The following is a 139141-nucleotide window of genomic DNA, read 5'->3' on the forward strand; positions in this document are numbered from 1 at the left end:
TTAAAGACAAGACATGTTTAATGACGTCCTGTGCACGTCATGTGCGTGCACATCCGTTCATGTGTATGCTAGTGCTCCTGATCAAAAAGACTTGGGACGGCGTGGCGGGTCAATAATTGATAGTTAATTTTTGGGGGTGAAATACTCCTTTCAATGTATCATCGTACCCGGAAGTTGTGTTTTTGGTAAAAAGCGGAGTCAGTAAGAGTCCAACACGTTCTCACCCTTACTGTGTGTCAACCATGACGCAGTAGGTCATGACCCCAACGGCGTCTTAGCAAGACGCTGAAAGAATCTCAGCGCCGCCGCGCACCACCGAGCGAGCGGTAGCTGAGTCTGCTCATCCGCCGTTCGCACCGTTCCGGAACGGTGCGAACGGCGGATGAGCCGACTCAGCAGTGTTACCGAGTTATGTGCCGTTATGGACAGAATAGTAAATATTCAGTCCCCCAGTATCCACGTTCTCAAAGAGAAAGGCCCAAAAAACACTCTCTGCGTGTCTCAGCTAGACGCTGAAAGCATCCCAGCGCGTTTGGAGACACCGTTGGGGACATGACCCGGCGTCAAGGGTGAGACGCAGTAGGGGTGAGAACGGGTTGAGGAGTCATGAGGAGTCGAGGAGTTTCCCAGCGAGCGCTTGAGTGGCATATGAAGTATGAAGCATACTCTCTATTATCATCATCACCACCATCATCATCATCAGTCACCAGAACCAAGGACGGTATTAGCAGTGGTGGCTGAGTGGTTAGTGTCCTCACCTAGGACTCCGGAGGCCCCAGAGGTCGCAGGTACAATTCCCCACTCCAGCTACCACTGCTCCCCTTCCCCCTTGCGCTCCTTGTGGGCATCACTGGGTTGAGTTCAGCTGGGTTAAAGCTGATAAATAAAGCAGCTGGGTTGGGCCGTGATATCTGAATTTCCCCCGCGGGAGGAGTAGGTATTCATTATTATTATTATCATTATTTAATAATTAATTAATTCAGTACCTTCTGACAGGGGTTTTCATTGTTTTTACCTTATTTTTCAGGCTCCTTGAACGCACCACCGGTCCAAATGTAATCCGATTACGACGATAGTATTTTATTTCACCCAGAAGATAAAAGTTACAACCGCGGCCATCCATGCTTTTGTCATGGTCGGTAGAAAAAGTTGCTTATTTTGATCAAGAACGTGATCTGGAGTTAGATTACAAGCTAAATGCATGTTTGTGAATTTCATACTGTAATTAGCTGTCGTGCCTCCCTCCCTCCCCCCTTCATCCTCACTTCATCCCCACCCTCCAACCCTTCCCTCATCCCTCTGCCATCCATCCATGCATAACCAATAACCAATTCCTTATCCTATCACGTTCATCTCCTTTTTTTCTAAATATTTTAAATGATCTTTGGTTTGAACGCGTGGTCTGTACTACTACTGAATGTAGTAGACTCACCTTCTATCATTTCCATCCATCTCTGTGGAGACTGTCCCAGGCCAGAGATGGAACACTTGTAGAATCCTTCATCAGACTTGTTGACATGGAGGATGGTCATCTGTCCTGTAGACTCTGTGCTGAGGGGAGAGCCGTTTCTGTAGAAGACAGCTGGACGGTCAGTGGTCTGGTCTTTGGACAGGCAGTGCAGGGTGACATCACTCCCCTCTGGTACAGGAAGTACAGGACTCTCTAGGATCACATCTCCATCTGGAAGCAACAACAGTGACTTATGATCATCTATAGAACCAACATAGCACTAGTAAGACGCCTTAGGGCAACATGCGACCTAGGTCGCACCAATTCTTGGCCATCTGGCCTGTGACGTACATAGGATCCGTTACCCATATATTATGGAGACCCCTGCATGATAGTCAACAATGTTATCTCAGAAAGTGTCTTGAAAAGACAGAAAAGTAGACGCACACACTGTAGCCAAAGTGCCAAAGTGTTATTGTTGGACACAGAGATTAATTACCTTACAGATAATTAATCTCTGTGTCCAACAATAAAACTTTGGCACTTTGGCTAACCCTTGAACTCAAGTCTCCATGGTGCGACTAATCAATCAATAGAAAAAAGTCATTTTGGAGGTAAACTATTCCTTTAACATCCCTTCAGCCTGATAACTCCCCTCGGCTACGCCTTGGGGAGTTATCAGGCTGTCGGTCTGTTATGTATCGACAAACACCGCAGAGCCATTCATTATCCCTTAAGTACTGTACTGTAAACATATTGATTGTACCAGAGATGGTGATGTTGATGGATGGGCTGACATCTCCTGATCCAGACTGACACCAGTAAACTCCTCCATCCAGACGATACGGGGTTAATTTACAGGATGCTCCCCCTCCTACACACAATGACAATGAAAACAAATGAAAAATTATACATTACATTCACCCATTCACACACAATGTGGCACCAACCTGCTCATCAGGAGCAGTTAGGGGTTCAGAGTCTTGCTCAAGAACTCTGAACGCTCTACCCCTGAGCCACTATCCCACTGTAGTTCTCTCTCTCTCTCTCTCTCTCTCTCTCTCTCTCTCTCTCTCTCCCCCCTCACCTTTGGGTCCAAAGTCAGTGCCACAGGTTCCAGTCTCTCCATCACTGCTCTGTCTTCTCACAGACCATCCTTCTGCAGATTGTCCTTCTTCCTCACAGGTCAGTGAGACGGACTCCTCTTCAAAGAACTGGACTCTCTCAGGAGAGACTCTGATAGACACTGAAGTAGAGAGGGGGAAGACAGGGAGAAATAACACAGAACACATGGATGAGAGGGAGAAATACAAGCAGACATGATGTGTTGTGATCATATGAGCTGCTATTGTATGTGTCAATGTAAATACCATTATATATATAATGAAAGAACAACTGCAATACATCTGACTGAATGTAACAGCCTTGTCTGTGGAGGTCTGTTGAGGATGTATGACGCAATGCACTCCATGTCTCACACTACACTACCCATAATGCAATGCACTGAAGTTGTCTCACCTTCTGGTTGAACTGGTCCACAACAGAGGACGAGAGACACCACTGTAGAGAGAGAGAGAGAGAGAGAGAGAGAGAGAGAGAGAGAGAGAGAGAGAGAGAGAGAGAGAGAATTTGTTGAATTCCTAATACAAAGATGTTATTATAGTAAATGTACCCCCAATGATTCTGGATGGAGACCCAAATGCATCTGGTGGAGTGGAGTGCCACTCAAGGCAGGACCACCAGGGGAGTGTGTGGCACACAGTTCAAGACGGCCCATATAAACAATCTGGAACCTTCAGCACATCATGTCCTCTGTGGGGACTCTGGTCCCCACATGCATGAGCTGGCACAGAGGCTGACACTATGGTGTCATGACCGCCTGGCCTCCATCAGAGCTGCCCATGTTCTATGAATCCTGAACAGGGGAGCAGACCTGCTCTCTACGTGGACTGGGCCCTACATCCTACGGTGACCTACAACTGTGGGACAAAACTATGTTGCATGTTTCATGTTTTGGAAAATGTTCTGATTGTTAACAACATCAATAGCTCAATGTATATTTTTCCAGAATACATAATAGATTCCAAACCTGTGTGCTTTCCTAATTTCAAAATATGTCCATTTATAACTTCCAAACAATACAGTCTCAATGAAAAAGTAAGAAAAAAGAAAAAGTGTATGTATATATATAATATATATATATATATATATATATATATATATATATATATATATATATATATATATATATATAGGGCTGGGATGTGATTAAAAAAATCTAATTAATTACAGGCTTTGTAATTAATTAATCGCAATTAATCGCATTTTAATCGCATATTAATATTTGACCCGAGAAATATTTTCTTTTTCAAGTAAAACACATTTTGTTGTACGAGTGAATCAACGAGTGAGTTTTTTAAGTCTAAATTTCGCATCCACTGGGCCAAGCAAAGTGCTCTGATCGGCTACTTCTCCCTTTGCGTTTGTTGTCTCTTCTTGGTTTGTGCATCGCTATGATCGGTATGCCTGAAACTGAAGGTTCTGTGGTGCAAAAACTAAGTGTGATTAAAATGCGTAATTTTTTTAAATTAATCAGTTAAAGTCCCAGCCCTAATATATATATATATATATATATATATTCCACAAAGAACAAATTATTGTACAAATAATAATTTCCTTGTTTGATCTCTGTTTTATTTAATGAACTGATAGTCAAATCAAATAAAGTAAGATTGAATTTATATACTCACACGATACTAGGTAGGTTGGTGCAGATGTCATCTTGAAGAACTGCATGAAACTGACTGTAGAGTGAAGACCCCTCTGCTCTTTGTGGCTAAAACACCCATTTCCTGCTTTCCGCCGCGCGCGCACACACGCGCGCCCCGCATGCGCACGCGCACAAGCACGCGCACAAGCACGCACACACACACACACACACACACACACACACACACACACACAGACAGACAGACAGACAGACAGACAGACAGACAGACAGACAGACAGACAGACAGACACGCACGCACGCACGCACGCACGCACGCACACACACACACACACACACACACACACAGACGCACGCACGCACGCACGCACGCACACAGACAGACAGACAGACAGACAGACAGACAGACAGACAGACAGACAGACAGACAGACAGACAGACACACACACACACACACACACACACACACACACACACACACACACACACACACACAGAGACAGACAGACAGACAGACAGACACACACACACACACAGACGCACGCACGCACGCACGCACACAGACAGACAGACAGACAGACAGACAGACAGACAGACAGACAGACAGACAGACAGACAGACAGACAGACGCACGCACGCACGCACGCACACAGACAGACAGACAGACAGACAGACAGACAGACAGACAGACAGACAGACACACACACACACACACACACACACACACACACACACACACACACACACACAGACAGCCTCCCTGCTATACAGCAGTATGTGGTTACTGTATCATGGCTATGTATAATATTTACAATTAAATTATATTATCACATTTTCACAACTCTTGAAAAAGCTCACCAAAATGGTGGGCGAGAGCATTATGGGAGCAGAGCCTGCCTAGGGAGCCAGAACCCTGGTTGCCGTGTGTGTGTGTGTGTGTGTGTGTGTGTGTGTGTGTGTGTGTTGTTTAGTTTACATTAAAGGAGTAGTTCACCCCCAAAATGCCTTTTTTCCTATTGATTACTCACACCATGGAGACTTGATATTTTTTTGAATTTGTCGCATTCCTAACTAAGACAAATATTTGATTATAGTAAATTTACCTCCATTGATTCCAGATGGGGACCCGAATGCATTTGGGTCCCCATCTGGAATCAGGGTTAAATTTCTTGTAGCCTAATCATTTTTTTTGTCTTAGGAATGCCACAAATACAAAAAAATATTATTGAACTCAAGTCTCCATGGCATGAGTAATCAATAGCAAAAAAGGCATTTGGGGGGTGAACTACTCCTTTAATGTGTTTCATCCATGCATCTTTACATTCACCCAGTAACCTATTACATTGTTGTGCCAGTAGATGTCACTGTAAACCCACAAACCATGCATTCCAACACATAAATTCAATTCAATTCAAGGAGCTGTATTGGCATGACAACAAACGTTTACATTACAAAGCAAGTGTCAAATAAAAACGATTGATATATAATATACAGTACTTGGAGGGGTAGGCCTACAGCATTGTGTAAATGCTACCGGTATGTCACATTTTGTAGTTATGTATAGCCTATACAGGGTATGAAGCTTTTTGGAAATTATAATACATTTTCTCAATATAGCATTCGGAAATTGATTATAGGCGAGTTTATTTTCTCTAGGGTGAAAAGGGGAAACCACGTCCCGTACGCGAGTTTAGAAACTCTAAGGGAAAACCGCGCCCCGCACTCATTTGATTGGTCCCTGCCAGCTCTCTTCTTCGCCTTTTGATTGATTGGTTGATTGATTGAAGACTTTATTAGAAGTTTGCATAGGAAAAGGTACAGTTTCATGACGGTACAGTTCACTGGTACAAGGTCTACTAAAAGGAGATCCATGAAAAGACTAAGCTTGTTATTTCCACAGGAAACCAAGTATCTCATATAACATTGAATGACAGACGAATAGAACACAGTAGGCATACTATGCAGTAGATATGTAAATACCGGTAAAATAAAATGAGAGAACATAAGAAAAAGAAAACAGTAGGCTAAGTCTAAATAAACAGAAAGTATATACAAAGAAGGGCAGGGGAGGGGAGGGTTGGCGCTAGGTTAGTTTTTTTTACCAGTTGCGAACGGCTGCTGCCTGTATCCATGCCTGGCGCCACTTTGCTAATTTCCCATGCAGTGCGCCTCAGTGACCATCGGTCTCAGTGACCATCGGTCACTGAGGGGAAATAGCCAATCTACAAGCTCACAATGCATTGCACATGATGTGAGCTTGAAGATCTATTTTCAAACATTCTGTACTTTTACTTTTGGTGCTTAAGTACAATTTGGTACCATACTTTTACTCAAGTAGGCTACTTTTGAATTCTGGAATTCTGCTTGTAACAGAATATTGCAGTATTGATAGCCTTTCGCTTAAAGGGATATTCCACTTTCAAAAAACTTTTTGTCATTGTATGGTCTAATCAGGCTTGTATGAACACCCTGAACAGTTTTTAATTTTCTTCATTCAGTTTTTTAGATATTTGATGTAAATGTTACCAGGCCCAGGGCCTCTCCACATACACACCCATTGTAACTTCAAACTCCATTTTAACCATGATAGATTCATTAAAAACACCCATTATTATTTTTTCTAGTGACTCATACTACCCTCCTAATACGTGAGCAGGCCATGTTTTTCGATAATGATTTTCATTTATTTTTTATATATTTTCATTGTATTACATTTTTTCCATTTTCCCAAAGAATTATTAAAAAAATGAAAGAAGTTATCGAAAAAACTCACGTATTAGGAGGGTAGTATGAGTCATCAGAAAAAATAATGGGTGTTTTTGATGAATCTATCATGGTTGAAATGGAGTTTGAAGTTACAATGGGTGTGTGTGGGGAGAGGCCCTGGGCCTGGAGGGCCTGATAACATTTACATCATATCTAAATACTGAATGAAGAAAATTAAAACTGTTCAGAGTGTTCATAGTTCATACAAGCCTGATCAGACCATACAATGACAAAACGTTTTTTTGAAAGTGGAATATCCCTTTAAGTAATTGTGAGTACTTTTCCACATGGTCAAGGCTTATGTTTGTTACCTACTCATGTAATGATGGCGGTGGTGATGATGGCGATGATGCAGTGTAGGTTACATGAACTCAAAGCCGATATGTATAGCCTATGAAATCTAGGGAGATATCTATTTGTAAAGAAACTCAAAGTGCTTAAAGGAGTAGTTCACCCCCAAAATGACTTTTTTTCTATTGATTACTCAGGCCATGGAGAGTATAGTTCAATAATATTTTTTGTTTTTTGTCACATTCCTAAGACAAAAATGTGATAAATAAATGTACCCCCATTGATTCCGGATGGTGACCCGTTTCGAAACGGCTCACCATCCGGAATCAATGGGGGTAAATTTACTCGAATCAAAATGTTGTCTTAGGAATGTGACAAAAACCAAAAAATATTATTGAACTCTACTCTCCATGGCCTGAGTAATCAATAGAAAAAAGTCATTTTGGGGGTGAACTACTCCTTTAACAGAGCGTAACAGAAAAGGTACAAATAAAGCAGAAAAGTACAAAAACAAAGGAGAAATGCGTCTTGGGTTAACAAACTAATTAGGGTCCTGCTTAACCTCTCCTATCAGACTCACCAGTTAAGAGTGGGGAGGCTCAGAGTAGATGACAGAGTACAGCAACTTGCAATGGGCCTGGTGTACAAGATACACTACACCACTATGATACCCATGTACCTGACTAAATACTGGTGTACAAGATACACTACACCACTAAGATACCCATGTACCTGACTAAATACTGGTGTACAAGATACACTACACCACTAAGATACCCATGTACCTGACTAAATACTGGTGTACAAGATACACTACACCACTATGATACCCATGTACCTGACTAAATACTGGTGTACAAGATACACTACACCACTAAGATACCCATGTACCTGACTAAATGGTGTACAAGATACACTACACCACTATGATACCCATGTACCTGACTAAATACTGGTGTACAAGATACACTACACCACTAAGATACCCATGTACCTGACTAAATACTGGTGTACAAGATACACTACACCACTAAGATACCCATGTACCTGACTAAATACTGGTGTACAAGATACACTACACCACTAAGATACCCATGTACCTGACTAAATACTGGTGTACAAGATACACTACACCACTAAGATACCCATGTACCTGACTAAATACTGGTGTACAAGATACACTACACCACTAAGATACCCATGTACCTGACTAAATACTGGTGTACAAGATACACTACACCACTAAGATACCCATGTACCTGACTAAATACTGGTGTACAAGATACACTACACCACTAAGATACCCAAGTACCTGACTAAATACTGGTGTACAAGATACACTACACCACTAAGATACCCATGTACCTGACTAAATACTGGTCTACAAGTTACACTACACCACTATGATACCCATGTACCTGACTAAATACTGGTCTACAAGATACACTACACCACTAAGATACCCATGTACCTGACTAAATACTTTATAAACGTTAAGGATGTTCACAACTACAACACCAGAGGCAGCGCCACAGATCACGTTCAACCCAGAGTCAAATCCAACAAGGGTCAAACTCGTTCTTCTGCTATAACCACCAAAATGTGGAACACCTTACCGAAGGCCATAAAGGAGTGTGGAGCTAGCATCCTTGAAAATCGCCCTGAAAAAACACTTACAGACGGCAGCCGTTCGCAACTGGTAAAAAAAAAACCTAGCCCAACCTACTCCCTGACCGACCCTTCATAGGGGTCTGGGGATCATAGCTGTTTTTGAGCGGTGGTCACAACGCTCCTATACGTGGCCGTGTTGTGGGTCTGTCTGTCTGTCTGTCTGTCTGTCTGTCTGTCTGCGTGTCTGTATGTAGCCTACAGTACCTTTTGTGACCACACATGTTAAGGGAGGGGCGCTGTTGTTCAGGCCAGGCCAGACACCCACACACACACACACACACACACACACACACACACACACACACACACACAATATATATATATATATATTTGTTTTGCTGTTGCGCAGCCTCCACGACCACCGCTCAGTTCACACGGGTGTGATTTTTTTGTTTATTCTTTCTTTTAATTTTTTTCCTGACTATTGAGATACTTAAATGGTTTCCTGTGGAAATAAGCTCAGTCTTTTCTAGGATCTCCGTTTAGTAGACCTTGTACCAGCAGGGGTGAGATGCCGTGGGCTCGGTTCGGTTGGGCTCGGCGAGCCCACACTTCTTTTTTTCAAGCTGCACGTACGCACGCCCCACATGCACGCACACACGACCCGCGCATGCACGCACGTTGTTAAGTTGTGTGAAGCCGCGGTCAGCACGAACACTTCAGTCCCCCTACCTGGCTAGCTGCTTGGCCTTTGCATAACAATAGTCGGGTAGGCAGTTCTCACCTACGTCCTCATTTACACTTGTACACGGCCAGCAGCACGTTCGCCTTGCATTCGTTGCAGACAAAACGTCTCCTTTTGTGAACATCTCATCTGTTTACTTCACAAGATAAGAGTGGAAGAAAAACGAAGCAGTGTGTTGTTTTGTCAGAGCTGCATGCATGGCTTTCCAGTGCAGCCACCTGCTCAAAAAGTGACATTTTCTGACATTTCCAGACTCTAGTTGGCGCTGGACGGCTCTTTGCGTCGGCACTTTGAACACACACACACACGTTCGGGGAGACTTCCTCTGTCATGAAAGCCTGGTAGGCGAGGTTACGGCAACCTCTGTCACACCGCACTCTCCGCTAAGCAGGAGATGTGTAAAATCAATTTCCACTCGCTCAAAAAGTGACATTTTCAGACATTTTCAGACATTTTCAGAAATTAAAACAACTTGCAAAAAATGTTTCACGTGTTTGTCCTATCTTGGAATACTCCTCTGGAGTTTGGGATTCAGGTAACTTAACAAAGGTGTAAGTTTGCATGAGAGTGATATTAGATATTATCTATTATTTGCTCCTATCTGCTTTAATGGTTACATTGGATGGATACCGTGTGAAGTTAGGTGGAAGATTAATATGATGAACCTGTGGAATAGAATGCTTGACCTGCCAGATGACAGAATGGCAAGTAGGATTTTCAGGTGGGATATTTTCATAGGAGGGTCACTCCTATTAAAATGTGTGAATGTGAAAAATGTGTTGTGTGTGATCTATCTATGAGCCAGCGATCTCTGTGTGCACTGTTTTGCTTGGGAATATTGCCACTTTGTATTGAATCAGGACGGTACACTGGAACAGAATTCAATCAAAGACTCTGTGGCTAGTGGAGACCCACTTTCTATTGTATCATGATTTAAGAAAACACTTGACATTTTCTGACATCTGGCTGCATTGGACGGCCCGCCACACTTTTTTATACACTTCTCCGGCTTAGCAGAGAATAAAAGAATACAGACAAGGTCCAAACTCCTGAGGAGTAATCCAAGATAGGACAAACACATGAAATAGGTTAAGATTTAATTCGCTCAAAAAGTTAAATTTCCTGACATCAATAAATACTCATTTTCTCATTCGCACATGTTAACCCTACTCCCAGCTGTTTGCCTTTGCCTTTGCCAAGTAAAAATGTCACTATTTGTGCATCTGGCTGCACTGGAAAGCCAACAGCACTTTATTTTACACCTCTCCCGCTTAGCAGAGACGGAGAGTGCGGTGTGGCAGAGGAGGTCTCCCCGCACGCGTGCATATGTCCAAATGGCGACACAAAGAGCTGTCTGCTCTCCAGCGCCAGCTAGAGTCTGAAAATGTCACCTTTTTAGTGAATGGCTGCACTGGAAAGCCAACAGAAATTGATTTTACACATCTCCTGCTTAGCGAAGAGTGTGGTGTGATAGAGGAGGTCTCCCCGAACGCGTGCGTGTGTTCAAAGTGCCGACGCAGCGAGCTGTCTGCTCTCCAGTGCCAACTAAAGAGTCTGGAAATGTCTGAAAATTTCACTTTTGGAACGGGTGGCTGCACTGGAAAGCCAACAGAAATTGATCGGACGCCTCCCCTGCTTAGCGGAGAGGGTGGTGTGATAGAGGAGGTTTCCCTGCATGCGTGCATCTCTCCAAAGTGGCGACACAAAGAACCGTCTGCTGTCCAGTAGTCTGGGATCACTTCACTTTACGGGGTTTGATCCGGTCGGGAGCGGAAACCACTTTACGTCATGTTGTAGTCCTAGACGGACTACACTTTGGCCGGAACTATCAACCGGATTCAGTTTTAACCCAAAATATTCCCCTGCACCCAAGGACATACTTTTAGGGCCGACCTAATAAACACCTTGATGAGGCGTAGTTTTGCTTTCGAAAAATTTGTTTGGTATGTGCATCTTTTAATCCAACTCGTAGCGACTGGCAAGACTACGTAGGCTACTCCAGCATTTTAAAAGGGATTGGGGAAACAAACGGTGGGAACTAAATCAAAGCGACGCCGCTTCTTCTAGTGGTTTTCGCGCTTTAGGCGGAAACCAAACGGTCTGTTGTGAACGAACACCAGGCTCTCTCCCGGGAGAAAGCCTGGTAGGCGAGGTTAGCTGTCCAGAGTCAAATTTGTAAAGGCTATGCACTCCAGTGAACAGCATTTATCCATATGTTATTAAAACCTTTCTTTTTTACACAGAACCCTAATTTGCATTTTGTATGTTCGTTTAGATACTTAATCTATATTTTTAACGTCCATATTATGGCAAAATTATCAGTTTTTCAACGTTTTTCAATACACCAACACGGAGCTTTGTCATCAGCGCGTCATAGCTGGGGGCGGAGTCAAGCGTGGGGGAAATATTTAACAACCCCCATTAGTAGAATGGGGTTTTCCGTGTTTTCAAATCCGATTTTTTAATAGTATAGCGATGTTTTAATTAATTGCAATGTCTTACATTGATTCCTTGGTTGCCAATGGACAAAAAATGATGCATTTAAAATTAAACAGCTTTGGGATTAAATATTGTCTGATATTATTAAGGACAGGTCGCATCATCAAAGACCATGGGTTATCTAGACTATCCGTCTGGTATTAGACACTGTTACATTTTTTTTTGATAAATTAAACTTATCGTATCAAAAAACGAAAAGCATTAATTAATCAATGATGGTTATAGAGCACATTAAATGAATTCCAGTTGTCTACAGCCATTAACAGCTTGTTATCATGCAAGGATTACACACTGACACAACGCAACACAACACAATCCTATCCTAAATAGTTTAAAACCTGCAGAAAATACTTTTAAACTGGCGTCGATCCTGCCATATATTCAAAGATCAGGTCTCTATCCTACTTGAACTCACTAGGCCTACGATGTGTTCTATAAACAACATTGACGACTTAACGACTGTTGTTTTTTGATATTAGAGTAAGTTTAATTGATCATATATATATCTACCAGGTGATTAAAGACATAATGTAAACAGGTTTTGTAGCATAGAGGGAAGAGGGGGACCACGGTTGCTTATATTGTGCAACTCTGACACATGCACGGGGGATAATCTGAGTCTGATTATAAACCACTTAATTACATTGATTCCTTACTGCAAATGCCTGGACAAAAAAACTATCTGCAATAGCATCGGGATTAATTGTTGTCTTTATAGGACTGGTCGGATCAATGCCATGGTTATCTGACTGATTTAATCACCTGGTAAGAGACACACTTTCACATTTTCATGAACATGATCAATTACACTAATCACAATATCAAAAAACAAAGGCCATTAATTCAGCTATGATGTTCATGGAACACGTACGGGAAGGACACAGGAGGAGGATGCCATTGTAAGTGTATTAGGCAATGGGAATGGATTTAGACCATATTCACGTTTCAAATCTATTGACGACTAATGGGCCTGGCTGTTGGATTTATATTGTGGCACGTTTAATTGATCATATCTCATATTAATATTAGTGTCTCTAGGATTGAAATGAACACTGCATACGTGCAAACATGTTTTTGCCAGACCCAGGGGGTCGGCCTACATAAGGCTTTGTCGGTCGGTCTGTCGGTCTGTCGGTCCCTCTTTTCCTCAGTTTGCCTGTCCTCTTTTCCTCTGATTGCCTTGAGTGCCGTCACCTGTACAGGACCAGCTGAGTTGAGTTGGCTGACGAGCTGCTGACACTATAAATTCCTCAGCCCAGCTCACAAACATTTCCAGCTGCTCAGCCTATACAATCCTGTGTGTTCATGTGTTAGTTCAGTGCCATACTAGTGAAAACAGCCGATCTACAAGCTCACTACGCTTTGTTGCTGAGACTATAAAATCCTGTGTGTTCATGTGTTAGTTCAGTGCCATACTAGTTTTCATTGCGGGTCTGGCACGTCCAGGTGACCTGGTCTAGTTTTTGTAACACAGGGAGTAGAGTAGATGGAGAGAAAAACAGATCTCCGATCTCATCTCATGGTTGTGTAACTTGGATAGCCTACAGAAACGACAGATCTCCATCTCAGTCAGTGCTTGTGTAATTTGCGGGGAATATATTAATCTGACTCTGATTACAAACCACTTGAACTCCGACTTCTATATGCAAGGGAGAAGATAACCGGGGTCCAACGAACCTATGTGCGAGCTTGTTGATTTTTGGCACGGCATAGATTGGCAAAAATAGATTTGGTGTAGTAGACTGAATATGTGGTCAACGTATAAAGAGTAAAATTGGGTCCCGTTTTATTCCAGAGGTTTTGATGAGGCAGGAGTAGTAGTTTAGACGAGGTGGCGAGGTACAGTAGCTCCGTGCTGCACAGCGGTGCGTTCAATCAATCAATCAGTCATCCATAATAGGCTTGTTATCTTAATAATAAGTGAACTTTACGACGGCGAGTGAACGATTGCGTTCCAGAAGTCCTTCTGATGGATTTTTCTTGGCTGTCGAGTGTTTTATCGTCCAAAAAATCGCTCTGAACGTGATTAAAACGATAGTGTACTGTTTACGCTGTATTAACTCAATGGGGAAAGGCGGTTTGTTTTCCCCCCACGCTCAAAGCGGATGTGACGTTTATGGGCGTTCCTTTCTAGCTCCGTGTTGGTGTATGGCTTTAGGGGTACTCTTATTCTGAAGAGATCGGCGCCGGAAGCCTAACCTGCTAACGCTATTCCTGCTCACTTCACATAGGCGGCGGGACCAATCAAATGAGTGCGGGGCGTGATGCACAAAATCGAAAGTAATATCAGTATAATTTCCAGTAAAACAAAGTTTAATCGTTACTCTATACTCTTCACGGAGCAGCAGGAAGAGAGAAGATGGCGGCTCGCTCTGTCTCTCATTGTTTCTTCCAAGTCACTCTGTGGACTCTGAAGTCATGGATGGTGATTTATCTCTACATGGCATGGACTGACTGTTACACTGCTTCTGTTACAGGTTGGTAAAGTTTAGCTCCTTTCAGAACCTCTCACTCTACGCAACTCCGAGATGAGGTTCCTTGATCCCCGTCGTATCCCAGAATCTCCCTGCTGGGTGGACGATCCGCCGTTAGCGATCACTTCTTACCTTTGGTGAACATTCTATCCAAAAGTTTAACTTTCAACATTGTTGTTATTACAGTGTTGCCGTAGTCTTGGGTCGTGCGCTCCCGACGACCCATATCTTTTCTGATAACAGAGACACCAGATTATCTCGAGACAGTGTCAGTCGTCGTCGTCGTCCTGTACGCTAAGGAGGTGCCACACCTCAAAAATATACAGTATAGGGGGAGAGGGGTGTAACCAGGGGGAGAACGGGCTAAGAACTGGGTAAGATGAACCACCCCCTTTATCTCTATAACTATACACATGAGTTGTCATTTGACCTTAAAATAAGAACGCAAACATCATTTCCACCAGGCTGTGGAGTTTACAGACACATGGACAAAGTGGAAAGCATATTTTTACCCCAAAGTGTTTTTTGCTGGTCGAAGTACATTTTTTACTTTTATGGTATAATGATTTTTATGTTAAAGCAAATGTACCCATGCAGGTCTAAGCTTATATATCATGCATGTTGGTGATATCCCAATGTATAAAACTATGTGAATCATTTAGCTAAAGATGAGCCTTAAGCATTAAGCTAGCCAGGTTTTGTCAAAATGGTGGCCATGGGGCAAGATGAACCAAATGCCTTGGGGTAACGAATCACCATTCATATTTTGTATTAGGTCTGTCTGTCTGTCTGTCTGTCTGTCTGTCTGTCTGTCTGTCTGTCTGTCTGTCTGTCTGTCTGTCTGTCTGTCTGTCTGGCAGTCTAGGTCCACTTGAAGAATTATAATCCAGCATTTTGAGGTGGACATTAAGAATGCACAGGCTTAATCATAAATGTGCTTAGAGTGAGAACCATAAGTTATGGTTTAATGTAATTTGGAGAGCAGAGCTGTCAGTTTAGTAGAATAACTAGCAAGTCCAGAGTCAGACCAAACTGTGCCTGTGGCTGTTGCACTTGAACTTGCGCTAATGTTCGTCCTACAGTCAGTGGCGTTTTGCAAACTCTTGGGGCCCCCCTGCGAGGAGGGGGGTGGGGGCCCTTTCACCAATTGTAGCCCACATCATCACGTTAATATGAGTCCTTGCTTCAATAAGAATGTGTACACACGAAATTGGATACAATGAAATATATTTAATGGTCCAAAATACAAATTTGCTGACTACATGCAGCCAATAAAGGACCAATCTGAACAACACTGCAGCAGCAGCCAATATAACACAATGCTGTCATTCAATGTTATATGAGATACATGAAGGTTTCCTGTGTAAATAGAGCTACTAGGATCTCCTTTTAGTTGACTTTGAAACAGTGAACTGTACCGTCATGAAACTGTACCTTTCCTAAGCAAACTACTGATAAAGTATTCAATCAATCAAATGTCCGACACACCGACACAAGTCCAGGACGTTGAAATATTATTTGCAGCCATTTAACACAAATGTCCCATGAAACTTCTACCGTGCCAGATCTCTTCACAAATCAGCACCATGGACAGCCAAAGGAAGTTCTGAGGTGAGAGAGAGAGAGGTAGAGAGAGAGAGAGAGAGAGAGAGAGAGGGGAGAGAGAGAGAGAGGGGAGAGAGACAGAGAGAGAGAGAGAGAGAGAGAGAGAGAGAGGAAAGAAAAGCTGTGAATTAGTAGTGCCGGGGCAACCAAAATAGCGCATCAAATAATTGTGTGTGTGTGTGTGTGTGTGTGTGTGTGTGTGTGTGTGTGTGTGTGTGTGCGTGTGTGTGTGTGTGTGTGTGCGCGCGTGTGTGTGTCCTACACAGCCATAAACAAGCACAGCAAACTATAAATAGGCCCGCCTACACTAGGCCTTTATTTGGCCTAATATTCCTAATATAGCAAAAATATATTCTTACCTTTAAAAAGGTCCAAAGTGTCCTTCCCTCCTTGCATTCTTCTTAGCGAAATCCTTTACGTCTCCTAAATCCAACTGGCGAGCGCGCTGGTTTTCAATGCTAAGATCTGCCAATCCTGACAGTCTGTCCTAGGACATGGTGCTTCTCAGATGTGTCTTTATGATTTTCAATTTAGAAAATGATCTCTCCGCACTTGCCACGGTGCTGGGTTCTGCTGGGCATAAGCAACGGATCCTTTGAATCTATGTTTTAACTGGGAAACGATTATATCAATAGAACCATAAAAGACAGCAACTTTGAAATGTTTCTCTGGACACGTGAGGCGCTGGTCTTCGCAGAGCTCGTCAAAGTGTTGCTTAGTGCGTCGTCCGCGTTTCTGAGTGAAATTACAGCTAGAGCCCCATGAAGCTGCAAGATCCTCTGCTGTGTTTGTCCCAGCAGCAGAAGGGCCAAGAGTGGGACTGGGAGAGCTGACAGCCCCGGGTGTGTTGTTATCTTCATACCCCGGCCTCGGCCCCAATCTCCCCGGCGTCGGTGTCAATGTTAACCGCCGCATCTCGCGGGGGCGCCGCGCCAGCACTTGCAGTTGTAGGTTTAAATATTGCAGAAATCTTTGGGAGTTTGGCTATATTTTGTTGTTGTTCTTGGCGCTTTTGAGAACCACTGCTGTACTTCCTCTACTCATTTGAAATGATGCGCTGTAGTCTGCTGCTGCCATGTATGGCACGTGAGTGGCTACGAGGTAGTCAGGTGACAGCCTGGTGTTTGTTATAGAATGGAAGATTCGTGATTCTTGCCTATCATCTTTTACATTCAGTTTTTAAACACATTTCAAGGTTTATATTGTCTTTATTTAAAAATATATTATTTATTAAAAAAAAAAGAAAAAAAAAGGTTTTGAGCGAGTACGGCCGGTCCGGGGCGGCAGGGCCCCCGCTGCTCGGGTGCCCCCACGCATCGCGTGGCTTGCGGGGGTCTCCCCTCTGCTACTGCCTACAGTTACAGTTTAGGCATTTAGCAGACGCTTTTAATCCAAAGCGACTTACAATAAGCAGATAAAACATCACAATAATAAACAAGATAATGTCAGTACATCAGCAACAATATATAAGGAGTCTGAAAAAGTGAGTCTTCAGTCCACGCCGAGAGCTAGCGAGTGAGTCCGTTGTTCTAAGTGCGTTTATTCCACAGCTATTTAAGTGTGTGTGTGTGTGTGCGTGTGCGTGCGTGCGTGCGTGCGTGCGTGTGTGTGTGTGTGTGTGTGTGTGTGTGTGTGTCCGCTCTCACGTTGAACAACAGCGGCATGTTATAGTGTTGTTGTCATTATGGTTGGTTTTAAATACCTAACCACAATCATTTTGGATCTATTTGATTAATTTAAGAAGAGTACAGTAAGGTAAGTAAGGTAATTAAAGGTATATAGAGTAGGCCTATATGTATATTTTTATACAGGACATATTTGCAACACATTCTGCTATCTGATGCAGGACAATAATTATTTTAATAACAATAAGGGAATATCAGTGAATAATAATACTTTAAAATTCATATTTTTACAATTCCTTTTTAACACTTTGTAAGCCACGGGGAGTCCCTTAATGTTAAAACCGTAGTATATCGCACATCCCAGCAAGGAGTCTCAGCCACGCCGTACTTTCCCGGACTTTGTCATTAAAACCGGAATAAATGATTTTGATCCGAAAATCGGCGATCGTCTAACCTTCCCTAGTCACCGCTCGTCCATCGATGGCTCGTGGCTGCTCTGACATGAAACAGAAGTGACTCTCATGGCCTCTCCTTCTTCAGCCTTCCTTCCTCCCACCCACTTGTTGTTTGGACGTTAGCACTAGCAGAGCTGGAGTGCTAGGTGCTAGGCTATCCAAAGTGGACACATCGACTGTTCAGTCACTTCTGGACTATATGCATGGATCGTTATGCGCGCGGATCGCGCACGCGAAACGCACGGGGAGATCGATGCTCGGCCAAAACCACCACTTTATCCCAACGGAGATCGAGAAAATCACGGTGAGCTAATGACCTGGGGGAAAAAAGAAAAAAAAACAACGGCGCTGTCCAAGAAGGAGGGGCGGCGGGCTCATGTTTATAAACATAATATTATGTCTCAGATCACAATACAATAATAGAAATTTCACGGCTAATCTACCAACCACCATTTCGGAGGGTTAATTATTATTTTTCAAAGTTTTGATAAAATCATTTATTTTCTTAACATCATTAATTTTAAAGCCCAATATGTGTAATCTTTGAGTACAGTTTGGATATTGCACGTATGTACAGGAAATTCATAGAGAGACAAGAGAGAGAGCTGATCACTTAACATTCCAATCAATCAACTCAATTGTCGCCAGCTGGTCTCTGTGTGAAATCTATTGACTCCAGTGTGCAGTTGGTCAATTCTTTAAAAATCACACCTTGTTGTGAACTGAGTGGTGGTCAAATAAAAATAGTCAAATAAAAAGAGTCAAATACATGGATTGCAAGGTTGCTCATGCTCAACAGTGGCGGGAGACAGACGGACGGACGGACGGACGGACGGACGGACGGACGGACGCATTGTGATCTTAAATCCAACTATTTCCAACTATTATTTGTTTATTATTATTTTGACCTGCTTTAAGAAACTCAGCTAATGATGGACGGGTGGACGCATTGTGAGCTTGTAGATTATAGCTGGGATCGGGCCCATTTTTTCTGTCCGTTCCGAACCCGTGTGGGCCGTGTCCGACAGTTTTTTGTCCGACCCGAATCGACGTCCGAGCATTAATCATTAAAATGCATCCGACCCGCGCCGAGGCCCGAACCTTATGTTTCCAACGCTTTTTCCCCTCCTTTCTTTTTCTTTGAGGAAGCCACTGATTTACACTCACAAGCAAACTTGTTCTAATGTGCAGTGCATTCAGCGTGCCTGCTTGTAATGTTACCCTTAATGTGAATATTAAGCCACACTGTGGTTTGTGAAAGTGTTTAAATAGTAGTCCTAGGCTATGTTAGATTATTAAATCATACAAAGAATAACGTGCGCTGCGCTGCAAGTTTCTGCGCCTGGAAAATAGCAGATATACAAGCTCACAATGCGTAGTGGATGCGAGGCGTTGTGAGCTTGTAGATCAGACACATTTTGTCACGGAACACGCCGTGATGAATAAGTATAAGCCAGGATTTACTTGGGTGATGTCGAGCGGACGGACGGACGGACGGACAGACGAGGCTGCAGTGCAGAATGCACACAACAGCGCCGAAAAATAAAGATCCAATGGAAGGTAAAGTGGGAACACAAGCAAGCTGGGAGCTCCCAGCTCCATTCAGCGGCACGCCACTTCCAATGAAACGACAACATCGCGTATACCTCAGCGTTGGACTGTGTGTGTGTGTGACGTGTGCGTGTGTGTGTGTGTGTGTGTGTGTGTGTGTGTGTGTGTGTGTGTGCACGCGCGCGCGTGCCCTCCTTGGTACGTGTGTGTGTGTGTGTGTGTGTGAGAGAGAGAGAGTGTCGAGTCTGCCTGCTCAATAGCGCCCCTCCTTTAACGTGTGTGTGTGTTTGTGTTCTGTGTGTGTGGTCAAGAGAGGTATGACAGGCGACAGACATACATACACAGACGTACGGTCGGCCAGTAACATCGTGAAAGCCAATTACAGGAGTGGCGGTGAGACCACCACTCAAAAATCATAACTTTTGACAGGAATGTGCTAATAATGAGCCCAGCAGGGGGCCCCCTCTGCCTAGGGGCTCTCCGCAGTTGCGTAGTCTGTGTAGAGCAAATGCCCGCCCCTGATGGTCAGAAATCTAAGCGGACGGTCGGGAGTGGAATACTAGAATTTAACCTGCTACTGTAAGGGCTCTACCACAATGTTTGCCTGTATTTGAGGCGGATGCATTCACACCAACAGTGAAACGTATGCTGTAGTAAATCGAAACCACAGTTTTTGGGGGATTTGCATTTGTTTCTTTGATTTGCAAAAGAATACAGATACATCTTCACACAATCCCAAACGATGCACATCTGACAATACGCTACAGGATTTGTTTTAATCACAATAAAACATGCCTGTGTGAATGTCACTTCAATCACGGACCAGAGGTGCAGTCTGCTGTGCTCCTCAGCCTGCACACTGACACTACACAGTACACAGCAGAGCCCAGCACAGCCGCCCACTCGTGTTGGAGTTAAATGGATTGGAAGTTTGTGGGTAAAGATGAAGGTTTAAAGCTATTTTGATATCAACGTTAAAGCCCAGTGCATGCAGGACACTCTCCTGAGGGAGAGTGTCAGGACATGTGTGATGATGGTTCCAGCTGTTGCTGTGATGACGTTGGCTTTTCGGTCTGCACCTTGACCAGGCGCTGGACATTTCAGGCCGGGCAGGTCGCCTGGCCTGAAATGCTCTGCCGGAAACCCTGCGATACATACCTACCTACCTTCCTACCCACCCACCCACCCACCATACCCAGCCGATTACATCCCACTCAGCTTGCGCAAGTAATTACCGTTGTTTCCTGTTGAGATTGTCACATTCCCTGAGGCAAGCTGCCCAGATCACACATGTTACACGTGTCTTCTTATTTTTTCAATCTCAAAAAGTGCCTGCAATGTAGTGCATTTGAAATTATCACTGCTTGCCTCCTGTGAATTGTTTTATTTTTATTTTTGTTTATGGGTGTAATCTGCCAATCTCAACAGGAAACATCGGTATACTGATAGTTATGGGGCTTTTAAGCCGTGACATCATTTTGTAGTCAGACCTCCAAGCAGATTTATTATCAATATCTGTCCCTCGCTATTTCAACAGATCCGAGACAAAAATAACAACTAAAGTATAATTCTACCACTTTCCTTTCAACAACAAAGAGAAGAAAAATTAGTAAATAGTAAAAATTGTAAAAAGATTCACAGGTTTTGGGGGCAGTTGGCCCCAAAAATTCTCCTCTGCCTACAAAATGATGTCAGACTTAACAGCCCCATATAGACAAGGCAGAATTTCTGAAAATGTGCTTGTATAAAGTCCCGAAGGCATTTTGCGAATATTTATTATATACAACTGTTCTAGGGGTATTAAGGGATGCTGAATCCAAATTTGCTGTATATAATGCTCAAAAATGTTCCTAAAAGGCTCAAAATTGAGAAATCCAACATGGCCGCCACTGCAAGGCTGAAATCTATTTAAGTGCAAATCTTTTTGACTAAACAAGGTAGAAACTTGAACTAAATGGTTTTTTCTAGGTTAGCCTACATGGGGAATTTGAAAATCTATCCTGATTTTAGATCAGACATGAATAAATGGCTTGAAACTCATACATGTATAGCAGAAAAGGTTCGTTATTGATGCATAATTCATCAAACAGAAACAAAAGCAGGATGAACCATGGTTTTATTCATCAAAACTCTTTTGATTTAGATTTTGCTATCATCCATCCATCCATCCATCTTCAACCGCTTATCCGGAATCGGGTCGCAGGGGTAACAGTTCCAACTGAGACTTCCAGATTTCCTTATCCTGAGCTACTTCCTCCACTCCCTCTGGGAGTATACCAAGGCGTTCCCAGGCCAGTTTGGACATATAATCCTTCCATCTGGGCGCATCTATCAACAATGCAAATTATAGTCATCAATATTTTGAGCAGATGTCATAGGTATCTTGCAGCTGCATGCATCCAATTGCACTTTTCCTGAGTAGAATGGATTATAATATAATATAATAGTATTTTACCATATCAATAAAAGTAAATGTACATGAGAATACTTCTTACTGTAATCCTTACTGTGGCAGCTTATTCACAGTCTTCCTCAGTGTTCCGGCAAGTGTTTTTTTTGCAGTTGCATGCTTCCATGCATGCCATATGACTCTTTCTGGATAGAAGAGAAGGGGATACAACGTTTATAGCCCGCACAAGTACATCAGGGTAGGGTTCATCAATCTGTCAACATCTAAGAGTCTAGAGTATGCAGCCTAGTACGCTGATATTCTTTAAAATTACCAAATCCCATTAGTACAATCTATTATACATACATACCTGCAGCTGCAGTGTTGGCTGAGGCACTCCTTTGTACACCCACATGAAGTGAACTCCCTGCAGGCTTTGAGCATAGGTGGCAGAGAGAGTAGCTGTGGCACTATCTGGCCTTCCTTGATCATCCATCCCATTTCCTCCACTGGAGGAAGATTGGGGTGTGGCAGGTGAGCTTTCTATTCTATATAGTTACTTGATAGTGTGCACGCATGATATGGAACCTCACAGCATCTGTGGTTGGTGGCAGAGTCTCTTGGGGACGACCTTTGCAGAATAACTTCACTCGTGCTTTGTTGCATGAATCAACATCAGGCACACCATAGATCTTACAAATGAATCTTTCTGATGATGTCACGATATCTTCTGTGAAAGGGCCCTTCCCAAGGCCAGCAAGATCAGTGGGATGTTGTTCAATCACCTGCCAGGCTGTCTTCTTTCCGTGGCCGCTGAACTGAGACACACTGTCACATCCAGTAAGGGCATGGAAGGCAAGGAGTGTGTCCAGTTGATCCTCAGACAGTATCCTGTGAATTTCATGCACTGGGAAACACTTTGGGTCCTTTGATGTCCCAGCTTTCATGTAGACATAGGTACATCTGATTTTGTCAAAGTGAGCAAGCAGTAGTAGAAGCACGTCTGTGTCACGTGCTGACACGACTACTGTTTCCATCGGTGCATGGATACAGTGAAGGATCAGTCGTGTATCAGCTTGTATCGTGTATCAGTCGTGTATCAGTCGTGCATCAGCTTCCTTGTGGTCAGCACTCAGGGAGGAGACTTCAAGATCAGATCAGATGTACTTATGTCTACATGAAAGCTGGGACATCAAAGGACCCAAAGTTTTTCCCAGTGCATGAAATTCACAGGATACTGTCTGAGGATCAACTGGACACACACCTTGCCTTCCATGCCCTTACTGGATGTGACAATGTGTCTCAGTTCAGCGGCCACGGAAAGAAGACAGCCTGGCAGGTGTTCGAACAACATCACACTGATCTTGCTGGCCTTGGGAAGGGCACTTTCACAGAAGATATCGTGACATCACCAGAAACATTCATTTGTAAGATCTATGGTGTGCCTGATGTTGATTCATTCAACAAAGCACAAGTAAAGTTATTCTGCAAAGGTCGTCCCCAAGAGACTCTGCCACCAACCACAGATGCTGTGAGGTTCCATATCATGCGTGCACACTATCAAGTAACTATATAGAATCAAGCTCACCTGCCACACCCCAATCTTCCTCCAGTGGAGGAAATGGGATGGATGATCAAGGAAGTTAGTGCCACGGCTACTCTCTCTGCCACCTATGCCCAAAGCATGCAGGGAGTTCACTTACTGTGGGTGTACAAAGGAGTGCCTCAGCCAACACTGTAGCTGCAGGTATGTATGTATAATAGATTGTACTAATGGGATTTGGTAATTTTAGAGAATACTAGCCTACTAGACTGAATACTCTAGACTCTTAGATGTTGACAGATTGATGAACCCTACCCTGATGTACTTGTGCGGGCTATAAACGTTGTATCCCCTTCTCTTCTATCCAGAAAGAGTCATATGGCATGTATGGAAGCATGCAACTGTAAAAAACTCAACACTTGCCTGAACACTGAGGAAGACTGAATAAGCTGCCACAGTAAGGATTACAGTAAGAAGTATTCCCATGTACATTTACTTTTATTGATATGGTAAAATACTATTATATTATATTATAATCCATTCTATTTTATTCAGGAAAAGTGGAATTGGATGCATGCAGCTGCAAGATACCTATGACATCTGCTCGAAATATTGATGACTGCAAATAGGCTAAATTAAAGAAGCCTACCTTCATATTAAGGACTATACGTATATAATTTGCATATATGACTTGTTGATAGAAAAATCTAAATCAAAAGAGTTTTGATGAATAAAACCATGGTTCATCCAGCTTTTGTTTCTGTTTGACGAATTATGCATTAATAACGAACCTTTTCTGCTATACATGTATGAGTTTCAAGCCAATTATTCATATCTGAGCTAAAATCAGGATAGAATTTCAAATTCCCCATGTAGGCTAACCTAAAAAAACACATTTAGTTCAAGTTTCTACCTTGTTTAGTCAAAAAGATTTGTACTTAAATAGATTTCAGCCTTGCAGTGGCGGCCATGTTGGATTTCTCAATTTTGAGCCTTTTAGGAACATTTTTGAGCATTATATACGGCAAATTTGGATTCAGCATCCCTTAATACCCCTAGAACAGTTGTATATAATAAATATTCGCACAATGCCTTCGGGGTTCTGTTTTACTGAAAATTGATCCTGTCTAATATGAATAGTAACTTCAGTCACCAACGCCTAGCGAAGGTGTCTAATCACCCTGAAGGGATTTATTTCTTATAAATTATCCTGTTTATTAAACAGCTACTTAATGAATTCATAAACTGACCCCTTCCTTCCTTCCTTCCTTCCTTACGGTATTGAAAGTATTCCATAAGTGTGGATATCACTACACTAAAGTCATTCTGTTTTGTTTTCAGGACAACCTCAGGTGATCGGGTCTTCTCAAGCCATGCTGGCCAAAGTGGGAGAGGATGTCATCCTTCCATGTCACATTGATCCACCTTTCGACATGGAGGAGAAGACGGTGAAGTGGACCAGACCTGACCTGAAGCCAGAATTTGTGCACCTTTTCCAAGATGGACGTGACGTGCCCCGCTATACCAACCCGTTGTACAAACAGAGGACATTCCTGTTTCATGAAGAGTTGTCTCGTGGTAACATCTCACTGAAGCTGATCAGGGTGGGGCTCTCAGACGAGGGGACCTACAAGTGTTCTGCAATAACCAAGGACGTTCCACTCCTGCCCAGCAGCAGTTTGATCCATCTCCATGTTGGTAAGATTTAGTGTTAAAACATGGATGGGGAACCAGAAAGCTGTCATTTACCCTTCATCCCCCATCCCATATGGAGCTATTTAACACTGTTACTGAACACATAAATACATAATTGCGACCGTAGGTCGCATTTACTACCAAAACCTCCACCGGCTGTCCGTCCGTCCGTCCGTCAGTGAGTGAGTGAGCCAGTCACACGTCACACTTTTGCCCTGCTCATATCTCCACAACCGTTGCCCCCATCCATGCCAAATTTTGCACACACACTCCTTACCTGCCAAACTACAACCTCCAAGGACCCCTGGAGCTCCAGGGACCCCCAGGTCCCTGGGGGACCCCCAGGTGTAAAAAAATGTCCCTCCGTGAGTCACACGTCACACTTTTGCCCTGCTCATATCTCCACAACCGTTGCCCCCATCCATGCCACATTTTGCACACACACTCCTTACCTGGCAAACTACAACCTCCAAGGACCCCCGGAGCTCCAGGGACCCCCAAGTCCCTGGGGGACCCCCAGGTGTAAAAAATGACCAAATGTGCAAAAATGACCAAATGACCACCCCAACGGGGCTGCTCACGGGGAATTCCTGTGGTGGCGCCCCCAGTGGAGGACCCCCTGGCCTCCACTGCAGCTCACATAAAATGCCGTAACTCTGGCTAGGAGCGTCCGGGAGAGCCGGGGCCGGTACCTATTCGTCCGCCAAGGCAACGCGGAGACCCCACCCCTCATTTCTCACATGGCCCTCTTCTAGCGCCACCTTCAGGCCGATTTTTAAAACACATTTTTGGACACTGCTCCTGCAGTTTTTGCCCTACAATCACGCAAATCGCTACACAGTATGTCTACACTCATCCCATCAACATGAATCTGTCCCATATAGCGCCACCTTCAGGCCGATTTTTAAAAACACATTTTTGGACACTGCTCCTCCAGATTTTGCCCTAAAATCACGAAAATCACTACACAGCATGTCTACACTCATGTCATCAACATGGATCAGGAAGATTCTGGAAAAACACATTTTTGCCCTATTTGTGGAGATAAGCGACCTATGGTCGCTTATCTCCCGATTAGGGAGTCTTACTGGTATAGAGCTATTTAAAGCAGTGGTTTTCAACCAGTGGTCTGGGGACCACCAGTGGTCCTTGAGGGGGTTCCAGGTGGTCCCCAGCTAAATGATGGAGAGTTGGTAACCAAATGGACCCTTATAGACCTTTAAACCACCACTGACATTTAAAAAAAGGGGAAATAACAGTCTCTTTAATTCACTAATATTTTGAATGCACTAGGGCTTTAATCTGACCCTGTTTTAACGATTCGAACTTCAGGGCGTTTTTTTGAACGGACCATTGAACAATCGGATTTTTAATGAATTTAATAAAAATCTAACAATCGGACCATCGGACGTACTGTACCTTTGACCAGCTACATCAGTTTAGGAAATGTGTTCAAAATGCGTTATTTTTGCCATTAAAAATGCGTTGATGCGTTAAGTTGTGTTTAAGCTCAATTCGACGGGTGATGTGATCTGTTTTGGAAAATCCATTCAGAGAAAACTTCGCGCTGTTTGTTTCCTGACGAACCGGCTCATGTCTGTCAATGTATGGTGGAGTTGAATAGATGATTGATTGAAGAGTTTATTAGAAGTTTGCAATAGAAAAAAGTCTATTTACAAGTCACAGGTAGCAGCCGCCTGAAGGTGACTTTTCATACCGATTTTGAAGGAGGCTAGGGATTTTCAATCCTTTAAAGGACAACTTTGTTTTTTTACAACAAGGGTTCATATTTTAGATTGTAATTGGAGAAAAGAAAAAGTGAGTGTTAAAATGTTTTTATTTGCTTCGTTATATTGTTTTATCGCGTTTACCGTGCTAAAATGTGGGGCATGCGTACGCATGGGGGCATGCGTACAAGTGGCTAAATATGTCTTTTTAGACACAATAAGCCAGCAGTTTCTTTATTGCTATTTACAGTAACACTTCTAGCCCCCATAAGTCACATCCAACCATGAATGGTTGCGTTGTATCTTGGGAATGGGCTTATTCTGTGTAAAATGACTTATTTAGCCACTTGTACGCATGCCCCCAACCACTCAAATAAGAATCTCTAAAACAATAGAAAGAAGTAAATTAAATCATTTTAACACTTATCTTTTATATTCTTTAATTAAAATCTAAAATATGAACCCTTGTTGTAAAAAACTGTGAACTGAGCGGTGGTTTACCCACCAACCCTGTACTGTACTGTACATATTCTGTGTTCTATATCTATGTGTTCTAGATCTATGAATTCTGTCTCCCCCCCTCTCCCCTTACCCCCTTGTGTGTGTGTGTGTGTGTGTGTGTGTGTGTGTGTGTGTGTGTGTGTGTGTGTGTGTGCGTGCGTGCGTGCGTGCGTGCGTGCGTGCGTGCGTGCGTGCGTGCGTGCGTGCGTGCGTGTGTGTGTGCCTGGCCTGGCCTGAAAACAGCGCCCCTCCCTTAACATGTGTGGTCATAAAAGGTACTGTAGGCTACATACAGACAGACAGACAGACAGACAGACAGACAGACAGACAGACAGACACGGACGGAGACAGACATACCCACACACACGGCCACATATAGGAGCGTTGTGACCACCGCTCAAAAACTAAAGTTGTCCTTTAAGGCTTGTGGAAGGGTGTTCCACATGTTGATGGTGTAGCAGGAGAACGAGTTTAGGGCCATTTATAGTTACATATGGTTGATTTTGTGTACTTTTGGGGGTGAGAGAGAACGTACGGTAATTGCGTCGACATGCATAGTTCCTCTCTCCGTTATTTACGTGCCGACCCGCTCTCCGCTCCAATTCTGCTCCCGTTGGGGCCGCGCGCCACATGGAGGTGTTTTTTTTGCCAAAATATGTAGAACCACAGAATTTCTTGACCCGCCGACCGACGTGATGTTTGGGTCGCCAACGTTATCGCGGTAAATGCAACTCCGCGAGGGACCGAGGTACAGATTAACCACCCGGACTGAGTAATTATAACAAAACACAGAGCACTGCACCCGTCTCTCTGTTTAGTTGGAGGACAGGCGGTGTGAGTTTGTGCGCGCGCACGTTTGTGTGTATGTTTTCTCATGCCAATAAATCCGTTTGAGACTGTGAGGAGTCCAGACGTCCTCTTCAGTGATTGCAATGATGTTCCTTTTTTCACGTTTCTTGCTAAATTATATTTCTTGTTGGGACACATAGTTTCAGAACCGCTGTCATAAGTAATTTTCCTCACTACTGCCATGGTTGACAAAAGTTCGCCACGGGTAGTTCAAGCGTACGTACGTCTTTATCGGTTTTAATCCGTCAGGTTGAGTGCTGTCCATAAGGTTACGGACAGAGTCAATTATGTATGGAGCTACGGAGCAACCGGATTAAATGACTCTCCCCCTCCGTTTCTTGTGTATTCCTGCGGTCCTTATGTACTACTATACATGGTACTTTAGAGCCTTGTTTAGTGTTAAATCTTCGTTGATTAGTGAACATGATTAGTGGAGCTGCCTCTGGTGTTGTGATCGTGAACATCCTTGACCTTTAACACACTGAGTGCCCGGATGTATGACGTGTGTGTGTTGCTGGTGCCCATGGCAACGCGTCATTTACGTACCTTCCGTCGTGGGAAAAGTATCCATAATACGTTGAGTAAATGTAATCCAAGTATGTACAGTTTATTTTCACGATGATCTTTTCTTTCAGTCAGGACAGCTTTTTACCAATCTTGGGCCACAGCGTGTGTATCACGGGCGGTAGAAAGGGTCGCGTTTTGAACATGGTGACTGAAAAAGCTAGACCAGGAGAGGAATCCGCCATGTTACGTTACCTCCGGTCCTCCGCAGCGTCACTGGGAAAATAGTATCCATGATACGAGTAAATGTAATCCACGGATATCCTGTTTATTTTTACGATAAAGTTTTCTTTCAGTCAGGACATCTTTTTATCAAACCTGGGCCACAGCGTTTGTGTCACGGTAGGTAGAAAGGACCGCGCATTGAACATGGTGATTGAAAAAGCTAGACTGGAGAAGAATCTGTCATGTTACGTGTATCTCCGCCGAGACTCCGTTACTGGGTAAAAGTATCCATGATACATACGGGTCGTGCGAGCCTGCGAGGGGACGGTAGAGTGCAGTGCAGTATAGGAACAGAACAGAAGCTTGTGCTTGGCTGCAGGGAGACCGCACGTCCTGGTCACATGTACCGCGCTGCATTTTGGGAAATGTAGTGTTTTTCCCATATTGTTGGCGTTTGATCACCGTGGTAGAGCCTTCATTGCGGTAGGCGATATGTACAGTAACTACAGTATTGTAAAACGCGTCAAACACGTCGTGGGCACTGGGGCAGGGCATCCAGAGACATCAAAGAGATTTGCGTGTAGACACCTCGTGGGCACCCGATGTGTTAAGAAGTAGTTTGCCAGGTACATGGGAATCTTGGAGGTGTAGTGAATCTTGTACACCAGGCCCATTGCAAGATGCTGTACTCTGTCAGCTACTTTAAGCCACACCACGCTTTCGTGGTGATGATCGGTAAGGTGGGTCTGAGGTGGAAGACCAAGCACAACCCTAATTAGTTTGTTCTGGGCTGTTTGGAGCTTTAACTTTAAGGCAGCTGAGGCGTCGCGATACCAGACAAGGACTCCGTAATCAATGAGGGGCCCAATAAGAGCACCTCATATGGCAGGGGTCGGCAATTAGATTTGGCCTTGGGCCAATTTTTTTCTAAGGGATTATATGGCGGGCCAGGACATAATGGAAGCCCAATTTAAGAAATTCATAGTTAAACATTGTTACTGGAACTCCAAACTGACTGCCTTCAATACATAGGCATCTGTGATAAAAATAGAAATAGAAAAGAATACAAACGCATGCATGGGATTCAGTCCGAGTGTATCAAAGGGTGCGTTCGTAAATGCGCCCCGTTTGTGGTTAGGGTTAGAGGTTATGGTTAGGTTTAGGCATAGTTTTACTGAGGTTAGGGTTAGGCATAGTTTTACTGAGGTTAGGGTTATGATTAGGGTTGGGTTTAGGCACTCAATACACTGAGCACACACCCGGTGCGCATTTCCGAACGCACCCTTTGATACACTCGGACTGAAACACCAGAGGAAAACACCATCCCGCGCATGCATACTGTAATATTAACAGGCTTAGATAACACAACGTCTTGTCGATGTGTTGAAGCATTGGATTTAAAACCAAAATATCGCCAAACATTCGCATTTGTCCAGAGTTTTTCCTCCATTGGTTGTGCGTTGTCATCTTGTCATCTGTGACAACCTATGCTGCGTTTTCTTTATGGCTGCGCTGAGCCATAAAGCCACACTGGAACGTGCAGTGTGCTGGGTTGATGGGCTGTGCCTCCACCTGGGGATGATCCGTTGATTCTGAATGTGTTCACTCACTACCCTGTGTCCTGCGACTAAGAACCGGATCCCATCGTTCATTTAAAAGAGCCGTTCAAAAGAGCCGATCCGTTCGCGAACGTCCCATCTCTGCACTGCCTGCCTCTGCTCCCGAATCCTGTTGAACACAAGTGTTTAGAACAAAACGCCTGTTTGCTACTTTGCGATAAAAACAAAAAAACAAAAAAACGTAATTCTCAAAATAATCAGGGGGGCCAGAAATTATTTCGGGAGGGGGGGGGGGGGGGGGGGGGGGGTCTTTTCGAGATTTAATATTGATCAGCGGGGCAACCCTTTGCAAGAAACAAATTCGTTGGTTGACTTTATTGATTACCTTGGTAGTAATTTTTTCACTAGATTAATTAGGTTAATTGTGAAGTTCTCAACTAGGCTAAGTTTCTGACTAGATCCAAAGAGGATACATTCAGTTTTACCTAGGTGAATTGAGAGTCTGTTCATGTTTAGTTCACAGTTAACAGCCTTTTCAACCTTCAATATTTCTCTGCCTGAGACTAGGAGAGCCGAGTCATCCGCGATCAGAAACAGATTGCAGTCACAAGCAGATGACATGTCGTTTATGTATATTAACTCATGGGATGCCCACGAGGTGCCCACTCGTCAAACTCTTTGATGTCACTGGAGGCCCACAACGTTTTGACGTGTTTACTGTATTTACAGTATTAACTTTAAATCTCATCGTTAGGTCGGGGCTACGCATGGATGTAGCCCATTAGCCGCTAGTCCAGGGCTCCAGGGTGCGAGCTATTAGGTCGCATATGCGAGTTAATTTCATAAAGAGCGAGTTAAAATTCAACCAGGTCGCACGAGCGCGACTTGAAGGAGGATGAAAAAAATCCCTGAACGAGGATCTCTTCTCTCTCTCTCGCTCCCTAGCTCTCTCTCCCTGCTCCAGTCCTTGCCCCTCCCCTCCCTTCTCTCTCCGTCTCTCACTCACACACACACACACACACACACACACACACACACACACACACACAGACAGGGTGAGGAGAGATGGGAGAGATGCACACACGGACACACTCAAGCTAGCGTCGCATGGGCTCCTCACTTCTCACGTGGAGTCACACAGACAGACTCTCTTGCTCACTATGGATAATCTCAGTCATTCTCACATACCTTTCTTTGTATAACCCTGCTTTTTCTGTTGACATCTCGAACTGGATAATTTATATGGGGCTGTCACGACCGTTGGCCGTGATGGTTATTATGATGTATATATTGTTAGGTGTTCTCACCCGGTCTTTTCCTTGCATTGATGTAGTGGCTGGTGAACTGCAGTAAACCTGCCCACTGCTGATGGTTGTGAATGACGTGGGTGCTGTCAGAGTGACGTGGGGGGAAACAGCTGACTGAGGAGTCGAAAGCTGACAGGCTGCAGTCTTGATGAGTGATTGCTGACAGCGGTGCAGGGCCCGCCCCGTTGCCTATAAAGTCTTGGCTCAGACTATTACACCTTGAACTCTTGCGCCTGTCGCTGTGTGCGTTTTCCCCACTGACCCGACTCTTTTTCTTTGTTGTTTAGATTGTGTTCTTGACCTTAGGAAAGTCAACGTTTTCTTTAGTTCAGACCCTGTTTCGTTTCCCCTGTATTTTGCTTTGGTTGCTTTTTTTGCTTGTAAGTAGTTTTGTTTTGTTGTTATTGTGAATTGTTTGGGCTACCAGCCAACGCCCAGGGAACGGCTCCGCCGTCTCCCTTGTCTCTAGACATTAGGCTATAATATATATATATATTAATATTCACCTTTAACTGATGAACTAGTAGCGGTAATATATTCTAGATATCTATTCTTGCTACGAGTCTTGATCATTGTTAAGAAAAGAATATTTTTGTATTTGAACCTGTACTCACTCCTATGCTATCTTTGTAATAAATTCAATCTATATTTTGCAAACTGGTATCTGAGTGCGTATGTTCGGCCCTCATGAGCCATGGGCCGTAACAGGGGCTGTGGGTTTTTTGCTATTAGATTAGCTTGCTTTGATTAGCAATCGCTCGTGATTGTTTTAAACCGTAGGTTACATTAAACCTACTGTTACTGTGCGCATTGGGGTTGAAAACAGCTGTGGCTCATTAAATTCCTCAGTGCCCAAAATGCGCATTTTCACTTCAAAGACAATTAGCTGAAATTAACGGCACCTGTAAACTTCTGTCGTGTGTGTGTGTGTGTGTGTGTGTGTGTGTGTGTGTGTGTGTGTGTGTGTGTGTGTGTGTGTGTGTGTGTGTGTGTGTGTGTGTGTGTGTGTGTGTGTGTGTGTGTGTGTGTGTGTGTGTGTGTGTGTGTGTGTGTGTGTGTGTGTGTGTGTGTGTGTGTGTGTGTGTGTGTGTGTGTGTGTGTGTGTGTGTGTGTGTGTGTGTGCCCAAGTGAACGTTTTCTGTTGATACTGTATCAAGATAGCTACTTCCCAGTATCTCCTCTTGAAACTGACTTCTACTTCACTCCAAAACCATAAGGACATTTTTATTTTTCTATCCTGAATGGCAGCAGGCCTATTATGGCATATACTGTAGTCTAAGTAGTGCAATCATGCAGCTGAAAGTCAAAGTTCTAGGTATTATATTGCCTTTGTTAGCCTAGATAATTGTTTTTTTTTTTTACTTATGAGCATCATCAACATTATATTGAATATCGAAGGCTTTCCTAATATCACAGCCTTAATGCTGACCTATTTTGTCAGCTACTGCTGCTCATGCAGAGAAACCTGAAGTTCAGATTAAATTAACACAACTATCATCAGCATGATAAGGCTTTTGATTGATTGATTGATTGATTATTTTATAAGACAAATATGGAGAACAGTACAAGTATAGCCAATAGGCTACAATAGAAATGTAGTACAGTGCAAGTACTGTTAAACACCCTGCCTAAAAGGAACAACCCAAATAAGTCCTTTTACTGTCTTTTTTACGTTGGAAGGTATTAAAGCTATATATTAATACCACGCTATAAAAAGAAAAAGGTGGTGCTACCTAATTTCAGGTGGTGCTACCTAATGAAAAGGTAGGTGGCACCAGTGCTACCTGTGAAAAAGTTAGTCTGGAGCCCTGCGCTAGTCGCTTCAAGTCGACGCTGAGAGCATCGTGCGGCCGTTTTTCTCCATATACTCCAAAGCATTTCCCCATCTTTAACGCCCTTTATCTCTGATGTTTGTTTTATGGCTAAAACTGTGGCGGGGTGCGGCAAATTTTGATCGGCAATGAAAACCCGACTACTCAGCTGCAGACCAAGAGTGTGACCCCGGACCAGGCCTCCATGAAGCACACCTGTGGACCTGCCTGGATCTCTCTGTGTCTATCTCTTGTTCTCTCTTTGTTCCTTACTGTCCCCCCGACTCGGTCGAGGCAGCACGGCTGTTCACCCCAGAGTCAGGATCTGCCTGACGTTTCCTCCTCCTTAAGAGGGGGTTTTTCGTTACCATTGTAGCAAATTGCTTGCTCAGGGTGGGGGCCCCGGGCCTGTGAGGTATCCACTCGAGTTCTCTCGGGGGGGTACCTCACAGGTACAGGTTCTGCTCGGGTTCTCTCTCTCCTCCCCCCACCCCCCCTACCCTTACCTCCCCCTCCCCTCCCCTTCCCCTCCCCCTACACACGCGTGCGCATGCAGCGCCTGTGTGTGTGTGTGCGTTCGTTCGTTCGTTCTTGTACATACGCATGCGGGACCTGTGTATGTGTGTGCGTGTGCCCCTTGTTGTCTTTCCCTTGTCTCTCCCTTGTTTCTCCCTCTCTCCTCTCTCTCTCTCATGGCTCTTTAGCCTTTGTAAAGTGTCTTGAGATAACTTGTTATGATTTGACACTTTAATAAAATTGAATTGAATTGAATTGAATTGAACAGCTATGATCAACACTGGTTCATACAGAAAGTTACACAACAACATCCTGTCTGCGGTCATGTGACCAAGTGACGTCATGACGCATGCATTGACGCAGCAGGGCCGGATTCAATAGAATGGTGGTGGGCCTGGGCAGCGAGAGGGGATAAATGGGGCTCAATCCAGGGGCACCCGATGTGTTAAGAACAACAGTGGACCTTGCCATCGTGAATTGCACGTTTGATGTAATCATTCAAATAGATGAGGCATGTATCTGTGGAATGGAACTCTCTGAAGCCAGATTGGGACTCGTAGATAATTTTTTTCTCTTCAAGATATCTAGCCTCCTATTCGTAGACAATTTTTCCATTACCTTAGAGATGGAACTAAGGATTGAAATTGGGCGGTAGTTGCCGGGGTCAAGGTGGCAGTTATGGACCTTGAACATTCTAGGCAGGATGAGAAAAGTGAGTGGGCCTTGGCGTTCAACCAGCAGAGTTAATGAAAACTCTCGGTGGACAGATGGAGGTCATGTTAAACAATGTGTATTGTTTATGGTGTTCATGTGTATTCACAGGCTCTGTGTCTCAGCCAGAGATCTCTTCAAATGGACCAACAGACGGTGGCGTATCGTTGAGATGTGGTTCTGGCTGCTGGTATCCTGAACCTGAGATGTCTTGGCTGGACGCTGATGGAAACAACATCCCTGCTGACCCCTCGGTGACCTCCAGACCTTCTCAACGCTGTTATGAAGTCCAGAACAACCTGACAGTGAGGACAGCAGGTCATGTGACCTGTAGAGTTCACCTGCCACGCTTCAACCACACTGCTGAGACACAACGTTACATCAAAGGTAATGAATGTTTACATCACTCTATAATAACTGAGCTTTTAACACTGTTATTGAACAAATATTCTACAGCAGTGGTTCCCAAACTTGGGGTCGGGACCCCAAGTGGGGTCCCCACATTATTTTGTGGGGTCCCCAGATGATTAGCCGAATGATTTTTCTCACCCAACAGTAAATAATCCAACATACAGTATAAGTGTGTACAGGGTTAGGGTTAGGGTTAGGTAGAACAAATATTTGGGAGAGTTTTAAATTTACAAAATCATAATATACTCCTGGGAACACGTCCCAAAAGCCTGCAGAGCAGAGATCTATATCTCTTTTGGATTATGAGAATTACAGCACTCAAACAAATACCAAGGGGCTGGAAAAGTTTGGAACCTCCCAGGGTGGATAAATGGGTTGAAAAACTGGAGGACATGTACTCTATGGAGAAGGTGACATATACAATTAATGGTAAGGAAAATGTACTTGAAAAAAGGTGGGCCTCTTATCTTTTAAATAAGGATAACATGCCCACATAACCCTCCCTTTTTGTTTCTGTCCATTTTGTCTTTTTTTTGTTCAAACCAAAGGTATTTCAGTCACAAACATAAAAAAAAGACTCTTTAATTTAATTTATTTTATTTTATGTAATTTTTATGTATTTGGTCTTTGTGTAGTGTTTTGTCTTGTTGTTGTGTGGGTGATGGGGTTTGGTACACGTGTTAAAAAAGAGAAAAGGAAAAAGAAAAATGGTCAAGGTGTCTACAAAGGACATGACATGACATGACATGTAAAAAAAAAGCATTATATATATATATATATATATATATATATATACAGGTATCTATGAAACATGTTGTTTGACCAAATAAAGTATTTAAAAAAAAAAGTGTGTACAGGGTATCTGCACATTTTTTAAGGACTTTCAAGAACCTCACCCGAGTGTCCAGAGTTTTGGTCAGTTTTTGCAAAAAAAATAATAATAAAAAAATAACTTCCTTCTATCTACTTGGCATGATCGTGATCGCGAAATTGCATGTTTGACCCCCATACCAAGTCAGCCAAATGGACACCCTGGGGTCTGGCCAGTAGCCAAATGGACACAGCCAGTATCAGACCAATATCAAAAGCAGCTTCCACCCAGCTACCATCACACTTCAACAAGACATGACCACCTCCTGTCTAAAGCTCATCTACAAGACATGACCACCTCCTGTCTAAAGCTCATCTACAAGACATGACCACCTCCTGTCTAAAGCTCATGTTCATGTCTTTCCTTTCAGAGAGTGACATTCCTACAGATGGAGGATCAGCAGGAGGCAGAGGAAGGCATGTGATTGTTATTCCAGTGATCATCAGCATCTTGGTGGCAGCAGTACTGCTGGGTTTACACTGGAACCACAAGATAACTAGTAAGTCTAGAGCAGGGGTTTTCAAAGTGGGTGACGGGGCACCCTGGGGTGCCGTGACGGCAGTCCAGGGGTGCCGCGAGATCATTTGATAATATTTGGAATTTATTTGAACACTTGAAAAAATATTTAGTATCATTTTAAACTTGAAGTTCCAAGTTATTTTCAGTCAGTTCTAACCAAAATGGCTATTATCTCAACGTTTTCCTCACAACATAACCACTAAAATATCGTCACTGTCGGGCAGAAACCTCGTATCTCCAAATGTGTCAAATGTGTACGTCTTTTGGTAAAGCAAAGCCCTGCTTCATCATACAAGACTGTTGCACAAAACTAGTGAAAACAGCCGATCTACAAGCACACAACGCCTCGCGATGAGAGGCGTTGTGTGCTTGTAGATCTGCTGTTTTCACTAGTTTAGTACATTTTATAGATGTAAATACAACACGAACGGTTTTGGACATACAAGGTTTCCACCTGACAACGACGATATGCTATAAATATAAGGTGCTGGGAGTGAAAATTATAATGTAGGGGTGCTTCGGATTAAAACAATATTTATGGGGTGACCTGAGACTAAAAGGTTTGGGAACCCCTGGTCTAGGGTTTGGTCTGGGGACCACCAGAGGTCCTTGAGGGAGTTCCAGGGGGTCCACAGCAAAACATAGAACAGTCTAACCACTTCAACCCTATTTTATACTTTGTTTGGAATAGCTGATCTACAAGATCACAACACATAAAATTACTGCCCGTTATGAGCTTGTAGATCGTCTATTTTCGAAACATTTTGGAAAATCTTGAAACATTTTAAAAATGCACGAAACCTCCCTTATGTTATAAAATAAGATGAATGAGGCCCAATGCCTCCATGTGTAGAAGGTATGCCTTTAGCTGTGTTTTTGAGCCACGCACGGAGGCGGACCCAATGTGAACATGTGACTCCACTCTGACCAATCACTGTCTCCCATCTCAGCTCTGTCAGGAGAAGCCGAGGCAAGACGAGACAAAGCCAACAAACTGAGAGGTAAGGTGTGTGTGTGTGTGTGTGTGTGTGTGTGTGTGTGTGTGTGTGTGTGTGTGTGTGACTGTGTGTGCACCAGATGTTGTTGTTGTCAATGAAGGAGACAACTCATTTTTGAAGTGACCTGTAGTGACCTGTAGTGACCTGTAGCTTTGATTGTATCTTAGAAGAAGCCTTTATGACCAGTCATTAAACAGCTCTTCTCTGCTATTATAGGTAGCCGACACATAATGGACATTTGTCCAGGATTTGCTGACTTTATCTCTTATGTGGTCATAAATAAATGATTAAATGTGTGTGTGTTTGTGTGTGTGCGTGTGCGTGTGCGTGTGTTTGTGTGTGTGTGTGTGCGTGCGTGCGTGCATGCGTGCGTGAAAATAACAGGTGTTATTAATGTAGACCATTATTTGTCTTGTTCTAAAGTCAACACAGAAACATTGCACAGTTAAGCTCGTTGCACACTGCTGCTGAAATCTTCTCTGTTAAAAGCAGGTCAATAAACAATAAGTAATAGCCTAATATAATGTAAATCGCTCCCCTCCAGCTCATATGTAAACACTACAGCACTCTACCCCCCAATACAAATTTGAGGTATTTTTACTTTACTTGAGTATTTCCGATTTACGATACTTTTACTTCTACTCAACAAAAACATCTAATTTTTACTTAACTTTATAAAAAAGCAATGTAATTTCTCAATAATTGTGTCAATTGAATCACCAATCGCAGAATCGCATGAATCATGATGTAAATCGAATCATCACCCTAGGTATCCAAATCGAATCGGGAGGTAAGTGAATCGTCCTAGTACATACTGTAGGTAAAAGTAATCGTGAGTATGTGAGTGCGTGCGTGCGAGGGTACACTCTCTGGCTGTTAAACATGGAACTGCTTTGTTCACTACAGCTCTGTTGGAGAGAACACCAGGGTATCGTCATATTACTGACTATGAAGACCAGCTTCAACACAACATGAAGGATACATATCTGACTGTAAAGCTGGGCACACATCCTGAAGTCATGTTTAAAGACATCTACACCCTGCTCTACAATGTAGACATCAATGTCACAGACATCCACAGGCATCATGAGGTCAGACAGATGGAGATGAAGCCAGGAGAGGAAAAAGAAATCCAACTCAGTGAAATCTTCAAAGATCCTTCTGGAAGAAACAAAAGAACAGTGCTGACCGTTGGCTGTGCAGGAATTGGCAAAACATTCCTCGTTCACAAATTTATCTCTGACTGGGCCAAGAAACTTTTCCCCCAAGATCCACACCTCGTGTTCCCGCTCAAGTTCCGCCAGTTAAATCTGCTCAAAGGAGAAAGCTTTACTTTGGCACAGCTGATTCACCTTTGCATCAAGGAAACCACATTTATTGAGGAAGACGTTCTTAATCACATCTTCAATGAATTGCAGAAGTCAGGAAACTACAACGACAGCCCCTTCAAAGTCATGTTTGTTCTGGATGGATATGATGAAAAAAAGGATCTGCTCAATTTTGAAAAAGATTTTGGCCCCATGAATGTGACCGATTCTTACCCAGTGGAAATACTTCTAGCAAACCTCATCAAGGGACAGCTGCTCCCCTCTGCTAACATCTGGATGACCTCACGACCTGCAGCAGCCAATCAGATCCCTGAGCATTTTGTTAACAAGATGACAGAAGTACGAGGATTCATCAGAGATGAACAGAAGAAGGAGTTCTTCATGAAGAACATCAGTGATGAGAGCCAGGCCAGCTCAATCTACACCCAAATCAGGGAGTCAAAGATCATCCATTCCATGTGTGAAATTCCAGTTTTCTGTTGGATCCTTGCTACCGTTGTGAAGAACTTGGGGACGATAGTCAAGCTGCCCAAAACCCTGGTTGAGCTGTACTGCCACTTCCTGATGGGTGAGATGCTGCGGGAGAAGAGGAAGAACCCTGCGCTAAAGAAGGCAGACAAAGAGAAGCTCATAAAGGATGCAGGAGAAATTCTTCTGAAGCTGGGCAGGCTGGCGTTTGAACAACTGGACAAAGGCAACATCATTTTCTATGAGAAAGACCTGAAGGCGTGTGGTCTTGATGTGAACAACGTCTCACAGTTCTCAAGCTTTTGCACAACGTTCTTCAAAGAAGACGATGTGTTCTTCCGCCAAACGGTCTACTGCTTTGTTCATCTGAGCTTCCAGGAGTTTCTGGCTGCAGTCTACCTGTTCCACTGTTTCACCCAGAGGAACATGGAGGTCCTGAAGACATTCCTGAGAGGCACCAGTTACAACAGCAACAGTTCCCTGTCTGACTTCCTGAAGGCTGTTATGACAAAAAACGTGCAGAGTCAGAGTGGTCACCTGGACCTGTTTGTCCGCTTCCTTCATGGTCTCTCACTGCAGTCCAACCAGAGTCTGTTAGGTGGCCTATTGGATCAGACAGACAGTCCAGAGGAGATCCAGAAAGCCATCGACAACATCAAGAAGATGAATGATCGTCATGCCTCTCCTGACAGATGTATCAACATCTTCCACTGTCTGACGGAGATGCAGGACCCCTCAGTAAGTCAGGGGATCCAACAGTACCTGGAGTCAGAGAGCAGATCAGGGAAGACACTCTCTGAGCCTCAGTGTTCAGCTCTGGCCTCCATGCTGCAGGTGTTAGACGTTCTGGAGGAGTTGGACCTGGACAAATACAACACAGACCTGTACGGGCGACTGAGACTGATCCCAGCTGTGAGGAACTGCACAACAGCCAGGTTAGTAGTCATGTGAATGTCAACATGTTATAGCTCCATTCACTCATATACTGTAACTGTACTACATTCATTCATTTAAAAAAAAAACACACACACACACACACACACACACACACACACACACTCACTCACTCACTCACTCACGCACGCACGCACGCACGCACGCCAAGCACACACAGAAAAGAGAGAGGTGAAATCATCACATTATAAAAGACATTGATTGACACTGTGTGCCCTCACAAGATTTATGTTGTAATTTATTTTGTGAAAATGGTCAAGGACGTGTAGATCTGCTATTTTCTAATAGTTGATTTATATAGGATTAAATACATGGCCGCCGACTAGGGATGGAGCTCGTAAATCTTTGGTAAAGATGTGAGACGACAAATTCTGAACAGAACTTCTATCTTTTTTTATTTCTATGAAGAAGATAATTGACAAAAGTAAAAAATATCATTAAATATTATTGAAACAATCATTCATTAATCATTAGTGTGCAATAAGTGTTAAATGGCTTTATATTATGAATAGTACTGTAATAATGTCTTGATAGTTTAAACATGACATCACGGGCCGCTATGCTGGATAACAAGCTTGATAAGCTCAAAGCTTATTGATACCTGGTAATCAATACATCTGTTATCGAGTTTGTAGCGGACCCTTGTTTCCAGCTCCATCCCTACCATTGACCCCCCCCCCATCTCAAAATATTTAGTTCCAGGGACCCCCAGGACCAGAAGCATAGATTTGAGTTAAAAATAGAATATACATATATTTTATTTTCAAAGATTTGCACAAATTGTCACGATTTTTCAAAAATAGCAGATCTGCAAGCTAGCAGCGTAGCACAAAGTGACGTGCTATGAGCTTGTACCGTATATCTGCTATTTTCCAATAGCCAACGTATAAAATAATGCTTTTTAAGTCGATCTAAAATGACACAGAGGCTTTCTCGGTTTTAATGGGTTAAACTGATTTGGATGCTATATTATACAAACACATTGTAACTTCAACTTTTAACCATGTTAGATTAATCTAAAACACTTTCCTTGATCTGGTTACTCATACTGCCCTCCTAATACTAGCCTAGTAAACGACCAACTTCCGTTCTCCAGGAAATGAAATGGTTTCTGGAAGAGGGGCGGGTACGAGGCTATCCTAATACATGAGGAGTTTTTTCATTTATTTTATTTTATGTTTTTATTGTATTCTATTCTTCTTTTTTATGAGAAATAACATGTAAAAAAGTAATTGAAAAACCACGGCCCATATTACCGTATTACACTGTATTAGGAGGACAGTGTGGCCCCTTTCGCCTGGGATTGATTCGGTTCAGTTCTTTTTTTCCCTCCTAATATCGAATCAGTTCAGAGGGGTTCCATAATTAATTGAGGGTCCCCAGATGATTAACTTAATGTACCGCATTACACCCTCTCCACATACACACGTTAAATAGCCGATCTACAAGCTCAGAACGCCTCATACTGCGAGGCATTAGAGCTTGTAGATCAGCTATTTTCACAATATTTATCTGTGTAACAGAGTCAAACTAAATGTAATGCCTCAACAATTCCAAGTGATTGTCTGGGTGAGGGGTCCCCAGTTCAAATATGATTATTCTGGGGGGTCCCCAGTTCAAATATGATTATTCTGGGGGGTCCCCAGTTCAAATATGAATGTGAAGTGTGAGTGTTTGGACCCAGGAAGAGTAGTGTTCATTGTGATGAAGACTAATGAGGATCCATAATAAACAATAAACAGAGAACTGTTTGATCATCTCTGATTTTACATTTAATCTGTCATTACAGAATTGTTGGCTTTGGTCGTTTCCTCAAGAAGGAACACATGGAAGATGTGTCTTCAGCTCTCAGTTCTAATCCATCCCATCTGAGACACCTGGACTTAAGTTACAACCACCTGGACCTGGATCTACTGGATCTACTCTGTGCTGCACTGAAAAGTCCTCATTGTCGACTCGAGACTCTACGGTCAGACTATTAATTATTTTCATCATTTATTTATTATGCAATTATAGTATTAATATTGTGGCAATGCTTTGTTTTAAGAGTGTGAATAAGGTTGATATCATAGTAACACACTTTGACTAGAATAATGATAAGGTACAGTGAATGTTTCTTTCTTTTCTTTTCTTTTTTTCTTTTTTGGCCATTTTTCCTTTATTGATAGAGTAAATGGAAACAGGGATAGAAACGGGGAGTGACATACAGCAAAAAGTTCATTCATGTTTCATAATCTTTTGGGGAAAATGGAAAAGATTTAATAAAATAAAAGAGAATTAAAAATAAATGAAACTGTTATCGAAAAAAAAAACATGACCTGCTGCTCACATATTAGGAGGACAGTACAAGTCACCACAAAAAAGTGTTTTTAATGAATCTATCATGATTAAAATGGAGTGAAGTTACAATGAGTTTGTATTGGAAGGGGCCCTGGATGAGGAGTGTCTGATAACATGGATATCAAATATCTAAATATTGAATCATCAAATTTAAATCTGTATTCACAAAAGACTGAGTAGACGATAAAATGACTGAAGGTTTTTTTGAAAGTGGAATATCCCTTCAAAGTTAATTTAGTTTGTTACTCCTGTCTGTTCTTTCCAGCTCTTTCCAGACCAGGTCCTTTATAGGTGGCTGTAAGCACCTTATTATTCTCTATCCAGGAATAATGTATTTTATTGTATCAAACATTGTGTGTTTTATTTCTCATTTAGACTGATGAACTGCTGGTTGTCAGAGAGAAGCTGTGAACTTCTGGCCTCAGCTCTCAGATCTAATCCTTCTCATTTGAGAGAATTAGACTTGAACTTCAACATCCTGCCTGTGTCTGCACTGAAGACCTTCTCTGGACTGGAGTCTCTGCAGTGAGTAGACTAGGACTGTGTGTGTGTGTGTGTGTGTGTGTGTGTGTGTGTGTGTGTGTGTGTGTGTGTGTGTGTGTGTGTGTGTGTGTGTGTGTGTGTGTGTGTGTGTGTGTGTGTGTGTGTGTGTGTGTGTGTGTGTGTGTGTGTGTGTGTGTGTGTGTGTGTGTGTGTGACTCATCAGCGCCGCTTGGTCACCCAGCGGTATTGCAGTTCCCATAGTTACATACAGATAAAGTCACGCATAGGGGACACTGTGACCACCGCTCAAAAATAAGAAATGTTTCTAACTCTCCTCCAAGCCAGGCAGCAGTGAGTTTGTCCAGTTGGGCTGCCTGGTGAAGATAATGCTAGCAGAAACACTGTAGTGTCAGGTAGTGGAGATGTTGTGATAGACAGTCAGACATTCATGCTTTGTTGTTACTTCCTACAGAGTGAAACATGGAGGACAATTCTGGAATTCTGATCCTAATCCTCAACTTCTTACAAGATGTGAGTCTGTCTGTCTGTCTGTCTGTCTGTCTGTCTGTCTGTCTGTCTGTCTGTCTGTCTGTCTGTCTGTCTGTCTGTCTGTCTGTCTGTTTGCCTGCCTCTCTCTCTCTCTCTCTCTCTCTCTCTCTCTCTCTCTCTCCATCCATCCATCCATCCATCCATCCATCCATCCATCCATCCATCCATCCATCCATCCATCCATCCATCCATCCATCCATCCATCCATCCATCCATCCATCTATCTATCTATCTCTCTCTCTCAGTGAATTATGTTTTATCATTTTAATGTTTTTAATGTTTACTGTTTTGTTTTCTCATCAGATTCCCATCATCTCACACTGGATCCAAACACAGCGAGCAGAAAGCTCTGTCTCTCTGAGAACAACAGGAAGGTGATTCGGCTGCCAAGGGGAGGGGAGCTTCAGTCATACCCTGATCATCCCGACAGATTTGATGATAAGTGTGAACAGGTTCTGTGTACAGAGGGTCTGACTGGACGCTGTTACTGGGAGGTAGAGACGAGTGGAGGGGTTGAGATAGGAGTGTCTTACAGAGGAATCAGCAGGAGAGGAGAGGGTTGTGGGCTTGGAATCACTGACCTGTCCTGGAGTCTGTGCTGTTGGGGAGGCAATTACAGTGTCTCTCACAATAGTAGGCAGACTGACCTCTCTCTTGGTCCCTCTGGCTCCAACAGAGTAGCAGTGTATGTAGACCATGCTGCTGGGACTCTGTCCTTCTACACTGTGTCCTCTGACTCACTGACACATCTTTACACCTTCCAGTCCACATTCACTGAACCACTCTACCCTGGGTTTGGGCTTAGTGAGACCTCCTCCTCAGTGTGTCTTTGTGAGGACAGATAATGTATCTGATGATGATGAGTTGACAGAACCAATATAGTTGGTATCATGGATATGTGGGCGTGTTCCAATACATGTCCACAGGTATATAGTTTATGTAAATATATATGATGGGTTACATTAGTAAAACAAAAACAAAAAAAAAACAACAGAGAGCAGTACGTACTCATACTTTCTCATATTGCAAACATCGTGATCATGTTGTGAGCTTGTAGATCGGCTATTTTCACTATGTTTGACTGTCGACGTGTCCTTGAGCAAGACATTTAACCCCTTACTGTGGTGTCTGGTGAGTTGATGGTACAACGCTAGCGCTACCAGTTGAACCCAGTGGAGTAGACAGGGATTCATTAGTGGCATCAAACGGGTGGGCACATTATTATTATTAATACTTATTTTTGCCTTCAATTTCCTAAAAATGGCCTAAAGCACTCAGTAAATTGACACCCACTCTCAACTTAGCAGCTAACAGTGTGAATTTGAATGCAGAGATTGTGGTCCACACTGTTATTTTAGTTGTAGGAAGCTACTGTTATCAGAATGATTTAATATGATATTTAAAATCATATTCTTTATTTTTTTAAAGCCCACCTGTTTCTCCTTGAACCACATGAACCCTAGCTTCTCTGTTCTGGAAAATACCTGATCTATAAGATCACTGAGCTCAGAGTTATGGACTGTAAGGGTCCATTATTTGTTCAGTTTTATTTTATTATTACTAGAAATTAGTTAAAATGATAAAAGTTGTCAAACGGTGACAGTGTGGTTATAAGGATGGAATGACAACATTGATGTCATGAATTGTACGTGTATTGAATGTACTTGTGGTCCTGATACTCTCTGCACCTTAATACCATGTTTATAAAACATGATGATATTTACTGTCTCCTTAATACCATGTACAACATGATGCTATTTATGGTCTCCCCCAGGCCGATAGGCATGGCCGATTCAATCCGTCCGTCCTTCCATCTGTCGACCAAACTATGCACTCACACTCCCTGGGTACACAAATCTTTCACATGGACCAGTTATAGCGCCACCAGGATTTGCTGGGCCACACATTTTTGGACAGTACAGATTTTGTACAAAAATCACACAAATCGGTACCCAGTACTCTATAGTCATTAAACAAAACTGGTCTTTCAGATTTGTCATATTCCATTCTGATTGGCTACGATTGGCTTCCAAAGTTTGCAGGAGTTCTACGTTTTGAACAAAATGCCTCAAGTCATGATCACAGCATGAGATTTTGGTGACATTTTGCATGCCTGACCTCACTAGGCAGAGGAAGAAATGCCACTTGAAACTTTTCAAATCAGCCTCATTGTATTACTCCTTCAGATGTTATCTAAATATCACACAAATAATCGTGAATCTCCTGGATTTTCACAGTCCAATGTTGCCCTCATGATCACTCAATACCAAACAATGCACGTCCACAACAAACATTCCTGGCCTGGTGGAGACCTAGCCTGTCTAACCACCAACTCCTGGAAATCTCAATCAATGCCAATGTGATTACCTGGAGGTTTGGTGGTTTAGGAGGCTAGTGGAGACCTGTGCTCTGAAGAGCAATAATTATACTGTGCTACAGTATATTATAGCCTGAACTGTGGCCTTTTGTAACACAGTTACACCACTGTAATGTAATGCTATATTATAGCCTGAACTGTGGCCTTTTGTAACACAGTTACACCACTGTAATGTAATGCTATATAATAGCCTGAACTGTGGCCTTTTGTAACAAAGTTACACCACTGTAATGTAATGCTATATTATAGCCTGAACTGTGGCCTTTTGTAACAAAGTTACACCACTGTAATGTAATGCTATATTATAGCCTGAACTGTGGCCTTTTGTAACACAGTTACACCACTGTAATGTAATGCTATATTATAGCCTGAACTGTGGCCTTTTGTAACAAAGTTACACCTCTGTAATGTCTCAATGCTTTAATGATTTATGTAATGCACTTCAAATTGCCTTGATGTTGAAATGTAAATATTTAACACATTAATACATTTTTTACAAACATATAAATGTGCCTCAACTTGCTTATTTCTATTAGCCTTCATTAAAATACCACTGGAAGCCTATGTTATTGCCATTGAATTTAGCACTATGAAAGCATTACAATGTAACTTGTTTTATGAATAAAATGTAATTTTGTCAATAATAATAACTTATACAAGCTGTATGGTAGAGTATGTTAATACACTATAACTTATACAATATGTATGGTAGAGTATGTTAATACAATATACCGGTAACTTATACAATCTGTATGGTAGAGTATGTTAATACATTATAACTTATACAATATGTATGGTAGAGTATGTTAATACATTATAACTTATACAATATGTATGGTAGAGTATGTTAATACATTATAACTTATATAATATGTATGGTAGAGTATGTTAATACAATATAACTTATACAATCTGTATGGTAGAGTATGTTAATACAATATAACTTATACAATATGTATGGTAGAGTATGTTAATACAATATAACTTATACAATCTGTATGGTAGAGTATGTTAATACAATATAACTTATACAATCTGTATGGTAGAGTATGTTAATACAATATAACTTATACAATATGTATGGTAGAGTATGTTAATACAATATAACTTATACAATCTGTATGGTAGAGTATGTTAATACAATATAACTTATACAATATGTATGGTAGAGTATGTTAATACAATATAACTTAGTAGGAAATGCTGAACATTGAATCAAAGACTTGGAAATAAAGGGCTCTACAGATCCTTGGAGATGGACATGTAGTTGGGGCGAATCCGAGATTTCCGTGACCGTGAGAGTATTGGTCCGTTTCTCAGTGGTTTTGTCAACTATGAAGGTTAAATAATAAATTGCCCCTCGCAAAAATGTGAGCGAAATGTTTGACAGCCGCTGAAAGTCTGGGTCTCATCCTCTTAATACACCAGGGGTGACCACACTTTTTTGACGAGAGATCTACTTTTAAAATGACTAGCTCAACATGATCTACCCATCCACAATGTTTTAGCTGAGGGCCTGAGGGGGGCTTTGGAATAGCAGCACTGGTGTTACATTTTAGACAAACACACTTACTGTAAGGGGGGAATAAATGGGAAATACTGGGGGAAATGTCTTCATCCCATTCTGTATGGAAGTGGTAGGTTTTGGGGTTCTTTGTAAAGCTACTGACTCTTGAACAAAGCATTGCATTGGAGGTTTGCCTACTTTAGAAGCCATGAAGGGACCTGACAGTCCCTTTTTGATGTCATATTGACATATTCTTTTTATATTTTAATGATATATTTTTAGAGGCATGTCATGTGGTCTACCTGCACACCAGTAGATCACCATCTATCTACCTTTTGGACACCCCTGCTATACACTATACTATAAGGGGAAAAGATGCCCCCAAAAATCTGCTTAAAATGGAATGTGAGGGGTCAAACTAGGGTTTTTGAATTATTCTGAATCCATTGCAAGCATTTGTTTTGCATGAAAAACATTCCTTGGGTAAAAACGGACCCCAAAAGACTGTGAAAAGTGATCCATCACTAAACCATAGTCTTGTTGGCCCGTTTTTAGCTCATGCAAAAAAGAAATGATTGGAATGGGTTCAGAACAATTAAAAAACCCTAGTTTGACCCTTCACATTCCATTTAAAGCAGATTTTTTGGGGGTATTGTTTTCCTTTATAGTATAGTGTATAGTAAGAGGATGAGACCCAGACTTTCAGCTGCTGTCAAACATTTTGCTGCCATTTTTGCGAGGAACATGGGAGCTCAATTTGTTATTTAACCTTCATAGTTGACAAAACCGGACCCCAACTAATGGGTCCTAAAGTCTGTCTCCAAGCACTTTCAGGCCTAGAATTTCATCAGTTTAGGGGCAAGGCCACTTGGCCTTTGGTGTTGTCCATTTTTTGAGGGCACAAAGGCCAAATGCCAGGGCAGGAAGGCCATCAAATAAAACAAGATTTTAGTCCATTGAAAGAATTTGTTGAATTTAAGGATTAGGGATAATATGTCTACATATTGACCAGAAAGAGACAGTGCATTACATTCACCCATTCACACACACATTCATTACATTCACCCATTCACACACACACACACACACACACACACACACACACACACACACACACACACACACACACACACACACATACACATGCATACAGTGATGTCAGAGGAAACCATGCTTGGCACCAACCTGCTCATCAGGAGCAGTTAGGGGTTCAGAGTCTTGCTCAAGGACTCTTCAACACTAAGGGGGAGCTGGGATCGAACTGGGAACCATCCGGCCACTCTACCCCTGAGCCACTGCCGCCCTTTGAACTATGATGAGGAGACGGTTATGAATATCTACTATACGGTATTATAGCTTAAATATTTATCAAATTATTTTTGCATCGTCTAGTGTACATTAATCTACAGATCCCATTGTTTAGTTTGTTGTACTTAATTATGTCAGAAGGGGGCACTATTTAACCATTTCATCAATGCAGGCACTTATGTCTGGGTTGTCGTTTCCATATTTACTAGCCCTGTGGGTTATGGGATGTGCACTGTGCACACTATATGAGGGATTGAAAGTAACTTTAACTGGTGCTTGCATGATAATATGTAGGAGCATCAATGTAAGAAATACCCGTTTGGTTTAATGGCTATAGAGACCAACAGAAGCAAAGATTTTGGTTAAAAATGTTGCCTCATGCTAGATGCAGAATAGATATGCCTCATGCTAGATGCAGAAAAGATACACAATAAAAATGCTAATATACAGCATACGATTTGTGAAAGTGACAAACGGGCTTCACAGTTATGTCAGGTGTGTTCATATGCTTATGGTGATGCAGATTCAGATCAATTGCTCCAGCCACCGAGGAGAAACGCTGTGACAGACACTCAGACAGACAGACAGACAGACAGACAGACAGACATTCGGAAAATTATATGTTTGATGTGTAAATGATAATAAGTTGATAAATTATAGTTGTACCTATTTAGTTTATTCAATCCTTATGACTACATTTATTTAATTGATTTGTTACTCAATCAGTTTTCTTTCCGACATAAAGACTTCCATCCATGTCTTTAAAGTAGGCCTACATATAAATCTACCTCTGGTCCACAGATACCAGCTGGCTTAGCTTAAAGTCATGTTAATTCAGAATGTATTCATACATTATATTATTTTGGCATCATTTGGTACTGAGTTTAAATCACTTGCCACCATTGCCCCAATCATTACCCATATTATTAATCTATCTATCAAGCAGGGTTATGTCCCCCAGGACTTCAAATTAGCCAAGGTAACCCCCCTGCACAAAAAAGGCAGTAAACTTGACCCTGGCAACTACAGGCCAATCTCAATCCTTAGTTCCATCTCTAAGGTAATGGAAAAAATTGTCTATGAACAGGTGGCTAAATATCTTGAAGAGAATAAACTGATCTACGAGTTCCAGTCTGGCTTCAGAGAGTCCCATTCCACAGATACATGCCTCATCTATTTGAATGATTACATCAAACGTGAAATTCACGATGGCAAATATTGCGGCATGGTCATGCTGGACCTCCAGAAGGCATTTGACACCGTCGATCATTCTATTCTGATTGAAAAACTCAAAGCTATTGGTCTTGATAGCACAGCAGTGAGATGGATGCACTCTTACTTGGTGGGGAGGGAACAGATGGTGGAAGTCAACGGAACCCTGTCCCCCCCCCTCCCAGTAAACTGTGGAGTACCTCAAGGGAGTATACTAGGACCACTGTTGTTCTTAATATACGTAAACGACATGTCATCTGCTTGTGACTGCAATCTGTTTCTGTTCGCGGATGACTCGGCTCTCCTAGTCTCAGGCAGGGACATATTGCAGGTTGAAAAGGCCCTTAACTGTGAACTTAACAAGATCTGCACCTGGCTCAATGACAACAGACTCTCAATTCACCTAGGCAAAACTGAATGTATCCTCTTTGGATCTAGTCAGAAACTTAGCCTAGTTGAGAACTTCACAATTAAAGTAGGTGACACTGTGATAGAAAGAAAAAACCACATCTGCTACCTGGGTTGCATCCTGGAGGCTAACCTATCCAGTGAAAAAATCAAGGTAATCAATAAAGTCAATCAACGAATTCGCTTCTTGCAAAGAGTTGCCCCGCTGATCAATATTAAATCCCGAAAGACACTAGGAGGTGCTCTTATTGGGCCCCTCATTGATTACGGAGTCCTTGTCTGGTATCGCGACGCCCCAGCTGCCTTAAAGCTAAAGCTCCAAACAGCCCAAAACAAACTAATTAGGGTTGTGCTTGGTCTCCCTCCTCTGACCCACCTTACCGAGCATCACCACGAAAGCGTGGGGTGGCTCAAAGTAGCTGACAGAGTACAGCATCTTGCAATGGGCCTGGTGTACAAGATACACTACACCTCCAAGATTCCCATGTACCTGACAAACTACTTCTTAAAGGTCAAGGATGTTCACGATCATAACACCAGAGGCAGCTCCACTAATCATCATCAGCGTAGATTTAACACTAAACAAGGCGCTAACTCGTTCTCCTGCTATACCATCAACATGTGGAACGCCCTTCCACAAGCCCTAAAGGAGAGCAAATCCCTAGCCTCCTTCAAAATTGGTATGAAAAGTCACCTTCAGACAGCAGCTACCCGTGACTTGTAAATAGACTAAGCCCCCATGCTCCCCCCCCCTTTTCTTTGTATTCTGCCTTTTGTATTTGATGTTATGCTTTTGAAACTGATATTATCCTAGATAAAGTACTATGTTCTATCCGTCTGTCTTTCAATGTTATATGAGATACTTAAAGTGTGGTTCGTGTGGAAATAAGCCTCGGCTTTCTAGGATCTCCTTTTAGTTGACCTTGTACCAGTGATTTGTACTGTCATGAAACTGTACTTTTTGAGCGTGGCCGTGTGTGTAGGTAGGTATGTTTGTTTGTTTGTACTAGCCCTTACCCGTTCAAAGATATGAGCTCCGAAATGATGTGCAGTGTGTGGGTTATGGGATGTGCACTGTGCACACAGTATATGAGGGATGGAAAGTAACTTTAACTGGTGCTTGCATGCTAATTAGTCTGGTAGGAAGGTAGGTCTCCCGCGCACCCGAGAGATATATTTTTCTAACCTACCTTTTTAGAATCCTTAAGGTGTCAAGTTAATGAATTTTGATGTTCCCAGATCCAATTATTGTCCCATATATGTTTTTTTTAACCATATGTTGTGTCCGTCCTGGATTTTTGGCTGTGAAAACGAATACATTTAAATCAACATAGCTCCTGAACCATACATCCGACAGAAACCATTCACCCCATTTTATGTTCGTCTTTGCAAGATGAATTGATTGATATGAAGATTTGCCATGGTTCCATCATGTTTAGTGCATTAAAACCCAAATAAACACAAAAAAAGTTAAAATTCGCCTAAACTGGATCACAACAACTCCTCCCCCATGCACCCTATTGATATTTTTTTTCTAACATTTGCATTTTTACAATCTTCAAGATGTGTAGTAAACAAATGTTGATGTTCCCCACTTGAAATATTGACACATGTATGTTTATTCTGGCATAGTGTTTGCTATAGTGAATCTTTGCAAATGCACTAAAGAGAATGTAAAATCTACACAAGGTCATAACTATACATTATTCTGAGACAAATGTCCAATTTGTCTGTTTCATTTTGGCATGAGGCATTAAGGGAGATGGCTAGTGACATAATATGTACATTTATGGATCATCAATACTCAAATAAATGCTAAAATGCAGACAATTCAATAGGCGGATTTACATAAGGTCTTAACTATACATTTTTTCTGAGACAAATGTCCAATTTGTCTGTTTCATTTTTGCATGAGGCATTGAGGGAGATGGATAGTGACATAATATGTACATTTATGGATCATCAATACTCAAATAAATGCTAAAATGCAGACAATTCAATAGGCGGATTTACATAAGGTCTTAACTATAATTTTTTTTCTGAGACAAATGTCCAATTTGTCTGTTTCATTTTTGCACGAGGCATTGAGGGAGATGGATAGTGACATAATATGTACATTTATGGATCATCAATACTCAAATAAATCCTAAAATGCACAAAATTCAATAGGCGGAATTGGGACAGAGGACATTTACCAATACACATGAAGGAGTTTATGTTTTTTTTTTTTTGTGTTAATATGAATGCTTTAGGTGCTTGCTACACACATCCCATCCCCAATTCAAAATATAGTGCTAGGTTTTAATTTTGCCTACAGTCTTGGATATCTGCAAACAATTACCCCATTTTGTTTTATTTTGGCATGACATGTCATGCCAAAATACCATGTCATGCCAAGATTTGATTCTAGACAACCTCAGGTTTCCAATGGAACCAACCTTGTCATGCTACATTGTCTGGCAGGGGGGGTAAATGCCTAATGATTCAAAGATAGACAACATTTTGGCAAGGGATAAACGGCCATCACCAATTTTCAAAAGGACCCTTGAGCTTTCGCCTCGATTCATGAGAATGGAAACACGTGAAAGCCTCCCCTGTACAGACATGCCACATTTAGGACAATCTCATGCAGTGTTGGGTAAGAACCATGCAGTTTTTTGTATTCAGTACAAATATGTAATTTACGCCTATTGTAAATCTGTTTATGAACACATACATTAACTACTGTACTTTCTTTATAGGGGCGGAATAGCTGAATGGTTGGGGAGCCTGCCTGGTTGTCCCAGGTTCGATTCCAGGCAAGGGTAGCAATGTTGATCTGTGTGGAGGAAAATAGGTATCTATCTATCTATCTATCTATATAGACCACTGCACTGCATCTCAACTCAATTAAAAGCACATTTAACATGACCACATTGACCAGGTCATCCATTTGCTGTACAGTAAAAAAAAACATAACAATGCAGTATAAATAGACATTAGCCTAGCATAAAATACCAATGAATCCCAAAATAAACTAAATCAAAACATTAGCATGTAAAGGAAAATCATAGACTGCCAGGGAGGTCTTTAATAAAGATAAAATATCAGTCGACTGGGCAGCTCTGTTGTGTAGGGGCAAGCTGTTACAGAGCCTTGGGGCCCCAGGCTGTCCTGCATAGATCACAGTAGTGCATCTGTTGACCACTGTACTACATCTATAGACACTACATTGGTCTACAGATGCATTCAAGTGGTTTACAGATGCACTTGAGTAGTCTACAGATGCACTAATGTGATCAACAGATCACAACAGTGGCCCACAGTTGCACTAGAATGGTCTACAGATCACAACAGTGGTCTACAGATGCACTACAGTGGTCTATAGATGTAGTACAGTGGTCTATAGATGTAGTACAGTGGTCTATAGATGTAGTACAGTGGTCAAAAGATACACTACTGTGGTCTATGCAGGACAGCCTGGGGCCCCTCAGGCTCTGTGATAGCTTGCCCCTACACATCAGAGCTGCCCAGTAATCAGTCTTTATCTGTCTGATCTTTAGCTGAGACTGGCAGTCCATGATCTTCCTTTACTGATGCTAATGTTTTGCTTTTGTTTATTTTGATATTCTATGCTATTTATATTGCATTGTTATGTATTTTCTATTATTGTTTTTAATTGCACAGCACTTTGGGTGACCTGGTCATGTTAAATGTGCTTTAGAAATGTGCTTTTAATTGTGTTGAGGTGAGATGCAGTGCAATGGTCTATATATATAGATAGATAGATAGATAGATAGATAGATATATAGATAGATAGATAGATAGATAGATAGATATTTTCCTCCACACGCATCGACATTGCTACCCTTGCCTGGAATCGAACCCTCTAAAGACACTACAGTAGTTAATGTATGTGGTCTAAAACAGATATACATTTTTACATATTTTACTGGATTAAAAAACGTCATGGTTCTTACCCAACACTGCATGGAATTGTCCTAAATTTGGCATGTCAGTACAGGGAATGGTATTTTGGCATGACATGTCATAAAACAAGATAGAGTAATTTGTCTATGTGTAACAGAGGTGAATCGGACCTCCCCACCCTGGGTTCGAACCCGGGCCTCCCACGTGAAGTCCAATATCTTAACCATCGCTCCAAAGGGATATCCCTATGGAACAAGGGAGATACTAGACTTTTGAGGCTTCAAGGCTGGGGCTGTGACTCTCTCCGCCACACTCACCCCCCTTTAGACCTCCTCCTATGGGGAAGCCCGATCCGGGTCACGGCACCATTGTAACGGAGGTGAATCGGACCACCCCACCCATGCTTCGAACCCGGGCCTCCCACGCGAAAGTCCAATATCTTAACCATCGCTCCAAAGGGGTATCTCTATGGAACAAGGGAGATACTAGACCTTTGAGGCTTCAAGGCTGGGGCTGCGACTCTCTCCGCCATGTATGCATAATAATCATTTAATTAAGATGTCACGTATATTTGATATTGTTTGCAGATATCGATACGACTGTAGGCAAACTTAAAACCTGGCACTATTTTGAATTGAGGATGGGATGTGTGTATCAAGCACCTAAAGCATTCATATTAACAATTTGAAGAAAGAAAATGCCTATGTCCTCTGGCCCAATTCCGCCTATTGAATTGTCTGCATTTTAGTTTGAGTATTGATGATCCATCACTTGCCATCTCCCTCAATGCCTCATGCAAAAATGAAACAGAGAAATTGGACATTTGTCTCAGAAAAAAATGTATAGTTAAGACCTTATGTAAATCCGCCTATTGAATTGTCTGCATTATAGCATTTATTTGAGTATTGATGATCCATAAATGTACATATTATGTCACTAGCCATCTCCCTTAATGCCTCATGCCAAAATGAAACAGACAAATTGGACATTTGTCTCAGAATAATGTATAGTAAAGACCTTATGTAGATTTTACATTCTCTTTTTTGCATTTGCAAAGATTCACTATAGCAAACACTATGCCAGAATAAACATACATGTGTCAATATTTCAAGTGGGGAACATCAACATTTGTTTACTACACATCTTGAAGATTGTAAAAATGCAAATGTTAGAAAAAATATATCAATAGGGTGCATGGGGGAGGAGTTGTTGTGATCCAGTTTAGGCGAATTTTAACTTTTTTTGTGTTTATTTGGGTTTTAATGCACTAAACATGATGGAACCATGGCAAATCTTCATATCAATCAATTCATTTTGCAAAGACGAACATAAAATGGGGTGAATGGTTTCTGTCGGATGGTTAAAAAAAACATATATGGGACAATAATTGGATCTGGGAACATCAAAATTCATTAACTAGACACGCATGATTTTTGGACAACATCTGTAACAGGGCCAGAACCCCCCCCCCCCCTCCGCCCGCCCGCCCGCCCGCCTGCACACACACACACTCCCCCCCCCCCCGTGTGTGTGTGTGTGTGTGGGTTTGTGTGTGATTGTGCATGGCCTGAACAACAGCGCCCCTCCCTTAACATGTGTGGTCACAAAAGGTACTGTAGGCTAAATAGATATAGATACACCATAAAAATGCTAATAGACAGTATATGATTTGTGAAAGTGACAAACGGGCTTCACAGTTATGTTAGGTGTGTTCATCTGCTAATGGTGATGCGATTTCAGATCAATTGCTCCAGCCACTGAGGAGAAACGCTGTTTCAGACAGACAGACAGACAGACAGACAGACAGACAGACAGACAGACAGACAGACAGACAGACAGACAGACAGACAGACAGACAGACAGACACTCACTCACTCACTCACTCAGACAGACAGACAGACAGACAGACAGACAGACAGACAGACAGACAGACACTCCCTCACTCACTCAGACATTCGCAAAATTATAGTATAGATGTGGGTGGGTGGGTCTGTATGTAGCCTCAAGCCTGTGTAGTACCTTTTCTGACCACACATGTTAAGGGAGGGGCGCTGTTGTCCAGGCCACACACACACACACACACACACACACACACACACACACACACACACACACACACACGGGGGGGAACCACCGCTCAGTTCACACGGGTGTGATTTTTTCTATTGCAAACTTCTAATAAATTCTTCAATCAATCAATCAATTCATTGAAAGCTTTTGATGTATTGACTACTTTATTAGCAGTTGTCATATCAGCACAGTACAGCACAGCACAGCACAGCACAGCACAGCACAGCACTGCACTGCACTGTACAGTACAGTACAGCACAGCACATACTGTACAGTACAGCACAGCACAGCACAGCACAGCACAGCACTGTACTGTACTGTACAGTACAGTACAGTACAGTACAGCACAGCACAGCACAGCACAGCACAGCACAGTACAGTACAGTACAGTACTGTACAGTTCAACCACACTGAAAGGTGCCAGAAGAGGATAGTAATAGTAATATACAGTATATACAGTTAAAATGAATTACATTTCATGTGTAATGCATTAGATTTATGTTGAGATACATGTTTTGTGTTAAATTGCGTTATTCCTTATAAAACAGATATATAAACAGTGTTTTATCTCATATTGTCACTCAGAATATAATTCTAGTCAATCTGGCAATATAGCCTAATAATGAACTGACAGGGAAATAAATTACTCTCATCAATGTTTGTTAATAATCACAGACGGTTCCTTTAAGGAACTCCAGTGTTCCTTATATGGTCATTATGTTCACTTTTCTCAGCCGAGGAGGACCTATAGGAGAAGTCCGTGACGTCACTGGTCCATCCTCTCCTTCCTTAAACGGCTTTGAGTGAACGTGGCGTCGGTTCCTTTCACAGAAGCGGATACGGAAACAGTTTGTGTGCTTCCATGTATTGTGTGCGTGAAGCTACCGGATACAGTAGGCGGGCTTTAGACCGGATGTGAGCAGTGAACAGCCAATAGGAACTCGAAGCCCTTGCAGCGTCAAAAACGCGACACCGCGCAATGCGCATGTGCAGAGAGGAGGAGTGTCTCCTGCGTTTCTTGTAGTTTTCTGAGAAGCAGAAGAATTTGATGTTTATCTTTAGATTAAACATTTATTAACCTTTATAAACCTTTATAAACCTTTATAAAGATATCAGAGCCTTTCTAGAGTAAACTCTGGTAGAAACAGAACAGACTGAAGGTGTTTCAGTTCCACGTGAAGCTCTGAGGAGAACAGAAGAGAAGAGAAGAGAAGGTGAGAAAGCGACGATTTAAAGTGTTTCATTTCCTCATTCACAACAACAACACAACATTACATTACACACTCATACGGTAATATGTGTGGTACCCTGCTATGCTATATGATATACCATAACATTATAACATACACACACCTGTACATCTTTATAATAACCAGCATTGTATTGTCATGATGTTTAAACTGTTTCATTTCCTCAGACACAATCACAACACAACATTATTAAATACACACATACCATAGCATTATATTATAACATACACATACCTTTACATCTTTATAATAGTCCTTAAGATGTTTAAAGTGTTTCATTTCCTCATTCACAACAACAACACAACATAACATACTCATATACGGTAATGTGTGGTACCCTGCTTCTATGTTATATGATATACTATAACATTATATTATAACACACACCTGTACATCTTTATAATAACCAGCATTGTATTGTCATGATGTTTAAACTGGTTCTGTGTTTAAACTGTTTCATTTCCTCAGACACAATCACAACACAACATTATTAAATACACACATACCATAGCATTATATTATAACATACACATACCTTTACATCTTTATAATAGTCCTTATGATGTTTAAAGTGTTTCATTTCCTCATTCACAACAACAACACAACATAACATACTCATATACGGTAATGTGTGGTACCCTGCTTCTATGTTATATGATATACCATAACATTATATTATAACACACACACACCTTTACATCTTTATAATAACCAGTATTGTATGGTCATGATGTTTAAACTGTTTCATTTCCTCAGACACAATCACAACACAACATTATATACACACATACCACAGCATTATAGTAGGCTATAACATGAACACTATGCACATACCTTTACATATTTATAATAACAAGTATGATGTTTAAACTGACCAATATGTTTAATTTCCTCATCTTACAATAACAACACAACATTACATCATTACATACTCAGACACAATCACCACACAACATTATACACACACACACACACACACACACACACACACACACACACACACACACACACACACACACACACACACACACACACACACACACACACACATACGATAGCATTATAGTATAACATGCACATACCTTTACATCTTTATATTAAAAAGTATGATGTTTAAACTGGTTCATTTACTCATATACAATAACAACATAACATGGCATACACACACATGCACCATAACATTATTTTTCTTTATTATTATAAGTAGGGGCACGATGAAAGGTTATCAAATAATGTGTTTTCTTTAATGAAGTGATATGAGGTCAATGAGGAGGCTTTTATAAACAAAACTATTACATTCAATTAATGTGAGTAAGTGTGTGTAAAACAGTGCTGTGTGAGTGTGTCTACAGCTCTTGCTACTGTTGCCTCAAACTGTCATATTCAAATAGACTCAGTAGTCAGTACAGTAACTGACTTTTTCATGACTACATGAAATATATCATATCATCACACAACACGACACAGCATTCCTTTACATCATATTATTATTATTAATATATACTCATGTTCACTCCATGATGTGTGTCCATACTGTTGGACTATTATACCCTTGGATCAAGACTATAGATGTATTTATTTAATAGATTTTGTCATCGTTGAAGATATAAAATGTATTAAATACATGCATGATACACTGTAGTGTTGATCCAAGCTACAGTTGGACAGTGAACCATGTGGTTGTATTATTCGTTGTTGTTTGGACTGGTGTTGCTGTTTCCACCTTGTTGCATTTAATCAGTGGTTTTCAACCTGTTTTCACATCAAGGTCCATCATTTATTTATTCATCATTTGAGTCACAGAACCTCAGTTTGATGACATTTAGACTCTCAGACCCAAAACCTGGAATATTTTTTTATCGTTGGATGAGATTTTGTCCACAATTCCATGTTGTATTGATGTTGGTGCCATAGGAGAGATGACAGACAAATGTTGTTCAAAATAACATTTATTCTGTATTCTCTAATTGTGTAGAATTCTGGTAAATACTTGAGAGTTTTTACAAGAACCCTTGAGGGTCCATTTGGTTTCATGTTACACTCTCAAGAGTTAAAGATCTATCAGGGTCCATTTGGCTACCAGCTCTACATCATTTAGCTGGGGACCCCCTGGAACCCCCTCAAGGACCACTGGTGGTCCCCGGACCACTGTTTGAAAAGCACTGACATGATGATGATGATGACGACCATTGGCAGCCCATACATCCAAACTAGAGTTCTCAACAGGCCTGAAAATTAAGGCCCGGCCCTAACTAGGCCCTAACTAGGCCCTAACTGGGCCCTAACTGGGCCCTAACTAGGCCCTAACTGGGCCCTAACTGGGCCCTAACTAGGCCCTAACTGGGCCCTAACTGGGCCCTAACTGGGTCGGGCTGAATTTGAGAACTCTAATCCAGACAGAAAGTTTGTATTAAAGGAGTAGTCACCCCAAAATGATTTTTTTTCTATTGATTATTCACGCCATGGAGACTTGAGTTCAATAATATTCTTTGGTTTTGGACGTATCCCTAAGACAATAAATGTACCCCCATTGATTCTGGTATTCGGGTCCCCATTCGGAATCAATGGGAGTAAATTTACTATAATATTTTTCTTTTCTCTTAGGAATGCGACAAATAGAAAAAAAAATATTATTGAATTCAAGTCTTCATGCCGTGAGTAATCAATAGAAAAAAAACTAATTTTGGGAGTGAACTACTGCTTTAAACAACATTAAACTCACCAACAGCAGCTGTACTGAAAGCTTGAATTATCCTCTTTATGTTTGGATGCATGGGGCTGTCAACGATTCTGATTGATTGATTGAATACTTAACAGTTTGCTAAAAGAAAGCATAGAAAAGTACAGTTCAATATAAAACAGTGGCAAAAGCAAGTGAAAAATCATCATACAAAAAGAAGTTGAAACTGTAACTGCCTTTGGTGGATGAATTTCCCCTCTAAATGGACACTTTGACAGACAGAGGTCTCAGAGGTACAGTTGTTGTGTTCCCTCTTAAACCAGCACTAGTTCAGTCAGGCAACCTGACATCAAACTCCACTTGCCCTGAAAGTTTTATTTACCTGCCAGGGCAGGTGGGAAACCCTTAGGGTCAACTCCTGTCCTATGTTTCTATGTCAGCAATCTGGCCAGCCATCGTCAAAGAAAAGGTCCTTTTCACTTCAACTGGAGCTCAGTTAGTCTGTTCTTGAGAGACTACTATGTCAGTGGTTCTCAAACCTTTTCATGTGAAGGACCCCCAAAATGATATGTATTTGGCCACGGACCCCCATCTCAAAATATTTTGTTCCAGGGACCCCCGGCAGAGGCAGAATTTAGTTTCAAATGTTCACTTTAAAAATACAAATATTCAAATATTTGCACACATTTTCACGACCTTTCAAAAATAGCAGATCTACAAGCTCGTAGCGCAGCACTTGGTGCTGTGCTGTGAGCTTGTATATCTGCTATTTTTCCAATAGCTAAAGTATAAAATAATTTCAAAACTGGTGGAAACAAGCCGGTTCACAGCTGGTTGTGTGAAAGCACCATGATATGAATGTTCCAAGGATCTAGAAACAAAGTTCTTCTGGTAGAAAAGGATCAGAGTTACAGACCTGTAAGGGTCCATTTAGAACCCCTAAAGCAATGGTCCTCAACCTGTGGGTTGGGCCCCCAACCCCCTTATTTTGGGGGGTCCCCAGATGTAGCTAAATGTTAACATTGTTTTCTCACTCAACAGTAAACAGACCAACATACAGTAGAAGTGTATACATGGTATCTGCACATTGCTAAAGTGACAATTTAAGGACTTTAAATACCTTTTTAGTACCTCTGGTCAAACATTGGTCAAATTGTCAAATATTAGAGGCAGAAGTTGTGAAACTAGCAGATCTACATGCTCAAGATGCCTCGCGTTAGGAGGCGTTGTGAGCATGTAGATCTGCTATTTTCACAATAGAACAGATTGAGTCAAACTAAATGTATAGCCAACTCCTACCATTCCAAGTGGTTGTGCAGGGTAGGGGGATCCCCACAGTTCAAATATGATTATTTTGGGGGTCGCAGCCTGAAAAGGTTGAGAACCATTGCTGTAAAGGAACCACTGTGCTAGATGGTAGATATTTAGATAGGTTGGTAGGTAGGTTGGTAGGTAGGTAGGTTGGTAGGTAGGTAGGTTGGTAGGTAGGTAGGTAGGTAGGTAGGGAGGTAGGTTGGTTGGTAGGTAGGTTGGTAGGTAGGTAGGTAGGTAGGTAGGTAGGTAGGTAGGTAGGTAGGTAGGTAGGTTGGTAGGTAGGTAGGTAGGTAGGTAGGTAGGTAGGTAGGTAGGTTGGTTGGTAGGTTGGTAGGTAGGTAGGTTGGTAGGTAGGTAGGTAGGTAGGTAGGTAGGTAGGTAGGTAGGTAGGTAGGTTGGTAGGTAGGTAGGTAGGTAGGTAGGTTGGTAGGTAGGTTGGTAGGTAGGTAGGTAGGTAGGTAGGTAGATAGATAGGTTGGTAGGTAGGTTGGTAGGTAGGTAGATAGATAGGTTGGTAGGTAGGTAGGTAGGTAGGTAGGTAGATAGATAGGTTGGTAGGTTGGTAGGTAGGTTGGTAGGTAGGTAGGTAGGTAGGTAGGTAGGTAGATAGGTTGGTAGGTTGGTAGGTAGGTTGGTAGGTAGGTAGATGGTCTGAAGTCATGTAAAGCAGACATGATTTAAACACTCTTGATTATTTGACATTTAAGGCCTCATACTTATTGCTACTAGTACAAACCTGTAAATATTCTCTTAGAATAAACCAGGTAAACCAGGATAAACCAGGAGTTGATCAATCTAGGTCTGATAATGATGAGACTGAGAGCATGTTCACATCATTTGCTTTACTAATTATATAATATTATATATTAATAATATTATTATTAATATATTACATTTCGGGGGGAAAAGATCACACTGTTTTGTTGTTTATATTCTATTATCCTATAATATTTATTAAGTAATGCATGTTCTACAAAGTATTTATCATTATTTATGAGTCTAGTCGTCTCTGTTCTCCAAATCATTTATCATCATGTGTCATCATTTCTCCAAATCATTTCAGAATAAAATAACCTCAGGCTGAGCTGACGCTGACACACCCACCTTTCTGCTGGCAGGAGAATCTACAACGCTGCCAACCCTCATCCACCCACATCCTCTGAGCTGTGTATGTGTGTGTGTGTGTGTGTGTGTGTGTGTGTGTGTGTGTGTGTGTGTGTGTGTGTGTGTGTGTGTGTGTGTGTGTGTGTGTGTGTGTGTGTGTGTGTGTGTGTGTGTGTGTGTGTGTGTGTGTGTGTGTGCCTGTCCAAACCCTCCTCCACCCTCCTCCACCTCCTCCATCATCACCAGGAGGTGAGGTGATGGCTCTGTTGACTCTCCGTCGAGCTCCTTCTATTACCAACGCTCCTGTGAGTACTGCACACACGCACGCACGCACGCACACACACACACGCACACGCACACACTAGGGCATTCACAAATAGTGATTTTTAGTATTCGAATTATTCAACCTCAAAGTATTCGAATAGTCGAATATTGGACAGGACTGGCCAAACTGTCAAATATTAAGTAAGCAAGAGGCGAACATTGTGAAAATAGCAGATCTACATGCTCACAACGCGAGGCGTTGTGAGCATGTAGATGTGAGCATGTAGATGTTGTGAGCATGTAGATCGTCAGTATTCATGCTGAACTATGGTTTGCCCCTGTCTGTCTGTCTGTCCGTCCATCTGTGATCAGCTAATCTCCGGCACCTTTGGCCCAATCCACATTAAACTGACCACACACTCCCTGGATGCCAGAGCAGAACCTCTGACCCAAATCTGTTTTGTATATCACTCCTACAGATTGTATCCAAAAACCACACAAATCGGTACACAGTATCTTTATAGAGATGTGATCTGTCTGATTTTCCATATTCCATCCTGATTGACTAAGATTGGCATCTAAAGTTTGCAGGATTGTCTCGTTTTGGACAAAATGCCTCAAATCATGAACACAGCGTCCGATTGTTGTGAAACTTTGGCCACACGTTCACACTAGGTTGAGGAAGAAACGCCATCCTTTTCACATTGGTCTATTATAGCGCCACCAGGAGGCTGCTATGTTATAGATTATTTTCACATTGGTCTATTATAGCGCCACCAGGAGGCTGCTATGTTATAGATTATTTTCACCTTGGTCTATTATAGCGCCACCAGGAGGCTGCTATGTTATAGATTATTTTCACATTGGTCTATTATAGCGCCACCAGGAGGCTGCTATGTTATAGATTATTTTCACATTGGTCTATTATAGCGCCACCAGGAGGCTGCTATGTTATAGATTATTTTCACCTTGGTCTATTATAGCGCCACCAGGAGGCTGCTATGTTATAGATTATTTTCACATTGGTCTATTATAGCGCCACCAGGAGGCTGCTATGTTATAGATTATTTTCACATTGGTCTATTATAGCGCCACCAGGAGGCTGCTATGTTATAGATTATTTTCACATTGGTCTATTATAGCGCCACCAGGAGGCTGCTATGTTATAGATTATTTTCACATTGGTCTATTATAGCGCCACCAGGAGGCTGCTATGTTATAGATTATTTTCACATTGGTCTATTATAGCGCCACCAGGAGGCTGCTATGTTATAGATTATTTTCACATTGGTCTATTATAGCGCCACCAGGAGGCTGCTATGTTATAGATTATTTTCACATTGGTCTATTATAGCGCCACCAGGAGGCTGCTATGTTATAGATTATTTTCACCTTGGTCTATTATAGCGCCACCAGGAGGCTGCTATGTTATAGATTATTTTCACATTGGTCTATTATAGCGCCACCAGGAGGCTGCTATGTTATAGATTATTTTCACATTGGTCTATTATAGCGCCACCAGGAGGCTGCTATGTTATAGATTATTTTCACATTGGTCTATTATAGCGCCACCAGGAGGCTGCTATGTTATAGATTATTTTCACATTGGTCTATTATAGCGCCACCAGGAGGCTGCTATGTTATAGATTATTTTCACCTTGGTCTATTATAGCGCCACCAGGAGGCTGCTATGTTATAGATTATTTTCACATTGGTCTATTATAGCGCCACCAGGAGGCTGCTATGTTATAGATTATTTTCACATTGGTCTATTATAGCGCCACCAGGAGGCTGCTTATAGCGCCACCAGGAGGCTGCTATGTTATAGATTATTTTCACATTGGTCTATTATAGCGCCACCAGGAGGCTGCTATGTTATAGATTATTTTCACCTTGGTCTATTATAGCGCCACCAGGAGGCTGCTATGTTATAGATTATTTTCACATTGGTCTATTATAGCGCCACCAGGAGGCTGCTATGTTATAGATTATTTTCACATTGGTCTATTATAGCGCCACCAGGAGGCTGCTATGTTATAGATTATTTTCACATTGGTCTATTATAGCGCCACCAGGAGGCTGCTATGTTATAGATTATTTTCACATTGGTCTATTATAGCGCCACCAGGAGGCTGCTATGTTATAGATTATTTTCACATTGGTCTATTATAGCGCCACCAGGAGGCTGCTATGTTATAGATTATTTTCACATTGGTCTATTATAGCGCCACCAGGAGGCTGCTATGTTATAGATTATTTTCACCTTGGTCTATTATAGCGCCACCAGGAGGCTGCTATGTTATAGATTATTTTCACATTGGTCTATTATAGCGCCACCAGGAGGCTGCTATGTTATAGATTATTTTCACATTGGTCTATTATAGCGCCACCAGGAGGCTGCTATGTTATAGATTATTTTCACATTGGTCTATTATAGCGCCACCAGGAGGCTGCTATGTTATAGATTATTTTCACATTGGTCTATTATAGCGCCACCAGGAGGCTGCTATGTTATAGATTATTTTCACCTTGGTCTATTATAGCGCCACCAGGAGGCTGCTATGTTATAGATTATTTTCACATTGGTCTATTATAGCGCCACCAGGAGGCTGCTATGTTATAGATTATTTTCACATTGGTCTATTATAGCGCCACCAGGAGGCTGCTATGTTATAGATTATTTTCACATTGGTCTATTATAGCGCCACCAGGAGGCTGCTATGTTATAGATTATTTTCACATTGGTCTATTATAGCGCCACCAGGAGGCTGCTATGTTATAGATTATTTTCACATTGGTCTATTATAGCGCCACCAGGAGGCTGCTATGTTATAGATTATTTTCACATTGGTCTATTATAGCGCCACCAGGAGGCTGCTATGTTATAGATTATTTTCACATTGGTCTATTATAGCGCCACCAGGAGGCTGCTATGTTATAGATTATTTTCACCTTGGTCTATTATAGCGCCACCAGGAGGCTGCTATGTTATAGATTATTTTCACCTTGGTCTATTATAGTGCCACCAGGAGGCTGCTATGTTATAGATTATTTTCACATTGGTCTATTATAGCGCCACCAGGAGGCTGCTATGTTATAGATTATTTTCACATTGGTCTATTATAGCGCCACCAGGAGGCTGCTATGTTATAGATTATTTTCACATTGGTCTATTATAGCGCCACCAGGAGGCTGCTATGTTATAGATTATTTTCACATTGGTCTATTATAGCGCCACCAGGAGGCTGCTATGTTATAGATTATTTTCACATTGGTCTATTATAGCGCCACCAGGAGGCTGCTATGTTATAGATTATTTTCACATTGGTCTATTATAGCGCCACCAGGAGGCTGCTATGTTATAGATTATTTTCACATTGGTCTATTATAGCGCCACCAGGAGGCTGCTATGTTATAGATTATTGCTACAAATGTTGATCAAACATCAAACAAACCTTTACACAGTCATGTGATCAAGACAAACCTGTTCATGTTTGTCATATTTCATCTTGATTGGTTAAGATTGACTTGCAGAGACCCGTTCTTTCTTTAGAACTTAATGGTGATTTAAATGTTTCTCTCTCTGTGAGGACATGTGAGGACATGTCTCTCCCTCTCTTTGTGAGGACATGTCTCTCTCTCTACTAGTAGTAAAGGTCTCTCTCTGTCTCTCTGTGAGAACATGTGAGGACATGTCAGTTAAGTCACTATATCTGGTGTCTCGTGTGTCTTGTCTTGTCTTGTCTTGTCTTGTCTTGTCTTGTAAGTAAACTCCTCCCTCACAGTCCTTTTATGGTCATCTTCAGTAAATATTGTCCAACCTGCGGCCCTGCCCCCCCACTCTCTCTCTTACTCTCTGTCTCTCTCTCTCTCTCTCTCTCTCTAGTAGTAGTAAAGGTCTCTCTCTCATAGTGTGGTGTAGTGTTTAAATACCAAGGTCTCTCTCTCTATAGTAGTAGAGTCTCTCTCTCTCTCTCTCTCTCTCTCTCTCTCTCTCTCTCTCTCTCTCTCTCTCTAGTAGTAAAGGTCTCTCTCTCTCTCTCTCTCTCTCTCTCTACCAGTAGTAAAGGTCTCTCTCTCATAGTGGTGTCATGTTTATAAAGGTCCAGTTTCACAACAACATGGTCTCGTGTTCCAACAGGAAGAGGAAGTGAAGTGTCTTTGACATGATAACATTCTGTTGGTTCATTCATGGTGTTGAATAAGAACTCATTATAATATCTGTCTGTTTCTGTTTTAATGTTAATGTTTGACATGATAACATTCTGTTGGTTCATGGAGAACTTACTAATATCTCTCTGTTTCTGTTTTAATGTTAATTTTTAACATGATAATATATCAGTTCATGATGTTGAATGAGAAACTCACTAATTATTATATCACTCCTTTTCTGTTTTAATGTTTTAATAGATGAATGTTTATAATATCAATCCATTTCTGTTTACTGAGGGATGTGGACAGTTCAGAAACCTGTCTACTCACTCTGTGTCTCAGAGGAGGGTTTAACGTTTTTAAACCTTTTGTTATTTTTTAATAAAACGTTAACGCCTTCAATTTCAGAACGCCAACTCTCTTGGAAGTGAAAAGATGTAGTTTCTTCTTTTTCTTTTTTAGATATTATTTTGGGGTCTTTATTTATAGGTCAAAGACAGACAGACAGACATGAAACAGGGACAGACAGACAGGCAGAGACATGCAGTAAAGATGGTAGGGAATGGGACTTGAACCTGTGTCACTGTCAGGCTACACTAGAGCCTAGGTATCCAGGCCGCTCTACCACCACGGCCCAAAGCACTTTCTATCAGCATGCATGGATTCCACATGGATGATGTCACTGTGTCAGAGTCAGACACACACAAGACATTATGACATCATGTAATGAGCATTTATGAGGACCAATTATATGAGGATAATGTTGACATTGGATGAAATGCTGTGTTTTGATTGGTTCAGTGCTGATGAGCTTTTGTGTTTTTATTTGTTGTGTTTTTAGGATGAGAACATTCGAAGCAGAGGAAGACTTCAGAAAAGGTAAAGAATGTTAATTTGTTAGGATCACCGTTATCTGTTCCCTAAACCTAAACCTAAACCTAAACCTAAACCACAGATGGTCTTCCTTCCTACATTACATACATTTGAAACGTACATTAAACATTTAATCCATAATACAAAAGCATTTTATTAATGCATATAAAACTAAAACATTCCATTACACCCTACAACTGATATTTTCCCAGGTGTTTCTTTGGGATGTCTGTGTCAGTTTGGTCATTAAAAGTGGCAAATAGAGATGCTCTGATTGCGATTTTTGGAGCTGATACCGATCACCGATCAACTGGAATCAGTATCGGCCAATACCGATATTCCCGATCACAGCTTCAAATCCACATTTATTTCTATTTATTGTGTTACTGTAGCAGCATTTATATATTTAATGATTCTTCTTACAAAACATTGTATTTTAAGTATAAACATTAGGAGATTGCAGGCTGAGGTCCTTTAGTATCCAATTCAACTTGTAGGAGTTGAAGCTGAAGTTACATTCAGTCCCACAGATACATATTGTGAAAACAGCTGATCTAGCCGATCGAGGCATTATCGGCTGATCGCGATCACTCACCAATCAATCGGCACACCTTTAGTGGCAAAGTATTTTGTTGTTTCCATGTTTCCATTTCTCTGTATTCTTCTGTGTGCTTTAAATCATTTGTTTGTGGTTTTGGAAGTGAAAACCGGCCCTGTGTTGTTGCCTGTCTGGTGGCATATGTACCATATGTATACAGTATGACTCTAAATGTGTTAGAGTTGAATGTACCTGAATGATGAATGATGGGCTTTTAGATCGTAAAACCTTCCATGTTGAGAGCAGCAGTGCAGCAGTCATTTTATCTTGTAAATCTAAATGCATGGTGTTGATGTTAGTTCTGAATGGACACTGGAGAGCAAGTTGTGCTGCCTTGTTCTGCACTAATTGGAGTTTGATTAAATCTTTCTTTGTGGCCTTCAACCATAATTATTTGGCTGTAATCAAGTTGTGAAAGAGCAGGAGTGTTTAGTACCATTTTCATTAGAGCAGGTGTTAAATATGTCCTGCATCGTTCTGCTAAAGACCTGTACAGAATCAGAATCAATGTTGTGTTTGGTTGTAATGACCAGGTGCTGATCTCTGCAGGTCACCCAGGGAGTTGAGACATGTGCTCACTGCTCATCATACAAACTGGAATCAGTGGTGAAAGTGAGCCGGAACGGCCGGAACCCCCGTTCCGTTAAAACATTTGGGGCCGGAACGGAGTTCCGTTAAGACGAGGAGAAGCCAGCTGTCAAAATCCCATGTTAAATAGCCAGCCACAAACGCACGTCCAGGAAGAAAACAATAGCCTATACTAAAGTCATATTAACATACAGTAGGCTACACAAGTGTTACTAGTTATATTTTCTGATAAAGTGCTTCTAAATTATTCCCGTGGGTTTGTGTAGGTCAGTGTGATCCAGTCTGTTTGCGTTTCAGTGTTTGTTTGACACGGAGCGGGTAGAGGTGAGACGTTCGAGAACGAATCGAGTCTTTTGAACGGCTCTTTGAAATGAACGATATGATTCGGTTCACAGTAGGGAGCCGTTCCTTTCTAATGAACAGTGGTGAAAAAGTACTCAATTTCTTTACTTAAGTAGAAATATCAATACTGCAATCAAGTAGAAGTTTGGAATGTTAATGTACTTGAGTAGAAGTAAAAAAAAAAGTATTGGTATCAAAATGTAGGCCTACGTCTTTTGAACGGCTCTTTGAAAGGAACGGATCCCAGAGATCCGGCTCACTTCAAAGAGACATAAATCCCATCTCTAGGAGGACTCGTGTCTGTGCCTGCATGCGGCCATAAATGCAGAATAGACCAAAATGATTCAATTCTGCATCTGGGAATGGGAGATGTAGTGGAGTAGAATTAAAAGTATTGGAAATACTCCAGTAAAGTAGGCTAGGCTATACTTAAAACCTGTACTTAAATACAGTACTATATAGTATATTATATAGTACTGTATATTAATAATAATATATATAATAATATAATAATAATATATATATATGCTTACCCTTCTGTATGGAACAATGAACAATATGAAGAGGCTTATTATAGAAGGGCAGCAGGTGGGCCTCCCAAAATGCAGTTTTCTATGCATTTCAGGGGTTTTGGGGGATTAGAGCCTCCCAATTTTTTTTCCAGTTTATGACAGTTCCGGCAAGAATTTCAAACCACTTTCACCACTGACTGGAATCCAAAAGTGTCTGCTGAGTTCATGAACAATATTTATTATCTGTAGTTCTTTACCTTCAGCATACAAATATAATACGGTACATAACAAATATAAACAGTCACTATTAGACAGGAAAGGGAAGAGACCTTGAAATGTTACAGTTTGAAAAGCATTGCGTCAAATCCTACCTCTCTAAGTACGCTCATAATGAACCAGGAAAACATAGCCTGTTAGTGGTTTCTCTGTGTGTGTGTGTGTGTGTGTGTGTGTGTGTGTGTGTGTGTGTGTGTGTGTGTGTGTGTGTGTGTGTGTGTGTGTGTGTGTGTGTGTGTGTGTGTGTGTGTGTGTGTGTGTGTGTGTGTGTGTGTGTGAGACACACAGACACAGACAGACACAGACAGGTTCCAGCTTGTGTGTTGGCTGTTGTTCATACAGTAGTTGGTAGTTAAAGAATCTTCTTCAGAATCAGTGTTCCAGGTCTGATCATTAACACACTGTTGACTTGTTGTTTATCCAGAGTTGCAGGAAAAAGATTACGGTCGCTGGTAGTTTTTTTTCTCACACCGTGTCGATGTAGATTGGATATTTGAAGTATTCTAAAATGGTAAAAAAAGGCAAAGAAGTTTAGGAGGGATAAGGATGGAGGCATGGATGAAACACAGCTGTTCAGCTTTGATGTAGGATAAGAAGACGAGTGGAAACTGACCTGACATCAGTCTGTAGAACAAAGTGCATCAGTTTCTATAACAGCCCAATATCAGAGACAGAGTCAATGATGGCTACGCAGAGACAGAGTCAATGATGGCTACGCAGAGACAGAGTCAATGATGGCTACGCAGAGACAGAGTCAATGATGGCTACGCAGAGACAGAGTCAATGATGGCTACACAGAGACAGAGTCAATGATGGCTACGCAGAGACAGAGTCAATGATGGCTACACAGAGACAGAGTCAATGATGGCTACGCAGAGACAGAGTCAATGATGGCTACGCAGAGACAGAGTCAATGATGGCTACGCAGAGACAGAGTCAATGATGGCTACACAGAGACAGAGTCAATGATGGCTACACAGAGACAGAGTCAATGATGGCTACGCAGAGACAGAGTCAATGATGGCTACGCAGAGACAGAGTCAATGATGGCTACGCAGAGACAGAGTCAATGATGGCTACACAGAGACAGAGTCAATGATGGCTACACAGAGACAGAGTCAATGATGGCTACGCAGAGACAGAGTCAATGATGGCTACACAGAGACAGAGTCAATGATGGCTACGCAGAGACAGAGTCAATGATGGCTACGCAGAGACAGAGTCAATGATGGCTACGCAGAGACAGAGTCAATGATGGCTACGCAGAGACAGAGTCAATGATGGCTACGCAGAGACAGAGTCAATGATGGCTACGCAGAGACAGAGTCAATGATGGCTACACAGAGACAGAGTCAATGATGGCTACGCAGAGACAGAGTCAATGATGGCTACACAGAGACAGAGTCAATGATGGCTACGCAGAGACAGAGTCAATGATGGCTACGCAGAGACAGAGTCAATGATGGCTACGCAGAGACAGAGTCAATGATGGCTACGCAGAGACAGAGTCAATGATGGCTACGCAGAGACAGAGTCAATGATGGCTACGCAGAGACAGAGTCAATGATGGCTACGCAGAGACATACCGAGTGGCTGTCACCCTTTCTTTGATGAAGCGTTCCCAGATTGATGATGGACTCCTCCTCCATCATGACCTCTCCTCTCCTCCTCAGGTCTGGTGACCTCTCAGCCTCCTAGAGGTCACCAGGACCACAGACCCCCACCCCCCTCCCTGTGGAATGCACTCCTCACTGTTTACACTTTAGGCATTTAGCAGATGCTTTTTAATCCAAAGTGACTTACAATAAGCAGGTTAATACATCACTATAATAAGCAAGATAATACATCAACAACAATACAACAAATGCATAGGAATATCAATCTAGACAAATAATAACATAGGTAGACCACGCACCTAATCAATAAAAAAAACTTGTAAAACCTAAAAAATGCTATCTAGCTTCATGTGTGGTCATTGAGGGAAGGGCAGGGTTACAGTGTGGTGTTGCTGAGAATCCAGAGGGGGGGGGGGCTTTGTAAATGATGATGGGGGGGGGGGGGGGGGGGGGGGCTTTGTAAATGATGATGGACCAACAGAACTAAATATGAATCAGTCAGAGCTGCATGGGCAGGGATGAGTTAATGAATTCACATGAGGTGGAAAAAAACGTTGATTCTTACTTTTGCAATGCGTCAGATCAGTCTATGACCATCGACAGACAGGGATAGGGTTGAGATGTATTTAGAGCAGTGGTTCTCAACCTGTGGGTCGGGACCCCCAGGGGGGTCCCCAAATTATTTTGGGGGATCCCCAGATGATTGGCTTAATGTGCAACATTGTTTTCTCACTCAACAGTAAACAAACCAACATAAAGTTTAAGTGTATAGATGGTATCTGCACATTTCTGAAGTGACAATTTAAGGACTTTTTAATACCTCTAAAATGACAAATTAAACATTGGCCAAATTGTCAAATATTAGAGGCAGAAATTGTGAAAATAGCAGATCTACATGCTCACAACGCCTCGCGCTTCACCATAGAAGCGTGTTATAGAAAATGTAATGCCTCAACTCTTAGTGCTCGTCAGGATGGGGGGTCCCCAGTTTAAATAGGATTATTTTGGGGGTCACGGCCTGAAAAGGTTGAGAACCACTGATTTAGAGGAGCAGTCGGTATTCTCCCTGAGGGAGTGGAGGAAGTTGCTCAGGATAAGGAAATCTGGAGGTCTCAGTTGGAACTGTCACCCCCGTGACCCGATTCCGCATAAGCGGTTGAAGATGGATGGATGGATTGGATTTAATAATAATTTGTTAAACAAGTGCAACTTGTACCTATTTCCTTTTTGGGCAAGTGGGCATGACCTTTGGGCAAGTAGAACATGACCTGTACTTGCCTGACCTTAGTGTGAACCCTGACAGGCTGAAGAGAGGTCAGGGGTCAGCAGCACCCTGCGCTGTGTGTTGTCTTAACAGAAGTGCTGGAATGTGGTGGAAGTTACGTCACGCAGTGCAGGTCTGTTTACATCCCCCCAGTGAAACAAACCTTAATAGATTGTAGCTCTTAACTCACTCTTAACAGGTGGAACTTTGTCAGAATCCATGTTTTTGTTAGGATAAGGTTTATTACGAGTGCAACCGAAGGAGTGGGACGTAGAACAGATTATCTTACAGCAGGGAATACGTTTGCAGGAACTGCACTCTGAAAGAAAGACAACTTCTGGGGAAATTCACAAGGCCCTCTCCGCCTCATATCATGACCAGGCTTTTTCTGTGTGTGTGTGTGTGTGTGTGTGTGTGTGTGTGTGTGTGTGTGTGTGTGTGTGTGTGTGTGTGTGTGTGTGTGTGTGTGTGTGTGTGTGTGTGTGTGTGTGTGTGTGTGTGTGTGTGTGTGTGTGTGTGTGTGTGTGTGTGTGTGTGTGTGTGTGTGTGTGTGTGTGTGCACAGAGAGAGTTTTGCTCTGGTAAAAGGGGCGGTGCTTCTGCTGGAAGACAATGAGAGGGAGGAGGAGTCAGGCGAGGACACGGCCTCGGCCAATCAGGACTCTGCCCTGAAGCAGGAGGGCGGGGCTTGTAACACGCGCCACAGACACGTGCACGCCATGGTGTCACTGCTACGACCACAGGAGAGCATCAGACTGGTGAGCGCACACACACACACACACACACACACACACACACACACACACACACACACACACACACACACACACACTAGGGCATTCACCGAATATTCGAATATTCGAATATTCGAATATCAAAACACTATTCGATTACTATAAACACTATTCGAAAAATCGCCGAAATTAATTTTAATATTATTTTCGTTTTTTTGTTTTTTTTTCTTTTTCGTGACAAACAATATTTCTACAGTAGACATGCAGCTGTGAGCTCTGGTGTTAGTATTTCTCCTAATCCATTCATGTTTGATTGTTGTCAAATCCAACCACACTGTAGTGGCTAGCTTATGTGATTGATGTGCCGACTGCCGACATACACTGCTGGCCCGTCACTATAGATGACAGTCACTCAGTGTAGGAGGGGAGGGGAGGGGCTCTCCAGAACAAGCAAGCTCTGCTCGTTGCTGACAAAAGTGTGTAATTATTTAGGCTACTTTACTTTATTGCTGCTGAGTTACGTTCCTCTTGCCGAGTATATCCAGTTTAGAGGACACCCTTCTCTTTACAGTAGCTCTTTCGGACCGCGCTTCACCGCAACCACGTTGATGTCATGCTTCATATTCAAATGTATCTCCTCTTTAAACCATAAAGGTACAAGCGTCCGCCGTTTTATTTATGATAACGGGTCGAGAGTTTCGCGACACGGATTGGAGTGGAATTGATGATCTTGTAAAGCTTGTGTTACATACTGTATACTTCTATACTATAGCATGTGATGTAATGTAATCATAACCCATCTTAGCCTTGTCTGTTGTACTGGTCGAGACTCGAGTCACACCAGCCTTCATTAACATTGGAATGAGTCTCGGTACATATTAATGGCCTGCTAAGTAGCGGAGGTGTCAACGACATGCGTGTGAAGTCATTAACATAGCGTTCATCCCATCAAACAATCACTATAATGCCTGGATCCCGAGGCTAAACAATTCACAATAGCCTACAACACTGCTTGTAACGAACAAGGATGGACAGTATAAATGTGGTTGTTGAAGATAGATAGGATAGGCTTGAACAGTTATTTTCGGAGTTTTCCTAGTAAAATGAACTCGTTTTTCGTCGCAAGTTTCATCAGCATGTTTATGCTATGTTCAGTCGTAAGACAGTGCAGCGTGTCAAAAATAGCAGATGTACAAGCTCACAACGCGTCTATCCGCGACGCATTGTGCATTGTAGGTCTGTTTCAAAGGGTCCGTTCTCTCTCTGCTGCTTGAGTTCTGCATCCACCAGTGAAAACCTCTCACAGCCAATCGATGGCTGTTATTTCATGAACAGAGGTTAACCCGTTAATTGCTGGTTGTTTTTAAGGCTCGCAAAGGAGCGTTTTAATGATTTATTAGATTACAAAAATACCCGTCGAATTCCGAATATTCGAATACTTTGAGGTCGAATAATTCGAATTCTAAAAATCACTATTCGTGAATGCCCTAACACACACACAGGAGAGCATCAGACTGGTGAGCACATGCACAGGCACACACAATTTCAATTCAATTCAAAGGGCTTTATTGGCATGAGAAAACATACGTTTACATTGCCAAAGCAGAAGTGTACACAATACAATACAATACAATCAGAACAAAATATGTACAGGTGAAAACAGTTTTCATGCATCACGGTAACGTGCAGGCAGAGCAGGTTTTTAAGGTGGTTGGGTTCCATTTGATATCCTTCTCCTATCACAGCAGCTCACCAATCTTGCTGCTGTGTTTGCACATTGTTTTACTTCACTCAGCAGGTATGGGAGTTTTTCATCTTTGGTCATATTTTCAAACTCTCCTTGGGAGGTTATGATCTGTGGGAAGTACTCACACACACACACGCTATATTAAAACAATTAACGGAAGCTAAACTTGCAATAGAATTAAGTAATATGACAAATAAAAATCTCCAGCACTCAAGCAAGCAATCTCTAAAGCAGGGCAGGGCAATCTTTGGTACGGTGCTAATACTGGCACAGGGGAGGCTGATGACTGGCACACTGGTATGAGTGTGTGAGAGGATCTTTTCTTTTGAAAATAAATATATATAAAAAGGTTGGGTCTGTTAAATGAATTCCACTCACATCTTCATCATCAACATCAGTAACATCCTGCACACAATCATTCACACTCCTCACTCTGACTGGGGGAGTCTGGGAGGTTATTATGGTGGGTTATTATGGTGGGTTATTGATCTGATGATCATTACAGCCTGATGGAAGAACATATTTCTAAAGAAATACCAATATAAAGGTTGTTATGTGTAGCCTATGGACGATCAAAATCTGATGTGAAATCATAATTAAAGTTAATGTTGATATGAAACACTGAATATGAAGAACATGTAAACATGGCACCTGGCGTCAAAAAGGTCGCTGACCGTCAGTCTGCCACGCCCCCTGGCATGATGCACTTCTCCTATAAAGACACCATGAGTTCACTGTACACACCACAATACATACACAAATATTATTGAATATGAACTTAAGAATTGACAAATGCTATTCTATCATGTATGTAAAGGGATCTGTGTGGTAACGATGTATTTTCAGCCCTACATGTTCAGTTATGCTTGGTTTTCCTGATTACATATTTATTCATCAAAAGGAACTATTTTACAGTCTGCAACCTTTTAGACATGAAGTGTACATACTGTATGTATGTGAGGAGAGCAGAGGACTTCATTTAAATTGACTTAGATCAGGGGTTCCCAAACCTTTTTGTCTCAGGGCACCCCATAAATATATATTGTTTTAATCTGAGGCACCCCTACATTATAATTTTCACTCCCAGCACCTTATATTTATAGCATATCGTCGTTGTCAGGTGGAAACCTTGAATGTCCAAAACCGTTTTGTATTTATCATCTATAAAATGTACTAAACTAGAGGCGTTGTGTGCTTGTAGATCTTCTGTTTTGATGGGGGGTCCCCAGACCACTGATCCAATATGTTGTTGTGTCTCTACCGCCCCCTACAGGCGGTGCAGCTGGAGTCGGTCAACCCGTCCAGGGTCAGATATCTGATCGTTGTGTCGACGCTCAGTAACAAGATGGAGAGCATTCTGTTAGGGATGGACTTCACTTCTACTGAGAGGTACCTGTTATATACCCTATACACCCCTACACCTACCCCTATACACCTATACACCCCTACATACACCTTTAACCCTACCCCTAATGCTGAGCAACAAGATGGAGAGCATCCTGTTAGGGATGGACTTTACTTCATCTGAGAGGTAACCATTACCACCCTGTACCACCCTGTACCCTGTACCCTGTACCTAACCCATAACACTACCACTATACACCCTACATACACCCCTAACACTACCACTAAACCATTCTGTTAGGGATGGCCTTCTCTTCTACTGAGAGGTACCTGTTATACACCTACCTATCTACCTACCTACTGTATCTATCTATACACCTTAATACTAACCCTAACACTGAACAACAAGATGGAGAGCATTCTGTTAGGGATGGACTTCCCTTCATCTGATAGGTACCTCTTACCTACCTACCTATTAGTGATGTGTGGGTCAGGTTTTTTTCATAACCCGCATGACCCACAGCCCGCACGGAACGTAACCCGCCCGCCCGTGCCGCAGAACAATCTACAAATCAACGAAGCCGCCCGCCCCGCAACCTGCATTAAAAAAAACGTGGTATATCATCTCAACAATAGCTCATCTTTATATACGGCTCTTCTAAGTACCCAAAGTCGCTTTACAGAAAGGTTTACAATAGCCTAGCACAATATTGTCATGGGCTAAATAAACAAACGTGTTGTTCAAATTGGGATTTAGCCTAAAAGACATTCATTCTCTCTAAATCGTGGGGGCATCGTCGGGGTAAGAATGGCGTTTCAGGTTTTATGTCAATCATATTTATACAGCGCCTTGCACTTTAAACAGACAGCAACAGACAGACAATATTAAATCCTGTTGGTTATTGATTAATCACCAGATTGGAGAGATGGAAGCGACTCGAGGTGAGCGTGGTTCATCAGTCAAAAGATCTGTCTCACTTGCGAAAGTTGTGTTTCAAATATCCGTTGACTGGCTGCAACTTAACCGACACAAAGTAGGCAGAGGCCTATTTATAGACGGACTTGTGTGAATGACAGTCAGAGACATTTAATTGAAATCCTGATCAGCGACACGCGTTGAATTGTTTGTGCATTCTTCTCTGGCATCTCCGCAAATGTTGGCAAAATGTGGTTTGCGGCCCCAACAGGAGCGGAATTGGGACGGTCCTCGCACCAAGGAGCGGAGGAGAAACCTCGCTCCTCTCTGGCGCATTTTAAAACTCGCTCGCTCGTCATGCTCGTATTCAAACGTTGTATTCTTATTCTTATAGGCCTACTCTTATTAAGAATAAAAGGCAAATAAGAACAGGTGATTATTCTTATTTATTTTTTGCACATGAGAGTGGTGATAACCCGCCCGCCCGCTGCCCGCCAATTGAGTCTGAAACCTTGTTGGCGGGCGCCGCGGGCACCGGGTCGGCCCGCGCATCACTACTACCTATCTATACACCTATGTGTCGTCCCCCCAGGAATCCGCAGAGAAAAAGTCTTGATTCCGCGGAGAACAATCCTGATTCTGTGGAATTCTGCGGAGAACAATTCTTGATTCCGCAGACATTAAAAATGATCAGTATATGTATGTTTTCTCCTCAGTGATGAGTGCACCATCGGTCTGGTTGTTATCAGATATATTGATCACTGATCAGATGTAGTGATCAGATGTATTGATCAGTATTATGTATGTGTTTTCTCCTCAGTGATGAGTGCACCATCGGTCTGGTTGTTCCCATCTGGAGCGATACACAGGTCTACCTGGACGGAGACGGGTAAGATACAGTATACCTATACACCCATATACCCATACCATAACCATAACCCATACCTCACCTATACACCCATATACCCATACCATAACCATAACCCATACCTCACCTATACACCCATATACCCATACCATAACCATAACCCATACCCTATACACCCATATACCCATACCATAACCATAACCCATACCTCACCTATACACCCATATACCCATACCATAACCATAACCCATACCTCACCTATACACCCATATACCCATACCATAACCATAACCCATACCTCACCTATACACCCATATACCCATACCATAACCATAACCCATACCTCACCTATACACCCATATACCCATACCATAACCATAACCCATACCTCACCTATACACCCATATACCCATACCATAACCATAACCCATACCTCACCTATACACCCATATACCCATACCATAACCATAACCCATACCTCACCTATACACCCATATACCCATACCATAACCATAACCCATACCTCACCTATACACCCATATACCCATACCATAACCATAACCCATACCTCACCTATACACCCTTACACCATATGGAGCGACACACAGGTTTACCTGGACGGAGACGGGTAAGACTGACCCATACATCAACCCTATATACAGTACCCATACCGGCATACACCATATGGAGTGACACACAGGTCTTATCTGGATGGAGACGGGTAAGACCCATACATCTGGTTCCATTTACTGAGGTTTATTTTACACTGATGGTTAAATGATACCTTTGGTGTCTTCATATTAATCCATAGTATGAATGTAGTCAACACTGTACTTTAATAATGAACTCTGTTATGTTAGCAGTTCTTCAATCCTACAATCCTGCTTGTTTGGAAAAACCTCACATTATGTTAACAATTTCTCTGCCATTTTAAACATAGCTGTAGTAAGCAGCTGCCAAATTGTCCTTACCTTTTAACGTCGGCACGCGCACGCATCGTGCACAATCTGTAGACGTGTAGACTCGGTGACAGCTTTCGAATAAAAAAAACCCATTGAAATAGACATATCCATTGCCACGCTGTATCCCTGCTTATCCGCCAGTGTTTACATAAAAAAACATTGGAAAAGCCAGCTGTGCGCTATGGTAACACGTGGACACGTTCGCGCACATAGCAGACGATATGTGCGCAGATCATTTGCCAGGCGGGTAAAAGAATCAAACTGCTACAAAATAAATAAAAAAACGCGTGAGAAAATACCATTCTATGGCCATGCAGTCAGCTCACTTGTTTACAATGAAAAGCTATGCGAATGCAGCTGCGACTGGACGTCAGACCGGATATGGAAACCTAGATCCGGTCCAAACAGGAAATACGACCGGATACAGTTAGTCTCTGAAGCGGCTATATACAGCGACCATACTTTTAATCGTTTCATAATGATTAAAGCTAATTACATTTCCGGGATCGACGGGCATCGCAGAGTGGTACAGCGGGAAATCTCTGGTTTCGACGGGGATCGCAGGAAATGAGTTAAGTGATTATTGCGGGCCATTCAAAAAGAGCTGTGAGGAGCTAAACGTGAGAGAGTAGACACTTGTATATGACACGCACACAAAATAATTCAGGTCCACAGCAGGCATCACCTTTGACCATTTAATTCTTCACAAAACAGATAAAATATAACAGTTCCCAGCACACTATTATTTTACCGTTGATGTTATTTTGCATTAAATGCGGTCAACATAAATTATCGCTCCCACGCTCACCCCCTCTCCATCCGAACAAAGACTCTGTATTGGTTGAATAGAAAATGCACTGCATTTATACTGTATGGGGCTTTACAATGTATTTCACATTCACACATTCACACAGTGATGTCAGAGTAAAACGATTAATAGCTACTGTATCTGTCCGTCCCCCCCCCCCCCCCCTCTCTCTCTCTCCCCCCCCCCCCCTCCCCACAGTGGGTTCAGTGTGACCTCAGCAGAAGAGACCAGAATCTTCAAGCCTGTTTCTATGCAGACCATGTGGTGAGAAATACTCATACTGTGTAGTGATTTTCGTGATTTTAGGGCAAAATCTGTAGGAGCAGTGTCCAAAAATGTGTTTTTAAAAATCGGCCTGGAGGTGGCGCTATATGGGAGAGATTCATGTTGATGGGATGAGTGTAGACATACTGTGTACCGATTTGCGTGATTTTAGGGCAAAAATTGTAGGAGCAGTGTCCAAAAATGTGTTTTGCAAGAATCGGCCTCATGGTGGCGCTAGAAGAGGGCCATGTGAGAAATGAGGATTGGGGTCTCCGCGCCGGCAAGGCGGACGAATAGGTACCGGCCCCGGCTCTCCCGGACGCTCCTAGCCCGAGTTACGGCATTTTATGTGAGCTGCAGTGGAGGGGGTCCTCCACTGGGGGCGCCACCACTTTGGCATCCGTTCTGGAGCACCAGGAGTGGGTGGTCCCCGGGAATTCCCCGTGAGCAGCCATGTTGGAGTGGTCATTTGGTCATTTTTGCACATTTGGTCTTTTTTTACATCTGGGGGTCCCCCAGGGACCTGGGGGTCCCTGGAGCTCCGGGGGTCCTTGGAGGTTGTAGTTTGGCAGGTAAGGAACGTGTGTGCAAAATTTGGCATGGATCGGGGCAACGGTTGCGGAGATATGAGCAGGGCAAGAGTGTGACGTGTGAGGTGTGACAGACAGACGGACAGACTGACTGACGGACTGACGGACTGACACTTTGTGCAGGGTTTGATAGTAAATGCGACCTACGGTCGCAACTACCACCTGTTTCTATGCAGACCATGTGGTGAGAAATACTATACTATACTAACCTACTGATATACTACTATTACTACCACCTGTTTCTATGCAGACCATGTGGTGAGTTATACTATAATATATTAACCTACCAACACTACCACTACTCTATTACTATCCACTACATAATGTTTCTATGCAGACCATGTGGTGAGTTATACTATAATATATTAACCTACCAACACTACCACTACTCTATTACTATCCACTACATAATGTTTCTATGCAGACCATGTGGTGAGTTATACTATAATATATTAACCTACCAACACTACCACTACTCTATTACTGTCCACTACAGAATGTTTCTATGCAGACCATGTGGTGAGAAATACTATACTATACTAACCTACTGATATACTACTATTACTACCACCTGTTTCTATGCAGACCATGTGGTGAGTTATACTATAATATAAACACTACCACTACTCTATCACTGTCCACTACATAATGTTTCTATGCAGACCATGTGGTGAGAAATACTATACTATACTAACCTACTGATATACTACTATTACTACCACCTGTTTCTATGCAGACCATGTGGTGAGTTATACTATAATATATTAACCTACCAACACTACCACTACTCTATTACTATCCACTACAGAATGTTTCTATGCAGACCATGTGGTGAGAAATACTTACACCAGGGGTTCTCAAAGTGGGTGACGGGGCACCCTGGGGTGCCGTGACGGCAGTCCAGGGGTGCCGTGAGATCATTTGATAATATTTGGAATTTATTTGGACACTTGAAGAAATATTTAGTATCATTTTAAACTTGAAGTACAAAGTCATTCTCAGTCAGTTCTAACCAAAATGGCTGTTATCTCAACGTTTTCCTCACAACATAATCACTAAAATATCATCACTGTCGGGCAGAAACCTCGTATCTCCAAGTTTGGTAAAGCAAAGCCCTGCTTCTTCATACAAGACTGTCGCACAAAACTAGTGAAAACAGCTGATCTACAAGTTGCGAGGCGTTGTGTGCTTGTAGATCAGCTGTTTTCACTAGTTTAGTACATTTTATAGATGATAAATACAAAACAAACTGTTTTGGACATACAAGGTTTCCACCTGACAGCAAGAACTGAAGAGGGAACATCCTCTTATTACATGTTTATAGATGTTTGACTGGGTCCATCCATAGCGTTAGAACAACAGGATTTATTTTCTTTAAACTAATCCAGTGTTGATGGTAGATTTGACAAAGTTATCAAAGTATTAAGAGATTCCTGTAGCATCGGTTCTAGAGAATGAACTGGTTCTCAACACCGTTTAGCATAATGCAGTTTGTGTGGTCTTATAGATCAGTTATGCGTGGTCTTACAGGTCTGTTCTCCAGGCCCTCCATGGCTGTTGTGAGCGAGCTCTAAAAGGAGCCATCATCCCAGAGTTAGGGTTAGATGTGTAGGGTTAGGGTTAGGTATACAGTTTGTATTAAATAGTATTATATCTTACAGGTCAGTATTACAGGCTCTTCATGGTTGCTGTGAGCGCGCTCTGAAAGGAGCCATCATCCCAGAGTTAGGGTATTATGTAGGGTTAGGGTTATAGATATGTTAGGTATACAGTATGTATGTAGAGTTGTATTAAATAGTATTATATCTTACAGGTCAGTTCTCCAGGCTCTTCATGGCTGTTGTGAGCGAGCTCTAAAAGGAGCCATCATCCCAGAGTTAGGGTTAGATGTGTAGGGTTAGGGTTAGGTATACAGTATGTATTAAATAGTATTATATCTTACAGGTCAGTTCTCCAGGCTCTCCATGGCTGCTGTGAAAACGCTCTTAAAGGAGCCATCATCCCAGGCTGTGGTTTAGACTGGCTGCCTCACTACCGCCTCCTGGTGGAGTCTGACCGCCTCTGCCTCAACGAGTGGAGCGCCATGAACGACCTGGAGTCAGTCCGTAGAGACTCTGGATCACAGAGGTAAGACTACATCTCCCATCATGCACTGTGTCTGTAGAGACTCTGGATCACAGAGGTAAGACTACATCTCCCATCATGCACTGTGTCTGTCCATGAACGACCTGGAGTCAGTCCGTAGGGACTCTGGATCACAGAGGTAAGACTACATCTCCCATCATGCACTCTGTCTGTAGGACTACATCTCCTGTCATGCACTCTGTCTGTCCATGAACGACCTGGAGTCAGTCCGCAGGGACTCTGGATCACAGAGGTAAGACTACATCTCCCATCATGCACTCTGTCTGTCCACAGAGACAGTGGATCACAGAGGTAGAGCCATAGACATAGAAAGGTAGACTCCTCCTTCAGCTCTGTCTCTTTCTTGTCAATATGTAGACAGTAGACACCAGTGTCTCTTTCTTGTCATGTAGACACTGCAGTGTCCATTGTTGAGATTCTGTCCCTCAAGTCCCCATCTTTAAACCAATCCAGTGACTTTGATTGGTGCAGGGCTGAGCATGTATCAGATTGTAAATACCATCATTTATCTATTTCACTGCAGATTAGGTCATCATCCCAAACCCTTAAATTCAATAAATTCTTTCAATGGACTAAAATCTTGTTTTATTTGATGGCCTTCCTGCCCTGGCATTTGGCCGTTGTGCCCTCAAAATATGGACAACACCAAAGGCCAATTTCACGGGACCGCGCCAGCTCTCCTCTCTGCCCCTAAACTTCCAAAATAATGTCCCGCCTCTCATTGAAAATGAATTACCAGGACGCAGCAAAACCTGTCTGAAAGTTGCTTTAGTCTTTTGAATGACACACCATTTAGTTTTAGTCCTATTTAGCAGGGATGCACCAGCAGTATCTGCCTATTTTTGCAGTTTTCTGTCAATATCGGTATCAGCAAATAAAGCTGACATTAACCGATGGTGCTAAGCTGATATTTATCTGATAAGCATAAATAGCTGACTATGTTGGTGTGTTGGTTATCTGCAGTCTACCAAGCTGTATTTCTGAACACTTATTTCTTATAATGAAGATGAAGGGGGGAAATAAATATATAAACATAAAAAAAATATCAGTATCGGTTATCGGCTAAATTGTTATTTTAAACAAGAATTTCCATATCACTGCATCCCTACTATTTAGTTGTTTAAATGGTTTAGTGCTAGTTTAGTCTTAGTAAATATCAAAATCTTAGTAGTATTTTAGTCTTACTCAACAAAATGAACTCCAGTCTGGCCTGTAATGAAGTTACTGTGTTTAACATGCACCTGGTCCATTATAATGGTCTCATACTGCCACCTACTGACCAAACATGGTATGAACTAAACCTTGCAGCACATTGCATTAGATGAGGATAAATACAGACTACAGTACAGTACAGTACAGTACAGGTACAGGTACAGGTACAGTACTGTACTGTACAGTACAGTACAGTACAGTACAGTACAGTACTGTACAGTACAGTACAGTACTGTACTGTACTGTACCAGTACAGTACAGTACTGTACTGTACTGTACTGTACTGTACTGTACCAGTACTGTACTGTACTGTACTGTACTGTACTGTACTGTACAGTACTGTACTGTACAGTACAGTACAGTACAGTACAGTACATACAGACTACAGTACAGATGTGACCAAACTCCACTCGTCCTGCAGTTGGCCAGACTGTAGATGTTAGCCTGAGTGGAGAATTCTGGTCTGAATCTGAATACCAAATATTGGAATGGAAGAATATGATCATTCTTTTTAATTATATATTTTTTTTAGTTCTATTTATAGTGGCTCGTAGGAATAGACTATGTGACAACCAGGAATAGTTTGGTGACCACCGGAGACTCGGTTGACGGCCGGCGGAGACTCGGTTGACGGCCGGAATTTAGACGGCATCCGGGAGCAGGTTGGGTTAGCGCCCCAGCCTGTGTCTTCCGTGAGGAAGAAGCCCAACAAATCCACGGTGAGGCCTTTAGGAGGGCCATTCAACTGCTGCAGCTGAATGGAATGTTTGGATTGGGGTCTGGTGCAACGCACAGGTTCTGAACCTGGTGAGAGCAGGAGAGGACCTTGTGAGACTTAGGAGGAGCCCAGCCAGGAGTCAACCCATAGAGCCTAGTTCTTCCACGCGCCAGAATAGCACCCCCAATCCTGGCAGAGTAGTTCCGGTGCTGCACATTGAGTGACCCTGTCTTTCCCTAATAGGACTGATCGTGGATAGCTACTGGGACGTAAGTCGGGACTTGATCAACCCCGGCTGGGTCACCTGGGCGAGGGTGTATGATGTTGCGAGACCCGAAACACCTGTCGACCCCAGGCTACATCACTGATGATACGTCCCAGTTGCATCCTTGTGATGTTTTATTTTCACTTTATAACCATTTTTATACCATTGCTGTCATGGCTGTGCCTCTGTTGTAGAGCTACATGATTATGGGTCCATATTGAGATCAGTTATTTAAAACATATATGTATCTATTGTGTAGAATTATTTATTTACTATTGTGTAGTAAATTAGTAATAAAAGACAATATGTCTCAAAACATTAGTATGCCATACAGTTAACTTATTGCATATTATTGAAATATCAACTCAAAAGAATAAAACAAATATTGAATAGCCTAATTCGGTAATATTCGGTATTCAGTATTCTATTGCCCTATTCGGCTGAATATATTAGCTGCATCCCTAGTAGATTTCCAGTGGATTGGTGAACATTGAGCTTGTAGATCAGCTATTTTTGCTATTTTTATGACCATCTCTGACTGAAGTTTAAATCTACCTCTGAAGGTGGATTCTGCTTTGGGAATGGAGTGGTTTCTTGACATTTGCGGTTTCTGCAAAAATTCTCCATAGAAATTAGAAAGGCAAAACATTATCAGGAAATCTTCAGTTTAATAGCAGTAAGGCCTGAAGATTGTAAACCGTCCATCTGTAGTAGCAGCTTATAATATATAACACACTCTTAAGAGGTTTCAGACAGACTGTGAAATCCATGTGATCACACCCATTCCATTCATTTCCAATGGGAGCATGATGCATGACAGTCCGTCTACGATACGGCAAAGTTCACCATGATGTCCCATATCTGACAGACTGACAAGGACAGATCTAATTTGAATAAAGTTAATCTCAAAAAACTTAATTCAAATCTTATCCGTCCGTCGGATCTGTGCAGCCAATGAAAGCAGCTCTGCTGTGTGTGTAGGTGTGGCTGTGGGGAATGATCCAAACAGTGGTGCACCATGCCATGGTGCAGGGGTTCCCAAACTCTTTTGTCTCAGGTCACCCCATAAATGTTTTTTTAATCCGAGGCACCCCTACATTATAATTTTCACTCCCAGCACCTTATATTTATAGCATATCGTCGTTGTCGGGTGGAAACCTTGTATGTCCAAAACCGTTCGTTTTGTATTTATCATCTATAGAATGTACTAAACTAGGATGCGAGGCGCTGTGTGCTTGTAGATCTGCTGTTTTCACTAGTTTTGTGCGACAGAGGTTTCTGCCTGACAGTGATGATATTTTAGTGATTATGTTGTGAGGAAAACATTGAGATAACAGCCATTTTGGTTAGAACTGACTGAAAATAACTTAGTACTTCAAGTTTAAAATGATACTAAATATTTTTTCAAGTGTCCAAATAAATTCCAAATATTATCAAATGATCTCGCGTCGCGGCACCCCAGGGTGCCCCGTCACCCACTTTGAAAACCCCTGCCATGGTGGACGGGTGGAGGACAGAATGACTTCTATACGTTTAGACCTTCTGTGGAAAAGGCTTTACATGCAAACTAAGACTGGGCGATATCAGGAAAACCTTCCATATTCAATACCTCGATATTGATATTACTCATTAGTAAAACATAATTGCATTGCACACTGCACAGGACACATAGAATAAAGAAATTAAATGTCTTATTTACATTTCCCAACAATGGTTTTATTGAAATAACCACACCTGGTTACAGATGCTTTTTTACGTGTGCTACGTGCATGAATAGTGTGTCTGTTCATTAATTTGACACATACACCAATACCTCATTTCAAGGCGTCTTCACTGATATGTATTCCTTTCATAATCATAACTCGATATATTGCACAGCCTTAATGCAAACACTGTGTGTGTGTGTGTGTGTGTGTGTGTGTGTGTGTGTGTGTGTGTGTGTGTGTGTGTGTGTGTGTGTGTGTGTGTGTGTGTGTGTGTGTGTGTGTGTGTGTGTGTGTGTGTGTGTGTGTGTGTGTGTGTGTGTGTGTACAGCTCATCAGACAGGCTGTCCAAGGAGATGCTGATTAAAGAACATCTCAGAGACATCATGAGGACTGAAGATCTGGAGAACCTCACCTCTAAGATGGTGAATATCATCTATAGATCTGATATCTGATACATAAACTATCATCTGATATGTAAGATTTTATATTAATGGAGGTCTGGAGAACCTCACCTCTAAGATGGTGAATATATGATATCTGATATCTGATACATAAAATATCATCTGATATGTAAGATATTATAATTATGAAGATCTGGAGAACCTCACCTCTAAGATGGTGAATACATGATCTATATATAAACTTTATTACAGGCTCATGGCCCACATGGTAAGGACAATACAACACATAAGAGAATAAAAATATAAAAATACATATGTAAAAAAAGATAAATATGAATAAATACAGTTCAGTCCAATAACCCAGCCCCACAGGTTACAGATCAAGAGAGGCACTCATGCCACCGTCCTCTGATGGTAGAAGTGTACCTGACAGAGCTACGGCTGGGGTCCGTCATCAGCACAATTAATCCATTTAATGAACAGTCCAGTCGGCACATGAACTTATATGTCAGGTGTCTTAAGAGAGCCATGAATGTGGTGAGACCTAAGGAGCAGAAGAGCTCACTAGCTCTGGTGCTCCTGGGTTTATTTAACAGGATTCTTAAACAATCATTGTAGGCTACTTGTAGCTTTTGTAGGCTCCCCCTTTTATAGTTCACCCACAAAGGTGCTGTATATAGGGGGGTGCAGTATGTTCTAAACAGATTTACCTTAACCTCAGTAGTACAGTGATGAAATTTTCTGACCAACATATTCGCTTGTACATAAAGCATTCTCCTCTGTCTGAACATATCTTCATCATCCTCAAGGGTATCTGTGATAATGTGACCAAGATATTTTGTGCTTTTAGCCTCACATATTGTTTGCCCAGACAGGTGAAAATTAGGAAATCTGAGCTCCCCATCTTCCTTAGCTCTACAGATTAAGACCATGCTCTTTTTAGCATTATACTTGATGTTAAAGTCTAACCCATAGTTAGAGCAGATATTCAGAAGCTGTTGGAATCCACTGCTACAGGGGGAGATGATGCTAAGGTCATCTGCATACATGAAGTGATTAATTAGCGTATCACCCATCATGCATCCTGTCCTACATTCTCCCAGCTGCTTGGATAAACCATCCATATATAAATTAAAGAGGGCGGGGCTTAAAATCCCCCCCTGACGGACGCCATTACCCACGCGAAAGGGGGTGGATAATGTGCTCCCCCATCTAACTTGCATTTGCTGGTTTGCATACCAGTAGACTAGGATGCGAATCAGACAGTTAGGTACACCCCTAAGTTTGAGCTTATTAAAAAGCTTATAATGGTGGATGAGATCAAATATATATAGATCTGATATCTGATACATAACATATCATCTGATACTGTATGTAGGATATTATATTAATGGTCAGGGGAACCTCACCTCTAAGGTGGTGAGATCATATTTCTAACTCTAACCTACACATACAGTATCTCTGCTGTCTGGTTCAGAACATGTAAAACATCCAACAGTGGAGTTAGGAGTTTTTTTTACAACTTTCCATTGGTTCAAACCAACACAAAGAGGCCTTTTCCACTGGCAAAGAACCGGTTCTGGTTCTTTCTCCCTCCTATGGGATGAACCAGAGGTTCTTTCTCCCTCCTATGGGATGAACCAGATGTGAGCTTTTCCACCGAGAACCCAGTTGGTTCTGAACAGTAAAAGATGGTTCGGAACTATTCACAAGAACGAACCACGGTTCCAAGAAAGTTGCCATCCCATAGGCGGGAGAAAGAACGAGAACTGGTTCTTTGCTGGTGGAAAAGGCCACAAAGTCTCCATGGTTTGAGTACTCCATAGAAAGAAAGTGATTTTGGGGGTGAACTACTTTAACAACAAAAACAACAATTCAGATTTTGAAAAACACACCATTTAGTTTCAGTCCTATTTTAGTCATCTTAGTCTTTAGTCTTAAGCCCTTTGCACACAGGCGCGTTTATCCGCACGGATAAAACGGACAATTTCATTTTTTTAAAAGAAAACAATGATTCTCTACGACCTCATGCACTCCGGATCTGAATTAGCCGTGCGACGAGTGGCTGCGGCCGTGCGTTTTTTTCTCTCGATTGAACCCAGTTCGATTTGTGCGTCTTGTCGCATGTGGTACAAAACTCATCACTCCTTTTATGACTCCTTTTGGGATCCGCAGCGCCGATTCCACACAGCCTTGCACACCAAATCCAATGTGTTTTATTCATGCAACAAACGAAAAAATGCAACTGTCCTGTGTGCAAAGGGCTTAAGTCACAGGGGTTAAAGTTCTCAGTCCTGGGGACTGATTTCAGTCTGGAGGATTCCATCAGTGCAGATCTGAAAAAAATAAAATAAGGGGGAGGTGTAGCGATGGTCGCAGCGTGGATGACATTGGCCAGACCAGCAATAGAATACAACAGAACTTCAGAAGATTCTTCTATAAAATGAAGCATGGATTGACACACACACACACACACACACACACACACACACACGCACACACACACACACACACACACACACACACACACACACACACACACACACACACACACACACACACATACATTCAGTGAAGGCAGTTCAGAACTTCAGGGAAACACCTCAAATATTGCTGTGAGCTGTTATTAGTGTGAGCTTTGTGCACACCTGCAGTCAACAGAATGAACTCTGGGCTGTAATGAACTGTTTAACATGTACTTGGTCCATTATAATGGTCTCACACTGCCACCTACTGACCAAACATGGTAATGTTTTGTAGGTCCATTCTTCTCTAGAACAGAGGATAGGCTTGGACATGTGGCCCTGTAAAGAATACATTGATAATGTTTATGTTCTATATATCTAATATATTAATGTGTTAATGTCTTATAGGTCCGTTCTTCCCTAGAGGACAGGATAGGCTTCGACATGCGCCCATATAAGGAATACATAGATAATGAGATGATGTTAACTGTCTTCCTATAGGTCCGTTCCTCCTTAGAGGACAGGATAGGCTTCGACATGCGCCCATATAAGGAATATGTTAATAATGTTAACTGTCTTCCTATAGGTCCGTTCCTCTCTAGAGGACAGGATAGGCTTCGACATGCGCCCATATAAGGAGTACATAGATAATGAGATGATGGTGGTCATGGCTCAGATGGACAAACCCTCCAAGATCTTTGACTTCCTGTACCTGGTGAGTCACCTCTGACCTCTGACCTCTAACCCTGTATCTCTCCTACCCTCCTGTAGCAGGTCAACTAAAGAGTCTTTGTCTTTTACTAAAAACGTCTTTCTCTAGTCTGTATACAGACTAGAGAAAGTGCCTGGTAATACCAACACAAATCTATTTACAATTTAGGCATTTAGAAGACACTCTTAATCCAGAGTGACTTACAATAAGCAACATAGCGTAACGTAGGCAGACCAAGCACCTAATCAGTAAACACATGTTTTGTAAAACCTAAAAATGCTATCTAGCCTCCATGTATGGTCATTGAGGGTAGGCGAGTGCTATGGTGCAGGTTTAGGTGGAGTACACAAATGATCTCTGATGTCATTTTTCAGTTTGTCTTGTTTCATACAAGACTTTTATTGTATGTCATATCATTTCATTACATTTCTTCCAAAGAAATACCTAAATTCTGTGACAATCCTTTTGTTCAATGAGGTTACTTTGGCCTCATAGATGGAAATGTGTCTGTTTTCTGTGTGTTTTCTTAATTTTGTAGAGTGTTACAAAATTGACTCAACTTCCAAAATAGGGCTGTCATTTTTGGACTTTTGGTATTGAGTAGTCCTGGTTTACAATGTAAAAAGGGAGATTACGTGCACATCTATGACCCAAGTTGGGCAGGTGCTGAGCGACGAGTAGATTTAGAAAAATAAATAAAACCGCTCGCACACTGAGGGCTCACATGTGAAACAAGTGCTTTTATTGCACCAAATAAATGTTGTGATGTTTGGAGCAACACTGCTCTTCTTCACACTCAAAGAGTCTGGAGAAGAGCAGTGTTGCTGAGGTGTGCGAGCACTTTATTTCTTTTTCTGGTTTTGATTGATTGATTGAAGACTTTATTGTCAGTTTGCATAGGAAAAGGTACAGTTTCATGACGGTACAGTTCACTGGTACAAGGTCTACTAAAAGGAGATCCTAGAAAAGACTAAGCTTATTTCCACAGGAAACCATTAAAGTATCTCATATAACATTGAATGACAGACGGATAGAACACAGTACTATGCAGTAGTATTAGTAAAAAGAAAGAATAAACAAAAAACAGAAAGTCTATACAAACAGTAAGTACAGTATATACAAAGGGGGTCAGGGGAGCGTAGAAGGGTTTACAATGTAGACATTTATCAGACGCTCAGTTAGCAGGTAAATATGAGGCAATATCAAATGGATATAAATGGTAATCTAGAATAATCAAAACATCTATAATCAGTACATTGAAACCATATACACTCTAGAATGACCTGGTATCAGTCTACATAACATGATATCTACATTATAATTTAGCCTTTACATAAACCTGCAAGGTAATCCAGGCTACGGGCTACTGACACCCATAACTCTCTCTCTCTGTGTGTGTGTGTGTGTGTGTGTGTGTGTGTGTGTGTGTGTGTGTGTGTGTGTGTAGGGTTCTGAATGGAACGCTGCCAACTCTGAGGAGCTTCAGAAGAACAAGTGAGTTGTTTCTTCATTTCATCTCATACTGTTACTTTACACTCCTAAAACCACACACACACACACACACACACACACACACACACACACACACACACACACACACCTAACCCTATTTCTACATTTCATTGTCATATAAAAACCTTTCATCTATCTTCATATCATCTCCTTCTCATATAAAAACTGGGATGCGATTAAAAAAATTAATCGAATTAATTACAGGCTTTGTAATCACAATTAATCACATTTTAATCGCATATTAATGTTTGACCCGAGAAGCATTTTTTTTTCAAGTAAAACACATTTTGTTGTACGAGTGAATCAACAAGTGAGTTTTTTAAATCTAAATTTCACATCCACTGGGCCAAGCAAAGCGCTCTGAACGGCTACTTCTCCCTTTGTGTTTGTTGTCTCTTCTTGGTGCATCGCTATGATCGGTATGCCCGAAACTGAAGGTTCTGTGGTGCAAAAACTAAGTGCGATTAAAATGCGTTAATTTTTTTAATCACGTAAATTTTCTGTAATTAATTAATCGCAAATTAATCGGTTAAGGTCCCAGCCCTAATTAAAGACCTCTCATCAACCTCTAAAAACCTTACACTCAAAAACCATGTTCATTCCATCGACTAAAACAATGGTATAAAATGTTCATCAACTGCCTTTTTTCACTGATGAAAACTAAATAAAAACTAAGCTATGATGGCTAAAAGTAAGACATTTTTGTCAACCAATAAAAACTAGTCTATACGATCCAGTAGAACTAAAACTAGTCTAAAGTGTCAGGGAGGGGCTGGTGGAGAAGAGATCCAGTAGAACTAAAACTAGTCTAAAGTGTCAGGGAGGGGCTGGTGGAGAAAACATCCAGTAGAACTAAAACTAGTCTAAAGTGTCAGGGAGGGGCTGGTGGAGAAGACATCCAGTAGAACTAAAACTAGTCTAAAGTGTCAGGGAGGGGCTGGTGGAGAAGAGATCCAGTAGAACTAAAACTAGTCTAAAGTGTCAGGGAGGGGCTGGTGGAGAAAACATCCAGTAGAACTAAAACTAGTCTAAAGTGTCAGGGAGGGGCTGGTGGAGAAGACATCCAGTAGAACTAAAACTAGTCTAAAGTGTCAGGGAGGGGCTGGTGGAGAAGAGATCCAGTAGAACTAAAACTAGTCTAAAGTGTCAGGGAGGGGCTGGTGGAGAAGACATCCAGTAGAACTAAAACTAGTCTAAAGTGTCAGGGAGGGGCTGGTGGAGAAGACATCCAGTAGAACTAAAACTAGTCTAAAGTGTCAGGGAGGGGCTGGTGGAGAAGACATCCAGTAGAACTAAAACTAGTCTAAAGTGTCAGGGAGGGGCTGGTGGAGAAGAGATCCAGTAGAACTAAAACTAGTCTAAAGTGTCAGGGAGGGGCTGGTGGAGAAGACATCCAGTAGAACTAAAACTAGTCTAAAGTGTCAGGGAGGGGCTGGTGGAGAAGAGATCCAGTAGAACTAAAACTAGTCTAAAGTGTCAGGGAGGGGCTGGTGGAGAAGACATCCAGTAGAACTAAAACTAGTCTAAAGTGTCAGGGAGGGGCTGGTGGAGAAGAGATCCAGTAGAACTAAAACTAGTCTAAAGTGTCAGGGAGGGGCTGGTGGAGAAGACATCCAGTAGAACTAAAACTAGTCTAAAGTGTCAGGGAGGGGCTGGTGGAGAAGAGATCCAGTAGAACTAAAACTAGTCTAAAGTGTCAGGGAGGGGCTGGTGGAGAAGACATCCAGTAGAACTAAAACTAGTCTAAAGTGTCAGGGAGGGGCTGGTGGAGAAGACATCCAGTAGAACTAAAACTAGTCTAAAGTGTCAGGGAGGGGCTGGTGGAGAAGACATCCAGTAGAACTAAAACTAGTCTAAAGTGTCAGGGAGGGGCTGGTGGAGAAGACATCCAGTAGAACTAAAACTAGTCTAAAGTGTCAGGGAGGGGCTGGTGGAGAAGAGATCCAGTAGAACTAAAACTAGTCTAAAGTGTCAGGGAGGGGCTGGTGGAGAAGACATCCAGTAGAACTAAAACTAGTCTAAAGTGTCAGGGAGGGGCTGGTGGAGAAGACATCCAGTAGAACTAAAACTAGTCTAAAGTGTCAGGGAGGGGCTGGTGGAGAAGACATCCAGTAGAACTAAAACTAGTCTAAAGTGTCAGGGAGGGGCTGGTGGAGAAAACATCCAGTAGAACTAAAACTAGTCTAAAGTGTCAGGGAGGGGCTGGTGGAGAAGACATCCAGTAGAACTAAAAGAAAAGTCATTTTATCTTGCATGTGCTTGTTTAGCAGCAGGAGCTCAGATTGTGGTCTGCTTTGTTTCCACTCTGATGAGACCACGATGTCATCGATCCTCGCTGATCCAAGAGAGAACGCTGCGTTAAGGGGGTCTCCAAAAATAGCAGATCTACAAGCTCACAACGGCGTTGTGACTGTGAGCTTGTAGATCGGCTATTTTTGGCAAAGAGGTTTGGTGTAGAGGGGGAAAAGAGCAGACTAAGTACAGAGTGAAAGGTCAAGTTTATTAAGTATTGACGGTTCAAGTGGTTAAATATCTGAAAACACAAATTGACATGAATCCAAAATACACTGATGATTGTGCTGTAAAACAATGAAACTATATGGAATCTATGAACAGGTTGTGGGGGTCCCTGCTTCATCTCTCTCTCTCAACTAAGGGGTCCCTGCTTCATCTTTCTCTCAACTAAGGGTTAGGGTTAACTAAAATATCATGATATTTAGTGGACCAAAACTAGACTAAAACTTTCAGACTAAAATGTGACTGAAACTAAATAAAAATGTAGGCGCATCCGTACTAGATGCCCCGACCACCTAAGCTGACTCCTTTCCAAGTGTAGGAGCAGCGGTTCTACTCCAAGACTGAACTTCTCACCCTATCTCTAAGGGAGATACCAGCCACCCGTCTGAGGAAACCCATTTCGGCCGCTTGCACCCGCGACCTTATACTTTGGGTCATGACCCACACTTCATGACCATAGGTGAGAGTAGGAAGGAAGATTGCTCGGTAGACAGAGAGCTTTGCCTTCCGGCTCGACTCTCTTTTTGATTTAGACTGCAAAACCGCTCCTGCTGCTCCAACATTTACTGTCAAAATGAACACTGGTCAAAACACAAACATCTTGTTCTTTGACTTTCTTGATCGCTTTTGATGCCAGATTATAATAACACATTCTGTATTGGTTTGTTTCACTGTTGGACAGAATGGACACATTTCTATCATTATATATATAAAAAACCCCAGGGCAATTGTGGAATAAACTCCCTGTCGCACTTAGAACAACGGACTCACTCGCTAGCTTTCGCCGTGGACTGAAGACTCACCTTTTCAGACTCCACCTAAACCCTTAGCACTACAGAAACTCAATGGGCCTCATTCATCAAGCACTTAAGACCAAAAATACGATCATATTTTGTTCTTACCGGCATTTAGGACGATTCTCAAGTTCGGGGTCAAATTCATCAATGTTTTTTGGTCTTGGATTTGTGCTGGAAATACGATGGAAAATACACCACCTCCGACCATGGTGTAAATCTTTGCTTATATTCAGGATGCTTTTTTCTTCATGCAAAATCAATTTTAAATTGTGCCATACATCAAATAAAATATTTATTAGTCCATTCTGCCCATCATGTGCCAACACATGTATTTAAAAAATAAAAGAATATGTCAATTGTCAAACAATTACATATTCAGTTGTGGAATAGCTGTCAGTGAGTTTGTAACCAAATGGACCCGCCGATGGGCGACCACTCATGCACCGCATGATGACTGCCCGCACTCGTCCATTTGGTTTCATTTTAAAGAGTTAAGGATCTATAAAGGCCCAAGGGTCTGTTTGGTTACCAACTCTCCTTCATTTAGCAGGAGACCACCAGAACACTTGTAACCCCCAGCACAGCACTGTGGTCCCTGGACCACTGGTTGAGACCCACTGCACTACCTAGGCCTACTGTATTTGCCACTAGCCTATATTCTTACCTCTGATGAAGAATAGCAGTGTTTCACTTTGTGGATGTTTCCACATAATTTTTTAGTGTATTATTCCGTGATGGATTGAACCTTGTAAACCACTTTATTCTATTATAGTCTACATTAGAGCATTACGTTCAGCATCCATTTTGTAATCTGCGGGATCAGAACAGTTTTAATTCATATCCTATGTTGTCAATGTGATGCCGATATGTTTTTCTTTCCTTTTTTTCCTTTGTTTTTTGACGAGACAAGTTGACGTTTTTACATGCAGCAAGTCCAAGTTCAAGTTCCTCTGCTGGCGAGAAGGTGGGGGGCGTCGCGACCCTCCACTGATTAGGCTTTAATTTATAATAGATTAGGCTACTGTAGGCCTATTGATCACATCAACACAACGCTACACACAAAAGCAAAATAACTCTTACCTTCGGTCTGATAAGAATACATGTGGCTTTACAGGACAGTGTTGAAATATTAATTAAGAAAAAGAATTTCCCCTCAGTATATACATATAGGATAAATAATCAATAAAGCTCACAACCTGGTCTGGTCCATATCGGAAAGCAGCTGTATATTCCTTCAACATTATCTTTTTGGCAATGTTCAGTAGAAAAGGATTATGATATCCATCCCATGTTTATTATTTTGTGATTGATTTTCTCTTTTTTTTTTGACAAGACACAATTAAGTTCAACAGCATAGCCAAGTTTAAGTTGTGATTAATTTCTAGTAGCCTATGGTGTGAATAGGTTCCCAGATCATAAAGTGCTTAGTCATGCTCTCTACCATATATGGTCCAGCCATAAGTACTATGGAAGCTGCTCTCTCGTTTTTACCCTTGTTTTTGCACTTAAATTTACGTCCAAATTCATCATGACATACACCTGTGGATAAGCACAAAATGGGATATACACACTGCTTGATGAATTTGACTGACGTTTGGACTTACTGAAATTTAAGATGACATTTAAGGAAAAAAATACACCCTATTTACGACCAGATTGATGAATCGGGCCCAATGACCATACATGTAGCTAGTTAGCATTTGTTTTTAGGTTTTTTAGAACCTTTTTTTTCTTGACTGATTATATTGTTTCCTAGATAGATATTCATATGCATTTGTTATATTGTTGTTGATGTTCTGACATATTATCTTGTTTATTATTGTGATGTTTTATCTGTTTATTGTAAGCCACTTTGGATTAAAAGCGTCTGAAACTGTAAACTGTAAACTATATTACAGTGTTGGATACACTGTATTGTTATATGATATTGATATATTTTATTGATTACAGTGTTGGATACATCCTGAACATCACCACAGAGATGTTATATTGTATTGTTATATCATATTTTTATAATATTGTATTGTTATATTGTATGGTTCCAGTGTTGGATACATCCTGAACGTCACCAGAGAGATCGACAACTTCTTCCCAGAATCCTTCACTTACATGAACATCAGAGTCTATGATGTTGAAGCTACGGACCTGCTGCCCTATTGGAAAGATACCTACACCTTTATAGATAGAGCCAGGTAATACCTACACCCATACACCACCCTATCTACACCCTACTGACCTGCTGCCTTATTGGAAAGATACCTACACCTTTATAGATAGAGCCAGGTACCTTTACACCACCCTATCTACACCCATACACCACCCTATCTACACCCATACACCACCCTACTGACCTGCTGCCTTATTGGAAAGATACCTACACCTTTATAGATAGAGCCAGGTACCTTTACACCACCCTATCTACACCCATACACCACCCTATCTACACCCATACACCACCCTACTGACCTGCTGCCTTATTGGAAAGATACCTACACCTTTATAGATAGAGCCAGGTACCACCTACACCCATACACCACCCTACATGAACATCAGAGTCTATGATGTTGAAGCTACCGACCTGCTGCCTTATTGGAAAGATACCTACACCTTTATAGATAGAGCCAGGTACCATTACACCACCCATACACCACCCTAACCCCACCCTAACGACCTGCTGCCTTATTGGAAGGACACCTACACCTTTATAGATAGAGCCAGGTAATACCTACACCTTTATAGATAGAGCCAGGTAATACCTACACCCATACACCACCCCTACACCACCCATACACCACCCTAACACCACCCTACATGAACATCAGAGTCTATGATGTGGAAGCAACTGACCTGCTGCCTTATTGGAAAGATACCTACACCTTTATAGATACGGTACCTTTATGTTCATGTTCAACGTAGATTTGTATTATACGTTCAGAACATTGTGAACACGTTCCCTCAGAAAATAGTCAACACATTGAGACCTTGTCTCTGTGAGATGTAGGGGAGGGTCTACAGTGGAGATGTGGTTAGGACTAGGGATGTGGTATCGGTACTCTCAGTATCGGTACTCGCCCCGATACCAGTCTATTTTGCTGTACTCGTACTCGTCCGATGTTGCTCACAGCAGCACCAGATACCATTTAGTTTCATAAATATGTTGGTAACAACATATCAAAAGTCCTAAGACACAGTTTTGTGTGTGTTAGTTCAACTAATGAACAGTGTTTTCACCTTCTCTCACTCTAGCCATGACAACATCATTATTTAAAGCATTTTATTTTGGAGCGCCACACACTATTTAAGCACTTGTACAGAAACTTAACTTATCGGTATTCGGTATCGGCAAGTACTCAAATTAAGTACTCGTACTTGTACTTGGTCAGAAAAAAAGTGGTATCGGGACATCCTTAGTTAGGACATGGACCATAGAATATAGTGCACATACTGGGTGGTGTTTTGTCCATGATGAACCCTCTGCTTTGAAACACAATACGCCAGGCTGCCCAAAAGGTAGATGTGATCTACCAGTAGGGACTAGATCTACCAGATCTACCAGTCGATCTAGTAGATCTACCAGATCTACTAGATCTACCAGTAGATCATCTGTCTTGAATGAAGGTGACTTGATTGATTGACATCAACAATGCCCTGCAAACATCAGTAGCAAGTAACTTCTTCTTAAAATAAATGTATCAGGCCTGTTGCTAAGGTATGGCAACATGACTGGTGTCTTGCACGCGTGCAAGACACCAGTCATGTTGCCATACCTTAGCTTTTTCTGAACTGACGCCACTGCTTTTGTGTGATGCTGTAGGGAATTCATTTACGGAAAAAACACAAAAGTTAGAATATGGAGATAGTATAGTTAATCAGGAAATATTATCAGAATAATGACAAATCACAACATTTCTTCACCAAGTGTTTGTAGACGTGTCAGAAACACATCTCACAAAGATTTAAATTCAGTTTCCTTGGGGGGAAATCTGTGACAGCTGCTGGAAGTTGGGGTGAAATTAACTTTATTATGCAGGAAAATGTCCTGCATAATAAAGTTTATTATAGTATTAAATAAATTATAAAACTGCTTTAAGTAGCATGTGAGGGGTCAAACTAGGGGTTTTTCATGATTCTGAATCCATTGCAAGCATTTGTTTTGCATGAAAAACATTCCTTGTGTGTGTCCTATGCAGGAAGAGCGGTCAGTCGGTATTGGTCCACTGTAAAATGGGCGTGTCCCGCTCTGCCTCTACGGTGGTGGCCTTCGCCATGAAGTCCCAGCGCTGGCCACTAGAGGTCGCCCTGGCCTACGTCCGAGACCGCCGGCCCATCGTTAAGCCTAACGACGGCTTCATGAGGCAGCTTCACACCTACAACGGGATCCTCAACGCTAGGTGAGTCTTTATGGGACCCAGCCACATGGGGGCGCTAACGCTGCTTCTAACCCTAACCCTACAGTGGTATCCTCAACGCTAGGTGAGTTTGTTTTGTGAGGTTTGGAGCTTAGTCTTTAGTGGTTTTTGATGTTGGAGTACCAGGAGGTGCAAGCGTAGTCAAAAGACGGTTTTCCATACCAGTTTTTAGCCCAACACTACACGACACGATACGACACCGCACCGCATTTTCATATGTACACTACAGTATGTTTTCCACTACAGTACAATATCTCCCCCACTACCCTCCTCTCCTCCGCTCCCGAAAGAAAACAACGCCCCTTTCTTCAACATATGGATCTAGGATCTTTCTCTGTAAACAAACACAACGGAGTGGCTTTAGTGGCTTCTTGATGTTGGAGAACCAGGAGGTGCAAGCGTAGTCAAAGTGGGACTGAATGAAGACCCCAGCAAGAGTCCTGAGGGACCTTTAGTTGACAACAGTGAAGATTCTGTCCAGAACCCTAACCCTAACCCTAACCCTGTGGAGATGTGCTTGACACCAGAGCACCTAACCTAACCCTAACCTAACCTAACCTAACCTAACCTAACCTAACCTAACCTAACCTAACCTAACCCTAACCCTAACCCTAACCCTGTGGAGATGCTTGTTTTCACTCTCCTCCTGACACTGACTGGTGCAGCTGCTGTACATCATGTAGACACCTCAATATGATTGGTTGGAGTTGGACTTACAGTAGTACACCTAAAAACTGGCCCCTTGGCAATTATTTCTGGCCCCTCAGATTATTATAATGTTTTAACAATACTGGACTGACAAACCAGATAGCTTGAAAAAAGGGACGTCCTCCTTCAGTGATTGGACTTCTGGATGGAGGTTGTGTTGTGTGTTGAACTGGTGACCTCTGACCTGCTGGAGTCAGTATCTATGATCCACTAAACATTCAATGAGCTCACTGTATCTTATACACTGTATCTTATACACTAGGGCATGATTAGTGATTTTTAGTATTCTAATTATTCTACCTCAAAGTATTCGAATAGTGGAATATTGGACAGGACTGGCCAAACTGTCAAGAGGTGGCAGATCTACATGCTCACTACGCCTCGCAAAGCGAATATTTGACTTCGTTGAACGTCGAATAGTGACTTTGATAGTCGAATATTCAAATATTTGGATATTTCGTGAATGCCTCAGTATACAGTCATATAACAAACAAACAAAACAATATCACTTACCTTTAATGTTTACTGTTTCAACATGTTCTGTAAAGCTCTTAGTTTGTAATGTGTTTTATTAAAGTATTTTACTGTCATTCTAATGTTCAGTCAGCAGTTAGTTTGTAATGTGTTTTATTAAAGCTCTTCTCATTGTGTTTCAGTCAGTTTGTAATGTGTTTTATTAAAGTATTTTACTGTCATTCTAATGTCCAGTCAGCAGCGCCACAGCGCCCTCTGGAGGAGGAAGTCCAGAGACCAGAGGAGACAGCTGTCACTGCAGGGGGAGGAGGGGGAGGGGGAGGAGGATGAGGAGGAGGAGGAGGAGGAAGGAGAAGACCTGGATGAGGAAGAGGATGAAGGCATCGATGCAGACTCAGAGGACTCTGATGAAGGAGTGGACATCAGTCCTGATGAGATGGACACAGCTGCTGAGACAGAGGTTAGAATTGTGTAGAGTGAAATAAGAGCCCTACAGCCTTTACAGTATCACCCGTATTGCTTCCAAGATCATCAGACTTCCACACCCACACTGTCTGATATGAACGATAAGGCCATCACACGCTTAGCACTCTCAATAACAAGTGACACTGACCATCCTCTGCATCGCCACTTCGACCTAATACCATCAGGGTGAAGATACAGAACCTTGGCGTGGCACAAAGTTGGGTTTAGCAGGAGTTTTGTCCCCTCAGCCATTGCTGCATTTAACAATCTGCTAAACAATCGCCCCCGTCGCTAAGAGGGTTCTTCTGTGTATAGTGGGGTACTGATGATCTGTCTATGTGATGTGTTTGTGTTGTTATATGGTTAGGTGTTGTTTCTTGTGTTGTTTGAACAGACTGGGAAGACACATTAAAGATTATTATTACCTACAGGTGTGTTTTACAGAGATGATCAAAATAGCAGATCTCACAACGTGTTGTTTGTGTAGATTGAAAGAAGAGCTCTTAAAGGTGTGTTTTACAGAGAATGTTTGAATGAACTGTTTTTGACTGTTTTCTCTTTCATTACCCCCCCCCCCCCCCCCCCCCCCACACACACACACACACACACACACATCAAGGTGTTTGAAGAAGACTCCGCCCCACAGTCAGCGACCAATCAGGATGCTCCAAAAGCAGCCACGCCCACCATCACCATTAATGAGGGTCAAAAGGTCAGTGACAATTGACTGTTTATGATTAATTAATGGCACATAATGACTAAGGTGGTATCATTAACCCTACTGGCACCACTCAGCACCCGCTAACTATAAAACCAATGCAAACAACAGTCAAAGTCTGTAGTCTTTTTTTTTTTTGGGTCCCCAAAGACTCCGTACCTCCAAAACCTGATCAACCCCTACAACCCCATCCGTTCACTCAGATAAGCCAACACAGGGATGCTGACAGAACCCTCGCTAATATGATAATCCTCATCCTGCAAACGTATTCACGTTGATGTTGTGCTTGTGCGCGAATGAAACCCACTGATTTATAACTAGTTTACAGGCTGCAGCTAAACCGCTGGTGCTCGTGCTGCCTGTTTCGAAAACTTCCGCAGTCTGTGAAATGAACGGATATCAGCGCGTCGTTGTCATAGAGATGACAACCCATAATACTCTATGGCCCAGCATCAGCCAATCAGCGTGCCGTTCTCTCTCTCTCTCTCTCTCTCGCACTCAGACTTCAGAGCGCATGCAAAGAAGTGAATGAATACAATGAGAAGTGGGAACAAAACGTTACGATATTCTTCCATGTTTTTATTTTATTTATTTTTTATAATTTGTCCTGGGTCCGGTCGGCGGTGCCTCGCGGTCCGGACGTGGACCGCGGTCCGCCTATTGAGGACCCCTGCCCTATACTATGGGTGCTACTGGTTGCCGACGCTCAAGATCGAAGTTCAGACGTGTGATGTGTCCCAAGAACTGATGTCCAAACATTCCAATAAAGTTCAACATCAATTATATTTATTTTTTGTCAGCGCAAGTCCTATACTTCAGAAATGAAATAAATACCCAAATATCACCAGTCTCTCACAAACACAGTCAAAGAACTGTGTGCCTCTCACATCAACAACACCTGCGCCTCATTACAGAGCTTTAACTATTTAAATAGACAATTGGTAATAGGCAATTAGGGCGTGACCATGTTCCAACTTCAGTGACGTCATTAATAGGCAAATGGCTGAAACGGCTCTTACAATGCCTAAATGTAAATTGTTATGTGTGTGTTTCAGGAGGAGTGTCCAGATGTTCAGGAGGCGTGTCCTAGTCCTAGTCCACTGTCTGCTGTTCGCAGTGGAAGGATGAACCTGTTCTCTCTGATGCAGAGCATCAGCCTATTGGATGATGAGATGGACCAGGTTAATAATGATTCATTACTTTATTAATTACTTTATTAATTAAACACTATTAGCCTATTGGATGATGAGATGGACCAGGTTATTAATGATTAATACTTTATTAATGATTAATTACTTTATTAATGACTTTATTATTACTTTATTAATTAAACAGTATCAGCTTATTGGACGATGAGATGGACCAGGTTAATGACTTTATTAATTAAAGGTGCAGTGTCATGATTTATTTCCCCACTAAAACATGATGATGTGGTATTATGATTTTACTAGAAGGAAGAGTTTTTTCCAAAAAAAAAGTGTACAGAAAGAGTTAAAAATTATGTTTTTACGTGGCCACACCCACCTGTTCATTAAGTATGCCTGGTTGAGGTGAGAGCCACCCTGGCCACAGTATGACATGTGAATGACATCAACCTGTACCACCCTGTACCACCCTGTACCATCCTAGCCACAGTATGCAGTAGGCATGAACCAGTAGACACAGTATGTCATGTGAATGACATGAACCAGTAGACACCACAGTATGTCATGTGAATGACATGAACCAGTAGACACCACAGTATGTCATGTGAATGTAGAGCAGTGTTTCTCAACCTTTTTACTGCATGGGCACACTTTTCATGTCCCAAGAATCCATACAGTCTGTTTCTAGTGAAAATGTAACTAATTGGGTGACAGTAACATTAGCGTTTTCTCACCATCAGTTGATTCTTCATATCCATATGAGTCAAACCACTGAGATCATTTGTTTATGTTTGGAACACAGTTCTTATATGAGGCCATATGAAAAAGGTCTGTGGGAATTCAGAATGGGGGGGAAAAATGTGAACCAGGTAGGATGGGTAAATGATGTCAGACTTCACTGCTCTATAGGTTTGTTTAATTTTGGACCACAATGCTTATATGAGATGTATTTATTTATATATGTAATAATTTATATTTATATATTCAGCTCCCGGCCAGTCCCAGCCTTATTATTTATAATAATTCATATATATATATATATATATATATTAATTTGTTCCTCCTATATATTATATTTATATATTCAGCTCCCGGCCAGTCCCAGTCGCTCTCCCAGGCAGAGGAGGCGGAGCCAGCACGGTCGCAGCAGGGGATTGGTCCATCAGAGTGCCTGCGTGGACAGCCCCTCCCCCGAGCCCCCCCGACAGGAAGCTCCACCACCAACACAGGAAGTGACACGCCCGGACGGAGCCAAGATGGAGTGATGATGAGAGAGAGAGAGAGAGGGAGGGAGGGAGGGAGGGAGGAGGGGGGGGGGTCACACTAACAGTGTTGGTCTGTACCATGGTGTCTCTGAGACCCCAGAGGTTCTATTTGTACCCTGGAGGTTCCATTCTCTAAGGGTCACTGCTTGTTATACTGTACATACAGTAAGTTCTACTGTACATACAGTAAGTTCTACTGTACATACAGTATGAAGCTCTAAATCACTGCTTCTCAAACATCAACATTCATGGAGAGTTTAAGGTTTTTCAATTCAATCTTTATTTCAGACCCAGAGAAAACATATCACACTTACAACACAATAAAACAACAATACAAAAGATATATACCGGTACCTATATAAGAATAAAATAATTGAAAAATCAAATCTAAATGGGTCAGAGTCAGTAGAGACTGTTTGACTCAGTAGGATCTTCTGGGTCTGAAATAAAGATTGAATTGAATTGAAATCATGACTCATCAACGTATACGAGTATCAGAGTAACTCTTGGAGAAGCTCATCAAAAACAGAACATGATTCCAACTAAAGAGATTATCCAACAAAACAACCTCCAAGACCTCATGGGGTTTCATATAGTCGATCTACAAGCTTGTAGATCGGGTTAAAGTAGTTAACCCCATAGTGATGCTGTATCCACGCATTTTGCCGAGGACCCCCTGGAACCCCCTCGAGGACCCCTGGGGGTCCCCGGACCCCACTTTGAGAAGCAGTGATTTAAACATCCAAAGATATTGACGGTGACAGTCTTTGCACACTCCATGCATTAAATATCATATTAATAATAATAATAAATCTTCTTTATTTTGCACATCTTATTTCATCCTCAAGCATTAAGCTTAACAGAGAGGTTATGGGGGCGGGGTCTAGCCCTGGGGGCGGGGTCTGGCCCTGGGGGCGGGGTCTGGCCCTGGGGGCGTGGTCTATGACACAACGTATTCACTAGTTTTCAGTATTAATCAAACGGAGCTTCGATGCGACCATGTTTATCATTTAATATTTATATATGCTAATGACTCCTCCCCCTGCACACCTCCCTCACTCCTTATTGGTTGAAATCTATGCAAGTCCTGTTCCACTGTAAATGTACTTCCTGTTTAAAGGTAAAGCTGAAGGGGAAGTGATGCGATTGGTTGAAACAAGTGTTCTGATAGTATGACATCACAGAGTGTTTGTTCAGTAACAGGAGTCTCTCCAGCTCTTTAATAAACTGTGGATACCCATTTATCCAATCAGGACAGAGAAGTCATCCAGGATACCCATTTTATCCAATCAGGACAGAGAAGTCATCCAGGAAGTGATGACACAAAGAAATGAGCAGATAAAAACAGTTTATTAAAGGGCCGGTAGCGACGACCAGACCAGATCTCTGACTGAACAATAAGATTTAAACTTTTAACATTTAGTTTGAACCAACACCATCACTTACTGTTCCTTTAAGACACCTTTCTTCTTCTTTCTTCAACACCAAATCCAAGCTTCCCTCCTGTAGTTTAATGTTATAAAGTTGTTGTGTTCGTCTGACTGTTATCTGCTCTTATGAAAGGATAAATCAGTATTTATTTATAGAGGAGAGATTAGAGCTGTTTTGGCTACACGGAGCTGGATATATCATATATCCTGTTTTTTCAGATATCCACATAGAAAAATATCTAGGTCCACACGACAAAGATATCTAGGTCTAACAAGCACACACACAGTAAAGTCTTCAGAGATATATGGGTTCCATGTCTACACGGATCCAGTGAATCGGATATTTTTCAATCTCTCCACTTATTTATCTGGTTTCAAAAATATACAGCTTCGCAGCCGAAATATCCAGCTTCATGTGGCTGCAAGCCCCAAACGCATAACAAAATGTCTAGCTTCATAAATATCCAGCTCCGTGTAGCCTAACCTAAAGTCCACCTCCATGCCAAACCATGTGTTCCAACCTGCCAATGAGGATCAATGAATATTCATGAGTTTAAATGAATATTAACGAGGTTCAATGAATATAAATTAATGTTGTGAATACTGTGTGCTGATTGGTTTCTGCATGGCCACACTTTTCATGTCCCAAGAATCCATGGTCACACCAACATAATACGGGGGTGTAAATATCCTCACTGTTGGGAAGAAACCTTGCATCTCCAAGTTTCATATTTGTACGTAAAGCCCTGCTTCATCATTCAAGGCTGTCGCACAACAGTAGTGAAAACAGCAGATCTGCAAGCACACAACGCTTCGCACCGCGAAATGATAAATACAATACTGGCTTTCAAGCAGTTTCAAGGGGCACACTTGACCCTTCTCAGGGGCACACCAAAGGTCCCCAGGACCAGTGGTTGAGAAACACTGATATGGTATTCAGTGGTTCAAGGACCCCTGGGGGTCCCCGGACCCCACGTTGAGAACCACTGATCTCTCCTGAAGCAGCATTAGACGTTTCTTTAGGGCTAGGAGATTTATTCTATATTTATAGGTCTATATTATGTATTCTATGTTCAGATTGAATGTGTCGTCTTCCATTTAAGGAGATGTTTGAGTCCATTTAAGGAGATGTTTGAGTCCATTTAAGGAGATGTTTGAGTCCATTTAAGGAGATGTTTGAGTCCATATAAGGACATGTTTGTAACCCTTGCTGTGCTGAAGTGCCTTGATGCTGAAATTAACCCCTTCAACCCTGGAGTCCAGATTTAGGGCTCGTTTTCTAAAGAAAAATCGATCTACAAACCAGGGTTGAAGAGGTTGATGTTAACTTTGTTCATGAAATCCTTCTCTGTGACTTTAAGATGATTTTCTTACGGGTGAAATTAATTATGTTTCATTTCTTTCTTGGTTTCTGGGGTGTTTTTTATGTATTTTCAAAGTTTTTTTTTTTTCCAAACGTAGCATGAACTTCTGCATGTCTTTCTATAGAGAAACTCTAGCTGTCTGCATGATTACATGTATTACACATGGGTTTATAATATTATATACAGTATTTACATGATTCCATTCATTACACATGGGTTATAATGAGCAGGTATGGCCTTCATAAATATCTATGTTTGTACAGCAGTGGTTTTCAACCCTTTTCACATCAAGGTCATTTTTTATTCATCATTTGAGCCATGGAACATTTAGTCTGTCAGACCAAAACCTTTTGTTATCATTGTTATCAGATTGTGACCATAATTCCATGCTGTATTGCCGTAAGAGAGATAATCTTCTCCATGCAGGAACCCTTAGTTAGTTGAGCTCAACTGGAATATAAAAAGCGGTCTAAGGGGGTTCCGGGTGCAGATTCAGAGTATAATTAGGTAAATAGTTATAATATAATTAGGTAAATATAATTAGGTAAATAGTTTTACTCTGCACTCACAAAGTATCAAGAGTCTCTTTAATGAGAACTTCAGCAGCAGCAGAGCAAGCAAACAGAAGCGTTTCGGCTCAGCCGTCATCAGTGTTACTGTGTAGAAGTAGGAGTAACACTGATGACGGCCGAGCTGAAACGCTTCTGTTTGCTTGCTCTGCTGCTGCTGAAGTTCTCATTAACGAAACTCTTACTTAAGACTTTGTGAGTGCAGATTAAAACCATAGCAGAGATAACAGGTAAAACCTTGATCAAAATAACAATTCTTATACATTCTCTAGTTGAGTAGACTTCTTATCAATCAAGACTGCAAATGTTTAACCACAATCCATTGGGTCCATTTGGTTTCATTTTACACTAGAGTTCCAGATCTATCAGGGTCCATTTGGTTACCCGCTCTCCATCAGTTAGCTGGGGACCCCCTGGAACCCCCTCAAGGACCCCCGGTTGAGAACCACTGTACGAACAACCAGAACGTTTTTCTATTGACTCTGGTCTGTATGGACATGATATGTATGTTATAATGTATGAACAGAATATGTTTATGTATGATGCATGTATGATGAATGAACATGACATGTATGTTCTATGATGCATGTACGATGTCTGCGTACGTAGCTGTATCTAGAATGTTCTTCTATCCACCAGGGTGCCTGCTGCCTAAATATGTATTTGTGACAAACTGCGGTAAATTATTCACCATTTAATATCGGTTCACATTCCTCACGCGCTACATTCCTCTTAGATATATTTATTCATCCATAATTAACTTTTGATTTATTTTATATCCATAAACAGCGTCTGCCTTTCTAACCTCGATGAAGCTTCATCACCAGCACTTTATTTTATCACCTTCACATTTTATCACCTTTACTCTGAGCCACACAAACACAATGCTGTTCATTTATCACCACATGCTTTTAAATCATCTTTCAATAATGTTTAAAATAATGCTGTTATTTCACCTTCACATGCTTTTAAATCATTGTTCAATAATGTTTAAAATAATGCTGTTATTTCACCTTCGCATGCATTTAAATCATCCTTCAATACTTTAGTTGCTGTTATCGAACGCATTGATGAGTTTTCATATCCTCCAGCGTTGGTTATAATAATATGAGTTTTCATATTATATTATATCATATTATTCTCCACTGTTGCTCATAAAGCTGTCGATTCCAACCAGCAACAAACTCACTGTTTACAAAACACACAAATAAATAAATGATTCTAAAGAAACCAAAACTCTTTGTTTGTCAACCTTCTTTATTCAATAAAGTTGGAAGTCGGTCAGAAACCTTGCAGCGCTGATGTCTGTGAAAACCGTCTGAATGAGAAACCTCCGTGTGAAGGAGAGAAAGCTCTGTGTGAAGGAGAGAAAGCTCTGTGTGAAGGAGAGAAAGCTCTGTGTGAAGGAGAGAAAGCTCCGTGTGAAGGAGAGAAAGCTCTGTGTGAAGGAGAGAAAGCTCTGTGTGAAGGAGAGAAAGCTCTGTGTGAAGGAGAGAAAGCTCCGTGTGAAGGAGAGAAAACATGTAGAAGGAAGTTAAACTGGAGCAAACAGACTGTTTGGGTCTTATTATTTACAGGGTGCAGGTAAGACTGACAACGTTTCCATGTCAATACATCATCAGGTCACAGCTCTGACCAAGATGTATTGACATTCAAACGTCTTGCCTGCACCTTGTAAATAATAAAAAGACTAAAACAGTCTGTTTTCTCCAGTAACTTCCTTCTACATGTTCAAGTCCTGTTCCATGTTCAAGTCCTGTTCCTGAGATGCAGCGGACCAGCCTGAACCAGGCTAAACCGGCCTGAACCAGGCTAAACCAGCCTGAACCAGGCTAAACCAGCCTGAACCAGGCCAAAGGCCGGTGGACACATTTCATGGGAAAAAAACTGGTGTTTGTATGAAAGAAAGCTTGTGTTTGAAGTCCAGTTCAGGTTCCAACGTACTTCCTCCAGGGTTTAGGTCAGGTTAGGAGAGTCCAGTCCAGTCAGTCCGGTCCAGTTCAGGTTCCAACGTACTTCCTCCTGGGTGGGTTTGGTTAGCAGAGTCCAGTCCAGTCCAGTAAGTCCAGTCTGGTTCAGTTCAGGGTCAGGTTAGTAGAGTCCAGTCCAGTGAGTCCAGTCCAGGTTCAGGTTCCAACGTACTTCCTCCTGGCTTCAGTCAGAGTGACTCCTCCTTCCTTCAACGCTGTCCTGAAGGCCTGGACCTGAAATGACATGAAACACACTATTATATATATATATATATAACTATTTATAATGTAGTCAACATAACCCTAAACCTAACCAACTAACCCTTTATAACTAGTATAACTAACCCTAACCCTTCCTGAAGGCCTGGACCTGAAATGACATGAAACAAACTATTTATAATGAATATAATGTTCACCCACAGTGAGATGAGATGAAACAACTATTTATAATGTAATCATTTATCAGACTGTTCATTCACAGTGAGATGAGATGAAACAAACTATTTATAATGTAATCATTTATCAGACTGTTCATTCAGTGACTGAGGAGCCGTTCAGCCCATTTAGGACTGAGGATTATTCTAAAAAACACCTTCTAAAGTTTTCTGAAAAACTTAATTTCAAACACGTTCTGCTGCTACAGTATTTACTGTACACAGCAACAAGAACCCCAAAAGGAGTTCCCACCCAGAATGGGTCAGAAGACAAAGACGGTTTGTAGAGAAAAGAGCAAAATAAAAGGTCAGAAATGCCTTCCATTTTGACAACAGCAGCTGTCAGGTTGAATCCACAACAAAGTGAAAGCACCTTTTCAGAGTGTAAACAATCACCCTGCTCTGTTCTGTTCTCAATCACTGATGAGTTTCTGTGTGAATGAAGAATGAAAAGTGACAACGCAGCGACGCAATGTCTGTTCTGATGGTCGTTGTTTAGTGAGCAACAAACACATTCAGAGAAGGCAGAGACAGAGTAGAACATAACCTAGTCAGTCTAAGCAGTCAAATACATTTAAAAAGTATATATAATTAAGCTGTGCATTAAAACAATACAAACTATAGGATGTCAGCTCAACACATAAGCCTGACATGTGTCTAAATAACATGCTTTTTATTTATGTTCACCTACAGCATAATGCCCCAACATATGGACCCAGTTTTCACCAGGTTTCCGCAGGGTGAAAACGGTTAGAATTACCAACGCTATGAAGGGAACTCAAGTCCAGTCAGACCTCAGAGCAGACCTCATGTGAATCTCTGCATGTTGGCACTAAAACCTGTTGTTGGAATGGAAGGGTTTTTACTGGAGACCAGTTAGTTGTACTAGAGCTCACTTCTACCAGATCTGTAGACCCATGGTCTGCTCCTATAAACCATCCTGGTGATGAATAGATGTTATATAGATCTAATACTCACAGCATCAGACCTGTAGACCCATGGGATGCTCCTATAGACCACCCTAGTGATGTATAGATGTTATATAGATCTATTATACTCACAGCATCAGATCTGTAGACCCATGGGATGCTCCTATAGACCATCCTAGTGATGTACAGATGTTATGTAGATCTATTATACTCACAGCATCAGATCTGTAGACCCATGGGATGCTCCTATAAACCATCCTAGTGATGGATAGATGTTATATAGATCTATTATACTCACAGCATCAGACCTGTAGACCCATGGTATACTCCTATACACCATCCTAGTGATGTGTAGATCTATATTAATACTCACAGCATCAGACCTATAGACCCATGGGATACTCCTATACACCATCCTAGTGATGGATAGATGTTATATAGATCTATTATACTCACAGCATCAGACCTATAGACCCATGGGATGCTCCTATACACCATCCTAGTGATGGATAGATGTTATATAGATCTATTATACTCACAGCATCAGACCTATAGACCCATGGGATGCTCATATACACCATCCTAGTTATATGTAGATCTATATTAATACTCACAGCATCAGACCTATAGACCCATGGTATACTCCTATACACCATCCTAGTGATGGATAGATGTTATATAGATCTATTATACTCACAGCATCAGACCTATAGACCCATGGGATGCTCCTATAGACCATCCTAGTGATGTACAGATGTTATATAGATCTATTATATGGTTAATACTCACAGCATCAGACCTGTAGACCCATGGGATGCTCCTATACACCATCCTAGTGATGGATAGATGTTATATAGATCTATTATACTCACAGCATCAGACCTATAGACCCATGGGATGCTCCTATAGACCATCCTAGTGATGTACAGATGTTATATAGATCTATTATATGGTTAATACTCACAGCATCAGACCTGTAGACCCATGGGATGCTCCTATACACCATCCTAGTGATGGATAGATGTTATATAGATCTATTATATAGTTAATACTCACAGCATCAGACCTATAGACCCATGGGATGCTCCTATACACCATCCTAGTGATGTATAGATGTTGTGTAGATCTATATATATGGTTAATACTCACAGCATCAGACCTATAGACCCATGGGATGCTCCTATAGACCATCCTAGTGATGCCCGCCTGGTGACATCGTTGTGCCAACACTTCGCCCACAGCTTGGCACGCTGCCACGCAGTGGGTGGAGCTTAACTCCTGCTTCAGCGCCCACTCCCTGGTGGACACGGAGAGAACTGCAGCCTCTTGGCCTGCTGGGAAAACCTCCGCTGTCACATGATGCTGGGTCCTAGAGAACACCAACCTAGAGGGTCAGAGGTCAAATGTTAAAGGTCACATGATGCTGGGTCCCAACAGGTCAAACACACTTTATAATGAAATGTTTTTAAATAAGATAGTATTATTATATTATTAATGATGCATTAATATATACACTTTATTACAGGCTCAGGGCCCACAGGGTAGACAACAATACATTTACATTACAAACATAATAAAAAATAAAAAACAGAAACAGTACATTTACCCAGCCCCACCGGAGTCAAAAAAGGCACTCATGCCAGTGTCCTCTTATAGTAGACATGTACCGGACAGAGCTACGTCCAGGGTCTGACATCCATTTAAGGAGCGGTCCAGTCTGCACATGAACTTATAAGTCAGGTTCCTTAACAGAGCCATGAAGGTGGTGAGACCTAAAGAAACCATTTTCAGACAGTATATAGTGGTTAGGGTATACCTATAGGGTATATAACAGACCTGTGGTAGAACTCTCGGTGAGGCCAGGTGGTCTTCCATCCTCGGTCCTTCACAGACCGTATAGTGTATATAGACAGTATATAGTGGTTAGGGTATGGGTATAGGGTATATAACAGACCTGTGGTAGAACTCCCGGTGAGGCCAGGTCGTCTTCCATCCTCGGTCCTTCACAGACCGTATAGTGTATATAAACAGTATATAGACAGTATATAGAGGTATAGTGGTAGGGTTAGGGTTAGGTATAGTGTATATAGACAGTATATAGTGGTTAGGGTATGGGTATAGGGTATATAACAGACCTGTGGTAGAACTCTCGGTGAGGCCAGGTGGTCTTCCATCCTCGGTCCTTCACAGCGAGGCTGAGCTGCTCCAGGTTCCTGGGGTTCCTGTTGGAGAACGTCTGACTCACTTCCTGTTCCTGTTCCTCCCTGGGGGGGCGGGGCCGGGGCTGGGGGGCCGCACTCAGCCAGCGAACTGACCAATCACACACAGTTAATATCTTAGACTTTACCAGACAGTAAACATATTAGGGCATTAACGACTTGTGTGATTTTTGCAAGTCGACTTGACTCAGTAAAAAGTTGCCCCCACAATTATTTTGGGGGGTCCCCAGATGATTAACTTAATGTGAAACATTGTTTTCTCACTCAACAGTAAACAAACCAACATAAAGTTTAAGTGTATAGAGGGTATCTGCACATTTCTAAAGTGACAATTTAAGGAATTTGTAATACCTCTAAAATAACAAATTAAACATTGGCCAAATTGTCAAATATATAGAGACAGAAATTGTGAAAATAGCAGATCTACACGCTCACAACGCCTCGCGTTGCAAAGCGCTGTAAGTATGTAGATCTGCTATTTTCACAATAGATTTTCTTTTTCAACTTCGACTTTCGTCTTTCTCTGGTGGGAGTCGACTTGAGTTAAGTCGACTCAGTCGACTTAATGAAGTCGACTTTTTCATTAATGCCCTAAAACATACAGAATGCAGAGACAGTGTAGGTCAGTGCTATTCAACCTGCGGCTCAGGGGCCTCATGTGGCCCCTGCAGCAGGTCTGTGTGGCCCGTCATGATCAGACCAATAAAATATATTTAGTCTACTTTCAGTGGAAAAATCATTTCTGATGTCCATTTTTATGTTCTCTCCAAAACCACAAGGAAACTGTTTTTGTCTTGTTTTATACAATGAGGTGTGGCCTTATAGATTGAAATATGTCTGTTTTCTGTGTGCTTCCTAAATCTTTAGATTAGTCATGAAGTGTGTTGCAAAATCATTGTCTAAACGTCCAAAATAGGGCCGTCATTTTTTGCCTGCGGCCCTTTGACTTGTTATTTTGCTGAGTGGCCCCTGAGACATCAAGTTGACCTGGAATAGTGTGTCTCAGTAAACTAGAATGCAGAGAGACAGCGTAGCGTCTCAGTAAACTATAGGATCATCACATCATGCACAGAGACAGTGAGTGTAGTAGATCACAATATAGAGAGAGCTGTTTAACACTGTTACTGAACAAACACTCTATAGCAATGATTACTGTCACAATATAGAGCTATTTAACACTGTTACTGAACAAACACTCTATAGCAATGGCTTTCTAGGATCTCCTTTTAGTTGACCTTGTACCAGTGATTTGTACTGTCATGAAACTGTACTTTTTTCTATTGCAAACTTATAATAAATTCTTCAATCAATCACTGTCACAATATAGAGCTATTTAACACTGCTACTGAACAAACACTCTATCTATAGCAATGATTACTGTCACAATATAGAGCTGTTTAACACTGTTACTGAACACTATATAGCAATGATTACTGTCACAATATAGAGCTATTTAACACTGTTACTGAACACACACTCTATAGCAATGATTACTGTCACAATATAGAGCTATTTAACACTGTTACTGAACACACACTCTATAGCAATGATTACTGTCACAATATAGAGCTATTTAACACTGTTACTGAACACTCTATAGCAATGATTACTGTCACAATATAGAGCTATTTAACACTGTTACTGAACAAACACTCTATAGCAATGATTACTTTCACAATATAGAGCTATTTAACACTGTTACTGAACAAACACTCTATAGCAATGATTACTGTCACAATATAGAGCTATTTAACACTGTTACTGAACACTCTATAGCAATGATTACTGTCACAATATAGAGCTATTTAACACTGTTACTGAACACTCTATAGCAATGATTACTGTCACAATATAGAGCTATTTAACACTGTTACTGAACACTCTATAGCAATGATTACTGTCACAATATAGAGCTATTTAACACTTATTTTAACATAAATAAAATACATGTATAATGGAATCAGCATCATTAACAGAGTAATTAACAGGTGTCATTAAATAACAGATTAATAGAACAGTTATAATTCTCTACCTGGTGTTTTTAAAGCTGGATTTGAACATAAAAACATCCGCAGATGAAGATTAATTTCTCCTAAAAGCGCCATCTGTGTTCTGACGGTCTGAGGGTTTAAACCATGAATAAAGTAATATTTATAGATTAATTAAACCATAAAGTTATCAGATTAAACTACATTAACATTTACTCTCTGCCATCTTTGACATTCGGACAACATCCGGTGCAGCGTCTAAAGAGACCCGGTCAGAAACAAACACTTTAGCATTTCAGTTCCTCCTCCACTGTCCGTTACTGTGGTCATTACACCAGATTGAATCACCTTCCTATGCAAACTACTAATAAAGTCTCCCATGCACTATTTGTTCAAGAGTCTTATAGCTTGGTAAAAGAAAGTCCTTGTGTTCTTTCTGTCTTGTCCACAAGGCTTTGGTTTATTATTTATTTTGAAGAGTCAGCAGAAAAGCTCTTATTGTTGTTAACATGAAACGACCGAGCAGGTTGGTTTTATTGGTTCTATCTGTTCAAATAAAACCAGTGAACTGTACTGTCATGAAACTGTACCTTTTCCTTTGCAAACTGGCAATAAATTCTTCAAACTATCCAAAAACATTTGACAGAGCAGCTTAGTTTGAATGTGGTTTCATTTGAAGAGCAGTTTGATAGTGTTAGAGTGTTAGAGATAGCAGTGTTCTCATGGTTGTTAAGCAGTGATTTAACAGTCATCTCTAATTAAAATAAACACATAATGATATTTTTAGAACATCCCTAAAACCCATAAACATTTACTATTGTTATTGTTTGGCTCTCATTAGAACCTTTCAATTAATTTAAACCTGTGGAAACTAACAATCTTCCATTATCACCGCAAGGTGGCAGCAAAGCCTAGATCTTGCTAATTTTTGGGTAAACAGGGCAAATCACACACACGCACGCACGCACGCACGCACGCACACGCACGCGCACGCGCACGCACACGCACACACACACACACACACACACACACACACACACACACACACACACACACACACACACACACACACACACACGTCTCGTCCAATCGCAGCGGTCTGGGGGCGTGGTGAGGCGTGGCTAGTACTGACTGAGCAGACTGGGGGAATCATTTCACTTTGACAGGTTGCACATCCGGTCTAGGGCGGATACGGAAACAGTTTGTATTATGCATGTGTGTGTGTACGTTTAAATGAGCGGATACAGTGGGCGGGGCTTTAGAGCGGAACACACTGATTGGTTCATAATGGGAACCACGTGACGTCAGTTCGGCAGAAAGATATTTCCAGTGGGCGATGAAGACAAACTGACAATTGTTTGTTATTAGATTAGATTTATTAAAGAACGCAGAGATTATAAAGTGTATTTAAACAGCAGTCAGTTCAGTCCGTGTCTGTACATTAACATGATGTTATCTTTATTCTCTACATCACTGCTGCTGCTGCTGCTGCTTCTCAATGCTGGTGAGTAAAGTTACTCATAATGTTTTAATGCTCTGTCACCTGAATGAATGGCTGTGATGTTGCTGACATTACGTACCTATTCATATCCTCAGTACAGTTGATAGTTGTGATAACTACACACATTTAGAAGTGAAGTACTTTGCTGGGTGTTTTATTTGTATAGTTATGTATTGTGTTGAATATAATATACACAGTACAATAGTGTGATATTACATACATTGCATGCATATTATTGATATGGAATACATGACATGTATGTAATATTACAGACATTCTAGGGCTGATAGTCACAGATAGATTTAATTTAAGTTAATCAGAAATTAAAATAATTTCCCACATTTCAGTTTATTGATTTAATGTAGACATAACTGAATATAATGACAGCTGCATGTCTGGCCACTGCAGCCTGTTATATTATATGTTATATTATATGTTGTATTATATGTTGTATTGTTATATTATAATTATGTTATATTATAATTATGTTATATTATATGTTGTATTGTTATATTATATGTTATATTATATGTTGTATTATATGTTGTATTGTTATATTATATGTTATGTTATATTATATGTATTATATTGTTTTTCAAACCCAAGGACCTCTTAGCTGAGAGAGGTGAAGCAGCATAGATTAGTGGACAGTGGACACAGTGGACCATGGAGAGTGGGAAGTGTAGAGTGGGGACAGTGGACAGTGGACACAGACTTGTAAAAGCCCCCAATCCCCCAGCAGGAACTAAACCTAAGGTGGTTCTCAAAACTTTCCATGTCAAAGCCCCTCCAGTGGATATTAGCCCACAGAGGGTTGGTCATTCTAATCAATCAATGACGGACAAAACGACTTCACTTGAGCTGTTAGTGTGTCAATCTGACAATGTATTGTCAGGACTCACCATACCAACTTTGATGAGGCCGTATCGATCATGTTGTTCTAAAAACATCACTTAGTTGTGAATGCCCTGATTTCATCTGGCCTGGACTAGTCTGTAATTAAAGGATCCAAATGATACACTGCCTCCAGTTGGTGCAGAATGTGGCTGCCAGGCTTCTTACTGGCACTAGCAGATCTTAGCAGATCTTATCTTATTACCCCTGTCTTGGCTGCACTGCACTGTGTGGCTGCCAGTAACTTTTAGAATTGATTTGAAGATTTTACTGTAGACTTTAAAAGCTCTTAATGCTCTTGTTGCACCTCAGTACTTAGCAGAGCTGTTATGTGCCTACTATGGTGAAAGAAATGCAAATGCCTCCTCTTTCCATGCCATACCTGAAGGCAGCATTCAAGAGAATTGCCTTGTCCAAACTCTCCTGAACTTGAATGCAGCATCTTATGTTGAAAGAATTGCCCTCTCAGTGTAGAAATCCATGCCGTTACGACACATCTCCAGTCACTCGACTATGCTTAGTTCAGAGTGGTATCAAGCACCGGAAAATGCTATTTTCTATATTTTCACCAAAAGGCCCTTTTATAGCATCCCCTGCCTCACTAACATTCTCTGCTTGTCCCTACGCACACACGCACGCACGCACGCACGCACGCACGCACGCACACACACACACACACACACACACACACACACACACACACACACACACATTTGATCCATTCCTTGCAGACAGCTCTCATCCCAGCGTGTGGGTCAGGACCCCCAAGGGGGTCCCCAAATTATTTTGGGGGGACCCCAGATGATTAACTTAATGTGCAACATTGTTTTCTCTCTCAACAGTAAACAAACCAACATAAAGTTTAAGTGTATAGAGGGTATCTGCACATTTCTAAAGTGACAATTTAAGGACTTTTTAATAGCTCTAAAATGACAAATTAAACATTGGCCAAATTGTCAAATATTAGAGGCAGAAATTGTGAGAATTAGATTTTTTTTTTTGCAATAGAACCGTGTTATACAAAATGCCTCAACTCTTAGTGATCGTCAGGGTGGGGGGGTCCCCATTTAAAATATGATTATTTTGGGGGTCTCCAGTTAAAATATGATTATTTTGGGGGTCCCCAGTTAAAATATGATTATTTTGGGGGTCCAAATATGATTATTTTGGGGGTCCCCAGTTAAAATATGATTATATTGGGGGTTTGAGAACCACTGGTTTCAGTGATCATAATATGAACTCCTTTCTGTTCAAGGCTCAGCTGTGTTGTTCAGAGAGGTTTGCTACGGCAGTGATTTCACCGTCTATCTGTGGGAGCTGGGAAACCATCACACGTTGTTCTTCACCAGAGAGGGTGGGCGAGGACCGAGGACACAAGTCATGGAAGATTATAAGAAGGTGAGAATGTGTTCTACTCCTGTTGTTGTAACATCATTCACACCAGAACAGAACAGCAGCCAACACAGGGATGCTGACAGAACCCTCACTAAAACCCCAGGACAAACATCCACACGTCCTAGACTCTTCTCCCTCCTGTGGCATTTAGAACTGCTTCCACTTCCACTTCCTAGCTTCCAGCGTGGTCTGAAGAGGCTAACCTCTTACTGTAGCTCTTGCCTATCCTCCATGACCATACATGTAATTGTTCTATAGACCGCTCTCCTGCTATACCATCAACATGTGGAACGCCCTCCCACAAGCCTTAAAGGAGAGCAAATTCCTAGCCTCCTTCAAAATTGGTATGAAAAGTCACCTTCAGGTGGCTGCTACCCGTGACTTGTAAATAGACTAAAGCCTCTATCAGAGTCCAGGGTGAAGAGCTATTCACTTCACCGTGTTGTAGTTTCCTAGCTATCACCCAGGCTTTGTTATGTATTTTTATTTTTATAGCTCTTCACCCTGGACTCTGATAGAGGCTTAAGCCCCCATGCTCCCCCCACCCTTTTTTTCTGCCTTTGTATTTGATGTTGTGCTTTTGAAACTGATATTATCCTAGATAAAGTACTATGTTCTATCCGTCTGTCTTTCAATGTTATATGAGATACTTAAAGTGTGGTTCCTGTGGAAATAAGCCTCGGCTTTCTAGGATCTCCTTTTAGTTGACCTTGTACCAGTGATTTGTACTCTCATGAAACTGTACTTTTTTTCTATTGCAAACTCCTAATAGATTCTTCAATCAATCAATCAATCAATCAAACAAACAAACAAACCGATGTCAACTTGTCATCCTATCCTACATGGAAGCTGTAGAGTGCATAGCTTCAATGTACACATTATTGATGTTTTGATAGTTTTTGAAATGCATTGAAGGTTCTTGAGGTTTACTTAATGTTTTTTGGATTAATAATTCTATGCATTTGATTTGGTTACCAGGTCCTGTCCTTGCCTATTGTTAACTTATTGTATTGTCTGATAAATGCCTACATTGTAAGTTGATATACAGTACTGTTTACTGTACACCAGACATTCTCAAACCCTTTTGGCATCAGAAACCTTTCCTGTTTTCTGGATGTGGATGTCCGTCATCACCACACTACTAACAGAGTCATACAACAGTAGGACAAATAGCAGATCTACACACTACAGAGTCATACAACAGTAGGACAAATAGCAGATCTACACACTACAGAGTCATACAACAGTAGGACAAATAGCAGATCTACACACTACAGAGTCATACAACAGTAGGACAAATAGCAGATCTACACACTACAGAGTCATACAACAGTAGGACAAATAGCAGATCTACACACTACAGTGTCATACAACAGTAGGACAAATAGCAGATCTACACACTACAGAGTCATACAACAGTAGGACAAATAGCAGATCTACACACTACAGAGTCATACAACAGTAGGACAAATAGCAGATCTACAAGCGTTCAGAGCTTGGACTTTCCCAGGGAGGGTTTGCTTCCTGTGCTGCTTTTTGCTTTGCACTGACCAATGAACGCACACTCTACATGTATCAGTGGACCAATGAAAACACTTCTGTTTAGCTGTTTTGCACTGACCAATGAATGGACACTTCTGATTGGTTCTATTGCCCTCCTGGCCCCAAGCTGTGGAATAAACTCCCTGTCGCACTTAGAACAATGGACTCACTCGCTAGCTTTCACCGTGGACTGAAGACTCACCTTTTCAGACTCCACCTAAACCCTTAGCACTACTGTAACACTCAATGACCATACATGAAGCTAGTTAGCATTTGTTTTTAGGTTTTTTAGAAACCTTTTTTTCTTTACGGATTATATTGTTTTTCCTAGATAGATATTCATTTGCATTTGTTATATTGCTGTTGATGTACTGACATATTATCTTGTTTATTATTGTGATGTTTTACCTGCTTATTGTAAGTCGCTTTGGATTAAAAGCGTATGCTAAATGCCTAAACTGTAAACTGTAATGAATGGACATTGGTCTCTGTCCTGAGTGAAATCCTGGACACCCGCGGTGTTGTAGTATTAGTAGTATATATGTTTGACATAATGGTGAGATAATCATGTAGCAGTGACTGTTGTGGACACTTTTGTTGGGCTGGAGACGCTTTTTCTTGTTGGCACTGCGTTGATAAGTTGTACTCTAGGTATTACTGTTTATTCAATCTGGCTAGCCATCGTCAGAGAAAAGGGAACACCCACTCGCGTTCAGTGGCTGCTAGCTACAGACTTTGTCTGGAGAGAATGCTAATTGTGTTATGACATGACACTTGTGACACTATGTGTTTATCTCTTTATATTGTGTACTTTGTGTCAGTCTGTGGACTCCCACTACATGTTGACCTCTCTGTGTGTTAGTCTGTGGACCCCCTATGAGCGGACCTCTCTGTGTGTTAGTCTGTGGACCCCCTATGAGCTGACCTCTCTGTGTGTTAGTCTGTGGACCCCCTACCAGCTGACCTCTCTGTGTGTCAGTCTGTGGACCCCCTACCAGCTGACCTCTCTGTGTGTCAGTCTGTGGACCCCCTATGAGCGGACCTCTCTGTGTGTCAGTCTGTGGACCCCCTACGAGCTGACCTCTTTGTGTGTTAGTCTGTGGACCCCCTACGAGCTGACCTCTTTGTGTGTCAGTCTGTGGACCCCCTACGAGCTGACCTCTTTGTGTGTTAGTCTGTGGACCCCCTATGAGCGGACCTCTCTGTGTGTCAGTCTGTGGACCCCCTACGAGCTGACCTCTTTGTGTGTTAGTCTGTGGACCCCCTACGAGCTGACCTCTCTGTGTGTCAGTCTGTGGACCCCCTACGAGCTGACCTCTCTGTGTGTCAGTCTGTGGACCCCCTACGAGCTGACCTCTCTGTGTGTTAGTCTGTGGACCCCCAGGACCCCCACTACGTGTTGACCTCCAGGACCCTCACGGTGGTGGAGGTGACAGAGAAAGACTCAGGAGTTTTTTCTACTGGAGAACAAGAACATTCATCACTGGATGTTCTGGAGCTCAAGGTTCTGGGTGAGACTTGATCTACATTATATTAACTGATATACAGTACATCATTAATAATAATAATAACAAGGTTATATAAGGTGAGACTATCTAGTTTATATTAATACAAACTGATACACATCATTAATAATAATAATTAACAACAACTCATAAGAGCACAGGTCTCCGCCAGGTCAGGTAGGTTATTGTGGCCTCCTGGTGGCGCTATAACAGGACAAAAGGGTTGCGTTTCTTCAGTTTCACAGCAATCACACGCTGTGTTCATGATTTGAGGCATTTTTTGTCCTGCAAACTTTGGAAGCCAATGTTAGATGATGGAATATGGAATTGGACAAAATCTGTAGGAGTAATATAATTTGTTTTTGGTAAAAATCTGCCTCCTGGTGGCGCTCTAACAAGCCCATATGAAACATTTGGATCATCAGAGGTTCTGCTCTGGCATTCAGGGAGAGTGTGGTCAGTTTCACTGTAGATCATCAGTTGATCCCTGTCTCATTCATTCTTAATACCAATCATGGTTTAACCCTGTGTGTGTGTGTGTGTGTGTGTGTGTGTGTGTGTGTGTGTGTGTGTGTGTGTGTGTGTGTGTGTGTGTGTGTGTGTGTGTGTGTGTGTGTGTGTGTGTGTGTGTGTGTGTGTGTGTGTGTGCGTGCGTGTCAGACTGCTCCCAGAGCATCCAGAGGCTGTACGGTAAAGCCCTCCAGCTCAGCCTACCGTCCTCTCAGTCCTCCAGAGTTTATTCTGTAGACTTCACTCCCCAGGGAAACCCTACCGCTGCACCACTGCTGCTGTGGAGTCGAACCAGCAACCTCAGTGGGGGCGGAGCCAGGGGAAGACTGGAGAGAAACAGGTTAGGGGTGGAACCATGCGTTTTAATATCCATATGATACACATCACCATAGTGATACCATGCGTTTAAATATCCATATACCATACACATCACCATACGATACATTTTAATATTTTAATATCCATACGACACACATCACCATACAATGCATTTTAATATTTTAATATCCATACGACACACATCACCATACAATGCATTTTAATATTTTAATATCCATATGACACGCATCACCATACGATACATTTTAATATCCATAAGATACGATCACCTTACACGATACGATGCGTTTTAATCCATTTAAACCTGAAAAATCTGTGTGAAATGTGTGGATGGGTTAGGGTGTGGATAGTGCAGACTTGTCAAGGGAAACATTTATTATGGATATAAATGAGTAAACACAGGGATTCACTTGCAAATACATGGACGTATATGATGTATATGAACCCATTATGGACAAACCCTGCACCTTGTCATGAACAGAGAGATTACACACATTTATTTATATCTACACCATCTTGACATGAACACAGAGATTACACACATTTATTTATATCTACACCATCTTGACATGAACACAGAGAATACACACATTTATTTATATGTACAACATCTTGACATGAACACAGAGAATACACACATTTATTTATATGTACAACATCTTGACATGAACACAGAATACACACATTTATTTATATCTACAACATCCTGACATGAACAGAGAATATAGTGTACATATCATTCTCTCCACCAGGTGGCTGATGGATGGACTGACGCAGCAGGACAGTGGATTCTACACCTTCAGAGGAATAAAGAACAAGTTTGTGTCCAGAAACAAGTTGACCGTTGAAGGTAGGAACGAACATCTGCTGATTTGATCGGGTCTTGTTTTAGTCTAGAGGGGTTTTAAGAGGCTGTAAATGTTTCCAGATCTCAGAATAAAGAAAGAATTACGACAAACAAAAAGACTATGATCTCCACGTGTGGAGATCAAAGTCGTAGGAACTGCAGTGTAGCGTTCCTCTGTTGTTGAACACTCACGCTATGCTGACCACTGTATTATTTCTGCCATAACTGAGAAAAGCTGCAAAGATGAAAAGTGTGAAGGGTTCCTGTGATCCCACAGAGACTATTATCTCAACAACGATGCTCATAAGCTAGTAAACATTACATGTGTCATTTAACCAATGAGTGTTGATTACCGAGGCGTTTGAACCTCCCATCAGCCTGTTCCTCATCTCACATCTTGTATGTCTGTACCTGTATGGATATGCATGTGACTAATAAACCTGAACCTGAACACAACCAGGCTGAGCCTGGTATCATCAACCAGACTGAACCTGGTATCATCAACCAGACTGAACCTGGTATCATCAACCAGACTGAACCTGGTGTCATCAACCAGACTGAACCTGGTGTCATCAACCAGACTGAACCTGGTGTCATCAACCAGGCTGAACCTGGTGTCATCAACCAGGCTGAGCCTGGTGTCATCAACAGTTAACGCCATTCAGCTGAGGTGGAAACACCAGCAGAACCTGTTCTGTACACTCAGAAACTCAAAATCCTAGTGGAAAAGTCTATAGTCTATATGTCCTTTATACAGTATGTTCTATGTGTTCTATATGTCCTCTATAATATATGTTCTATTATGTGCTCTGTGTCCTCTCCTCTATGTGTCCTCTCTATGTCCTCCACAGAGCACTACCAGAACATGGATGACAAAGTGGAGGGAGACCTGCTCTATGTCAGGTACTGGGTGATCACTTTGACCTGTTCATAATAATTATACTAATAATAATAATAATAATAATGATAATAATATCATCATCAGGTTCTGGGTGGTCCCAGATCACTTTGACCTGTTAATAATAATATTAATAATATCATCATCAGGTTCTGGGTGGTCCCAGATCACTTTGACCTGTTAATAATAATATTAATAATATCATCATCAGGTTCTGGGTGGTTCCAGATCACTTTGACCTGTTAATAATAATATTAATAATATCATCATCAGGTTCTGGGTGGTCCCAGATCACTTTGACCTGTTAATAATAATATTAATAATATCATCATCAGGTTCTGGGTGGTTCCAGATCACTTTGACCTGACCTTCAGTCCAGCTGAGGATTCATCAGAAGCTGTGGTGTTGATGAGAGCAGGAAGACTGCAGGATGACACCATGTTTACAGGTATTATTATTATTATCACCTCATGGTGGCGCTACAGTATAATAATAAGATGAGACACCATAGTAAAACGTGTGTGTGTGTGTGTGTGTGTGTGTGTGTGTGTGTAGCATAGCCTGTACACCCTAGACCAGGGGTCGGCAATAGGCGGCCCGCGGGCCAAAACTGGCCCCTCGGAAATTATTTCTGGTCCCTCAGATTATTTTGAGATTTATTCATTTTTATTTTACTTTTTATTTAAACAATACTGACAGTCCCACTAGATTGGTAGCACTACGAGCGAGCGAACGCTGCTGCGGAGTGCGGACCGTCTCTCTCTCTCTCTCTTTCTCACTCTCACACACACACACACACACACACACACACAGTCTGCAGAGTCACGCCACACAGCAGTGGAGTGATGCTGCTGCTGTGAGCTTGTACCGTTGTAGGCTACCTGTGGTCAAACTGCTTCTGTCTTGGGTGGAAACTAAGTGGTGCCATATCCATGCTTCATCTTTGGTGCTGTGTCTAAAATCCTTGCAAGCATCCAAAACTCACGGCAAAGTTGTGGTGCTTATCAAATGGCTTTGCGTAGATGAGACCAGGTAGATAGGATAAACACAAAGTTGCTGTCCATATTCCTCTTTAAACGCCCCTTTTCACTGTTTACTCCTATTTGCCTTTGGATTGTGTTCATTTGTCATTTCTCTTGCCAACTAGAAGCAGATAAGGCTGAATGTTTTGCGTTGTCTAGCTGTCTGTCTTTCTGCACAAGTAGGCTTGCAGCTGCACTCAATTCACACTAACGACCAATGTTTGATCCAACGTGCAGCGGTGTCGCGCAGAATGCGCACATTATTCAATCTACAAACTCACACAAGGCGTCGTGCTGCACAGAGATGTGCAAAGTGATTTATTATGAATCATGCATATGTGTATGTAATGTTGTAGCCTACTGGCAGCAGAGAAGAGGGGAATAATAGTTATGAACATAAATAAAAGTATGTAATCATTAAAATTATTATAGGCTCCACTAATCAGTCCTATTTTAAAATAGAAAGAGGGGAAAACAGCTTGTTTTTCCACATATAGGTCTATGTATTTTTCTTTTTTAATCACAGATGCCTATGTCTTGTAAGGCAGTCTGTCTTAGAGTTCCAGTATTGTTTAACTATGACTTTCTTAAAATAGCCTTTCATTTTTTTCATTTAATGTTCTGGCCCGCCATCTATTGGCCCGAAAAAAAACAAATCTAATTGCCGACCCCTGCCCTAGACCTAAATCCTAGTCCGAAGACGTTATGCAAGCGCGACCACCGCTCACTTCACATTGGGTGTGATTTTTAGTATCTGTACTTACTTTTGAACCGCTCCATAGAGTGGCTGTGCGTGTGTCTGTAGCCTTTTTCCTCAGCGTGTGTGTGTGTAGCATAGCCTGTACATCCTAGCTGAAGACGTTATGCAAGCACGACCACCGATCACTTCACATTGGGTGTGATTTTTCCACTAGATAAAGTTTTGGTGTGAATCAGATGTCATTGGAAATTGAATTAAAAACATGTGAGGAGTGGTGTTAGCTGGAGGATTGGTTGAGCTTCACATGACAGATAACCTGCTGCAGAATATCGTCATGGCAGCCACACCTTTCTAGTTCTTATCATCATTATCATCATTCTTATGACCACAGGTAGAAGCAGCTTTATGGAAGGATCGTTGTTATTCTTATCATAATTATCATCATTCTTATGACCACAGGTAGAAGCAGCTTTATGGAAGGATCGTTGTTATTCTTATCATAATTATCATCATTCTTATGACCACAGGTAGAAGCAGCTTTATGGAAGGATCGTTGTTATTCTTATCATAATTATCATCATTCTTATGACCACAGGTAGAAGCAGCATTATGGAAGGATCGTTGTTATTCTTATCATAATTATCATCATTCTTATGACCACAGGTAGAAGCAGCTTTATGGAAGGATCGTTGTTATTCTTATCATAATTATCATCATTCTTATGACCACAGGTAGAAGCAGCTTTATGGAAGGATCGTTGTTCTTATTATTCCAGGTAGAATGCAGCTTATAGAATGATTATTATTCTTATTATTCCAGGTAGAATGCAGCATATGGAAGGGTCGTTGCTGAATCTCATGATAGAGGACCTGCGTGTGTCTGACTCTGGACGTTATGAACTGACTGATAAGAGAGGAAACCTGGCCCTGGTGCTGGAACTGGAAGTACAGCGTGAGTTATTCATTATAATGATATTAACTCTGTCGTCCTCATGCTGATGGGAGTTGTAGTCATCGTGGTGTTGATGGGAGTTATAGTCATAGTGGTGTTGATGGGAGTTGTAGTCAATAGTCATATAATGGTGTTTATCTCCTTCCAGCTCAGGAACCTCCTGTCCTCATGCTGATGGGAGTTGTAGTCTTCATATTAGTGTTGGTGATCATCTGCTGCTGCTGCTGTGTGAAGAAATGCAAGAAGAAACCTGGAAAAACCTCTGTTCCTCCCACTGAGACTTACTACCATTATGTAAGTATATACTACCATTATGTAAGTATATACTACCATTATGTAAGTATATACTACCATACTTACTACCATTATGTAAGTATATACTATATACACTATGTGTTCATGTCCCTCCGGCCTATGGGACGTGAGGGAGCTATAGCTCTGTGTTTTCATGTCATCTCAACATCCTATTCATGGGTTGCATTTGGCACAGAACTAATGTTCTACGGAATCTACGCCAATCAGAACACCTGTGTTGGTCCTCAACATGGCCGCTGTAGGACTACAAATGCAACCCATGGATTGGTTCCCTTCCACTCCTCTCAACCTAACACTGTGTCCTATTGGTTCCCTTCCAGGACTCTCAACCTAACACTGTGTCCTATTGGTTCACTTCCAGGACTCTCAACCTAACACTGTGTCCTATTGGTTCCCTTCCAGGACTCTCAACCTAACACTGTGTCCTATTGGTTCCCTTCCAGGACTCTCAACCTAACACTGTGTCCTATTGGTTCCCTTCCAGGACTCTCAACCTAACACTGTGTCCTATTGGTTCCCTTCCAGGACTCTCAACCTAACACTGTGTCCTATTGGTTCCCTTCCAGGACTCTCAACCTAACACTTCAGCTCATCCTAGTTCGTCACATGGACCAGCCTTCTCTGCCCCTCCCCCTCCCCGCCCCAAAGAGACGGGACCCACTGAGCATCATCTGGGTTATTCTCCCTTTAACCCCCTGGCCGTGGACCCCCTGGCTGTGGACCCCCTGGCTGTGGACCCCCTGGCTGTGGACCCCCTGTGTTCTGATGCTGGAGTCCAGTTTGATCTGAAGTTCAGCTCTCCTCCTCCTCTCAGTTCACACTCATCCTGTCAAGACGTTTACACCTCTGACAAACTCAACTTCCTGTAGAACAAATCATGACTCATGTCTTCATGACATGAGCCATGTCAGTACAACAGCATGTCAATAGCATGTCAATAGCATGTCACTAGCATGTCAATAGCATGTCAATGGCATGTCAATAGCATGTCAATAGCATGTCAATGGCATGTCAATAGCATGTCAATAGCATGTCACTCAGTATAATATCACTAACTCCACCGTTTAGGTAGACCACTCCACACTGGACCAAGACTAAAACACAAACCACTGCATTGCCTTACAACTAAAAGAAGTGTTTTAATATTATGTTATTATTTAATGTGTGAACTTCCAGGTCTGCTTCACTGTGATGTCAGATATTTAACTCATTTACTGCCTATGACGAGTTATATTAATGGGTCCACTCTGCCTATGACTAGTTTGACGAGTTTGGACCTAAGTTGCATAAAAAAAAACATGATTTCAATCGCGATTTTGCATGTTTCACCCCCATACAACCCCATCTTTCAAACAGGGCAGCCATCTTTGTTTAACCTGACTGCGCCAGATGATAGTAGCAGTGCGTCCGCTCTGCCTACTAGCATCTGGTACTGCTCCGGCACACTCGATGTAAGGGGCGGGCCATTTTTTGAATTGCTAAGCAGGTGATTGGATGGGGCCGTCTGTCTATCACAGTCTGGAGTGCCAACTCCAACCACTCATATTGGCTTGTCTGCATGACGTTACACCCAGAATCCGCCTCCTGGGTTTCCACGTGGTCTGCAATCAGACTCTATTGGCTCAGAGCCGCTCAGAGCCCGCCCGTAGCTGCCGCTGATTGGTCCGGCCCGGGGCTTTACGAGTGTTATCAACTCTCTACCCAGAGAACTCAGACGGTAAAGTAGGGCGCTACGCACTACTGCCACCATCTGACGGAAGTCAGGCTAATCTTTGTTTACATAACATGTAAAACATAATGGCTGCTATCTCATGAATGCCTGAACGGATTTCCATTTTTTTGTTTGAAAGCTGTGAACAGCCTGCACACACATTGATAAGATTAAAATGTTTAATATGGTATAGATATCATTTTCAGTGTTAAACGTCAATGTCATGATGTTTTGAACAAATAACTAACGCAGGAGAATGACGCTGAGAGATGCCAATCAATGCCCAGGATCCAGGATAACAAAATGATATCTGGCCTTGCTACTGGGGCCAATAACACGAAAACATCTGATGCACAATGTTATGTTTAATTGTCCAATCAGAATGTGACTAATGTATTCTGTAAACTCCATATATCTGTGAATCATTATGCTTTATGCTCAGAGAGAAACTATGGGTGAAGTTGTTCTCTACTGTACTTGTACAGTACAATCTAAACTCGGACTATAATTTCAATACAACTAACTCAAAACCCAATTACACTGGTGTGGACTCATTTCTTGTGTGGAGTACGTTATTATGGTTGGGAAAAACTGTTCATCAATATGGAATATGATTTTACATTTCCATCACACATGGTGCATGATCTGTGCATAGGCGTGCATGATCCGTGCACTATAAATTACATGGAAGTCTATGGAGACTTCTGGCAGGAAAACCTGAAAGATGGCATATTCCAAATGGCTGTTAAGAAAGTCCCGAGTTCCATAATGTGGATTCACCATCAACACTCTCTCCCATTGGCCAGAAACACCATCCAATGAGGTCGCTCTCTGCTATGAGTCCTGTGAAATGTCCTGCAGTGTGGGATCCCTTATCACCACAACGATATTACAGTATGATATTACAGTATGACTGAAAACCACAACAATATTACAGTATGATATTACAGTATGATATTACAGTATGACTGAAAACCACAACAATATTACAGTATGATATTACAGTATGATATTACAGTATGACTGAAAACCACAACAACATAACAGTATGATATTACAGTATGATATTACAGTATGACTGAAAACCACAACAATATTACAGTATGATATTACAGTACAGAGTCGGACTTGGCAGAGTTTAATGAGAAGGGACAGCAATGTGTTCAGTTGTGGCTGAACTACATCTAGCCAAGCCTTGTAACTGACTGTCTTGTGGACACGACAAGAAGATTACAGTATGATATTACAGTATGACTGAAAACCACAACAATATTACAGTATGATATTACAGTATGATATTACAGTATGATGTTACAGTATGACTGAAAACCACAACAATATTACAGTATGATATTACAGTATGATATTAGAGTATGATATTACAGTATGATGTTACAGTATGACTGAAAACCACAACAATATTACAGTATGATATTACAGTATGACAGCCCAAGACAAACAGTCTGTGGTGTTGGTGTGAAATAATAATCCGATGACTCCCGACACTTCAAACATCTTGCAGTGTTTATTAAATGAACTGATAACTGTATGAGCTCACTGCCAGTATGGAGACATTATGTTTTACATTTTATATTTTATGACAGCATCTCTCAGTCTTGTTCCTCCTTATCTACATATATTTATGTAAATGACTGATAATGGCAGAGCCAAGACTTCAATAATAAACGCATAATAATACTTTAACTCCTGACCTTTCATGGTTGTGAAGTGCCTGAAAAAAGAAACATTTTAAATCATATTTAAAATGTTCCACACGATTGAATTTAAATTTAATTTAATGTATGTTTTATGTAGAATACAATCTCAATCTGCACCTTTCCACACTGAGTAACTGTTACTCAACTAACTTCTGTACAAACAGAAATAACCAAAAAAAATGTTTTATTGTTCATATTTTTACTTTTATTTTTTAAGCCAGTGTAATAAATTCTAACATGAAAATGAAAGCAGCTAATAGTAATGACAGTTGTATTGTCATAGACTGTATAGATGTGTGTATAATTATAATCATTATTATTGTGTTATGATGAGACACAGTGAGACTGTAATAATGGACTCAGTTTACTTTACTGCTGCTCTGTGTTGTTGATTCTTCTTGTTTAGTTGTTCTCTTTGCCTTGTATTGACAAACCCAACAGTACTTTTTATTTTCCTTACTCTTTAACTGTAACTTAACTGCTGTGCTGCCTCAGGACGCGGGATAATAAAGGTATCTAATCAATCTATCTATGGGTAACGTTGTGGTATGTCACGTTACATAATGTTAGGGTGCCTGCTGGCCTAGTGGTCCAGGCACATACCGTATACAGGCTCTGTGCAGCCTAACAGCGTGTCGTGGGTTCAAGTCCCGTTCCAGATAAAGTATATATATATATATTTTTTATTTTTTATTTTTTTTTCAATAAATGGCACACAACGTTGGTGCATGGTCCATTTAGATTCTTGGTGCCACGCTGTCAACTTGTAGATCTGCTATTTTTGGAAAATCGTGAAAATGTGTTGCATATCTTTTAACGCACGGGTCTTCAACAGGGGGTCCGCGACCCCTAGGGAGTCCGCAGAGGTACTGCAGGGGGTCCGCGAAATAATTGCTTGATAAAAAAAAAGGGTTAGGGTTTATGTAAAAAAATAAATCATGATTCTAACCATTTTGAATAGCTTGAATACATGATTACTATGCAATTGACAGATTGTTGATACTATTGACATTGGTTCTCAGTTAATAAGTAGTATGTTTAGAAATGGTAGTGGTACGGCCCACCCTGCTCGCTGTAACTTGTACTTGTTTAAAAATATATATATATGTCGTAGCCCCGACCCCCCCACCCTACGAGGTGGTAGGGGGTCCCTGCTCCATCTTCCCATCAGTTTGGGGGTCCCCGGCCTGAAAACGTTGAAGACCCCTTTAACGTGTATATTTTTTAATGTGAATATTTCTGGGGATTCCCTGAGATGGGGTCATACATATAATTCTGGGGGTCCAGGATTTAGAAGACATGTTTATTTCCTCTGTCTCTCTTTATCTTCTAGAGAGAAAAGAGTATCTGTAAAGAGTTAATCATCTTTATGCTAATTAACCTTAAACTCAAGTTCACTCGTTAACATAACCATGGTTTTTAAACTGGAGGCTACAGCCATAGAGTTATGGCTACAGGCTACAGCTTTAAGGTTGCTTGGCAACACGGTAGCCAATCACAGACGTGGCTGGCCCCTCCAGGCTATGGGATCTACTGTACACTCCCACCAAAACACACAGAGCTCGTGCGCGTGCGCGCTATGCATTAAATAGAGATTTAATGCATATTAGGAGGATTTAAATGATATAAATGTAACACACATCCATCAGGTGAGTCTATAAAGACGTATTGTTTTAAATCAGTTATATAATAGGTGTGTGTGTAGCTCTGCTGTGTGCTGTGGTTGCATGATGTTGAGAAGCTAAATAATATCTGAAGACTGTTAATGTAAATAATAATGATTTATTCTCATACATAAACATTCTGACCGTGTTTTAATCATAATAATAATAATGAATAATGAGGCTTGTATTTTAGCGACCTCTTTTTGTGTGTGTGTTGATTTATGTTTGAGTTGTTTGGCTGTGGGTTGAGAGGAGAGTGGAGAGGAATGTTAATACATCTGTTCATTCAACTATAATACTGGTTATAATGGCATTCTGTTCATTAAACTGGTTATAATGTCATGTAGGCCTAGTTATAATGAGTTGTATCTGTTAGTGCTGTTAGTGTTTGGCTGTGGGTTGAGTGGAGAGTGGAGAGGAATGTTAATTCATCTATTCATTCAACTATACTGGTTATAACCTGATTATATTAATTAAACTGGTTATAATGTTATTATAATAGTTATAATGTGTTTTATCTGTTAGTGTTGTCAGTGTTTGGCTGTGGGTTGAGAGGAGGGTGGAGAGGAATGTTAATTAATCTATTCATTAAACTATACTGGTTATAACCTGATTCTATTAATTAAACTGGTTATACTGTTATTATAGTAGTTATTGTGTGTTTTATCTGTTAGTGTTGTTTGTGTTTGGCTGTGGGTTGAGAGGAGAGTGGACAGGAATGTTAATTCATCTATTCATTAAACCATAATACTGGTTATAACCTGATTCTATTAATTAAACTGGTTATAATGTTATTATAGTAGTTATTGTGTGTTTTATGTGTTAGTGTTGTTAGTTGTTTGGCTGTGGGTTGAGTGTAGAGGAATGTTAATGTAGGCTATACTATAGGCCAGGGGTGCCCACACTTTTTTGACGTGAGATCTACTTTTAAAATGACTAGCTCAACATGATCTACCCATCCATAATGTTTTAGCTGAGGGCCTGAGGGGGGCTTTGGAATAGCAGCACATTTTGGCGTTACATTTTAGACAAACACACTTACTGTAAGGGGGGAATAAATGGGAAATACTGGGGGAAATGTCTTCATCCCATTCTGTATGGAAGTGGTAGGTTTTGGGGTTCTTTGTAATGCTACTGACTCTTGAACAAAGCATTGCATTGGAGGTTTGCCTACTTTAGAAGCCATGAAGGGAACTGACAGGCCCTTCTTGATGTCATATTGACATATTCTTTTAATATTTTAATGATATATTTTTAGAGGCATGTCATGTGGTCTACCTGCACACCCTTGGTGATCTACTGGTAGATCACCATCTACCTTTTGGGCAGCCCTGCTATAGGCTACAACTGTTTATAATGTGATTCTATTCATTATACTACTGCTGGTATTATAACAGTTATAATGAGTTGTATCTGTTACTACTGCTGGTATTATAACAGTTATAATGAGTTGTATCTGTTACTACTGCTGGTATTATAACAGTTATAATGAGTTGTATCTGTTAGTGCTGTTAGTGTTTGGCTGCATGTTGAGAGGAGAGAGTAGAGGAATGTTAATGTAGGCTATACTATACAACTGTTTATAATGTGATTCTATTCATTATACTACTGTTGGTATTATAACAGTTATAATGAGTTGTATCTGTTATTGTTGTTAGTGTTTGGCTGCATGTTGAGAGGAGAGAGTAGAGGAATGTTAATGTAGGCTATACTATACAACTGTTTATAATGTGATTCTATTCATTATACTACTGCTGGTATTATAACAGTTATAATGAGTTTTCTGTTAGTGTTTGGCTGCATGTTGAGAGGAGAGAGTAGAGGAATGTTAATGTAGGCTGCTATACTATACAACTGTTTATAATGTGATTCTATTCATTATACTACTGCTGGTATTATAACAGTTATAATGAGTTTTATCTGTTAGTGTTGGCTGCATGTTGAGAGGAGAGAGTAGAGGAATGTTAATGTAGGCTATACTATACAACTGTTTATAATGTGATTCTATTCATTATACTACTGCTGGTATTATAATAGTTATATGTGTTGTATCTGTTACTACTGCTGGTATTATAACAGATATAATGAGTTGTATCTGTTAGTGTTGTAGTGTTTGGCTGCATGTTGAGAGGAGAGAGTAGAGGAATGTTAATGTAGGCTATACTATACAACTGTTTATAATGTGATTCTATTCATTATAGCAGTGTTTCTCAACCACTGGTCCTGGGGACCTTTGGTGTGCCCCTGAGAAGGGTCAAGTGTGCCCCTTGAAACTGCTTGAAAGCCAGTATTGTATTTATCATTTTAAAAATGATTTAAACTAGTGAAAACAGCCGATCTACAAGCACACAATGCCTCGCACCTACTGTTGTGCGACAGCCTTGTATGATGAAGCAGGGTTTTACTTTGTGAAGAAACATACAAATTTTAAACTTGGAGATACAAGGTTTCTTCCCGACAGTGATGATATTTACACCCCCGTATTATGTTGGTGTGACCATGGATTCTTGGGACATGAAAAGTGTGGCCATGCAGAAAAAAGGTTGAGAAACACTGCATTATACTAACTTATACTGGTATTATAATAGTTATAATGTGTTTTATCTGTTAGTCTTGTTAGTGTTTGGCTGTGGGTTGAGAGGAGGATGGAGATGAATGTTAATTAATGACTCCATTCATTCAACTGGTTACAATGTTTCTCTCTTGATTAAACTATACTACTGGTTATAATGTGATTCTGTTCACTATACTGGTTATTATGTTATAAATAATAAGGGTGTAGGCCAGCTAGTGGGTTTCAGCTGTTAGCTGGCTGTTTGGCTGCAGGTTGAGTGAGGAATGGAGATGAATGTTAATGACTTCATTCACTAAACTACAGCCTACTACTGCTTATAATGTGACTCCATTCATTAACCTGGTTATAATGTATCAATTCACTAAACTATACTACTGGTGATTGATTGATTGATTGATTGATTGATTGATTGATTGATTGAAGTATTTATTAGAAGGCTGCATAGGAACGGATACAGTTTCATGACAGTACAGGTCAACTAAACAGTTTCATGACAGTACAGGTCAACTAAACAGTTTCATGACAGTACAGGTCAACTAAACAGTTTCATGACAGTACAGGTCAACTAAACAGTTTCATGACAGTACAGGTCAACTAAACAGTTTCATGACAGTACAGGTCAACTAAACAGTTTCATGACAGTACAGGTCAACTAAACAGTTTCATGACAGTACAGGTCAACTAAACAGTTTCATGACAGTACAGGTCAACTAAACAGTTTCATGACAGTACAGGTCAACTAAACAGTTTCATGACAGTACAGGTCAACTAAACAGTTTCATGACAGTACAGGTCAACTAAACAGTTTCATGACAGTACAGGTCAACTAAACAGTTTCATGACAGTACAGGTCAACTAAACAGTTTCATGACAGTACAGGTCAACTAAACAGTTTCATGACAGTACAGGTCAACTAAACAGTTTCATGACAGTACAGGTCAACTAAACAGTTTCATGACAGTACAGGTCAACTAAACAGTTTCATGACAGTACAGGTCAACTAAACAGTTTCATGACAGTACAGGTCAACTAAACAGTTTCATGACAGTACAGGTCAACTAAACAGTTTCATGACAGTACAGGTCAACTAAACAGTTTCATGACAGTACAGGTCAACTAAACAGTTTCATGACAGTACAGGTCAACTAAACAGTTTCATGACAGTACAGGTCAACTAAACAGTTTCATGACAGTACAGGTCAACTAAACAGTTTCATGACAGTACAGGTCAATTAAACAGTTTCATGACAGTACAGGTCAACTAAACAGTTTCATGACAGTACAGGTCAACTAAACAGTTTCATGACAGTACAGGTCAACTAAACAGTTTCATGACAGTACAGGTCAATTAAACAGTTTCATGACAGTACAGGTCAACTAAACAGTTTCATGACAGTACAGGTCAACTAAACAGTTTCATGACAGTACAGGTCAATTAAACAGTTTCATGACAGTACAGGTCAACTAAACAGTTTCATGACAGTACAGGTCAATTAAACAGTTTCATGACAGTACAGGTCAACTAAACAGTTTCATGACAGTACAGGTCAACTAAACAGTTTCATGACAGTACAGGTCAACTAAACAGTTTCATGACAGTACAGGTCAACTAAACAGTTTCATGACAGTACAGGTCAACTAAACAGTTTCATGACAGTACAGGTCAACTAAACAGTTTCATGACAGTACAGGTCAACTAAACAGTTTCATGACAGTACAGGTCAACTAAACAGTTTCATGACAGTACAGGTCAACTAAACAGTTTCATGACAGTACAGGTCAACTAAACAGTTTCATGACAGTACAGGTCAACTAAACAGTTTCATGACAGTACAGGTCAATTAAACAGTTTCATGACAGTACAGGTCAACTAAACAGTTTCATGACAGTACAGGTCAACTAAACAGTTTCATGACAGTACAGGTCAACTAAACAGTTTCATGACAGTACAGGTCAACTAAACAGTTTCATGACAGTACAGGTCAACTAAACAGTTTCATGACAGTACAGGTCAACTAAACAGTTTCATGACAGTACAGGTCAACTAAACAGTTTCATGACAGTACAGGTCAACTAAACAGTTTCATGACAGTACAGGTCAATTAAACAGTTTCATGACAGTACAGGTCAACTAAACAGTTTCATGACAGTACAGGTCAACTAAACAGTTTCATGACAGTACAGGTCAACTAAACAGTTTCATGACAGTACAGGTCAACTAAACAGTTTCATGACAGTACAGGTCAACTAAACAGTTTCATGACAGTACAGGTCAACTAAACAGTTTCATGACAGTACAGGTCAACTAAACAGTTTCATGACAGTACAGGTCAACTAAACAGTTTCATGACAGTACAGGTCAACTAAACAGTTTCATGACAGTACAGGTCAATTAAACAGTTTCATGACAGTACAGGTCAACTAAACAGTTTCATGACAGTACAGGTCAACTAAACAGTTTCATGACAGTACAGGTCAACTAAACAGTTTCATGACAGTACAGGTCAACTAAACAGTTTCATGACAGTACAGGTCAACTAAACAGTTTCATGACAGTACAGGTCAACTAAACAGTTTCATGACAGTACAGGTCAACTAAACAG

The 139141-nt window shown here is 41.5% G+C and overlaps 2 protein-coding genes across 2 annotated transcripts; one reads left to right on the top strand and one right to left on the bottom strand.

Moving 5' to 3' along the window:
• Nucleotides 1–57951: 57951 nt before the first annotated feature.
• Nucleotides 57952–105548, top strand: LOC308302595 (protein phosphatase Slingshot homolog 3; the record flags this gene model as incomplete). Its single annotated transcript, XM_080746851.1, has 17 exons — nt 57952–58063; nt 63157–63502; nt 68455–68492; nt 74247–74439; nt 77436–77551; nt 79243–79311; nt 81259–81324; nt 83859–84041; nt 88289–88382; nt 91413–91541; nt 92986–93032; nt 98410–98556; nt 100555–100755; nt 102190–102415; nt 103040–103132; nt 104194–104319; nt 105372–105548. Exons 2-17 carry the CDS (start codon nt 63455–63457, stop codon nt 105546–105548), a joined length of 1953 nt encoding a protein of 650 aa, XP_080602977.1. The 5' UTR covers nt 57952–58063; nt 63157–63454.
• A 4649-nt stretch (nt 105549–110197) lies between these two features.
• Nucleotides 110198–116694, bottom strand: LOC308301799 (large ribosomal subunit protein uL18m-like). Its single transcript, XM_080745906.1, has 4 exons — nt 116496–116694; nt 114380–114554; nt 113394–113628; nt 110198–111115 (listed from the first exon to the last, which is right to left on the bottom strand). The coding sequence occupies exons 1-4, from the start codon at nt 116566–116568 to the stop codon at nt 111038–111040; spliced, it is 561 nt and encodes a 186-aa protein (XP_080602032.1). The 5' UTR covers nt 116569–116694; the 3' UTR covers nt 110198–111037.
• Nucleotides 116695–139141: the final 22447 nt, after the last annotated feature.

The sequence above is a fragment of the Nannobrachium achirus genome (genome assembly GCF_963921795.1).
Source record: "Nannobrachium achirus genome assembly, chromosome: 17".
NCBI classification, from domain to species: Eukaryota; Metazoa; Chordata; class Actinopteri; order Myctophiformes; family Myctophidae; genus Nannobrachium; species Nannobrachium achirus.

Excerpts from the sequence above, each read along its gene's own strand:
- LOC308301799 (XM_080745906.1), bottom strand. The coding sequence starts at position 116,568 with ATGGCGCTTTTAGGAGAAATTAATCTTCATCTGCGGATGTTTTTATGT. Across the intron at positions 114,555-116,495 it reads TCCAGCTTTAAAAACACCAG|TTCGCTGGCTGAGTGCGGCC; the intron begins GTAGAGAATTAT and ends GTGATTGGTCAG. Across the intron at positions 111,116-113,393 it reads GGGTCTATAGGTCTGATGCT|GTCCAGGCCTTCAGGACAGC; the intron begins GTGAGTATTAAC and ends ATGTCATTTCAG.